At 38.2% G+C, this 121,896-nt stretch overlaps 1 long non-coding RNA gene across 1 annotated transcript; it reads right to left on the bottom strand.

Moving 5' to 3' along the window:
- Nucleotides 1-62,725: 62,725 nt before the first annotated feature.
- On the bottom strand, nucleotides 62,726-119,609 carry LOC119087420. The gene is made up of 3 exons (XR_005090868.1): nucleotides 119,396-119,609; nucleotides 64,526-64,721; nucleotides 62,726-62,820 (listed from the first exon to the last, which is right to left on the bottom strand). It is a non-coding gene; the product is annotated as an uncharacterized LOC119087420 (long non-coding RNA).
- Nucleotides 119,610-121,896: the final 2,287 nt, after the last annotated feature.

Raw genomic sequence — 121,896 nt, forward strand, 5'->3', positions numbered from 1 at the left:
AACTGAAGCCCCAAATTGCTATTTCTAGATGGAGAAGAAATATATATATGAAGCTAGAGAGTGAAGTCCTGACTCAGCAAAGAATAATAATAAATACCTCCTTGACAGATCCCCAACTTCTTCACTGCAGTGCAGAGTAACATAGAGGCAAAGAAGTTCCCAGAGAGCAGGAAAAAATAGAAACCTGATTTAGAATGGCCATTTATACTCCCTGGAAAGATCTTAGGGCCTGAGCCACACATCAGAAGGTCAAGGGTCATCATCTTCTATGGCCTTAAGTTAATACTGTTGCCAGGAACCAAGCAGCATCAGTAACTATTGACTACAGAACTCTAAAGGAGTGTGTGTACCAAGGGGCATCCATTCATTCAGCAGGACCATAATTTTGCAAGAAGAAGTTAGCATTGGCAGCTGAGGCATGATATATTTGACCTTCAATTGTGAATCCAGCAGCAGGTAGAGAAACCTCTGGACAATATATTTCCTGCCACCAGGTTGCCCATAAAATACAGCACACTTGCAAAGGCAGTCACAGATGAATATAACAGCATGCCACTTAGATCATCCCAGAGCCTCTAGACCGCATAGAAATAAAAAAAAAAAAAAAAAAAACTTTGGTAATCTTTCCACCCTCAAAAGCTTTGCTCCTTGGGCTTTCTGACATGTCAGCATCTGTATTAATACCACAGCTGCATTCCAATCCCTGAGACACTAACTGCCCTGAAAAATAGAAAGCAGAATTCAATAGGATCAGCTTCTCCTAAGCTCTGGTTGAAATGGCCCAGTTTAATGATCCAAAGAGAGTCTGATTGGTGTATTACTGTATCAAAGACAAAGAGATCATTTTAACTTGTAGCAATGTGCCCTACCTCATTCAAAGTTACATATTTCTATGCCAGAGTTCATAATTTCAAAAGACATTCCTGTTCATCACAATTTTCTTGGCTGTATACAAGGTGCAGGTGCTGTTGGTACAAAGACAGATAAGACTACCCAAGCCTTGCCATTTAAAGGCTGGCAAGCAGGGGGAGGAATTTTGTACTGTAGAGGTTTGGGCTTAGTTTTCAGAGTATGTGGAGGATATTCAGAAGCCTGAAGATTAGTCCTGAGAGTAGTGCAGGGAAAATGTCCTTAGTGGACTGCCTCTGTGAAGTGTTACCGAATGTGCATGGGATTGACAAAAAGGTGAGCTATGGAAGTCATGCCACAGAGGAAGATACTGAGCATTAACAGGCACATACAGTGTTGGAAATGTTACCAGTAACTAGTGTGGTTCAGACAGCCTGTGACCTTTGAGCACTGGGATGATTCTGTAAGGAAACTGGGCTCAGTTCAGGGAAGGGTTAGATCAATGAATATGAGCTCTGCTCACAAGTGAAAGCAGTGAAATTACAGGTCTCAGTAAAATTACCTGGTCTCCTGCTAGGAGTGTGTGATTTACTGATAACATTTCAACCAGGAGCAATAGCTAACACTGGTCAGCCAGGCTTTGGGAATTTTTTTTTTTTTTTTTTTTTTTTTACAATACTATTCAGTTCTACAAAATAGCCACAGATTCCCTTGTTCTCTCCCTTCCTGCCCCCTCCCTTCCCCCGGCCACCCCCCATTCCCACCGCCTCCAGATCAAGGTCTCCCCCGAGGACTGGGATCGACCTGATAGACTCAGTCCAGGCAGGTCCAGTCCCCTCCTCCCAGATTGAGCCAAGCGTCCCTGCATAAGTCCCAGGTTTCAAACAGCTAACTCATGCAATGAGCCCAGGACCTGGTACCACTGTCTAGATACCTCCCAAACAGATCAAGCCAATCAACTGTCTTAACTATTCAGAGGGCCTGATCCAGTTGGGGGCCCCTCAGCCTTTGGTTCATAGTTCATGTGTTTCCATTTGTTTGGTTATTTGTCCCTGTGCTTTATCCAACATTGGTTTCAACAATTCTCGCTCATATAAACCCTCCTCTTTCTCACTAATTAGACTCCCAGCACTCCACCAGGGGCCTAGCCATGGATGTCTGCATCCAGATTCCTCAGTCCTTGGATGGGGTTTATGGCACAACTATTAGGGTGTTTGACATCCCATCACCAGAGTAGGTCAGTCCCGCTGTCTCTGGACCATTGCCAGCAGTCTTTTGTGGGGGTATCTTTGTGGATTTCTGTGGGCCTCTTTAGCTCTTTGTTTCTTCCTTTTCTCATGAGGTCTTCATTTACTATGGTCTCCTATTCCTTGTTCTCCCTCTCTTTTCTTGATCCAGCTAGGATCTCCTGCTCTCTTTCCCTCGACCCTCGCCCTTCATTGCTCCCACTCATGTCCAGGCTGTTCATGTAGATCTCATCCATTTCTCCGTGTCTTTCTTGGGGTCCTGTTTTCCAGGTAGCCTCACTGGTGATGTGAGTAACAGTCCAGTCATCCTTGTTCCACATCTAGCACCCTCCTATGAGTGAGTACATACCATATTTGTCTTTCTGAGTCTGGGTTACCTCACTCAGGATGATTTTTTCTAGATCCATCCATTTGCCTGCACACCTCATGATGTCATTGTTTTTCTCTGCTGAGTAGTATTCCATTGTGTATATGTGCCACAATTTATTTATCCATTCTTCAGTTGAAGGGCATCTAGGTTGTTTCCAGATTTTGGCTATTACAAACAATGCTGATATGAACATAGCTGAGCAAGTGTTCTTGTGGTATGATTGAGCATTTCTTGGGTATAACCCAAGAGTGGTATAGCTGGATCTTTGGGGAGATTGATTTCCAATTTTCTAAGAAAGTGCCGTATTGATTTCCAAAGTGGTTGTACAAGCTTGCATTCCCACCAGCAGTGGAGGAGAGTTCCCCGAGTTCCACATCCTCTCCAGCATAAAGTGTCTTCAGTGTTTTTTATCTTAGCCATTCTGACAGGCATAAGGTGCTAAAATCAGGAACAAGGCAAGGCTGTCTACTCTCCCCATACTTATTCAATTTAGTACTTGAAGTTCTAGCCAGAGCAATAAGACAACATAAAGAGATTAAGGGGATACAAATTGGAAAGGAAGAAGTCAAGCTTTCCCTATTTGCAGATGACATGATAGTATACTTGAGTGACCCCAAAGATTCCACCCAGGAACTGATAAAGCTTATAAACACCTTCAGCAACATAGCAGGATACAAGATCAACTCAAAAAAATCAGTAGCCTTCCTATATTCAATGGACAAAGAAGCTGAGAAGGCAATTAGAGATACATCACCCTTTACAATAGCCACAAATGACATAAAATACCTTGGGGTAACACTAACCAAGCAAGTGAAGGACCTATATGACAAGAACTTTAAGTCCCTGAAAAAAAGAAATTGAAGAAGATATCAGAAAATGCAAAGATCTCCCATGCTCATGGATAAGCAGGACCAACATAGTAAAAATGGAAATTTTACCAAAAGCAGTCTACAGATTCAATGCAATCCCCATCAAAATACCAACACAATTCTTCACAGACCTGGAAAGAATAATACTCAACCTCATATGGAAAAACAAAAAACCCAGGATAGCCAAAAGAATCCTGTACAATAAAACAACCTCTGGAGGCATCACAATCCCTGACTTCAAGCTCTACTATAGAGCTACAGTAATAAAAACAGCTTGGTATTGGCATAAAAACAGACATGTGGACCAATGGAATCGAATTGAAGACCCTGACATTAACCCACACACCTATGAACATATAACTTTTGACAAAGAAGCCAAAAGTGCACAATGGAAAAAAGAAAGCATCTTCAACAAATGATGCTGGCACAAGTGGATATCAACGTGTAGGGGACTGCAAATAGATCTATATCTGTCACTGAGCACAAAACTTAAGTCCAAGTGGATCAAGGACCTCAACATAAATCCAGCTACTCTGAACCTGCTAGAAGAAAAAGTAGGAAGGAGTCTTGAACGCATTGGCATAGGAGATCACTTCCTAAATATAACACCAGTAGCACAGACACTGAGAGAAACAATCAATCAATGGGACCTCTTGAAACTGAGAAGCTTTTGTAGAGCAAAGGATATGGTCAACAAGGCAAAGCAACAGCCAACAGAATGGGAAAAGATCTTTACCAACCCCACATCTGACAGAGGACTGATATCCAGAATATATAAGGAACTCAAGAAATTAGACATCAAAACGACCAACAGTCCAATTGAGAAATGGGCTTTAGAACTAAACAGAGAATTCTCAACAGAGGAAACTCAAATGGCTGAAAGACATTTAAGGAATTGCTCAACATTCCTAATCATCAGGGAAATGCAAATCAAGGCTTTAGGAAGTTTTAACAAGATGTAAAGGTACACTGGTTTATCCCTCCAGGAAGAGACTTGAATGAGAATTTGAAGGCTTAAGAAAGGAAGGCAGGACACCATCTAGCTCATTATAAACCAATGCTTAGAAAGGTCAAGCAGTTACCCTGGTCTAGGCAGCTGAGAACATGTCTATAATCTAAAACCAGAGCTTTACAATGAAATCTCTGCTTTCTTCTGTATGTATTTTGCAATAATATCCTGCTGCAATGATTCCATCTGCTGTATCTCAGTCTTACTGCTAGGGCTAGAAGTGAAGAAAATAAACTCTTGCATTTGAAGCTGGAGTTTAACAAGCAGAGGGCCCCACAGGTCATGGAAAGGATTGACTAGAACTGGGCACTTTTGCTGATTAAATTTCAATTCCTTGACCAGCTTGTTATTAGAGTAGATCATAATTAAAAATCACTTATTTAATTGGCATCACACTTCAGTAGATAATTAGAAAAGTGATGTACACATTTAGAACATTGTCCTTTTTGGCTATACAATAATGTAAGAGAGAAATCTGGCAAACAATGACTAGTATTGGAAATTACTAATGATCAACAGAGCCCTTTGCTCTACTAGGCTCTCATTGTGTACAATCCTATCTCACTATTATAGCCACCCCAGGAAGTATGCCATATTATCAGAATTAACTGTATTTATTTTCCTTGAAAAAATGATACACAGAAAGGCTTAGCAACTTGCTCCATATCATAAAGCAAGTGTTGAAAGGAAATTTTGGTCTATCCAATTCTAAAGCTTCTTCTCTATTCCTTTCCTTTTTCATCATCTACATCATGAATGTTGTGGAATGAAGCTCCATAATTCTTGCCCCTATATCACAGTTTAAAATCTTGTGGTGGTAAGAGTGAAGAAGTCTGTCTGATATAAATGGAGTTACTCAAGAAACAGGCTCTGAAAAAGAGAGTAGGTGCAAGATGGCACAAAAGCAAAGTTCTCAACCTTCCTAATGCTGTGATCTTTCATGTAGTTCCCCATGTTTTGATGACCCCCAACCATAAAATTATTTTCATTACTAATTCATAACTATAATTTTGCTACTTTTATGAATTATAATATAAATATCCAATATACAGGATATCTGATATGTGGCCTCTGTGAAAGGGTTGTTTGATCCCGAAAAGTGTCCAACTCATTGACTGAAAACCAATGGTCCTAAAGGATCCACTTCTGTGCAGAAATAGCAAGCCAGGCTGAGTTCTGGGAGAAGCTCAGGTTTTGAAGACATGGAAAGTCCTTAATCAAACAACCAAGGAGCTACAACCTTGGGATGGCCTTCTGTTTTGATACATTGGGAATGACTCACCACTGGATGCAGTGGAAAGAGGCATAGTCTTGGAAAGGCAGTTCTGTCAACAGAGGGTAGAGGTGAGCAGCATCTGGAGGAAGAAGCATTCTGTACTGATGATTCTTGGAGAGGTTCAGCACATTGTCCCTTGTAAGGAATGAATATCCTTATAAGCATGATCTCTGCTATAGTGGGAAGGCTTTTGCTTGAAAGGGTCTTCCAGTTCTATGAGGTAGAGAAAGCCAATGGTGAGGACTTGACTATATCATGATGGATGATATGGTTTGAATAAGAATGGCCCCTAGAGGCTCATATATTTAAATATTTAGTCACCAGGGAGTGGCACCATTTGAAAGGATTAGAAGGATTAAGAGTTGTTGGAGAAGTGTGTTACTGGGGGTGGGATTTGAGTTTTCAAAAGCCAGTGACAAGGCTGGACTCACCCCCTCTGCCTAAAAATCATGATATAGATTTCAGCTACTGCTTGGGCACCTGCCTGCATGCCACCATGCTCCCTGCATTGATGATAATATACTAAATCTCTGAAACTGTAAGCAAGCTGCCAGTTAAATGCTTTCTAAGTGTTTCCTTGGTCAATAGTGTATCTTCACAGTAATAAAGCAGTGACTAAGATAGATGACACCAACTGAGGGGCATAAGGGAAGGGAAAAAGCAACCTACTCTCTTGTTTTGTAAATGAATATGAATGTGAGCAATCATATTATTACTTATTTATCAAATTGCACATATTCCTAGATACTCTCTCTTATTCAAAAACACAGCTCTCAGGGCCGTAAAAGAGAAAGTCTGTGCTGTCTATACTGGAACATGAATTGCTAAATGGTCTTATTAATAAAAAAAAACCAGAGCCAGATATTGGTGTGAAAACTGAGAGATCAGAGGAATAGAACAAGCCAAGCCACAAGTTCTTACTGCTAGAAAATCCTCAGCCCAAGAAAGAGCTACTTCCTGTATACTCATGCCTATATAACTTTCTGTGCCCTGCCACCTTACTTCCTCTCTCCTCCCAGCTCTATCACTTCCTGTCTGTCTGTACAGACCTCCAGACCTCTATGGTTAACTAGTACTGGGAATAAAGGCATGTGCCACCACACCTGGCTCTGTTCCGTTCCCAGTGTGGCTTTGAACTCACAGACATCTGGATGAATCTCTGCCTCCTGAATGCTAGGATAAAAGACATGTGCTACCACTGCCTGACTTCTATATTTAATATAGTGGCTGGCTTTTTCTTCAGAACCCCAGGGAAGCTTTATTTGTTAGAGCACAAATAAAATATCACCACACTATACTACTATAGCTGCCTGAGACCAGTTATGGTGGGAGTGAGGAGTAAATATTATTTCCCTGAGGTGACATCACAGGAGGTCTAACATCCTTAACATTCATTTTCACTACTGAATCCTCTATGTTGAAGGGATATATATATATATTTTTTTTTCTAAGAGAATTCCTAAAGGAACTGACAAGCTAAATAACCTCTATTATTTAAATCATAGAGAAGGACCATGACACTCTGCAGTTATTGGGGAAGGTGGACCAGGGGCAGAGGGATGAGATGGTAATACCCCGAATGCAATGGAGTTACAATTCAAAGAAGAACCACTGTAATTAGGAATATGACAAAAATCCAACAGTCAACCAGCAGTGTCAAAATAATAAAGTTTCTTGTGAGCACAGAGGACTACTTCACAGAGGAAGTGGGATCAGCAAGCACGATGCGTGTTTGAGAGTAGGAAGTAGTTACTGTGCCACTTTGATGTCAATCCAATGATCATGTTTGCTAGACAATTTGTGCCTAAGCACTGCTTGTAGTTCATACCTTGAGTCACATGTATGTACATTTGTGATATATTCTGTTAACACTGATGATGCATAAAAGACAGTGGCCTGCATTGCCTGAAAATCCATAGCCAGAATGTATAGAGAAGAACAAATTATGAGAGGCTCTTTTTAAACCAATTATCCAAAGATTTTTAATACCTTTGAAGATTCACTTTCGTTATAAGCCCAGCATGGAAGACAAGTTCTAGTTCTCTAAGCCAATAATTCATAGAATCAGATTTGCAACTTTCCAAAGTCAGGAGAGTCTAACAGATTTTTTTCCTTAATGCCAACTCTATTTAATTCCTTTATTCAGAGAATATTGATTGAACACCTGCTATGATCACGTCCTGAAAGCAATGCTGTAAACAAACCAGAAAATTTGTTGCTATGACCTCAGTTCTAATAGCTTGCAAGGACAGCAGAGTCATACATGGACAATCAGTAATGCTGTGCTGTGGGTATAATTAATAAGGGTAAAGTACATGCACATATACCATTGCTGATGACTGGTTAAAGGAACCATGAGGGAAAAGAACAGAAACTGTTTGATTTCCCACTATAGCACTAAATAGAGGCAAACACAGAATGTGTACAAATAGAACTTGGTGAATGGATGAATGAATGACCCAGAAGGACCCATGCTTGTTTCTCATAGGATAACTTTTTGGCAAATGCATTACTTCCCATGAAATCTTTCCATGTGGGATTCTGTATAATACTTCCTGAAGAGAAGATAACCTTAGCTGATTGAAAAAGGACTAGTCTTTCCTTGAATGCACCTAAATACAGAGCTTTCTATATCCTATTGATGTCTTTCTCAAAACAAACAAAACAACAACAAAAACAACAGAAGACTCTTCAAGAAGCAGGCATGCATTATAGAAGGCAGCCATGTTCCTACAAAATAGAAGTATTCTTTGCTGAGCAAGCCAATAGTGACTGCAAAAGCTTTACCTTGAGGACCTTACCAACAAGTAGAATATAATCATTGGTGGTGACATCTGTTGGGGATTTAGTATCTGTACACCATCAAATCCCTATAGAGCTCCATCAGAAAGGCCATACTTCTAGACCATGTAACTACTGAGGAGCTTCAGGTGGACAGGATAATTAGTTCAAAATCACACATCCATAAAACAACGTAACCTTAACCATTGGCCTCCTATTAATAATTTCGCAGATACCTCCTGAAACAGGTATGTCAGGAATAGTACAGCCTGTCATGAGCCAGGATGCCTATGGCCAAGCCATGTCTCTATCATTTAACAATATCTCTTTATTTACTGTAAACATCAACAATAAGAGTACCTAGCTCAGAACATTACTGAGGACACCATTAGTTAATGACATGGCCAGACATGTAGATGCTTACTTAGGAGCCACATCCCTGTTTGTGTGTGTGTGTGTGTGTGTGTGTGTGTGTGTGTGTGTGTGTGTGTGTGTGTGTGTGTGTGTGCGCGCGCGCGCGCGCGCGCGCGCGCGCATGTTGCCTGAATGTATGTATGGGCACTATATGCCTAGCTGATGCCTGTGGGGACCAGATGGGATGTTGGATCTCTTGGGCCTGGAGTAAGAGGTAGTTATAGCAGTCATATGGTTACTAAAAACTGAGTTTGTTCCTTCTTCAAGGTCAGCAAGTATTCTTAACCATTGAGCCTTTGCTCTATCCTCATAATTGTCTTTTTTTAAGCATTTATTTTTATTTTTAACTGGCTTACAAAATAATAGGTTTCCACATAAAGTGTTCATGTATATTTTATTATAGTGGATTCTACCTTTAGTCTTTATTTATCTGCCTGGCCCCCTTTCTCCTGCTGTACTATTTCACCCTGAGTAGCTCCCCTTTCACTTTCCCTACCGTCTTCCCCACTACCTTCCATTAAAAGCCTCTTTATTTTTTAGTTTCATGAACCCCTTTCTAGCTTCCTGCCCTTTAACCATATTTACTCCTATCTGGGGGAGCACATTTAATATTTATTGAAAAATAGAGGCTAAGGTCTGTACACATATGAAAGAAAACATGTAATATTTGTCCTTCTGAGTTGGGTTACCTCAATTAATATAATATTTTCCAATTCCATCACTTTTCCTGAAAATTTCATTTTTCATAATATCTGGATAAAATTCCATTGTATATATGTGTCATAGTCTCAGTATCCATTAGTCTGTTGATGGACATCTAGGCTGACTCCATTTCCCTTCTGTTGCAAGAAGAGCAGCAATAAATAGAGAACGCAAATGTCTCTGTAGTAGGTATACAGTCCGTTAGGTATATGTGTGACAGCGATGATTTTTTTCATTGGTTTGAAACTAATTCTACTGATGGTCTTGTTTGTAAGGATAAAACACAAAGAAAGAGAGAGCATCTTCTCTTCTGTTTAGGAAACTACTGTGGTTTTGCTGGTTCTGTGGTGTTGGGGACAGAACCTGGGACCTTGCACATGCTAAGTAAGTGCTTGTCTCTCAACAGAGCCTGATTTGTTAAAACTCATATGAAAGTAGCAGCAGAATCAAGCTCAGCCTCAGGCATAGAAGTGCTCAGGGAAAGACAAAACTGAGTGCTGCTGCCTTCTGCTTAAGCCTTAAATCTGCATTTCCCAGCTAGGAACCACTGGAAACCAAACCTTTCTGCTCAATCCTGTTCTCCCTTGGTGTTCTCCCATATCACATGCACACAGAAGTGCTGAAAGCACACCCAAGGCAAACATTTCCAAAGGAAAGGTCAAAGGTTACCCAGCATGTCACCAGCTCAAGTGCTTTTACAGAAAATAGGGAACATTGAATTCACACTGGAGCTTCTTTTAAGTTCCCAGAAAACATCCTGTCAGTTCAGAGAATCAGAGTTGGCCTGTTTATAGAGTATTGCTTAATAAAATTTTAAAAAATTCTGAGCCTTTCTTTAATAGTATAACATATTGAGTTTTCATTGTTCTCTGGGACAAAATGATGGGACTGAAGCAGGTCACAGGAAAGAATGAATTTTGAGAGCTTGTGGGGAGACTTTTAAGTATAGAGAGAAGTAGTAAAACATTAGGAATTTCATTACATGTAAACTCAGCTGGCCTAAATCACTAATGCTCCCCAATGAGAAAAATGTATTTGAGTATGTGTAATGTGTATATGTGTAAGTTTGAGTGTGATGCCTATGTGTTCAAGTGCATATGTGTCATGCACACATGTCAAGCACACATACCCAAGTCAAAGAAGGTCTGAGAGCCTTCATTTTATATAGATAAGCAGTAAAACAGTAAAAGTGTCCATGAGTTTCGAGGTTGCCTGAAAATCTGGGATGATAAATTACCTGGGCTTCCCTCAGACAACAAATATACCTTTAACTAACCCTATTCTGTAACTAGTCCTATTCTTACTGTCTGTGAATAACTGATGATATCCTCAGAAGTTCTGTGAGTTATCTATGACTATCCCTCTTCAATCCAGGAAGATACAATTCACAGAATGCTTAAGGACAGGATTTGAGCATAGCTTTAATGGACCCCAAACTTCAGCCTTTATATGCAAATCCCACCATGGAGACATGTCTCTGTTTCCTAAATATCCACACCCCAAGTAGTGCTGAAAATGTCTTTCTTGTTGGTTTCATGGGTTTAGATTATATATATATATCATTGGTAACCAGTATCTAAGGACCTGATGCAATAATCAGACATGCTTTGAAAAGTCAGCGGCTTTTTATGAAGGCAGTTATAATAAACCTATGATCTACAGCTTGCTCTAAGCACTACCTTCCAATTACCCAATATGCCATTTCTATCTATTTCTAAAATATAGCTTCACTAGTCCCTTTCTCCTGATGGAGACACTCAATAAATTTTTGCTGAATGAGTTTTGAATGAATGTAGAAAATACTACCAGGGTCATGAATTAGCCCTGTGTATTTTACAGATTTATTCCATTGATCTTCCTGAAAAACACTCTCATAAATGGATTCAAATGAATTAAATTTGATGTTCCCTGAAGCATACACACTGAACCAAAGAAAGAATCAAACTTCAGAAGACATACACAATTCTCGAAAAGAATCTGAACAGTAGACAAAGTACTGGATGACGCTAAACGTTAAACTGTATTAGACAGTTTCTCCATTTTGGTTGGTGGGTACAAGTCTAGGGGAGATTTTTAAATGACTTACAGACAAAATAATTATATCTGAAATTAAAAATGGAAGTGATTAAAATTTCCTGTCTCTACAAGCATATTTCATATATACAGATATTAGATATATGGGAACTTTAGACCTTTCTGTGTCAACTTTAGTCACTACCCTGAACTGTGTATCTTTCTATTGTCTCATTCAAATTATACATATACATATGTATACATATATATATATATATGTATGAGAGAGAGAGAGAAAGAGAGAGAGAGAGAGAGAGAGAGAGAGAGAGAGAGAGAGAGAGAGAAGTGTATTTGTCAGTGGCTAGGGGAGGGGAAAGAGGGGTAGTACAGGTAAATAGGTGCAGAGCATTTTTGGGAGTGATGGAAGTGTTATGAAGTTGCTAGAAGTAGATGCAGAACTAAATATAACAAGGTCCAGTGAGTTGCACTCTTCTGAGTAGTGCACATTGAAGGGTATGAATTAGATCATAACAAAGCTATTACTTTAAAGGAAAAAGTCTCCAGTAGATTGAAAGAAGTGAGACTGGTAAATGCCATGTGTCACATATTCTGGCCTCCGACACTGGACATTGGTTTTTCACAGATCCATTCCAACAAATAGGGGAAAAATATGCCCAAAGGGAGAGCTGTGACTGGCCCAGTTAGCTGTAATCAAGGAAGTGTAACCACATTACATAGAAACAGAGATGAAGTCTTGCTTGAGTGAATGAAGCCACTCAGAGAATGGGGAGTCCATTTCGGGTCACTCAGTGGAAGAACAGGTATCTACTAACTGTATTTTACTACAAGGGTGTAAACTGTGATTGCCTTTATATTTGTTTGATTATATGTACTCTGTGACTTATATCACAGTCCCCACTGAATTTTTAAAGAACCTACATCAGTTTTGTGATTGTACCACTGATGTATGTATGGCATCAGAAAGCCAAATCAATTATATTTTTGTAAATTCAATAATAAGTTTTCTGTAACTTAGTCATAAAAGAAGAAAGAAGATTTTTATGTATGTGGATCACACACCATGTAGCTTTGCATGTGTGCTCTGCAGGTGCCTCATGTGAACCAACAGCCTCCGTGCTAAAAGAGAAATAGTGAAGTAACTTATTTGAAAACCATGATCTCAATTGAAAATATGAGAAAATTTGTCAGAGGGTGATGGCTTTTCTTATTTGCTTCATGACTAGTTGATTAATTAAGATAAATTTACAGTCAATTCTACTTGAAGAATATTATACAAATATCACAGTTGATACCAACAATATGTCATGATTTAACATTTTAGAAATCTTTTTTTATTTATACTGTTTTGATAATCTCTTCTCCACCTACAGAAATCCTGTCCATGCTTCAAAACCAAACTTATGTGTTATCCTCCCTTGGGGGCCCCTTATGACCTTGTAAATACTGAAGCAGAATTTATTCATTTCTGTATTAATGCACTCATACTTCCACATAATGTTTAGCATATCAGCAGATTTCACTCCCCATCCCTACTGGGCTGTATCTTCTACAATGCTCTAGAATTCAGCATTGTTATCTACCAAGCAGTGCATGTTTAAGAACTACTTATTAAGCAATTTTGAATGCAGAAAATTTAATTTTTGTCTTCATGAGTGGTAGACATACCTATAATTATAATAATCTTGCTAAAGTTTGTTTCAAGTCAGAGATCAGAAGAACTTATTAGGTTCATGAATTCCATTTGGCCATTTAGATCTATGAACTAAACAAGGGTAAAACTAGATTTTATACAAAGTTATAAAATTGTGGAAATGTTTTCTGCTCTTAGGATCTGTGTTCTGATAAAAAGTTGACATTTTCAGCATGAGAGTTGTTTTCTTAAATACTCTCAGGGAAATAGAAATGAGCATTTCTTACCAAGTTGTTCATAACTAGACTGTCTCATTAATCATCATCATCCTCCTGTGACCAAGAAAAACAGAAGAAATTTAAGAAGAGATCTCCATTCTTGGATGCAAATGAAAACCTTACAGATGCAACTATGTGGCAAGCCTTTCAATTTAATGGTATAATCTAATCTGCAACGCACTATGAAATGAAAATAATTATCCTAATTTTACTGGAGAGAAAATAATACTCATAGAACTGTGTAACTTCAGCAACCTCACATATACACAAGGTTTCAGTCAGAGTGGTCTCTAACTATGTTCCAATTGCCACTTCTCAGAAATTTACTACCCAAGAACTTTATTGAGAGCAGCAATTCATCAAATAACTTGTCTTCTGCCATCAGATAAGAACTAATAAAGCACATTACTAGAAGCATCACAATAGGGATAGTGGTGTCTTTTTTTCTGTTTCTTTTATTCAAAATAGATTTTTTTTACAGTATATTCTGGTTATGGTTTCCCCTCCCCTAGCTCCTCCCATATCCCCCATCCAAATCCACACCCTTTCTTCTCTTACTTATTAGAAAACAAACAGGCATCAAGTAATAATAATAATAAGATAAAATGAAAACGAATCAGACTAGAACAAACAAACAATTAAAAAGAAGAAAAAGAACCAAAGAAAAAGGATATAAACCGAATGTAGACAGAGAGACACATACATCCACAGACAGAGATATCCCATTAAAAACTCAAAATTTGGAAACATAATATATATGCAAAAGACCTGAAAGCTTTAAAAAAATGCTCCTCCGACAAAACATTATGAGACAAAGAGCCTCCAAAAATGCCATTGAGTTCATCTCATGTTATACATCTATTACTTGGCATGGGACTTGTCTTAATGAGGGATTTATATAGCCAGTGTGTCTCCATTGGATAAAATTAACTTTTCATTTGCAAGTGGTTATCAGTTGGAGCTAGCTAATTAGTCAGGGGTGGAGGTATGTGTCCACTTCCCCCATCAATGCTGTGACTTCATCTGGCCCAGACCTATGCATGCTGCCACAGTCTCTGTGAGTTCATATATGCATCAGTCCTGGTTTGCTTAAAAAGCCTTATTTCCCTGATGTCCTTCATCTACCCTGGCTTTTACAATTTTTCCACTTCTTCTTCCACAGGGTTCCCTTAGCACTGAGTGGAAGGGATTTGAAGGAGACACTCTATTTAGGACTGAGTCTTCCAAGGTCTTTTACTCTCTACATATTGTCTGCTTGTGTGTCTCTGTATTTGTTCCCATCTGAGAAGCTTCTCTGATGATGACTGAGCAAAGCACTGATATATGAGTGTAGCAGAATGTCATTAGGAGTCATTTTATTGCTATGTTCCTTTAGTGGAACAGTAGTGTTTGGTTTTCCCCTAGGTTCCTAGCCTATCTAGTCTTAGGTTCTTGGCCACCTGAGCACTGTTGAGGAAGAGTTCCATCTCATGGAATGGGCCTTAAATCCAATAATACACTGGTTGATTATTCCCACAAGCTTGTGCCATTCTTGCGCCAGTACATCTTGCAGGCAGATCACTATTGCAGACTGAAGGTTTTGTAGTTAGGTTGGTGTTTACTTTTTTGCTTTGGTAGCATGCAGAATATCCTCCAGCACCATGAACACTACTCATTAGGGTGAAGGCCCTTGGGTGGTAAGCACCAGCTTGACTTCTGTGTTCCATGAGTTGTGTAGGTGTTGTCTTCAGCAACAGGGCTTTACTAAAAGTTTATGAAGAGCAACCAATACTCTTGGCAATAGCCTGGGTTGTTTGGGTATTTAGATAGGATCCCTTTGACCAACCACCTGATTATATGCTACCAATTTCCCAAAACGGAGGCTTCATTTGGTAACAAGGGATGTCCAGTTGGGGCTATATCTCTCCCATTGTTTGGCAAATCCATTTAGATCTTCATAAATGCATATATTTTAGGAAGGTCTCTATACAACCCCACAATGGCCCTTAGTTTTATCTGCCCTCCTTGTATTCCCTTTTTCATCTTCCTCTTCTCCGTTTGTTCCTCCTGTTCCAATCCTACCTCATCCATCCATATTTATTTATTTTATTTCCCCTTTCTGGGGAAAACTATCCCTATCATCCAGTCCCTTACTCTATGCCTAACCTTTGTGGTTCTACAGACTTACAGCTAACATCAACATATAAGAGAACACATACCATATTTGTTCTTTTGGGTCTGGGTTACCTTACTCAGGACAATTTTTCTATTTCCATCATTTACCTGCAAATTTCATGACTTTATTTTAACAGCTGAATATTCTATTGTGTAAATTTACCACATTTATCCATTCAATCATTGATGGACATCTAGGATGTTTCTAACTTCTGGATAATTATGAGTAGAGTAACAATGAACATGGTTGAGCAAGCATCTTTGTAGTAGGATGTAGGGTCCTTTGTTCAAGAGTTGTATAGCTGAATCTTGAGGTAGATTTATTCCCAATTTCCTGAGAAACCTCCACAGTGATTTCCATAGTGGTTGTACAAGTTTTCATTATCACTCATCCTGCCAGAAATTGATGAGTGTTCTTCCTCCACATCTTCACCATCATGAGCTGTTATTTGGTCTATTTATCTCAGTCATTCTGACTAGGTTTAAAAACAAGCAAGATACCTTAGTGGGTAATGATACTTAACCTAAGCCTGATGACATGAGTTCAATTCTCAGGGCCTACATGATGGAAGGAAAGACCTGATCCTCTAACACTATACTCTCTCCTCTATACACATACATGGCATGTAGAAGCACACATGCGCGCATGCACGTGCGTACATACACACCATAAAAACACAAACTCAGAAACCATAATATATGAGCAAAAGACCAGCAAAATGTTGAAGACATTGCTAGCAGGTCAGAGGTCACAGGCTCCCAATGGCCTGGCAGCTTATCTCGATATCTCAGCAACATGGAACTCCCTCCATTAAAGCCTCCTGCTTTCTTCTTGCCCTTATGTGAAGAATGTCCTTGAGCCTGGAGCTGTCTCTAAACCAGATGCATGATTCATCTTTAGCTTGACCCTTGGCACAGATCCCTGCTGAGAAGACTTGTACTAGGGGCTCTGCTATAGGAACCTGCTGTCACATATTAAGCCTTATGTTAGGAGTATGCCACTAAATGCAAATTAGGGTTTGTCCCTAGAATCCTATGTATTCTTTATACCCTAAGAATAAAATTGAGCTGGTTCATTGAAATCTGTCTCCTAGAAGGCTGTCTCCGTTCATGTTCATGGGCCGCCAAAACATTCTGTTACCTGCATCTGCCTCTTTCCTTTCTCAGCCTCGTGGCCAATAGACCCAGAGAGAAAGAGGATCCCTACAGCAAGATACAAAATTCCCAAACAAAGCATTATGAAACAAAGCATCTCCAAAGGTACTACTGAGTTTGTTTAGTGTTAACCACCTACTGGTGAGCTTGGGGCACTTAAGAGTGGTGTGTATACCTAGTAAGACTCTATAGGAAAAGCTGGATTATTCCTTTGTAAGCAATTGTCAATTGGTGATGGCTTATGGGTTAGGGATGGGTGAAAAGATAAACGGCACTGGTTTGTCCGTGGAAGAGTCACAGGCCACAGCCATGACTACCAGAGTTAGAAAGAGCTTTATTAGAAAAAAGAGGGGATAGGAGGGAGAAGCCAGGCCTGGCAGGGGAGGGAAGTGGGGCAGAGCAGACAGCAGAGAGGAAACAGAAAGGAAGCAGTGGGGGTCCGCATCTGGCTTTTTAGGGCAGAGACTGTGTCACCATGCAGTGGTATGCAGTTGCCCAAGCCCCCTGATGATGTAAGATGTTAAACCCCGAAGAGTGAGATCAGGATCCTAACAATGGGAGCTTGTATCTAGTTTCCCCTCTTAGTGCTAGGACCCCAACAGGCTTGGACCTGTGCAGGCCATGTGCATGCTGCCACAATCTCTGTGATTTCATATGTGTGTCAGTGCTGCTGTGTTTAGAAGTGCTTGTTTCCGGACCCCCCAAATGGATCAGGCCCTCTGAATAGGTGAGACAGTTGATTGGCTTGATCTATTTGGGAAGCATCCAGGCAGTGGGACCTGGTCCTGTGCTCAGTGCATGAGTTGGCTGTTTGAAACCTGGAGCTTATGCAGGGATGCTTGTGTAGATGTAACCAAGCATTGTATTAAATAAGAAACACAGAACCAATGTAAAGAAGAAAGCCAAAGATCAGAGCTAAGGGCCTTACTGCCTGCTGCAGCTAGCCTCTTAAGCCAAGAGACCTCTCTGAAAGAGGCCTACTTCCTGTGTGTTTGTCTTTATATAGTCTTTCTGTTCTGCCTTCTCATTGGTTGTAAACCCAAACACATGACTGCCTTGTCACTGCCTGTTTGTACAGCCCTCCAGTTCTTCTATGGTATTTGAGATTAAAGGCATGTGTCTCCAATGCTGGCTGTATCCTTGACCACATGGAGATCTACTTAGCTCTTCTACCAAGTGCTGGGATTAAAGGCATGCACCATGAAGGCCCAGCTCTGCTATGGCTTGCTATTAGCTCTGACCCCCAAGCAACTTATTTATTAACATACAAATAAAATCACATTTCAGTACAAATAAAATACCACCATACGCTTGGCTCAGCCTAGGAGGAGGGGACTGGACCTGCCTGGACTGAGTCTGCCAGGTTGATCTCAATCCTCCAGGGAGGCTTTGCCCTTAGAGGAGGTGGTAATGGAGGGTGGGCTGCAGGGAAGGGGAGGGGGTTCGGGAGGGGGGAGAACAAGGGAATCCGTGGCTGATAAGTAGAACTAAATTATATTGTAAAATAAAATTAAATTAAATTTAAAAAAAGAGAAGTGCTTGTTTCCTTGGTGACTCCCATCCCTTATAACTTTTACAATCTTTCTGCCTACTCTTCCACATAGTTTCCTGAGCCTCCTGAGGGGAGGGTTTGATGAAGACATCCCATTTAGATTGATCTCTCCCTCTTTGTACACTGTCCAGTTAGCAGTCAGTATGATAAAAATACAAGGTTATACATGTATGAAAATACCACAATGAACTCCATTGTTTTGCTTGCAAACTGAAAAAATAATACTTTTATGGATTTTTGAAAGAAAAAATGTGATTCAAATTTCATTAGTGAAACTAACCTTGCAACTTAATGCAAATGCCAAAGAAGAGTGTGTCTTTACATTTATCCTGTCACAATAAACAGCATTTACCCATTAGCAGTCAATATTAACATCCACTGAAAACCATTTCTAAAGTGTTATATATGTTATATTGTATTTTAAATGATTATTAATATCTTAGTAATAAAAATTTCACAACACTTCTCCTTAGAGATGACGACTGTTATTTTCTCTATCACAAGTTGGCAGCAATGGAATCACTTAGCCTGAGGATGTCATCTGCACCTGCTCAGCTACTCCAACCCTGCCTCCCAACCGTGTGTGTGTGTGTGTGTGTGTGTGTGTGTGTGTGTGTGTGTGTGTGCTCATGTTGATGATAGGTATCTATATCATGTTCTTTCTTCACACCTTATGTTCTGAGATAGGGCCTCTCACTGAACCTGGTGATCACAAATTGTCTAGGCTGGCTGGCCAGTGAGTTCCACGGATCCACTAATCTCTGCCTTCCCAATGCTAAGTTAACAGGGTGAATGCTAGAGATAAGAACTCAGATCCTCAGGTTTTGCATGGCAAGGATTTTCCCCACTGAACTCTCTCCTCAGCTCCTTATCATGGCTTTTGGAAGTTTACTAGTATCTGCTTTGCATCAGATGTTATGATAAATTCAAGGGGAACCAACACAAAGGAAACAGACAAGCTGTTTTGATGCATAGCAAGGAAGATAGAGGATGAAAGAGCAACAACAGGCCCTACAAGAAGTTCTACCATAGAGGTAATTTAAGGTAGAACTGATCGTAGCAGAGACTGGAATGGCTTGCTGTAAGAAAAGACGAGAGAGTGTAACATAAATGCTGCTGTAGCTTTTCTCAGGAGTTAATAATGAAGGCAGATAATTAACCAAATAGTTAACTAGACTCACTTTTGGCACCAAACTGCAGGTAGTAGATTTAAGCCTGCAAGAAAACGAGAGAGACTATAATACCAGTTGACACAGTAGGTCTCTGACTAGTACTGTGGAGCTGTCGGGCTATGAAGCAACACATAGAAGGCATGTGATGGGGGTATTTTGAGACAGAAGCCTGTGGCTGTCCAACCAAAGAATAAAGGAGAAGGCTGAGAAGCACATGAGAGGCAAGCAGAGAGAAGCAATAGAAAGTGATAGGGCTGAACTTCTACTAGAATGTTCCCTGTGTGCTCCTTGAACAAGGTTGCTTAATAGGACTCAAAGAAACAATTCAGGAAGCTGAGTATAGGAAATATTCAGTGAAAATGAAGTTTTCCTCTTCTATCCAAGTTCATTGATAATTCTTAATAAAAATTTATACATTTTTGCAGGCAAAATAATTCAGACAAATAATAAACAAGTATATGCTATGTTATGAACTGACATAGTTCGAAAGAAGCATGTTTCCTAATTCCTCTCCTTTGTAAATGAGATAATTACAAAAGCCACACCTAATTAGAAGTCTTCAGTGCAGTATGAAAATGCAGGGGCCTAGTCCAGTCCCATGTAGGCTCCACAGCCATTGATTCAACTTTCATGAGTTCCCTCTAGTTTGGTTTGATCATCCCTGCATGTCTCCCCATCATGATCCTGATGCACTCGCTCATAGAATCCCTCTTGTCTCTCTTTGACTGGACTCCTGGAGCTCTGTCTAGTGATTGGCTGTGGATCTCTGCATCTGCTTCCATCAGTCACTGGAGAAAAGTTCTGTGATGATACTTAGGGTATTCACCGGTCTGATCTCTGGGGCAAGCCAGTTCAGTTCAGGCACCCTCTCCACTATTGCTAGTAGCCCAAGCTGGAGTCATCCTTGGGAATTCCTGACAACTTTCCTAGCACTGGGTTTCTCTCTATCCCCATGATGTCTCTCTCTGTCATGGTATCTCCTTTATTGCATTCCCTCTCTCTCCCTGTTCCAGTTCAACCATCCCATTCCCTTATGCTCTCATCCCCTATCCCCTACCCTCCATTGCCTACCCCTCATCCCCAGTTTACTCATGGAGATCTCATCTATTTCCCCTTCACAGGACGGTCCATGTGTCCCTTTTTGGGTTTTCCCTGTTAGTTAGTTTCTCTGGAGTTATGGGTTGTTGCCTGATTACCCTTTGCTTTGTATTTAGTATCCACTTATGAATGGGTACATACCTCTTGTCTCTACTGAATGTGCCTCCACATGGAAGGCCTTGCCTTCTTGTGGGAGTGAGTGGGAATGGGTTGGGAGGGAAGGTTGGGGGGTGGGAGGAGGGAAGAGGGGGATCTTTGATTGATATGTAAAATGAATGAAAATTTTTTCTTAAAAATAAATAAATAAATAAATAAATAAATAAATAAATAAATAAATGGAAGAAAGAAAATGTAGGGGCTTGAGAAGATAGCTCAGTAGTTAAGATCACGTGTTGCTCATGCAGAGGACAGAAGCTAAGTTTCCGGAACCCACATGGCATCTCACACTCAATGATAATGCAAGTTCCAGAGAATCTTGTTGCCTCTTTCGGCCTCTGGGGGGACCAGACATACATATGGGGTTCATACACACACTCTGGCAGACATTCCTATACATTAAATAAAATAAATAAATCTTTGAACAAAGAAATGAAAATGAAGCAATGTCATGACTGAATTATAGCCCCAGATTCATACAGTGCAGGCCCAACCCTAGTATCTGTGATTTTGGGTGGGTGGGGGTATATATTCATGTACACACATGTGTGTAAAAGAACCTTTACAATAGTGATTAGTAAAGAAGAGAGGCTGGCGGGATGGTTCAACAGGTAAAGGCACTTGGCACTGAGCCAGAAGATCTGAATTTAATCCTTGGGACCTAAGTAAGGTGGGAGGAGAAAACTGATGCCTATAAGATATATAATGTGGCTTCAACTAGCTCTCATCAGCTTGTACCCCTCCTTACTAAGTAAATAAAACATAATAAAATAAAGAAAACCCAAACCAAAGAAAAATAGGAAATGAGGACCTTAGAGTGGGTCCTCATCCAACCTAATAATAGTTGTCTTTGAGGGAGGAGATGGGGGAGAAGAACATCAGGGACTATGAATAAGGAAGACCATCAGGGTCAGTGAAAAGATAGTCATCTAGAAGCCAATGAAAAAATGGCTTACATTAAACATCCTTCTTGACTCTTAAACTGTTAGCAAATGAGTTTTTGTTGCTTGAGCCACCCCATCTGTGGTATTTTGTTATGACAACCACAGCAAACTAACAAACGCCCACACATTTTTATGTTTATACAAACATTTATCATCCTTCCTCCCCCTTCTCCAGTTTCAAAACACTTCCATGCTTAGTGCTATGTTTTGGCCTCTTAGAACCTTTTGTTAAGTAGGCATCAGGGCAGCAAGTAGCCTATGCTCTGCTGTCTTCCTTCTTTACAGGACCACCACCCCAGGGAAACTCCTGGTTCCCTGCTCTCTGAAAGTGTCCAAGATAAACATTCAAGTCTGAAGAGTCAAAGATCAGAGTCATATATGGGAAAACAAAAGTGGTGTTTGCCTCTCTTGCCCCGGGTCATCTTACAGAATATAAAGTTTTCGAGCTCCTTTCATTTACCTGCAAATTTCATTTTTCTTTACAGCTACCTAAAATCCCATTGTGTATAAGTTACCACACATTTATTGTCTAGTCATCATTTGATGGACATCCAAGCTGATTCCATTTCCTGGCTATTTTGAACAGAGCTGCATTGCACATGGATAAGCAAGTATCTCTGTGGTAGGCAATACATTCCTTCTGATACATGCCTAGGAGTGGACTTAATTTACATAGTAGCTATACTAGTTTATATTCTCACCAACAATGAGTAAGGATTCCTCTTCCCCCACAACCTCAATGGCTTCTGCTATCACGTGATTTTTTTTTTTTGATATCTGCTATTCTAACTGGGGTGCTTTATAACCAAAGGCAGCCTTAATCAGAGAAGCTTCTACATTTAGTGGAAGGTGGTAACTGTGGAGACTCAGCTGTTCAAGGTGTTGAGGATAAATGACATTTAGTTTCTCACCTCTAAATAGGAAATTGGTACCATGCCCTTGAGGAATAAGAACAACATGCAAAAGGGAGCAGGAAGAATGTTAGAGCCAAGAGATAGGAAGAAGGCTGGAAATGCTATCTTCAAGGCATCAGACAGACATGCAGCCATATTCTCACAGCAACTGCAGCCTGCTGCCCTGGAACCACAAAAGAGTGACCCTGTGAGTAGTTAATCGTGAATCATGATGCCCTACCATCCCTTGCTACTAATGGACTCTGAGGGAGGTGCACAGTGACCCCCTCAGGCCCCAGAAGATAATTTCAAACTAGTGATCATATAGATGGTTCTGGTTAAACAAAGTGGATCACAAAACAAAAGATGTGAACATGGGAGAGGGATGTGTAGGGAGGCACGTAGATTGATGGGGGGGGCGACATCAAAGATAGTAGGAGTGGAAGTAATCAAACTGCATTATATACAGTATACAGGTGCAAAAATGTCAAAGAGTAAATTTAGTCAATAGAATAAGTGAAAAAGGCAGGGCAGTGAACCAGCTTGCCTCACTGGATAAAGCAACAAAGGTCCTGGCTCAGAATTTACTCCCAGCTACTAGAAGAATTCGAGTTTATGGATGACAGGAAGGAGAATGAAAATCACCTACCTGAGTCCCAGCCCAGTGCACCCTTGGGGGTCCCAGGTAAACAGTGTTTCTAGGTGTTCAAGGCTGACATAAAGGAACAGGGATGGGTCGAAGGGGGATCTGAAAGGGTCCACACCAAGGTTCCATAGCATTCACAGGGAACAGAGGTAGGGTTCCCCGAAATGGAGGTAGGTGGGAGGAGGGGCACCTGCAAGCAGGTTGTTACAGGCTGCGGGAGGGACAGGAGAAATCATAACAGAGAACAGGAAGGAGAGTGAAAATCACCATCCTGAGTCCCAGAGAATTTCAAGTCTAACATCTCCTGAATGTAAACCAATCTTCTAGCACAAGTATTTGTGAGATAGATGTCATAATTATTAAAATTAAAAGGGCAATAAATTTTAAATAAATATTGTCCTACAAAGTGAACCAAAAATAAGTAAATTAATGAAGTGCAACAGAAAGCACAGAAGACTAGTAAAAATAAAGCCCTAAACCAATGCTCATTAATCATAAGCACTTGCAATCTTACTTTCCAGGACTTCTTAGGTGTCATATCTTTTAAACCAGGTGTAGTGTATTTTCTAATGATCACCTGCAATAGATTTTTGTTCTTCCCAGCTGTCTGTGGTTTGAGACCCCTATGGTTCCTTTAGACCACAGAGATGTGGATCTCACTAAAGCCCTTTATCTGAGAGAAGTGTCAGTGTTCCTCTGATAATTTTCAAGATCAAATTCTTCTCAGAGTATGTTGACCTCTTCTCTGGGAAAGTGTAAGTATACTGGGCACTGTGCTTCCAAAAGCTTGGACACCTCCCACAGCTCCACCTTTAATGCTTCTAACTGTGAACACCATGCTCGCCTCCTGCACATGAATCCATGATGAAAAAGACCATATGCTGTTATATATCAACATAAATTTCCCAACAAATGTTCATATCTTTGCAGACACAAGGCTTCTGTTCCTCTATCCACAGTAGGGAAATAATATTTTTATGCCGGCATACGGTAATAAGACCTAGTTACCTTCGAATTCTTACACTTGTAGTTCCCTGCCAACTGTTCCTGCTCCATCACCAACAGGTGCTTCAGCATATAGCATTTGGGTGAGAAGACATACACCTCAAGTGCCGGAGCCAATGATCCTGAAAAGCAGTGCTTCTTTTAGAAGAAATAACAGCTTCTCATTAATATCCCAGGCTTTTAAATATGCTGTAAGGTTGTGAGAGCATACCCCTGTGTGTGGTGAGTTGCAGAAGACAGAAAAAACTTCAAACAGTTTAGTGTTCAGCTCTGTCTCTAGTTAGACCTTACTAGAGCACATGGAGACCAGCCTAGCCAAATCTGAAACATAACATGAGAATCCTGTCTGTAATAGCTCCCAGATTGCCTTCTAAATTTAAGGGAAGGTACACAGGTGCTGGGGATTTTGCGATCAAACTAATTTGAACAAGGCCTTGGTGGCCATGGAGGGAAGTCACATTCCAGCCATATAAATACTAAGTAAGCCACAAAATCTCCATTTCACTTCTCTCTCTTTAGAGTGGGAATGATAGGAGTCTAAACTGTGTCACAGTAGGGATCCTGGTAAGGTCTCAGGGTCAAGGATTCAACTTTCAGGCATTGGAAGTACAGAGTATATTTGGTTTGGTTTCCCATAAGTGTATGTGAAAATGTTGAGGGAAATTGTGACTTCACAGCAGCCTCAGATCTGAGCTCACAGTGTGAGCTGACATCAACCTCCTGGGTGATGTCAAATGACTGATAAGAAGTGGACCTGAGTAATCTATAAAACTGAACCTCAGACAACAGAAGTCATTGGTTTCCTTGAACTCCACAGTGCCTAAGAGATGTCATCATATAAGCCCTGGTACAATATTCCCACAAAAGACTGAAGTCATTTTAAAGAACTTATTTGAGTATTAGCAGACCCTCATGATACTAGGATTATACCCCAAATCCTTACTGTGCATATCGAACAAGTTTAAGGACACCCATTCTTTAATGTCAAGAATTCTGGAAGTGGTCATTGCCTTTCCATGCCCAGATGTTTCCTCAATCCTTGGCTCTCCACACAACCCACTCACCACTGGGTTCCAACCTCTCTTTGAATAATCATTATGTTCTAGGTAGTTTAATAACCTGTCATTACTTTGTATGAACTTAATACTTCTCCTTTTATCCATTAAGCCATGACTCAAAGAATAGGACAGTCCAAGATGATAATAGCTGAGGCAAGGAAAGGTGGGAGAATTTGTAATCAGGTTCTGAGTGACTGGAAAGCACACTCAACCACTATGCTCACCTGTGATAGGTTATTGTAGGACAAAGTGCTAAGCAGTCTTATTAAATAAAAAACCTGGAGCCAGATATCAGGGTTAAAACCTAAGACATCAGAGGAATAGGAAAAGCCCTAGCTAACCCCACTTCACCCACTCTGCAGCTTCCAAAGGGAACTACTTTCTGTATACCCACTATATGCCTTTCTGTTTGCCAACTCATTTCCTCTCTCTGCCCAGCTACATCACTTCCTCTTCCTGTACAGCTCTGCCACTTCCTGCCTGTCTGAACAGACCTCCAGACCTTTATGGTTAGTGCTGGGATTAAAGGTATGTACCACCACACCTGGCTCTGTTCCCAGTGTGGCCTTGAAGTCACAGAGATCCAGACAGATCTCTGCCTTACGAGTGATAGGATTAAAGGTGTGTGCTACCATTGCCTGACCTCTATGTATAATATAGTGGTTGGCTTTTTCCTCTGATCCTCAGATAAACTTTATTTGGGGACACAGATAAAATATCACCACAGGCTATAGTAGCTCAGGTTTAAGACTGAAATATCTGCTCGTCCTAAAATGTAACTATGTGTCACAGTTCACACAACATACATAGTAAAAAAAAAAAAAAAAAAAGTTACTCATGTGGTTCTTGGCATGTACATAAAGATTGGACTCATTGAAATCCCCTGACACTCTTTCTAGTAAAAGAGGCAGTGTCATGCTGAGTCTGTATAGTGTAGCAAAAATCCATAAAGAACTGGAAAAGCTGAGGGTCAAATGGGATGAAATCTCTCAACATAAGCTACATTATGTTTTCCAATAATATAGACAGACTTCTATATCTTTCAGATAACTAGACTACCAGAAGGAAGTGTGCAGCAAAGTTTGTCATGTGCATGTGTGTATATAGGTGCACATCTCACCTTCAGAAATGATTATCCTTTTTTGGTTAGTAATGAGGTACTGTTTTTTTTTTTCACACCTGATAATTTGAAAAAGTTGTTCTTCTACTTTCTGAAAGTTTCTTTCTACTTTATGTGCTTTTCCCAGGTTCCCTCCCTGTATTTTCAAACTCTAATGACACTGCATTACAGAAATTGCTAGGCCAAGGTCCACAGATATTACTACTAAATCTTTTTCCTCTAACTGCTTGTCAGCATCATGTACAGTATTTCTCTTTAGATCCTCCAGTGGGGATTCATGTGGGTCAGTCTACACATTGGCTGGCAAGTATGTTATTCCTGCCAAATCATGCAGTTGAGATGAGAACATTAATTTATCTCAACAGACATGTGTCTATGAGGCTTAACAAAACAGCCATATGCTACTTGAGTAAGTAGTATTACCAAGAAAGCAGTTAGCACCAGAAACCATGCTAGAATTTTTGAAAAGGACCATGTGCATGGTCTTGACTTTATTGTTAGGAGCATGTTATTTGCTCTAATGGTCTTCAGGCCTTAATGTAGATCCTGCAGTGCTTTATGTCAGCTCGTGGTTTTCTTCCTGTCTTTAATGTTGATGAAAAACAGGGCATGGACATGACTTTCTGCACATAGATTCCCCAACCCTACCTAAGACCTGTAGGGGATATGAGTCTTGTGGTAGGGCCCAGGAGGTAAAGAGCCAGCTTATCAATAAGGTCAATGTGATCTCGAGCCTGTAATATTTCATAATATAAATGTACAACTACTTATTTTATTCTTAAGAACTAATGCAAGTCATCTCTCAAGGTTTACCTCACAAAAACTACACAGCCATGAAAGTACATTTTATCCAAGTAAATGTCTTATATTTGTACTGAAATTTATAAAAATGAAATTTCTCAGTCATAAGATCATAATTTTAAAATCTGACAAAGATTTTATTTTAATGATCACACTAAATTTGCTAAAGCCTTGATGGATACGATAATTTTTTAGCTTTACATGGTTTATTTATTTACTAGGTACATCTTCCTGATTTATTGGACTAACAAAATATTCACAAGTTGTTAAGCCATTTAGAACATTTTTAAAATTTCCAAGGAACTTCAGATTTGGGTCTTTTAAATAATTTTCAAAATTGACTTGTTTTGTCTGTCTGTAATGGTGTTTTATAAATAGAACAATTGGTGTTAGCTCAAACTATGAAACAATTTCTAACATTAACAACTCTCTTCTACTTTTACTTACGATTCTTATTTCTGCGCACTATCGACTTCTTATCTATAGAACTCAAATTCATTGGTTTTTAGATTTTCAAGATGTACCTACTTATGGTTCTCATGCATGTGTACATTGTGCAGTGTGAACATTGTGGTTATTAATCACTTTTTAATATGATGTCATAACTAAAATAGCTTTCACCACTTAAGGTTACTAAATAGTACTGAGCAATATGAGTTCACTGGTAAAAATATTACCCACTGAATCACACTGTAATTTTATGTTTCTTTATATGTCTACATCTATATGCATATCAATCTTCCTATATGTATCTTTCTGCATTTCATTTTTTTAAAAAACAATTAATATTTTTGTTTAAATATGTTACCTCAACGTTCATTGTTCTACTGCCTGGGATTGTAGCATTTTCAAATAAAACAGATATTCACATATACTTAGGGCTTTGTTGGATTCACCACCACCCCCCATCCCCATTTTTCTGTTGTTCCTAAACTAAAATACCTTAAAGCTTCAGATGTTTCTGATACTGATATGGATTTTAGAAAAACTTCTTTTTTTCCCTCTTATTATTTGATTTCACCTTCCATTCAAGTGTTCATTCGAGTGAGATTTGAGAGATGGGAGATCATGTCGTAGGGTTTTCTTCTCTTTAGTGTTTTGGTCTCCTTTATCTAAACATAAAAGGCACTAAGTCCATTGAATGTCTTTTTCCACAAAGGTTTTCCTAACAAAATATTTAGTAGGACATCTGAAAAGTTTCTGTACATGATTAATTCTTAGCCTTTATTCCAAATATCTAATGCAATTTTTTTGTTTCATGTTACAAGGCACATGGCATGTTATAATGACTATCTGGAAGGGAAAATATTTGAGTGCCTGGAGTGGAAGCGAAGGTTATGAGGTACCTGCCTTTGTAAGCTATTCAGTTAAGAAATGTGCCTAAAGAGAAAGTTATTCTCTTTAAATTATTCAAAAATTCAGATATGAGATAATCCACTAATGTAGTATTTAAATATCAACTATGTTGAGACAAAGCAGTATTTTTCTTTTTATAATAATAAGTTTAGTAACATAATTTGTTTACACAAATAAATATTGTTTATATTATGTCATATTATACACATGGTTCACATATTCCTTAAAGTAGGATTGCTGTGTTTCAGAAATACTCTCCAAAAGTATTATGATATTGAAAATTCAAAGGAGTATTGAAATCTCAGGCAAGGAAATGTAGCACATATAGTTCACCTATTCACTCTGTATTAGTTTGCATCCTTACCACTGAAACCAAGTACCTAAGAGATGCTACATGATGGAGGAAGAACTTGTTGGGGCTCATGGTTTCTGAGGGGCTAGTCTATTATGGCAGGACAGAATACAGAACAAGGGAGTTCAAGGCAAGGCAAGCCAGGATCAGAGAAAGAAAGGTAATATTGAGAGAACCGAGAGCAAAATATTCCAAGAACACACCCTCAAATATACTTCCTCTAACTCAGGCTTACCTCCTATTTTTAACCATCCAATAATGCTACCTCATCATGGATCTATCAAGGCATGGTTTGATAAAATCATTGATTATGTCAAAACCACATAGTTTATCTCTGGAAATGCAACCTAGACACAACCAGAGGGGTGCTCTTCACGAGGTCCCCAAGCATTTCCCAGCCCAACTCAGCTGACAATCAAAATTAGCCATTGTGCACTCACTTAATTTTAGATTCAAGAAGTTTGTGTACTCACTTAATTTTAGATTCAAGAAGTTTGTGTTAAATCCCCGCTATAGCCCAAACCAATTGTGGAGTAGGGCACTAAAAGGGGGAATCTGTGTCCAGGGGTGCAGAAGCCATGGTGATACTCATTTTTCTACATTCTCTAGTAGGTTTGTGGATGGATTCTTCAAAAGTATATACATTGTAATTATTATTTTGAAGTCTTTCATTCAATTTTTCGAAAAAAAACAAGTCTCCATACCAACTGCTTACCTCGGGGAAAAGTTTCGATACGACTGCTTGTGCAGATACTTTTTTTTTGACAGGAAAACAGAGACACATTAACACCTATTACTGTTCTGTGACACTTTATGATTGGAAAGTCCATATGTGCAGAAGCTGCTACAAGGAAGGGCTTCAAATAGAGAGAACTGAGCAGTGGAAGCAATGTAAACTGTTATTTGATCTCCATAGAAGAGAAGATGAGAAATGGGGGGGGGGAATCAAATCAATAAGGAAGAAAAGAATCTGTGGAAGTGGCAGAGGAGACATGTGAAAGTCTTGAAGGGTGACCAGCTGTTGCATCTCTGAAATTTGTCAAAAAGAAAGACTTGTTGGGGAGAGTCAGTTGACAGAAAGCTGTCGTGGAGGGCTGACGAAGTGGCAGTCTCAGGGGAGAGCTAGAGAGCAAGGAACTATACTGGGAAAGAGCCCGGGGCAGATGCAGGCTTTGAAACGGTTCCTGTTGCTGCGCAGACTGTCTGCACACAGAGACTTGGATCTGGCAGCAGAGTGAGTGCTTGGCAGAGGCGAGGCAGCTTCTTTTTCTGGCGCTGCCACTTTCCCATCTTACCATTGTCAGTTTCTGCCTTGAGGAAGAGGAGATGATCTTGCTACATCTTGTTTCTCTCTGAAGATGGCATTAAGAAAAAACAGAAGTGGCCCATGGCACATAGCAAAAAGAGGTACCTATGCACCCATCCAGCTCTTCCCTCCGTGCTTCAGAGGTTCTGAACAGTGGTTACTAATGGATTCCCTCTGGGAGGCTGCACATTCATAAGCTAACCCTGCAGAAACTGGGTGGGGGGATTTGATTCAGGCTGGAGTTTAAACAACTCTAGTGATATTCTGAAAGAAAAGAATCAAAATACGTCTTTTGTTACTCACTACTAAAGCTATTAAAGTGCTGAGCTGTGAAAACTGTGCAAAATGGTGCCTGTGATCCACTGAGAATATTTACGACAAACATGTGAAGGTTGGCTATGTTCTATTTTTTCTAATAGGTGACAGGTCTGTGTCACGGCTTAGCCCTGAGCCTTGTGTAACTCATACCTACCACTGCTACTTCCTGTCATCCCTCACAGAGGCCATGAAAGTGATGGAATTAGAGCAGGCACCAAGCAAAAGAGAACTGCTACGACCCCTACATAACCAGGAAAGATGCCTTCTGTCGCCTGATGGGTTTGTCAAACTCCACTGTGCACTGCACAGGAAGGTGCTGAGGGAACCTCATTGAACTTCTAAGAAAGAGAAACGTGTTCTAGATGAGGACCATGGGTGAAACTTGATAGGCTCGTTGAGGGTCATCTTCCACCAATAAGACATTGAGCTAGAATCTGAATTCTTCCAGTCCATCAGATGTCATTGTGTAGGTTTGTCTCATCACATCATTCTGCCTACTAGACTTATAAACATGGACACACTTATTCGTTCTTACGGATACACTGATGGAGGTGTACTATTGTCCTTTTCCTGTAGAGGCATAGAGCAATTGTTTTAAAAAACTAGCCTCCAATAATGTCAGGAAATCATTTAATACTCATGCATTTATAGAAGCTTAACAACATGGCATGAAATATTCTAACTATTGTAGCATGAATATTTCCACACACCCCAAGAACGATTTTTAAAATAAGTGGTAATTATTATTTCAAGTTCTCAAATGGGATAGAGAGACACAGAAAGTTTGAGCAATTTATTCAACATTATCAATAGTGGTGCTAGAGGATGGAGATGGCTCTGCAATTAAGAATATATATTGCTCTTGAAGAGGGCGAGAGTTTGGTTTCCAGTAGACACATAATGTGGTTTACATTACCTGTAACTCTAGCTATAGGGGGTTCTTTGCTCTTTTGGCCTCTGTGAGAATGTGAATGCATATTTGAACACACACACACACACACACACACACACACACACACACACACACACACGCATGCACACTTTAAAAATTAAATAAGAAAGAGTTGGACTGGAAATGAAGCTTGAATGGTTGGTATTCAATATCTAAAAACCAAACCATCACACTTTACCTAAATCATGATGACTTATTTAACTGAGGAAAAAAGCCTGTGCCTTTGGAAGAGATCATAATTAATTATTTGCATCCTACCTCCTTTCACACCTATACTCTTTTCACCTACACCTGTCTTGGCAGTATGCTCTGTAAACACAAAGAAAAGCTGAGATGGAAGGGTAGAGGGAGGCCTATGAACTTGGATTCCCTGTGTCTACTTTTCTCATGACTATCAAATCAATTCTAATTCTGATGTGAAATGTACAGGAAGACTTCTTGGTTCACTTCTGGGGGAAAAAAAATCTACATTCTCTAGAAAAAGTCATTATTTTCCATTTGCATGTGGTTGTATCTGGATGTGCTCCATAGTACTTCCATAGACATCCTATTTCATTAGTTACTTTTTTTGTTTCAAGACACCACGACCAAATGAACTTATGGAAGATAAAGTTTATTTTGGCTTATGGTACAAGAAGTTAGGTCAATAATGGCTGGATAGCATGTAGGCAGGTGGTGGACATGGTGGCTGATGACAGCAGAAATAGGAACCTAAGAGTATACATTCTGCACTGCAAGAACAAAGGAGAGAGAGAATGCAACAAGAAAGGCAAAGCCTTAACCTCCCAAAGTCCACTCGAGCGACATCCTTCCTCTAGCAAAGCCATACCTCCTACATCTACCCAAACAGCACCACCAGCTGGGGACCAAGTGTTCAAATGCATGCATCTTTGGGAGACATTCTCATTCAAACCACCACACTATGAACGGAACAGTCCAAGAATGCTGAAATAAGGAGGTGGGAAAAACTTACATCTTAATCACGTTGTTGAGATGCTGAAATAAACTATATAGTCACCTCATGTCAAGGCTGTCCTCATAGATAATAATAATTGTCCTTAGTTTTTAAGCAACATGGGGAGAGGCTTCCTAGTACACGTAGACTGCTACATCTCTACCAAAATAAAGCCATTCCCAAATAGATAGTGAATCTAGAATGATAAGATAAGCTAGAAGTAAGGTCTCCTTGAATGTATTCTTGGGACACTTTTTCTTCCTTTCATGTAAGAGGCAAGCAGGAGCCAGATGACCATTTGAAGAATGCCATGGTTTAGATATGCATTGTTCCCCACAGGCTCAGAGATTGTTTATTCAGTCTCAGACTTGAGGTGCAATTTTGAAAGCTGTGGAACATTTATGAGGTGGGGCTGGTTGATGAAAGGAAGTTACTAGTAGTGAGTTTTTGAAGGACATCCTTACCTTTGGTCCTACCTGTACAATCTCTCACTGCCATGGAAGAAGCTGATCCCTCACCCATGCCTTCTGATGGACTGAAATCTCTCCAAAGCCAGAAGCTGAAAAAAACCTTTCTTGCCTTGGATTGCTTCTGTCAGGCAGTTGAGGCACAGAACAAAGTCACTAACACAGAATTACTGCATTAACCAATGAAGGGTGGCATCCAAGCCTTCTTCCAACTGCAAGTTATCCTTTCATAAGCAAGATAAAATAAATTCACAAGTTTTTTTTTCATAGTTTAGAGGTGTCAGAAACAAGCATTGTATACATTAAAATATTAAAAGCCATATGTCACACTTTTTGGATAACTAGTTTTTATATTCATATGTTGAAAACTAACCTAAATAAATAAGGCATGAGGTCCTGCTCTGATAAGAGATGGAAAGAATCTCCTAAATTGATCTGAGATTTTCCAGACCAATTAAAAATTTCCCCCCTCACCTCCACTCTAACACCACAAAATCCTTTTACATCTGTGATATGGTCTAGCACTCTTTTTGCCTATTGACAAAGCAAAGATACATTTCAGACACCCTTCTTCTCAAACCCAGGCCCCACTTAGATTTTGTAATCAGAAATCCACAGGTAGACCATTATTTGCATTCTAAAATAACAGTAGACTGGATTCCATTTTAGAATGGTAGCCTTGGCCAGAAAGGGCACATTTCATATTTGATGTTTTATGTATTCACCAACCTTTCAAGCCTACCATTCAAATCCCCAGGCTGTATTGACAAAGATTTCCTACTCAGTGTTTTCCAAAGTCTCTTGACTGAAACAAGTGTGGATGCCAGTGAGGGAAACAAAACCTCTCCTGAGCTCATTTATAGATATAGACATTTGTGTGTGTGTGTGTGTGTGTGTGAGGGGGGGGGAGAGGGAGAGGGAGAGGGAAGGAGGGAGAGGGAAGGAGGGAGAGAGAGAGAGAGAGAGAGAGAGAGAAGAGAGAGAGAGAGACAGTGACAGAGAGAGAGACAGACAGAGAGACAGACAGAGAGACAGACAGAGAGAGAATTTGCATGACTGAGGTGCAAAGCCATGCTGACTGGTTGTCTGGACCATGTCAGCCTCAGCTGGAGTTAGGTGCAGAAGGGAACTCAAGGATGTTGTTGTTAGCAGGCCCAGGTCTGATTACTGGGCCAGCATTCCACAGGACTCTGTGCGGATTGGGCAGTGAGTGGTCCAGTGCTTTCCTCCCTGCAGAGCATTGTTCTAACCAAGTAAGCTCATTTTGCACAACAGGAGACTTACCTTATCCATCAAGTTAATTTGAAATCTTCTACAACTTTCTGTGGCATTAGGGTGAAGCTTGACTACAGGTTAGACCCATCCCATAACCCATGCTTCCTTCTTTTCACAAGAGAAGATGCCTTGAATATCCTGACCCCTCACTTAGACCTTTGTTTTAGGAAAACTAAGTGTAGAGAACATTTCTTCTCCCTACCTTGCCACCTCCTCTCAGACAGAAGTGGAGAGTCCCCATAGGGATCTACCTTTTATAGATCTCAGTAACTTGGTTCCTTCAGCCCTAGAGGTGATAATGGCTTCTAGCTGTTCCTATTTTCTGTGTCCTCATCACTCCTTGTTTGTTTCTGTAACCCTGCCCACATTTCGGCAAACAGCCTTTTCATTAGACGCTCTTCATTGGAACCATCTGTGGTGAACTGACTTCCAGCTGTGATACTGACTGGTACAGCTGGCCTGTATGTGTGTATGTGTACTTTGAGAAATCCTTCTGATATATTGCAAGAAATGGTCATTATTGTCCTCATTTAATTATGAAGTGAATATGTTCATCCACTCTTGAATCCCAATTGGCCTTGTGACTTGCCCTGGCACAAGGGAGATGGGCATGCCTATGATACATGCAGAAGCATGCAAAGTGCCTGTATTTCAAGGCTTAGCCAGGATTGACACTGGGTGCTCTGTGACCCTGCCATGTGAACATCTCATGTCCACTTGGTAACAAAGGACACACATCTCTGACATCCCTACAATTCTTTCCTAAGTTTTAGATATGTAAGGTTCTGCTACACTGTATATATGCTGACCTTAGCTGTTGGCAGACACACAGGCAAGTCTAACAGAGAGCAGTCACACCTGTCCTGGATCAGACTGACATAGCTGAGCCATGGACTGTGTAATTAAATGGTTGTTGTTTAAATTATTACTTTAGAGGGTTGCACATAAAACTAACTGGTACATGTCTGGTGATATGAAATTGAGTCTAAAGCTGAATGTGGTGTGCATGCCATTATTATTTTTACTAATTATTATTTTGCTAAGTTTCATCTGAACTTTAAGCAGTGTCTACTTTCTTATATAGTACCTAACTTGATTCTTCTAGGTACTTTCAAATCTAAAGCAAACAGCATCCAGCTATTATCACCTCCTCTGGGGTCTTTCAGCACTTTAGAGTTCCCTTGTCCAAGATCACATTCTTCCTAGTGCATCCAACAATTAGTGGCCCAGCACACCAGGAGAATATAGGTCAGAGCAGTATGAACCTGCACAGGAGCACTCTAACAAGAGTCCAACAGATGATGCATACCCAGAGACCGTGCTAGGCTGGGGAATGCCATTAGAAAAATGTTTACTGTTTAAAAATGGTCACTATAATGCTATTTCTACAGATGGAAGTGAGTTAGGAGCGAGAAATAGCAAAAACGTTAATACTAATGCTTTATCCTCCATAATTTTTGTCCTAACTTTACAATGTTCCAGTTACCCTGAATATCTTTTTTCCCCACCAACTTCTGACTATCTCTTAACCCATGATTGTTCCTCCTTCTACCAGAAAAGATTCTTTTTGTCCTTTTCCAGATGCCTCATTCTCCCTTTCAAATATCATCCAAAGGCACCTAGAAGGCCTATCATGTTCCATCTTACTTATTGTGCTTTTACTTTGGAAAACACATCCTATTTTTCTCTCTACCGAGAAAAACTTTGTCATTCTTAATGATTTATTTGCTCGTGTATTCACGTCCCTCACTAAAGCACAATTTCTACAATAGCAACAACCTTCACTGTCTAGCTTACACACCCACACTCAGTGCTTAGCAAAGTGTGGCTACAGATTGAGCATAGGATAAATATTTTAAGAGTTTTACAGAATAAGATTCTAGTTAGTGTTTTCCAGAATAATATTCTATGGTCCTTAAATGCTCTAGTGTGAGTGGAGTGTGTGTGTGTGTGTCAGGGGGTGACTGCCCATGAACACGAAGGGCAGAGAAAGATGTCCAGTGTCCTGTTCAATCTTCTTCCTTTGAGACAGGGTCTCTCAATGAACCTGGAGCTAATCTGGTGGCAAATAAGACCCAGTAATCTTCATATCTCCATCCCCCAAAGTACTGTGGTTACAGGCATAATTGAGATACAGGTTTTTATAATTGCACAGCAAACCTTCTACCAACTGAGCCATCCCCCCATCCCTACCAGTGTCATTTTATGACTTGAAACAATAGCATTTTAAATTATATGAATGAACAAATATTCCATAATCTTGTCCTACAGAAAAACAAAGCAAACAGAAAGATGAATCTTTGAATGTTACTTGAGAAGAAATCTGTAATCCCAGAAAGAACCCACTACTTTACATGGGTTGTGTTGTACTATTTTGGAATGACAAGGAGAGTTGATTATCATCTTCCAATTTCATGACTATCCCTTAGCTCCCTGAGCTCAGGGTGACATTAGGAAGGCAAAGAGTTTGTAGAAGTATATATTCAGTAGTGCAGTGCACATTGAGTGGGCACAGCAATACAATTCACATATTAAATAACACTATAAAAGAATGATTTCATAGAGTTTTCAAACAGAAGAAAAGAAAAAGGACATTTTCATGCTACAAACTCCCAGAACAGTTCTTTAAATCACTTTTTCCAAAGTGGGTCAATGTAATGTGTGTTCAATGACCACCCATGTCTAGTTGCTAATGCACTAATGATCAATGGAATTTTTTAAAAGCTCAACTTTCACAATCACATTTTTCTTACATGTATTTGAACAAAGAGTCTCATAGAACTGGAAGGTCCCTGGCTGTTGGAAGAGCGTATCACATTTTATGGAATTAATAAAGCAAAGGCTTACGTGTTTCTCTTCCTGACATAGCCTCAAGAATCATTTTATAATCTAGATATGATGATATGGGTTTTCAATTGTGTCTTAACAAAGGCAGATAGGGCTAACATTCTAGGGTGTTATTTCTGTATAGCATTATTGATACGGATTTAGAAATAAGGATGCACTTCTATAACATGCAAAGTCTCTCTCTCCCTTTCCCTCCCCCTCTCTCTTCTCTTTACTTCTCTTCTCTCTTCTCTTCTCTTCTCTTCTCTATCCCCTCTGTCTTCCTGACCTGCTATAGGATGCTTATTATCTAATAAACCAGACATTTGGAAAATATAATCTTCTTAGTTTCATAGTCTGTGTTGTTTCTGTGGCTTGCACTTCATTTGTGGGATAAAGAACATTCAGTCAATTGTCTATGATTATTTAAGTTTTTATCAAGCATGTCACAGTTCCCTTGTCACTTTGAAACCTTTATCTGAGTATTCTACTGAAGGCCCCAAGACATGGACATATGGACAGAGCTGAGGTGTTACACATTTGGTCATTATTCTATTCCTTGATTTCATCTCTTTAAAAAATACACCAGTAATTAATTGTATTCATGCTCTGTGGCACAGCCTGCAAGCACTTTAAACATCACTGGGTATTTTAAAAGGCTCACTAATTAAATTCATCCTCATATGAGAGTCCACGAACTCATGGTCCACAATTCCCTATGTGTACTGTTTTCAGCTTTTCTGACTGAAAAAAATAAATAATACAGGACGTTATGTAAAGGCAGCAGGAATGATTTAAAACTCAAATTGGCAGGAAAATAATAATTCAAAGGAACACAATAAAATGTCATCTCAAAAATCTTATGAAGTCTAGGTTACATTGAAATATAACACATTTACCAGCAAGGATGGAAGTCTCCTGAGTGGACAAAAGAATGTCACTGGTCTCACAGGTTCATTTTCCACCTGCTATTTCTATTGTGAAATTTTATCTAAATGTAATGAGGCTCAGTGATAATCTGACTCTCTGTTCCAATGCTGCTTCTGAGACCTGAGAAAAGGCTGGTTTTCCCAACCCAGAGCTCCACTCTGTGTTGAGACACCATGTAGTATCATGGCATATTGTAAAAATTCAGACATGTGCAGAGATGCTCATATATCCCAGTCATACTCAAATGCTTTACAGAAGAAGAGTCTTGTGATTCCTATACAATGCATTCACCACTGTGCCTACCATTCATATCCCTGGTGATCATCATATCCTTCTGATTTCAGCAAGTCTGCATTCACTCACTTCCTGTGGGTAGCCTTACTTAGTCAGACACCATTTTCCAAGTTCTCAACTAGTTATTATTAAGTTCTTCTCACCATGACCCTAAACACTTTAAATTTAATTTCCATTAGAATTTCTGAAGAAAATAATGAGTTGTGAATTAAGTACATGAATTAATACATCAGCAGAAATGCTCTTCAACTTCTGCTGACAGACAGAAGTCTGGAAGGTTACTGACCAAGGCTAGAGCTGTAGGATGTGGTGGTTATTTCTAGAAAAAGAAGTGATGATGATGGCATGGACTGGCATGAAAATGATCAGGAAGATGGCACCAGTGACAATGATGATAAATGCTTTTTCTGAGCTTTCTCTGTGGTAGTCACTGCGCTTGTACTTTACTGTTTCATGTACTTTTGATGCTAGTGCACTAAAGAAGCACCACCTTTCACTCTTGAGGAACCAGAAGGATTGAAGCATTGCTAAATTCTCAACTGTTGACATTGCTATGTGGCATAACCAGAATTTGAACACTCTGACTCCACATTTTTAAACACAGGTTTAAACTCATACTTTTAACCATTTGTGTTGGGATGCCTTTAAGGAACAGAGGAGACATTATATACAAGACAGAGGACGACTTCAAGATGAAGGAACAAAAGAGGAACTATCAGAAGACCAAGGGTGAGAAAAAGATGGCAGGAGAGAATTCAGGTAGAACACAGTATTTGAAATGTAGAGAAAACTAAACACCTGTGGTTGGTGATGCTTTGAAACTGAGAGGATACCTTTACTATTGTCAGTGTCCCAAACCAATGTAATTCCTAACTGCATCCTTAAATGTTTATCTTAACACATACAAGTGAGAGCAGTGCTCACCTATATCAAAGATGCTTCTTTTTACAGCAGACAGTGACCAGTACAGAAAATGATGACAGTTCAAAACACAGAGGACAACTGACCACTAATTGCCAATCTCCAATTAAGATATTTACAACACAATTTATTTATCCATTCTTCAGTTAAAGGGCACACATATACACAATGGAATACTACTCAGCAGAGAAAAACAATGACATCATGAGGTTTGTAGGCAAATGGATGGATCTAGAAAAAATCATCCTGAGTGAGGTAACCCAGACTCAGAAAGACAAATATGGTATGTACTCACTCATAGGAAGATGCTAGATGTGGAACAAGGATGACTGTACTGCTACTCACATCACCAGTGAGGCTACCTGGAAAACGGGACCCCAAGAAAGACACGGAGAAATGGATGAGATCTACATGAACAGCCTGGACATGAGTGGGAGCAATGAATGGCGAGGGTCGAGGGAAAGAGAGCAGGAGATCCTAGCTGGATCAAGAAAAGAGAGGGAGAACAAGGAATAGGAGACCATAGTAAATGAAGACCACATGAGAAAAGGAAGAAACAAAGAGCTAAAGAGGCCCACAGAAATCCACAAAGATACCCCCACAAAAGACTGCTGGCAATGGTCCAGAGACAGCCGGGACTGACCTACTCTGGTGATGGGATGTCCAAACACCCTAATAGTTGTGCCATAAACCCCATCCAAGGACTGAGGAATCTGGATGCAGACATCCATGGCTAGGCCCCTGGTGGAGTGCTGGGAGTCTAATTAGTGAGAAAGAGGAGGGTCTATATGAGCGAGAATTGTTGAAACCAAGGTTGGATAAAGCACAGGGACAAATAACCAAATGAATGGAAACACATGAGCTATGAACCAAAGGCTGAGGGGCCCCCAACTGGATCAGGCCCTCTGAATAGGTCAGAGAGTTGATTGGCTTGATCTATTTGGGAGGCATCTAGGCAGTGGTACCAGGTCCTGGGCTCGTTGCATGAGTTAGCTGTTTGAAATCTGGGACTTATGCAGGGACGCTTGGCTCAATCTGGGAGGAGGGGACTGGACCTGCCTGGACTGAGTCTATCAGGTCGATCCCAGTCCTCGGGGGAGACCTTGATCTGGAGGCGGTGGGAATGGGGGGTTAGCTGGGGGGAGGGGGAGGGGCAGGAAGGGAGAGAACAAGGGAATCTGTGGCTATTATGTGGAACTGAATGGTATTGTAAAATAAATAAATTTAAAAAAATGATATTTACAACACAACTCCTATACTCAAGGCTTCGGGAACATTGAGGAAAATAGAGCAGAAAGATTTTAAGAGAAAATTTACCATTTTCATTTTCTATTCGTTAGTTGATGGGCATGTAGGCTCTTTCCATTTCTCAGTTATTGTGAATAAAGCAGCCATAAACAAGGGTGAGCAGGGATCTCTGTATTAGGATATAGAGTCCTTTGGGGGGGTCGCTGGATAGTGGTATAGCTGGATCAGGTGGTAAATGTATTTCTAGCCTTCTCGGGAAACTCCACATGGATTTCCATAGTGACTGAACTAGTTTACATTCCCACCACCAGTGAATAATGGTTCCATTACCCCACATCCATGCTATAATTTAATTAATTTACATAATTTACCAAGTTGTTTGTTTGGTAAATTTTTATCTTATTTTATTTGAGTTTATTTGCATCTTAGACATTCTGACAGGGATAAGATGAAATCACAAAGTAATTTCAATTTTCATTTCCCTTATGACTAAGGATTTTGAACATAATAAAAATGTTTCTCAGCTATATGCATTTCATCTTTTGAGAACTCTGGTTTTTCGTAAAAAAAATTAATTGGATTATTTGTTTTCATGATAATAAGTATTCTGTGTTTTCTGTATATTCTAGATACATCTGTCAGATGTAAAGCTGGTAAAAAAAAAAATTCCCCTACTCTGTAGGCTGCCTCTTCATTTGAATGATTATGTGTTTGCTGTACCGAAGCCTTTTTGTTTGTTTTGATTTTATGAGGTCCTATTTGTAAATTGTTGGTCTAAATGCCTGTGCTACTGAGTCCTGTTCAGAAACTTTTTTTTTTTTGCCAGCGAACTCAAATTTATTTGCTGCTTTTTCCTCTACCCATTCCAGTGTGCCAGGTCTTCCACTAATGTCCTTGACCCATTTTGAGTTGAATTTTGTGAAGGGTAGAAGGATTACCAGAAGGGACAACTAACACTGAAGACTTTCCAAAAGTCATATGGAAACTTACTGCAGTAAAATTTATATATGAAATAGAGTAAAATAGAGTAACATTTTAATGGGGTGACAATGCTCCTATAAGACACCACCACAGGGATAACAAAATTCCAGTGCCAGGAATATTTTTTTATTATTATTATTTTTTATTTTAGAGCTGTTGGCCAGTGCGATCCCACAGAGCACAGGATATTGCTTATGCTTTTGATCACTCTCCAGAATTGGATGTTAAGACTCTATTGCTGAAAATACCACATGCTTGAATCATCGAATATGAAAAAAGCATATTCTTTTATATTTATCCTCCTAGTTAGTTTTCATTTTCCAAGAAGGTGCTATGTTTACTACTGGAGGAGAAAAGTAATCATCAATATTACCTAGCTGTAAACCCTAGGGTCTACAATATAGACCAGCCTAGAAAATCATTTCCACTAGTGAAATGATACAAAAGTCATGGGAAAAACAAACCATTTTCTGATTGGATTTAAGGTGTTCTAGATAGTTTTATGTCAACTTGACACAAGCTAAAGTCATCTGAGAAAAGGGAACCTCAAGAAAATACCTTGATAAGATCCAGCTGTAGGTAAGCCTAAAAGGCATTTCTTAATTAGTGATTGATGATGGAGGACCAAGACAATTGTGGTTGGTGTCATCCTTGGGCTGGTGGTCCTGGGTTCTATAAGAAAGCAGGCTGAGTAAGCCATGAGGAGAAAGTCATTAAGCAGCATCCTTCTACATCCTCTGCATCAGCTCCTGCCTTCAGGTTCCTGATTTGCTTGAGTTCCTGTCCTGATTTTCTTGGTGATCAACTCTGATATGGAAGTATAAGCCAAATTAAACATTTACTCCCCAAGTTGTTCTGGTCATGATGTTTCATCAGAGCAATAGTCATCCTAAAACATAAAGCCTGCTCACAAAATGAAACCCAAAGCTGGCAATATTGTCAGAGCCAAGAACTTGTGGTTAAGGTCAAGGACCTATGTTATAGGTGCTAGGGAAGAATGTACTACTATTATTCTGCTGAATGTATCTAGTATTAAACTGATTTCTAATGACTTGTTGCTATACTTATAGACTATTACATCCCCCCCTCCCCATCTTCATTAGAAAAGCTTTTTGCCATAGATCATGATTAACCCAGAGACCCTACTGATCCAGGTGCGGAGAATGAGAGACTAAGAAATGCTCATGCCTTACTGAGACATCCATGTCATAAACTCCCTTCCAAGGCTCAGGGACCCATGCCCAAGAGGGGGTAGACAGACTGGAAGAGCCAGAAGTGGTAAATGCATTCAAGAATACAGTGCTTTCTGAAAGTAGCCAGGCAGTGATATATATTAACTCATAGATGTAACAGCATGCCCAAGACCTGCACAAGCTCAAGTCAGACAAATTCCAGTAGGAAGCTGGGCACATTTTATAAGCAGGCCTTATATTTTAGGGTTACTATTGCTTCAATAAAACACATGACCAAAGCAACTTGGGTGGGGAATATTTCAGTTACCTTTTATTAAGGGGCTGTTAGAAATGAATAGTTTCTTGGAAAGGGAGTGTAATTTATCTTTAAGGATGCAAGTGGATATGATCATAATACATTGTATGTAATACTGAAAAAGCTAATAAAAAGTGAAATTCAAAGTCACAACTAACATTTTAGAATGCCAAAGCTTTCATGGAAGTGTTGAAGATGATCACACACATGGTCATTTCATTATAGAATTTCATGAACCTGTTCTTCAAATCTAGATGGTCTTTTAATAATAATAATAAAAAAAACAGAGCTAGATACCAGAATGAAAGCTGAAAGATCAGAGAAGCAGAGCAGCCAGTTACTAGTTCTTACCTCTATGAAATCCTCAGCCAAAATAGAGTGAGTACCTGTTTCTCACACCTTATATATCTTTCTCTGCCATGCCATATTTCTTCCTGGGATTAAAGGCATGTGTGCTTCTCAAGCAAAGGTATGAGATCTCAAGTGCTGGGATTAAAGGTGTGTGCCACCACTGCCTGACCTCTATGTCTAATCTAGTGGCTGGCTCTGTCATCTGATCCTCAGGCAAGTTTACTAGGGTACACAATATATAACCACATGAACCCACTCTTTATTCTCTCTTTCTTTGCTCTATTCCTAAAACTATTCATCAAGCCCATATTTCAAATTGACTTGGAGCTGAAAATAGAGTCTACACATTTTATCATTGACTTTCACCTAAATGGAAACATATTAAATGGTAGTTAAGAGGGAAGACTAAGATATACATGTTCCACTTCCAGAAATATCTTCAGAATGAAGTCCTAAAAAGTACATTATTCCATCGGGGCATAGCCTGACATTTGAATAAGGCAGATTGTCCTTGTTAAAGAGAAAAAAATCTCTCTCTCTCTCTCTCTCTCTCTCTCTCTCTCTCTCTCTCTCTCTCTCTCTTCTCCCTCCCTCCCTCCCTCCCTCCCTCTCTCTCTCTCTCTCTCTCTCTCTCTCTCTCTCTCTCTCTCTCTCTCTCTCTGTATGAGAGAGAGAGAAAGAAAGAGAGAGGCTATTCCAGGTTTTTAAAATATACTCAAGAAATATTGTGATTCTCTTCATATAGTTTGTTTAAGTTCAAATTGAAATATTAGCAACACTGGCTCAAGTTTACATCTTTATTTATCTATCCTCTTTGTCACAGTATCATTTTACATAAAGTAGTGACTTGGTCAGATAGAAAGAAGATTTGCTTGTTAGAAAGTCACATTCCTTTCCTTCACTTACACCAGGAACAAATTTAGGTTTATCTGCTTGCTTATTCCAAGAAGTACAAGTAGTTAAGAAGTTGGCCCTATCTGTCCCAGTGGGCATGGTGGGTTTCAACCAATCCAGTATGAGTGAAGCTATTGTTCATGTCCAGACATATTGTGCAAATAAGATAGCCAATTTTCCCATAAATATTTAATTCAGAATGCCCAATAGAAGATGAAAATATTTGGTAAACAGTTGGGTCCCACATCCTCAAATTGTAGAATCTAATGATTTCATAATTCTAATTACTTCAATATATTTGAAATCTATTTTCTAGGCATCCTGATCTAAATGTAAAGACAAAGTATCTTCAAATATTTCTTTGAAACAACTTAAGACTTACCTGTGGTATAAGTTCATGCCTACAGCTATATAATAAACTTGCTAGTTTGTTAATACTGAACACTTTGTATACTTCAAGTTTTATGCAATGATTGATGCTAATGTGGCATATGATACTTCATAAAACACTTTAGCTTACAAAAGTTATCTCACTTTGTTCCTTAATATCCAGGATCATTTGCTGAGTGCTTGCATGGCTTACAGGGTTGGGTATGGTGAGGAATGAAGAATGGACAAACACTAGGATACAAAGAAACAGACAGAGACAGAAAAGCTGGAACAGGGTTGACAAGGCTCCCTGGCCCCGCAAGCATAGCTTATTTATTGTATACAGTTCAACAGGAGGACAGCTGAACAAGGAGACATGGTTATTATATAAAGCTGAAAAAGAAGACAGGTTTAGCTAATCTCAGTAGGAACAGTCTCTGTAGGGGAGCTGTCTTCAGGCTTTAAACATCTGGAGCACGGAATTATGGTGGACTATGGTGGATATTTTATATTTGCACGATCAATATTACACTCAGACCCTAAAGGAAGGCTCTGCCATCTGTTGACCCTCACCCTATGAAGAAAGTTTTGGCATTTTTCTCGTGGGTTTGAGGCTTGGGGGGGCGGTCCTTGACATGGCTGTGCCTATGTCAACAACACATACTCATTCAGGAGTTCATTCACTCAGGGCTTTGCTTTCTTTGGAAAATTATTATCCCCCTTTATAATGGATGGAAATGAAAATATTGTATCTAATGCTGTTTTCCTTGAATTGTGTTATAAAGAAGCAGGAAATCAAAGTTCTGTGCATTTACCCTTGAGCCTTCAGTATTGAAGATATGTATATGAATTAGATTGAGAAGGTCCACTTTTCCTTACCACTCCAGAGCCATATGGGGTCTAGTTTCGTGTCACCTTGCTGGTCAGGTTACCACACACAGGGCAACTTACACCACACATTTATTGTTTTATATTCTTAGAGATCAGAAAATCTAAAATCAGTCAGCAAAGCTGTGTTCCTTCTGATGGTACTAGAAGATGTGCTTTATTTCTCCTCCAGTCTCAGGCTGTGTACATTCACAGCTCCTGGCTCTTCCTCTATCTTCTAAGCCAGGAACATCGCATCTTATTATGTCTTTAACCTCCTTCCGTTCTACTATAAATATTTCTGTGATCCTAGCCAAATAGTTCAGACTAACTCCCCTTCTTGAATCAGGACCTACTCATGAACACATTTACCTCTGCTACACGAAGAAACCTATTCATGAGTTTCTGAGACCAAGGTGTAGACATTTTTTCATAGGCAGGAAGTTGAGTTGTATTCAGTGTGTAACAAATTCATCTCATAGACCACTTTCTTTGACCTCAAAGGAGTTGAGCTGTATTCAATGTGTAACAAATTCATCTCATAGAACACTTTCTTTGACCTCAAAGGAGCTTCTCAAATGTTGGTAAAATAGGTTTATAACACAGTGATGTAGGAGAGACTCAACTGGAGGATATAAATTAGACTTTAAAATATTTAACCTGTGGGTGACTTCCATACTATCGCTTATCTCTTTTAAGATTTCACTCATCACAAGAAAAAAAGTGAGCAGAGCACTGTAATATTATTCATAGTAAAAGCTGACTTCTTGTGTCATTGTGTTCTTTTTTTTATTTAAAGTGGATTTAAGAAACATTTCCAAATGTATTATTAAATACCACAAGCCTTTTAACCACAGAAACCCACTGGGAGTCACTAGACTATTACCATAGGGTAAAGATGAAGGAAAATGACACCAGGTGTCAGTGAGTGTTCTCCCTGCCTCACATATGTCATGCTCTAACTTTTCTCCTGAACTCTCTTTGTACAGACTATCTCCCTCCACTGGGGTTGTGTGACCTAATCTGCTCCCTCAACTCATGTGTTCAGATTGGACCTTGCTGGTTTAAAATGTCTCCTCAACAGTCAAGTCTTGCTGGGCAGTGATGGCCCAGGCCTTTAATCCCAGCACTCGGGAGGCAGAGGCAGGTGGATCTCTGTGAGTTCAAGGCCAGCCTGGGCTACAGAGTGAGTTCCAGGACAGGCTCCAAAGCTACACAGAGAAACCCTGTCTTGAGAAACCAAAAAAAAAAAAAAGCCAAGCTTTCTTTATCTCACTTCACATGACTTTTGACATTTAAGGGAGAGAATATCCTATTTTATGTAATATTTCACCTCAGTATATAACATTAATAAATTAATTTTTCCAAACATAGAGGTAGCATTAACAATGTCAGAACACAGGTGAAAGATTATTATGTAAATGATTCATTGAAGGTTTTATTCTCAGAAGAGAGGAGTAAGCAGCAGGATATAGAGGGGGAAAGCCAAGGAGAATTGATCACCTGGAGACTAGTTTAAGATTAACCCTACCACAAACATTAGAGAATGGACTACACCAGACAGGTAGGTCATCTTTAAGAATGTGCTGGATGCTAGGAGGTGGTGGCACACACCTTTAATCCCAGCACTTGGGAGGCAGAGGCAGGTGCATCTCTGTGAGTTCAAGGCCAGCCTGGGCTACAGAGTGAGTCCCATTACAGGCTCCAAAGCTACACAGAGAAACCCTGTCTCAGAAAAACAAAACAAAACAAAAAGAATGTGCTGGCCTTGTCATTAACTTATTTTCTATAACCTTCTTCCAGGAAAAGAGAAAGTACGACCTCCTGGGTGCCAAGACATTTTACATAGAGATGCGGATAGCTATGAATGTCACAAGTAATATTCAATGCCTACTGAGCTGTTAACCTAATGAAAGGAACCAGATAGGGTACCAAGCTGGAAAGGAAAACCTGGGCTGATCTCTTTAACACCCTTTTGTGGTCAAGGTAATAATAGCCTTTTGATGTGGCTGGCTGTGTGCTATGGGATGATTTGTATGTCAAATTACTCTGATTGTTCAATAAATAAAACACTAATTGGCCAGTGGTTAGGCAGGAAGTATAGGTGGGACTAACAGATAGGAGAAAAGAAAGAACAGGAAGGTAGAAGGAGCCACTGCCAGCCACCGCCATGATAAGTAGCATGTGAAGATGCCGGTAAGCCACGAGCCACGTGGCAAGGTATAGATTTATGGGAAGAGATTACTTTAAAGCTATAAGAACAGTTAGCAAGAAGCCTGCCACACCATACAGTTTGTAAGAAAAATAAGTCTCTGTGTTTACTTGGTTGGGTCTGAGCAGCTGTGGGACTGGCAGGTGAGAGAGATTTGTTCTGACTGTGGGCAAGGCAGGAAACCTCTAGCTACAAATGGCGCCCAACGTGTTGGCAAGAGTTTCCACCTAAAACCTGAGTAAAAGGATTCTAAAACGGAGCTAAAAAACAGTTCCTAGTTGTTTCTCTCAAGTTAGCAGCAGCCTGCATGTTTGAGCTACTACGGCGGGTTCCTGGCATGTGCACTCAACCTGCAGTATGGTGGGAATGAGGCCTCTGCAAACGGCACATTAAGCTGCATGGTGGATTTAGCCTTTGCTAGTACAAAACAAAAAGAGGTTTCTGGGCTACACCCTGCTTTGATTGAAGCATAGACCCACTATTTCTGAGAGTTGATGGCTCCCAGAGCTGGCAGAAAACGTACCACTGCCATGTTGGGAAGCTGAAGTGGGTGGTGCCAGCAGCCACAGCTCCATTTCAGGCTTAGAAGGCTGCAGTTTAAAGCAATAGGCTCAAGGTAATATAAAAAAAAATAAGCCACGTAAAGATGGCTACCATACAGAGAATCTGGATTTTGTTCTCTTTGATATTCGTAATTGAAGAAAAACATTTGATTGCAAAAGCTGTTGAGTTATGCCAAAATGTATATTTTAAAGGTACCTTGACTTCAAAATTTGGATGTAAGGATATGTTGCTTTAGAAAGGAGGCTCTGTTTTGTTTCCACAGAAAGCCAGAGGCTATGGATTTGTTCCAGATTAAGATACATCAGGTTTGACCAGCCAAGACCACCTGAAAGGTCTCTGATGACACCAAGGCCCAGATGATCCAACATCCAGAACCATTTCAAGGCAACTGGCTCAGATGATACACCCTCACGGACTCCATAATCCTAAAATTTTCTTTGTGTCCCCATTAGATACAGTGTCCCCCTCCAGCAGGAAGTAGTAAGAGAAGCTATGCCCAAATTCCCAAATATACCATGCTGGCTTTGGAGATGTATAAAAGTTAAAATCTTCCTCTTAAAAAAAAAAAAAAAGAGAAGGGGAAGTGCTGTGGGATGGTGCTGTATGTCAAATTACTCTGATTGTTCAATAAATAAAACACTGATTGGCCAGTGGCTAGGCAGGAAGTATAGGTGGGACTAACAGAGAGGAGAAAAGAAAGAACAGGAAGGCAGAAGGAGTCACTGCCAGCCACCACCATGACAAGCAGCATGTGAAGATGCCGGTAAGCCACGAGCCACGTGGCAAAGTATAGATTTATGGGAATGGATTAATTTAAGCTATAAGAACAGTTAGCAAGAAGCCTGCCATGGCCATGCAGTTTGTAAGCAATATAAGTCTCTGTGTTTACTTGGTTGGGTCTGAGTGGCTGTGGGACTGGCAGGTGAGAGAGATTTGTTCTGACTGTGGACAAGGCAGGAAAACTCAAGCTTCAGCTGTGTGCTACAGTTGTCAAGTAAGCATTGGCTATGTTTTCTCTGGGTCAGCACAGCATCCAGCTTCAAGCTAAATTGGTTGTTGCATCAATAACTTTGGTCTTGGATCTTTATGAAAATGTTGATATGCTTTAAGCTCATATTGCCAGGGTTATGTAGTTGGCACCTGTATGAGAGGTGTTCAAGGGGGCTCCACATGCACAACCTTGGGGACACACTGAGCAATCTGCTCTGAGAATCTGTTCATGAACAGGAGGTGGTGATTAAGGACCTATAAGCATATGTGATATCAATGACCATTAGATAACTCAATAAGCAATTTTAATCATCTGTTTAGTTTACTAGATTAAGTATTTCAGTGTCAAACATACCTTCAGTTCACTAATAACAATGGACACTATCAGCTCTGAAATTAAAATTTAAATTATATATATATACATATATATATATATCTTTAATATTCATTGAATTAATACCCATGCCAGATATCTTGTGCTTATATAAATATTTTATAAGATTATTTTACAAAATGATGATTGCCATTTATTTTGGAACATAAATAAACTAAGAGAAATAGAAATGTGATCATTGGCCTTATACCAATAATGGGCTCAAATTATTTTTTTCTTTTAATTTTGATAATATAATATAATTAAGTTACTTCTCCATTCCTTCTCTTCCTTGCAAACCCTCCCATATACTTCTCTTGAATCTTTTCTAATCCATGGCCTCAGTAAAGACAGATTCAGATAGAAAAAAAAAAAAAACACAGATTATAGTGTGTTTAAAAACGTGTGTAGGCTTAAAAAAGAAGAAATTGGGTATAAACAGTCATAGAAAAAGTAGTTTATGGATAATAAGATAAAGTCCTTAAAGAAAAATAAAATAATATAAAAGGATAAGCTACATAAAGATAGAAAATACACAGAGAGTCTGGATCCTATATGGTGTCTTGTTGACTTTGAATATTTTCATTCTTGATGGATAAATGATAGCTCCAGAGAGACTTTGGATTATGGAAACTGCTAAATTAAACCTTCTTATATATTTTAAAATGTCTTTGTTTTAAAATTGAAGTCAAAAATATGTTGCATTGAAGAAGAGATTATGCTTCTATTTCTACAGAAAATGAAATGCTATAGATTCATTCAAGTTACAGAGGACCAGATTTGATCAGGCAAAAAATCCCTGAATATCCTAGCTACAGACATCAAGAAATAAACTTAAAAAAATTACAAAACAGATGACATATATTTTATCTGCTCAAAAATAAAACAAAAATCATCTTTAACTGACTTGCTCACATGGCAATCCATACTTGTGTTAATGCAGACACACATTACCTTTGAAAGTTTGTGTGTTTCAGAATAAGTGAACCAGACACCAATGAAAATGGGTGGCCCAGGCGATCCAGCCTCTCACAGCATCTCTGCTGCAGTTTCCTCAGAGTTCTGCATCCAACACAGCTTCAAGGGTGCTGGCTGAGATGGTCTAGCCTCATAGACTATTCTATCCAGGACTTGACTATTATAATTTTCTTAGGGTCTCCCAAAGATTCCAGAGATCCAGACAACAGGAAGCAGTCTAAAGAACACAAAACCTACATTCCCAAGAGATGTTGTGGGTGGTTTTGGTCATTCAGTGTGTTATGGATATTTTTAAGCATTTAGAGGGGTTTGTTATAAATTGTTGTTGGTCATGGTCAGAGAAAAAGCTAACCAAAGAGATTAGATTCAAGGTTCTCTTTCTAAAGAGAAAAATGGGGAATATAGCATAAAAATGATGAGATAAAATGGTAGGTTGTTGAGTCCATTTTTGAATAACCACTAGTCTCTAATATTTTATATTGGTATGGACTTTTGTATATTGATACAAATTTAAGGTTATTTTTGTTAGAATATACTATACATATATTTCTACTCTTGTTTAAGGTATTGTACCTATGCAGCTCATTTATGAATGTAATGTAAAGTTCTTGTTCTTGAAAGCTATTTAGGATAATAAAGAAATACAGGTTAGTCATCTATCAAACTTATAGTCATGTTAGGTATATTTTCAAGGTCAACCAGAGACATATTTTAAATAGATAGATGGTCTTCAAACACTTCAGAGACCTACAGAATATGGCATTTAGAATTTTTAATACCATAGGGCTTTTTATGACAGTGGGACATGTCTGTTCCTGAAAGAACCAATATACTTCATAAAAGGATGATGGGCATTGAAGAACCTCCATATAGAGTTTGATTTCTTTGTGGCAACTACCAATTTGGACAAGAAACTGCCCTTGACTCAACTGCTGACAATATGCTGTCAAAACTGGACTAGCAGGACACAAAAATGTGACTGCTCAACTTTGCCGAGGCAGGGCAGGACAGTCCTTCAAAAATTTCTGCTTTACAGAAAAGTCTGGCAGATATTCTAGGTCCATATGCTGAGTATGGATGCCCCAACATTACAGAGGAACACTGGAGTGACTATCCAGGCAGCCACATGTCTCTGTTGTTTCATAGTTTTAGAATTTGCTTACTCTGTACTTCCTGTTTAAAAGTAATATTATAGCCAGGTAGTGGTGGCACATGCCTTTAATTCCAGCACTTGGGAGGCAGAGGCAGGTGGATCTCTGTGAGTTCGAGGCCAGCCTGGGCTATAGAGTGAGATCCAGGACAGGCTCCAAAGCTACACAGAGAAACCCGGTCTTGAAAAACCAAAAAAAAAAAAAAAAAAAGTAATATTATATCCTCCTCAGGTTTCTGATGGAATTGAAAACTAGATAGTTATAACTGCAGTTTCCCTTAGTCATGATAAAAAGTAAATTAGATACAAAATTTTGGACTCATCAAGAGAGAATAGATAATGGAATATTTTCTCTAAGTTTGTCAAATATTAATGGACTTTACATTGGAAATGTATTTCTTGCTTTGTAATTGTTCCTATTGTGTACAGTTTCACATTGTTAGAGTTAAAATCTTTCCTTTTTATTTAGACAAAATTGAGAAATGTTGTAGAATAATCTTTTTGTACATTGTGAAGTGTGTCACTTGGATTTTTTTTTTAAATAAAAAGTTGAACAACCAACAGCTAGGCAGGATTTTGGGGGCACTGGAAAGAAGGGGAGAAATGCCATGAGATGAAGAGCAAGCAGAATGGGCACTATGAAAATAGGTAATAAATCCATAAGGCAAAAAGTAAATTAATAGGAATGGATTAATTTGTGTTATAAGAGCTAGTTAGAAACAAGTCTAAGCTACTGGCTGTGATTTCATAATTTGTAATAAGTCTCTGTGTTGTGATTTGGGAGCTGGTTGGCAGGACAGAGAAAGACTAGATACAGAGTTGTATAAGTGAACATGCATAAAGGGTCAGTTATAGGATGCAGAGTTTAGAAGACCACATTTATTTCCATTGTATATGTTATTTTGAATCTTTGGCCTCTTGTAGATCTGGAATGTCCTCTGTGTCTTAAATTCTTGGTCCTATCTTGATGCTGTTGATAAGTGGTGGCCTACTAAGATGTGCGGAGGTTTTAGGGGGGTGTGCTCTTCAAGGAGATAGTGTGAGTCTGCCTCTTCTCTCACTTGGCTCCCAACCACAAAATGGAGAACATTGTTCTGGCATACACATCCCCTATGATCTTCAGTCTGGCCACAGACCTAAAAGCAAAGATGCCATTCATAGATTAAATAAAACTTGAAAAAGTTTGAGCCAAAGTAAGTATTTTTTTAACTAAAATATAATTTTATAATTTCCTTTTCTCTTTCTTCCATTCAGGCCCCTTTCTCCTTCTCAAATTCATTTTGAGTTGCTTACTTGGGGTATTTATTACAGTGACTGCAAGCTAGTTAATTTAAGAAAGAATATAATCCTTCCAGTTCTGGCAGGCTGCTAACAACAAATTCATGGAATGACACTGGTAGAAACCAAACATTATGAAAGAAGAGAGGAAAAGAGAAATGGAGATCATTTGACTCACTGTTATATAAGGAAATTGAGGCTTAGGAAAGTAAAACAACACTAAAGGGTCATATGAGAATTTTATATATAAGTACTGTATAGCCATCATGTCTACCCCTGTATTTTCCCCTTCCAACTCCTCTCATGCTCCCTTTCTCTCTAATTCATAATCTCTTTATATTTAATTATTATCACACACACACACACACACACACACACACACACACACACACACACCCTACAGAATTCATTTAATGTTGCTCAAAAGTACATACATTTAGGGCTGACCCTTTGGACTTGGGTAACTATCAGAGAGCTCTTCCCTGAAGAAAACTGATTTTTCTTTCAGTAGCCATTGAATGTCTATAGTCTTCATGTAGGTGTGGGGCCACCATCCATTTTGGAATGGCAGCTAGGGGTGTCATTTGTTTAGGTTTCGTTTAGGCAACCATGGTGTTGAGATCCAATGAGGGCAGTGTCCCTGTACTGTCTAGAAGACACAGTCTTACAGCAAGCATATTGGTCATCTGACTCTTACAGTTTTTCAACCCACCATTTCCATGAATCCACCTGACTTTTATGTGTAGGGTTACATGATAAATGCATCAATTAATGTTGGGGTCCCCAAGATCAGGAAGTCATAAAATTTACTAGATACGGGAAACATGAAACCTTAGACAGTCTCTTTTTTTAGAATACGTCTTCTATTTTTAAACAGTACAGAAAATGGTTTGTACTTCATTTATTCATGTACTAATTTTGAATTAAGTTGTACCACATAAATTTTCCAGAAAAAAAATGATGCAATTAAGCCTGGAGTATTTGAGGAAGGACAACAACATGTGGCTGTAATTATAATGGCAAAACATCTTGGTAACACACTGACTTATTAGTGCAGTAATTAGTGTTGGTGCAATGCATACTGAATAGACCATAAAACAAATAATGCAATGTAAAATCCTAAAAAAGGGGTTCATAATTTTCAAATGAGCAATCTTTGGATATTTTGCTTGTGGCAGCAACCATTTGGACTGAATTGTTTCAGGCACTCCACATAGGAGGCTCTGTCACCCTTACCAGTGTAGAATATTAGAATTTCAACTTCTGACAAATTATAGAATTACTGTATGAAACCTGGGAAATTAGAACCAAAATGAACTCTGTTAGGCACTTATTATATAAATGGTAAAGAGTAAATGAACATTTACCGCATAATCTTAGATTCTGAAATAGGCTAGGTCAATAAGCAGATATTAAAACCCACAAAATAGATTTAGCCATTCCAGTGCAGTAATATTTTAAAACATCATGTTATGCACCATAAATATACACAATTTTATGTGTGAATCACATTTATACCTTGCAGCAAGTGGGGAGAAAGGGAAGGAGAGCAAGTTAGCCAAGAGCTGTAGTTGTTCTACTCTGGGGAGGGTTCCTCTCAGAGTATATGATAGGAATAGCTGATGCTGCTCAGCAATATTTAACCACTCTTTGTCTATGACTGTGAATAGTCTATGAGACTCTTAAAGTCACAACACAGCCCTCTCAAGGGTTCAGATGGGAAATTCAGTATAGCATAATGTCCTAGGCCATGGTCCAGAAACAGAGAAGGCAAGGTTTGAGGGAAACTAGAAAAAGGACAAAGGCTACTAGTAGTTCTATGTGGATCTTGGGGGTTCAATCCAGGGTTTAAGACCATGATTAGATGTGGCACCTCACCCTTCCCATTGATAAACATCAAAAAAATGGCACATTGCTGTCTCCCAAAGCTGAAGGTATAGAGTGATGACTTGGCACCAGACTGCAGGCATTTCCCATGGTTTACCACATTTGTCCTTTTTTTCTTGAAGACAGCCATAGGAGGAGGACCCTATTTTCATCCTCTTCAACTCATGCTGGAAGGATCAGTGTTTGCCCAAGTTTATACAGATAACAGCAAACCAGAATGGAACATACTTGGTTAGTTCAAATGTGTAGTATTCACATTGTGGTGGCCTGTTGGACGGTATAAGAGGAAGTCTAATATGTAACTAGTTGATGACTTGAAGGCTGCCTTAAAGGATATTTGCTTAAGGATATTTTAAATGACAGGTGAGACTTACCTACCTGATGAAATAAATCATCAGTTTCCAAAGCTGAAACAAGTTAGGGATGCAGAGGACTAATGAATAGATAAAATTGAGCCATAAGTGCTACAACCAGAGAAGCCATTTCCATGTCTCTGCCGTGCCATAAAGATCACATGATACTATAGTTGATAGGCAAAGAATACCATTTTATACATCTAATTTGGTAGGCTACTATTCCCCCAGACAAATCTAAAGTTTTGAAATTAAAGTCCTAACTTTGTTTCTTACTCTTGGTGAAACTTTGGATGTGATTTTTTTTTTCTCTAAGCCCCAATTTTCCCATACAGAAGATAGCAATGAGAACATTCTAGTTTGGTTTCTATTGCTGTGATAAACAACATGACCAAAAGCATCTTACAGAGGAACGTGCTTATTAGGATAACAGTTTTAGTCCATCATTGTCAGAGAGCAGAACAAGAATTCAAGGCAGGAACTGAAGGAGACACCATGAAGGAATGATGCTTAGTCATTTGATCATCGTGACTTGCTCAGCCTGATTTCTTTTATGACCCAGGACCCTGTGCCTATACTTACATATGGAATAGACACACACACCACCCATAAAGCAAAGATAAGAAATTTAAAAAGTGATTTTAGTGTATGCAATTTAACATCATATTGGATTCTTGCAAAACTTCTAGATACCAGGTTTCTTTTTCTTCTCAGAACTATTGAGTTTACTCTCAAATATTCCTTTTATACAATATATATATAATCTATAATTTTAATTAATTACACACATATAATATAATACAAGTTTTAATGAATAACCTTGCATGGAGACAGCTTGTATGGCTGTAGCATCAGTAACTCCCTTTGTCATGAGCACATCACACACTTGTTCTGACCCACTTTGGGGAAAATAGGAATCTTCTTTAAATTACTCCATGGTAGGGATATAATATTTTTAGTCAGTGAGAAACAAGTGTGAATCTTAGTACTGGCATATATTCGTTGTACTCTTGGTAAAATGACTAATATTTTCTAATTTCCAATTTTCTTATGAGTGAATCACTGTGAGTATGAACTGCTTCTGCATAAATAGGTAAGACATAGAGAGTCAAGGTAGTTAACATGTAATCATCTGGACACTAAGGCTGAGGGTATGAACCCTGTGCTCTTCCACATTTGTTCTACCTTCCCCCAATCACTTTCCCAAACTCAAGTGTCCACGTAAGTACATTAACTCTGCCAAGGTTAACCTCCATGTGTTGACTATGCAGAAAACGTATCTTAACCTCATTAAAAAATTTCAAGTGTATGTATTGGTGTGGGCAGAGTGATGATGGGAGTATTCTCTTGGCTATAGTACAATCCTTTCAGTATGTATCTGGGACATTGGTTCTAGTAGCAAGGCTATCTCCTGCTCAGCAAAATCTCTTCCACTGGACAGCCACCAGACAAAGATTGTTTTCAAAACATTCTTCTCAATAATTTTTAAGTGCTTCCTAGCCTCAATATAAAATTGATGCAAAATAACATGAGAGCCAAAATGCAAACCCTCTCCGAGGAGTCCTCTCACTGTGCTGTCTGTCCTGCTGTCTCTGCCATGCGCCTCTCTGAGGAGTCCTCTCCTATTGTGCTGTCTATTGTGTTGTCCCTCCCATGAGCCTCTGTGTCTTCATAGACTTGTTTATCTGATCTGCTTCACCCTCTAAACTTAGAGCTCTTAAGAGGACCAGAGGATAAATCATTCAACTCTTGAATTATCTACATCTATACCTAAGTCTAGTGCCTGCCACAGTGTGCTTATGAAACAATACACAAATGAATGGATAAATATGAAAGTCCCTTCCCTTTCCAGTTCCTTCTTTGCTTTACATGCAGTCTTGATCTCACACAGATTCACAAAGAAGATATGGGCATCATGATTTAGTTAGGAAATTATTGGAAGACACTTTTTATAACTCTTGCCATAATTAATGTGACAAGAAATAATAATTGACTTAGTAATGTAATCAAATCAGAATGTATTTGATTTGATCTGTCAAGTTGTTATTCATATCTCTAATCCTTCTAGTCAGAGCTTTCAACACTTAATTATTTCTGAAAGCAAGAAAGGCAGGCACATGCAATGTCAGGCTTGGCTGGAAGAAATGAAGAATTGCTGGACCCTTGATTCATTCTGTTAGGCTGTGGAGGTAGTAGGTGTGTCTTTTTCTCATGCATATGCTTCGTATTGTGCCAATAATGTTTATTGAATAATGGAGGTCATTTGCATAGTTCTTCAAAAACATACAGTCTCTTGAATATTTAGTGTTGTTTGTATAATATTCTATGAGTCCCCCTCTTCCACCACCTCCCAAAAGAAAACTAGTCAGGCAATGTTTACATATGCTTTTAATCTCAGCACTCAGGAGGCAGAGGCAGAGGCAGGTGGAACTCTGTGAGTTCAAGACCAGCCTGATCTGCAGAATGAGTTCCAGGACAGCCAGGGCTACATAGATAAACCCTGCCTTAATACCCCACTCCCCACCAAAGAAAATCAAACTAAACCAAACAAACAAAAACAAAACAAGACAAAATCCACTTGTCTCCAAATGATTACTTCTTTGGACAGTTTCTGAAAGTGTAAAGGGGCTTCCTATAAGACTTGTTACTTACTGAGCACCCATGGAATCTGAAATCTTCATACACAACACATGTCTTCATCACAAAATACATATCTTAGCATGTCTATTTATAGGCAAATACCTAGAATTCAAGATGTTGAAAAAACACAATGAACACGTTCAGTTTCAGAACCATCTTTCTCACTCATGTCTGTGATGTAATAAATCCCAATTATTTACATCAATTCAAACGCTGTGTGTATATCTGCCTTTGTAATTTAACTAAGCTATTCTTAATCTTTGGCTATCTACTCTCATTGATTTTTTTAAAGCAATAGCACATATTAATAAAGTTGACTCCAAAATGATACACTTTAACAGTATGAGTTTGAATATTTATTTAGCTTGTTTATTTAACAAAATATTGAGAAAGCAACTATGTGAAGTAATAAATGTGCCTAAACAAAAACATAGCTTCTCTATGTATAAGTACAGAAATCATAAGTCATGATGAATTATAATGGCTAAACTGTGTTGTAACTTGGCACACCTGGGAATAAGGAACCTCAGTTAAAGAATTGTCTGTGGACCATTTTCATGATGCTAACAAAGGAGAAAGTTCAAAACCATTTTGGTTATTTGTAACCATTTATTACATCCCTAGACAGGTAGGCCTGGGCTATATAAGAAAGGTAGCTGGGCATGCTAAAGAAAATGGGCCAGTACACAGCTTTCCTCCATGGTTTCTGTCACTGATCCTGACCTGATTTTCCACAATCATGTCCTGTGATTGGGACATGTAAGCCAAGTAAATCCTTTCATCCCTAAGTTGCTTTTTGCCAGTGTCTAATCACAGCAACAGAAAGCAAATTAATACTGAAATTGGTACCAGGAACATGGGTGTTGCTGTGAGGAACCTCACCGTGCTGTTTTTCAGAGGATTATGGAAGTCTTTTGGAGCTCTTATCTGGAAAAACCATTGAGTGCTTAAGGACTAATGGGATGTTCAGTGGGAGTTTGGATGATGAGAATATTGAGAGAAATGCATATGACAGAGACCTGGCTTGTGCAGTTTCAGAGGGAAGCTTAGGGGTTCTTCTCAGACCCCTACAGGAGCTATTCCATGATACATTTGAAATCGAAATCTGTATTGCTTAAGGGTAGGCCCCATGTGCAGCAGTAGATAGCCAACACAAAACAAATTCAATGGTATTTTTTGTATGTGTTTTTGTCTCATGTTGCATTGTTTGAACATTTTTCTCTCCAGTTGGGTTGTCTTGTCCAGCCTCAGTGTGAGGACTTTCACCGCCTTGTCTTACTTGTTGTGTACTGTTTGACAGTCATCTCTTAGAGGCCTGCTCTTTTCTGAAAAAGAAACAAAAAAGGGGTGGATCTATGGGAGAGGTAAGTAGGGGGAGCTAGAAAGAGTGGAGGGATGAGAAAATGTAGTTGGGGTGTGTGAGAAAAGAATCTATTTTCAAAAACAACTTGAAAAAAAAGTTTATATGGTTGATGTTTGATACTCACACCCAAACTTGATTTGTTTTTTCCATGAATTCTTTCCATAATATCTAGCATTTAAAATAGGATGAATTTTCCATCATTCAATATTATATATTTTAAAAAAATCAGACCCTTCTGAAATAAAATTTATAATTTATTTATAAATATAGTAGAAACTTCTGGAAGGCAGAGCCAGATATTTTTATCTACATACCCTCATAAGTAAGACTAGTACCTGGCATGAATATATTTTATAAAAATTTGGAATAAGAAAGTAAATAATTTGATTTTTTTCTTAAATTCTATTTTTCAGTAAAATAAGGAGAGAGAAGATTCTGTTGGAAATTTGGTGGTGGTTGAAATAATACAGATATTGATTATGGCTATGACTGTGTAAATATATACACAAGAAAAGCTCAGAGGTAAGGAGAATTCTTTTTGGGTAAAAGTGCTTCCTGCAAAGGATTGGATTCCCAGAACTAACTTAAAAGTTGGATACTGTAGTATACATCTCTATAAGTGCAGTACTCATGTTGGGAGATAGAAATGGGAGGCAAAAATGAGAATCCCCAAAATCTCATAGGCCAGCTAGCCTAGTACATACAGCAGAAAACCAGCAAATTGACACTCTCTAAGATAAGATAGATGGTAAGGACTGATACCCAAGGTTGTATAGTAGGTGCTTTGTCACCCCATTATAGAATAGCTTCTTTTAAACTCTTTGCTTTCCTCTTACTGCCCTCTAGAACTTTAGAGTAAAACCTTGTTGTGGAAGATACCACATGTATGATGCATAGAACATGAAGAAATCTATCTAGGATTCACTTGGAGGCTTCATTTCTCCTGGCTAGCTTTCATAGTGTTAAAAGGTATTGTATACTCCACCAGAGAGGGGAAAAAAGTAATCTCAATCTTATACAGCTATGAATCCCGCAAACTACAGTAGTGATAGACCTAACAAGACATGCTGACTGGTACAGTAGTGGAAGGAATATAATGGGAGTAACCAACAACATCCTGATTTGATTTAAGGCCTGCTTCAACACAATGAAACCTATATCTGGCACATTTATTGGACCAAAAACCCTGTGGCTAGACAGGTCCTAGGTCATAAGGGGAGAACCTATTATTAGTCTGCTAACTGACTCCTAATGACTTATCATTATAATATAGACTAGCATATCTCTCACTCCTCACTAGAGAAGCTTTTATTTTTATAGTAGAACATAATTAACATAGAAATGCACAACTCACCAAGGTACAGAGAATAAGAGACTACAGAATTCTAAGCCTTAAATAGGACACTTACACCATACTCCTTCCTTCCAAGGATCACAGTAGATGAGGGTGCAGAAATATTATAAGAGCCATAATTGTTGGGTGACTGTCAGGGAACAGTATTTTCCAAACAAAACAGGCAGTTGCATATATAATTTCACAGAACAGATAGCATACCCAATGCCTACATGAAGTCAAGTCAGACGAAATCCCAACATAGCAAGGGAAGGTAGGCTCAAAGTCCCACCCCCAGCTGAGGAGCTATGGGCAATTAAAAGTTGTCAGAAGAGGGCCAGTTTTTCTTAAGGATTTGACATCTATTAGTTCAACCACACTCCATGATGGACTTTAAGATGTAAGCTGAAATAAACCCTTTCTTCCTAACTTGCTTTAGGTCATGGTGTCTATCACAGTAAATGATCAAAAACACACCATACAAAATTCTGGAAATACTAATAAATAAGAAAAAACAAAATAAAGTAAAAACATTTTGTTGAGGAAGGAAAAATAAAAATCCTGTGTACTTTTCTAGTTATACAGAGGTTGTTTTGTTTTGTTTTGTTTTATAATCAAAATGTTTTTGGCTAATGTTCAGAAATGGAGAAACTCACTTCTAAATAGGATGTTTTCTTCAAACCCTTCCCATCAGGCATCAATGTAGAAGAGGAGGGGGAAAGTTTGTGATGGATGATTCTAAGGAAACAGTGTCTTCCAGATGTAACAGGACTGATGCATGTATAAACTCACAGAGATTGTGGCAGCATACACAGGACTTGTGTACATCCAAGCCAGAGGGGTCACAACACTGAGAAGAGAAAGTGGACATGGGCTCCCATTCTTAACCCAGACTCTATCTTCAACTGATAACTACTTACAAAGGAAAAAATAGTTTTTCCCCAATGGAGTCTTATTGAGTATATTAGCTATACTTAAGGGGAGGTCCCATGTCCAACAGTAGATGGCCAACACGAATTTGCACATTTTTTTGTCTCATATTACTTTGTCTGGGCACTATTTTATCTTATTGATCTTTTGATTACAAACAAAAGAAAACAAAACACTTCCCAAAGTGTATAGTTGGAGATTCTTAACTGAATCCAAGATTGACTAAAATAAAAATTCTTCAGAATCATCCTGAAGTGATTCCCCTGAGATGAATGTAGGAAAAGCATACATCAGAAAAAAAAAAAACTGAAGAAAAAAAGGAATGCATGAATCCCTAAAAAAAATGAAATAAATGAAGACTCCATGGGAATAGGAAGAAGCAAAGTGCTAGAAAGGTCCCCAGAAATCCACAAAGATACCTCCACAATAGACTACTGGCAGCAGTCGAGAGAAAGCCTGAACTGGCCTACTCTGGTGATCAGATGGCCGAACACTCTCTTGTGATAGAACTCTCATCCAATAACTGATGGAAGCAGATGCAGAGATCCACAGCTAGGCCCCAGGTGGAGCTCCAGGAGTCCAATCAGCGAGAGAAAGGAGGGATTATATAAACAAGAGATATTGAGACCATGACTGGGAAAAGCACAGGGACAAATAGCCAAACTAGTGGAAACACATGAACTATGAACCAACAGCTGAGGAGCCCCCATGGAACTGGATCAGGCCCTCTGGATAAGTGAGACAGTTGATTAGCTTGAACTATTTAGGAGGCACCCAGGCAGTAGGACTGGGACCTGTCCTTAGTGCATGAGCTGGCTTTTTGCAACCTAGGGCCTATGCTGGGACACTTTGCCTAGGCTGGGTGAGGAGAGTTAAAAAATGAAATAAATAATAAATGAGTGAATAACTAAAGTCCAAAGTGAATAACAACTTTGAAGGGATGGACTGAAACAATGTTTTAAAATCTTGTAGTAGAGTTCTCCACTGTGTTGTAAATATATAGCATGTTAGTGACACAGGAATAAAAAAAAATAAGTTGAAGCTTTCTTTTGTTCCCTGAAGCTATTGCAAACAGAATAACTCCACTCTCCTTTGGTGCATCCTTCCCTCCTAAGCTTCAGCTATCTTCCTTTCTACGTGAGCTGAAACCACACACCCTCCTAGCCATCACCTTAGAGATGTTGTAAGTTTCATCATGAAAAAGAGAGATTGGGTGCTTTGTAAGGTCTGCTCAAGGTGCTGATATGTAAAGTGGTTTACTGACTGCTTCTAGTTTTCCCTCCAAGAACCCTGAGGAGTGTTCACCTGTGGACAAATGCTTCCAGATGGAGTGTTCTTGAGTCTCCACATCACTAAGGTCATGGTAGATGCATACCTCCAGGTGTACCTTCCATGGGGCTGGATCCCTGAAGGATGATGGTGAGATGGTTGGGGTTTGTGGGGAGCAAATGCATACTGTTAACCTGCACTGGACAATTGGTTTGAGTATGAAACAGACATTTGATGGGAGTTCACTGAGATTTGAAGATTCTTTGTTACTTTGCCACATCCAACATAAATTAGGTAACCAATGAAGTTTAATAAGAAGCTGGAGAGATGGCATAATGGCTAAAGACATTTGCCGCTTTTGCAAAAAAAGGAGTTCAGTTTCCCACACTCAAAGTGCAGACTCGTGATGGCCTGTAAATCCAGTGCAAGGGATGCAGAAACCCTCTTTTGGCCTCTGTGGGCATGCTTGCATCTCACGCATGTACACACACACACACACACACACACACACACACACACACAAATAAATAAATTGAATAAATAAATAAATGAATGAATGAAAAATACATTCAATGAATTTTCCTAATGTTCTTCCAGAAACCTATCCCAAAAAAGAAAATTTGTTTATTTTGGATTTAAAGTTGTTTCCCTTCCTATTAAATAAATGCTCCCAATTCTTTTAATTCTGTTTTCATCAGTTTCATGCAGAAAAGGAATTATTTTCCTCCTAATTTTCTATTTCCCATTTAAACTGTTCTTACTCCTAACAATCTGTACAGTAGAGATTACCAAAAAAAAAAATCTCACTGAGTAAAAATGTGGCCTCCTCTTCCATAAGAATACACAGAAGAGTCAGAATTGAAATCCAGAAGCAAAAACTTATTCTTAAGAATGAAGGCAGACTCCATGGTATAGTACTTCCCTGGAATGCTCAAGGCCCTAGGGTTTTATCCCTAGCATGGCAAAGAGGATGGAAGGAGGAGGTGTTTCTTAAGTAAAGAAAAAAATCATATTCATGCAAAACTCATTCACCAATAGTTTTCTTTCAAAGTGTGTTCCTGTCACACAGATCATGTATAGTGCCCAAAAGGTAGAGATAAAATTTCTAACTAGTTGAAGTGGAAAGAAGTGAGTAAGGAGCTAGTGAGCTCTCTCTCCTGGTCAATTCAGTTTACAGATATCCCAGGCAAAAAGAGAACTCCTATTCTCTCCTCCTTTTTGGTTCTTTATCAAATGTAAGTTTTTCAGCAAGAAAAGTTTTTAGCATGGCTATACCCTCCACTGCTCTCCACTTCCATTCTGAGCAATACTAAGTTCAAACAAAGAGTTTAAACGAAGCATGTATGAAAGACTGACTCTATGAATGTGTTGACAGCAAATTTTCTTAATAATGAAAATGCTTATCTCACATTCAATCAATTTGTAGCACTTCCTTTTTCTTGATAATTTGTTTCCTACCTCCTTCCTTCCTTTACACTCTACAAGCAGTGTCAAAACATCTCAGTTCAATTATCTCACTCAATCTCTTCATTCAGATTCCATGCTGGATGGCATGTCCCACATCCTCAAATTCATTTCTGAAGTTAGAGCCATCAAACCATGGAGTGCACAGCCTGGTGTTTCACTGATTCTCTTCTAGTCAATAATGAATGAATAATATAATCAAACTCTATAAGTCCCAAGTGCCCATTCTCACACTGCAAAAGCAATGCTAATATGGTCTTTATTCACTCAACACTGAGCCTCCTGATTGCCACAACATAGGGATTTAAAAGCTTGTTGTATCATGGTCATCATGGGCTTTGGAGTTATGTTAATACAGTTTTTAGTGGTACCACTTACTGAATGGTATTTGGCCTATGGAAGATTCAGTTTCCTTGTTAGCAAAACATTGATGTTAAGGAAAACCACATGCATTAAGAGCTCAACACGAAGGAAACTCTCAGTAAAGTGTCTTCATTGAGTTTCATCTCGATAGCTCAGGCTCCTCCGAATACTGTCTCAATTCTTAACAGTTCTTCATTTTTAACGTGTGCACCTGCAAGCAACGATTTAGATATTAATGTGATCCTTAGTGTCAGATCTTTAATCATACGTAGCTTACGAGTAAGTTTCTCCCCATTAACCTAGTGCAGTCATTTAAAAATTGTGTCTATCATACAAAAGATGGCAAAATATCCAGAGGATTCTATCTTAAAATCTCAGCCTGGAGAATGGAGGGAAAGGGACGTGTGTCAAGAATACATCACACCTGATTGCCTCAAGCATGCAGGTGTACCAGAAATGTCTATAAAAGCACTTTCAACCTTTATGAGAAAGAAAAACAAGTCACTGCCTCCTGCGTGGAGACTCAGTGTCATAGCTGGTGGCATGAATAATTCATCAGCAGTTCCCAAACCCAGATAATGACACTTTTGTTATCTTCTCAAAGGGCAGAGGGGCTGGCTGTTCAACGACAACAAATTAGTTCCCCAGAAACAAAACTGTCTTTTTCACTATTGAACTTTCCTGGTCTGAAAATGGTAGACACATTAGAATACCAGTCCTAACCAAAGAATACAGAAGAGATTTCTGATTAAACAAACAAGAAGAAAATAATCCAAAGCAAATCATGCAGTAAAATGTAAAGGCTCACTCCCTTCTCCTGGGTCTCTTAAAGTCATCCAACCTCATTATAATGTGGGCATGTTCCCCAATGCAGAACTCTGTTTCTGAACCTGGCACACAACTTCTTTGACATGGCTGAAGGACAGAGGAATGTCTGCTTTCTGATATTTAATGCTGTATCTCTGGTACCACTAAGTCTGTGTGGTTACACACAAAAGGCTGCAGCATTCAGGTGCTGAGCCCTGCTTCTTGAAGGACCAGTGCAGATAGTGAGAGACAAATGTGGGTAATGGTAACATGAAGTTGATCAGGAAGCAGAGATGGGGTACCGTCAGAGGTATGCTCATGTGTTTGAAATGGGAAGTTCCCAGAGGGCTGTTCAGGTTCCTCTAAGTAGCTTGACCTCTTAAACATAAGATTGTTTTGCCCTCCTAGGAAAAGGAAGGAGTTTGGAAAGACATTTGAAAAGTCCTAGGAAGCATTACCTGCAAGTACACCAGTGAATATGCCACCAGGGGAAGTTTCTCAGAATGCTGGAAAACTCTTCAGCCTGCTACCAACCTAGTTCGGCTCATTGTCACAGATGGGACCGATTTTGTAAGATAGCAATTCCCAGCTCCCAAAACAGATTCCAAGTGAGAAAATAGGAAAAGTAATTGGTTGCTATTAGCTACGCATTCTGAAGTAGAAAGAAATGTGGGCAGTGAGGAATTTCTGGCCTGGATTAGAGGTTCCATGGTAATCAAACAATTATGAGAAAGAAGATTCCCAGCAACTTGAAACCCAGAAAGTAGGTTCAAATCACAATTGTATCTCTTTCAGACCTTCCCAAGAAAACCATCACATCCTCAAAAGGGTTTTCCTCAGGATGGACCTTCATCCTTCAGTCTTCCTAGGAATGCACCCTCATTACTGAATGCCATGGTATGCTTTCAACCCACACACACATGTGGAGGAAGATCATGTGTTAGCCTTACTCTAGATCTGGGAATGCTGGACTTGAATGACATCCTCACCTGGCCTTGACACATTTACACAGGGCTTTGAGTTGTACCTCTGGGAGGCATTATATTTTTCCAAGGGAAGCAGTCCCACAAGAAATACACTCTCCCACACAGCATACATACATGTCCCAATCCTCTGAATTACATTTTCAGCAGAGATATTCATTGCTGAAGTGTTCTTTAGGCTAAAAATCTGGGGCTTAAAAAATAACCTTATTAAAATAGACTCTACAAACCACAAAATGAAACATTTTATAATGTACAACTTGTGAAATTTTTGTATATTCACAGATGCATCCCCAACAGAAATTCACATCCATCAGCAAGCACTCTTAATTCCCATTCCCATCATACACAAACTTCCAATCCCATATTCTTAGCCCTGGGCAACCATTCGTTTTATTTCTTCAATCTCTCTTCTGGATATTCCATACAGATGAAGATAATAAATAGTTTTTCTAGCCTGAGTTTGAATTTTAAAAAACATTTCATGTCACCAGGCAATTCCAAAACAGAACTTCCATTTTCTTATCTCTGAAATAAAAGAAATAATATTTCCTGGCACAGTTGTAAGGTGTTCATAAAATAATAACATGCTAAAGCAGAGAACACGGTGCTTGGCATACAGAAGATGCCAAGTAAAATTAGCTTCATTTCTGAGGATAATTCTGAGGAAGATACCCCAAATCTTCATGCTGAAGGTAGTCCCTACACCTTTGTGCACAAAAGGGAATATAATGCTGTTTGCAAGCTGTACTTGACAATCCAAATATCTCTCTGAAAACTCTCTAAACATCCCTTCCTGTGCTACATCTTCATGTCCCAAAGTTCCAAGTTACACATGATCAATGAGGTCTAAAAGATATTTAAAGAACAGAAATTTCCAGAATGATACAATTTATGTTTTAAATTGTGTGCTATATTGAGAAGGGTGATGGAATCCCATGTAGTTCCACACATTATGTATGTTGGATGCTTGTCCTGAGGTCACATGAACAAATCTCATTTGACCATAGATAGGTTACTGGCTACAGAAAAAAAGAAAAAAGAAATAAACCACTCAAATGTAGTTTCTCAGGGTTACTAACACGAGCATGAGACAGGGGATCCATACAAAAGCATGGTCAACGGCAGCTGATTTACCTAAAGGCTCTGCCTCTCCTGGGCAATCTCGCAAAGGCTGCATCACTGCAATGCTCTGCCCAACTTGTGGACAGAAAACCTTTTCCCTCCCAGCAACTGTTTACTATTTGGATAATCTTAGGAAGACAGCTTATGAATCTTACACTCTTTCTGAGATTGAGCCTCCAGCCATCTGAGCCTCCTTTCTTTCTGCAAGAGCAAATGTTCCAATTCGAAGGAGATCGTGGCAGATTCTTCTCTTTAATGTGCTCACACTATATTACTGCATTTGCTTACCCTCCTGTTGCTCCTCAGTAGCCCTCAGTTATGAGCTGAACTGTGACAGGGTCACGGCACTTGTATAGTAGCCCTGAGGTGTGAGTACAACCCCACATCATTCATCTCGCTTGATCTCCCCACACAAAAATACAGCCATCTTCATCCCATGTGCATAGAAAGGTGAGTATGCTATGACAAAAACTGAGAGTGTGTGAACACATATACACAGCTCCTCGTGGAATATTGTTATCATCGTCCATTTTATTGTTAATGTTACTATTCTGTACCTGATTTATAAGGTTTGTATGTGTAAGGGAATGCATATGTTGCAGGATTTGGTCCTGTCTATAGTTTTAGTGCTGTGGGATGGTCTGTATGTCAAATTACTCTGATTGGTCAATAAACACTGATTGGCCAGTGGCTAGGCAGGAAGTATAGGCAGGACTAACAGAGAGGAGAAAAGAAACAACAGGAAGGCAGAGAGAGTCACTGCCAGCCGCCACCATAACAAAACAGCATGTGAAGATGCTGGTAAGCCACAAGCCACGTGGCAAGGTATAGATTTATGGAAATGGATTAATTTAAGCTGTAAGAACAGTTAGCAAGAAGCCTGCCATGGCCATACAGTTTGTAAGCAATATAAGTCTCTGTGTTTACTTGGTTGGGTCTGAGCGGCTGTGGGACTAGCAGGTGACAAAGATTTGTCCTGACTGTGGGCAAGGCAGGAAAATTCTATCTACATTTTAGGCTGAATTTTAGAGTAGAAACTGTTGAGAGAGAATTTCATATTTGAACAAAGCCTTAGAAACATGTGAGAAATAAAAAACTCAGAACCTACCAATAATATAGCTGCTTAAGATTTCCATAAATAATTCCTCCAGTACTGATCACTATGCATTCATATACTTTTCCTACCTTTAGAGCAAACTGAATGTACATATACAAACCATATTACCTCTATGTGTGCTAAGATTATGCAGTAGAGATAGACACAGAAAATATGAAAATACAAAAACCAATGAGAATATAAAATTAAGTCTTGCCTTGTGTGGGCCATTTCTACACTATATCCTCCCCAGGGAAAATAAAACAAGTGGGTTTTTCTTAGAAAATGGCTGTCACAAACAGTCAAAGTACAAACTTCAAAGTCCAGAAAGATTAAAAAGACAATGCCATGTTGTCTTTCAATGCTGAAGGGATTATTATCACTCAGTTATCTCCAAAATGCTTTTGGCTCATTCTTCTTTTAGTGTTATTGTCGAAGCTAAAAGAAATAAATAGCAATTATGCTTACCATGTTGATTACAAATAGCTTTAACAATTATTAACATTCTAGGTAGTAGGATTTTTTTGAAAAATAATAATACATGCATAGATCATACTTTATTTTATTTCTATATAATCCCAACCTTGCTTCCTGCTTAATATAGATTTTCATGTAATGCTTGGTTTATTTTTGCATTTCTAAAATTTTTAAATTACTAATTTTTATTATGTATGCATGATGTTCATGCATGGGTGCTCATGCCATGGTGTCCAGGTGAAAGTCAGGGGACAACTTTGTGATATCTGTTCTCTCCTTCCCCCTTTACATGGATTCCAGGATCAGATATGAAATCCACAAAGAATCAATAAAAAGTTAAAAAAAAAACAAAACAAAGCAAAAAAAAACTCAGACTTGCTTGGCGAGCACCTTTACCTACATTCCCACAATCTGACTGGCCCATTATTTTACTTTTTAAAACATACTTTGTTGTTTTTACTTTTTAAAACATACTTTGTTGTTTTTACAAGCAGTTTTAGCTTTACAGCACAATTAAACATGCAATACAGATTCTTCCCTTCTTCCATATACCTGCTTGTTTGTTTGTTTGCTTGCTTGCTTATTTGTTTTTACTGTTGTTTGTGTATTTGGGGAGTTGTATATGTGTGTGGCTGTATTTTAATATGCCCATGTACATACGCAGGTGCCAGTGGAGGTTGGAAGAGGACATCAGATCCTCTAGAGCTGGAGTTACAATAGGTTGTGAGCTACCTCATGTGGTGCTGCGAATTGGACTCTGGTCCTCTACAAGAGCAGCAAATTCTCTCTTCTTCCCAGGAACCTGTACTTGGTATTTTAGTAACTCTCCTAGTCATGTGAAGACAGGATAGTGTCAGAAGGAATGCAGTGTGATCCAGTGTTGAAATCCTGGACTGTCCGGCACAGATCATTTGTGTAGCTTCTAAAACACAAGAGTACAGAGCCAGGTGGTGGTGGCGGCGGCGGCGGCGGCGGTGGTGGCACTCGCCTTTAATCACAGCACTGGAGAGGCAGAGGCAGGCAGATCTCTGTAAGATCAAGGCCAGCCTCAGCTACACAGTGAGTTCCAGGAAAGGAGCAAAGCTAAAAAAAAATAAAAATAAAAATAAAAAACAGAGTACTACTGTGTTTTCTTGAAAAAAAAAAAGTTAAAATGGATTAGCTATAGCAGCTGGGGTACTTCAGCACAGTTTGGGAATGAAGGTTTGTTGCATGTAATTCTAAGTATGACATACAAAGAGGCTACAGTTCTGCAGAAGATTCAAACACAATATGATAGCCAAAGTTAACAGAACAATAAAACTGAAGACTTCTTTGCCTCTGGATGACTACATAGAAAAAAACTATTCACAGATTATACACATTAAACTGTTAAATTATTAGGAAGTTAATCTCAGTTGGACTAACCCACTGAAATTATGGAATTGTTGCTTGTCTCTTAATAATTCAATTGTATCTAATGCTAAGAATATGCTGGATTGTTATTGTGTATTAGCATAATTGTGTGTGGCAAAATTCTGTGCAGTAAATCATAATACTTGTCATTTGTGAGCTTCCTTTTGAAAGCTTCTGGGCTTGTGCTTAATGAGTTTCACATAAGTCAATGCAGTTCCAACCAAACAGATGTCAATAATGTAAAGGTTCCTGGATTAGGGGTGACAAGAGTCCTAGATTAGAAAAGTGTGAATGAAGTCATGCTGGAGGTCTCAAAAGCAGAGAACTGCCCAGAGTTCACATCTGGAAGCAACTGGAGTATGTGGAATAAGAAACATTTTAGATTTATTCTAGGGTTTCCAGGAGTAATACAGAGGCAGGGAATGGATATAAAATGTGAAAATATGAACTGAGCAGGGGGAGTGAGGGTAGAAACAACAATTAAAGAAAAAGAAGCTGGAGCCATGAATTTGAGGCGGGGGAGGTGGAGGTATATGGGAAAGGCTAGAGGTAGAAAAAAGGAATGGGGGGAAGTGATATAATTAAATTTTAATTTCAAATTAAAACAAAACATAGAATGCAAAAAAAGTACAAAGCAGAAAGCAAGTCAGGTTGCTGGCCCCTGAGCGTATAAAAGCACCATATTTTTTTCCTCTGTTATCAAACTCTGGCTATGGTCACAGATTCTGCAGGCATCACAATACATGGAGGGGGGGCTCCTAAGGAGTAAACTATACTAGCTCTCATTTTGAGAAGGACCCGTCATTACTGTTGGTATCTGTACAAAACAAGGTGGGCATTCATTGCTCATACATTACACAAAGTGTGGTCTGAACATATGAGCTCCATCATAGCAGAAGCTAGCAATTCAAACATTTTTAAGTGTATTTTATTTATTCCTTGGGAATACTAGGTAACCAAGGGTTTAATACAAAATGAGGAAAATGATAAAGGTCCTTACCCTTCTAAGTATTGACTCTAGAAAATGACTGCATTAGACTTAGAAGTTAAACAAGATCATTGGATATGTTACAGTAAATCTTTATATTTAGATACTATGAAATTGTTTATAAATGATTTTTGAAGGACTGATGTGGGAATTTGTTTTCAGCATAACATGAATTTGAAAAACAGACCATTCTAAATAAATGGAATGATCAAGACAAAAAATAATCAAGCTTTGGGAAATATCCCCTAACTATCAAAATATACATGTAGTTAGAGTGGGTCTTAGGAGTATAATACACAACTCCCCTGTACTTTTTTGTGGGGACAACAAGAGGCGATCAGTGTTCATCAGTTAGATGGCGCATGGCTGTTAACCTTCTCCTAAGAGTACAATCACGAACGTGCTCCTCATGCATTCTGCATCCTCAATACACATTCCCTTATAATGGGAGCAACTGTCTGAGTACTCTCATTTCAGGCTGCTTTCCTAAGTCCTCTCTGTAGAAAGCTGTTTTTTAATCCTCACTGGCCCTTTAGAAAACACCTACCTCCATTATTGCTCTGGACAGCCTCCTACCAAGTGGTCTTCCCTGATCTCACCCTGTGCTCTGCCTTTGATGTACACATTGGCAAACTCACTTCTCTGCTCCCCAGACTCACCCAGCCTTGGCTCTTCTGATATGGCCCTGCACTGCTCACACTTTTCTTATGAGCCACGCCTGACTTTGAGCCCCATGACATGCACTGTTTCGCTAATTATCACAGGTTCTCCACCAAGTGGGCATTTTCTCAGGATCTGAGAGCACTTTATAACCTTCCAATCATCTTACAACTGAAATATAAAAGACCAATATCTGAACAAAGATCAAAGACATGGGTTTTGTCTTTTTAGGTTTTTTGTTTTGTTTTGTTTTGTTTTTTTCTTTAAATTCAATTTCTGTGTCTAGTCTGTGGATAGAGATAGTAACTAAAAGAAACATAAACAAAAGAATTTTATCAAGTGTTGTATTTTTTCCATGTTGTTAAAACAATGGTCAGTCCAACTTTCATTAACATAAACAAATCTGACCACAAACTACCAATATTTCCTATATTTAGCTCTAAATTACCATAATATAATTTTCCCTAAATGTCAAAATCCTTAAATAATAAACAACAGGAGAAAAGAGTTAAGTAAATTATGTGTTTAATTAAGCCATCTGTAACTGCTTACACATTTTAAAGATTAAAAAATAGCTTATGTGGTACTGCAAGACGTAAACATTCATGCAAAACATTACACTTTAATATATGTACACTTAGCACAAACACAAAACTAGAAATAAGCCCACTAAACCTTAATTTATTTGCAGATGACAGGATATAGATATTTCACTTTTATGCTTTTTCATAAGCAAATACTATATGATAAAATGTGTCATTTATAATAAAATTAGAAAAATGATTACACTTTGTTATTGCTTTAGAAATACTTTGCTATGTACAAACTTAGATGCAAGACATTAACCATAGAACTCCAAGCTTGAAAGCTGAAGAGGTGAAAGATTTATTCAATCTAAAGAGAAACTAGAGTATGAGAAAGCTTGAAAGTTGGGCAAAATGGTCTATTATTTTATCCAGAGCATAATTTGAGTGAACTAATGTTTCTGGGAAAATACCTAACTGAGTTTACAGACTCACAATGAAAGAGAAACAGAAATGTAAGTGTCTCGGTGTCTTCTTCCACTTGAGTTCTGTCCAGAAGACCACATGAGACATTACCTCTCCTGGAAAACACAGACCAGCAGTGCTTTACAGCATCATTTTCAGCTACAGCTTTGGTCTTCAGGGAAGAGACGAGTGAGGAAAGGCTGTGGAAGTGCTCAATGACTTGTCAATGCTTTCCAACAACACTAATGAGTGATGAGGAGCTCCTCCATGACATTGACATTCTGGGAAGGAAGAGGGCAATTAACTTGTTTTCTAGGAAAATGTATAAGTGATATATAAGTGATATATGATGTGAAAGAGTAGTTTCTAAATACCACATAAAATCCAGCTATTGTGGACCATAACTCCATTAGAACAATGTAGATTTGACTAAAATTTGGAACAAGAGACCTGCCTGATCTTAGTCTGGAAGCACTTTCACTTTTGAAAAAATAAATAAGCAAATTCTGTTTATGGTCCTGGAATTTGTATTTAATTTTTGTTAAAAGAAAACTAGTATTTAGCAAAGAGTTGGCCAAGATCAAACTGCTTAACACAGATCAACTGTCCAATAGTACTAGTTTTCAACCAGCAGACTGAAAAACATCAGCAAGCTCTAAAATTAAATTTACTCATAAAAAAAAGCTAGTGCACATCTCATCGTAAAGTCCTCTGTTTTCTACCTACTTGTAAGATGAAGTGTGAATATTGTACTCAGTTTGCATTAGAATTCATGGTGAAAGCATTTCAGCAGCTCACACATGGGAACCAGGGTCTCAAGGGCAGGATTAACTCTTGCAAGGAAATGAGAATACAACTCTGGAAAGAAAAGTTCACAGAGGCAAAGCAGCCGAAGTTTATTATGGAATCTCAACCCCATGTGGACACCAGAGTGTCTAGTCTGTGTTATCCATTGACATGCTGTATGAAACCTGGACTACTAACACTGGGAACAACTCCAGCAGCAAAATGTTGCAGTCATGCTAGCATTGGGGATAGCTGTAGACATGAAGCCAGGGAGCCTACATTCAGAATCCAGCCACATTGTGTGTTAGCTGTGTGACATAAGTGAGTATTTGAACCTTTATGGAGTTAAAAAATCACTTATAAATGAAGATAGCTAAGAAATATAAAAATAAGATGGGAAAACAGTTTGCAGTTCTAAATGTTTGGCGGAAATATATATGTAGAAACAACCAGCATATAAGACAATTCAAAAAAAACCACAGAATTTAAAAGCAGCAATGCCTGTCAAAATGATAGGATCACGGGTGCAATTGCCGCATGCCATTGTAATCTTTTCAGTTTACTGTTTACCACTTCTCTGTGAGTACAGAGATTTAGTTGGGAGGAACAGATACACTGATCTAGATAGGGCAACACTGTTAGAATCACAGACCAGAGCCCTTCTTTTGTAGTTATAAAATAGACTCCATTTACAGATTTCCCCAGTGGTCAATCTTTGGCCAGATATTAAACAGTGGGCTTGAGAAGAGCATGAGTGTGGTGATATTGTGTTCCCTAAAATATTGTGTACCCTAATAAACTTATCTGGGATCAGAGAACAGAACAACCACTAGATAGACATAGAGGCCAGAAAATGGTGGCACTGACACCTTTAATCCTAGCATTCCAGAGACAGAGATCCATCCAGATCTCTGTGAGTTCAAAGCCACACTGGAAACAGCCAGGCATGGTGACTCATGCCTTTAATCCTAGGAAATGATGGCAGAAAGCAGAAAGGTATGTAAGGCCTGAAAACCAGGAATTACAGCTGGTTAAGCTTTTAGGCTTTTGAGCAGCAGTTCAGCTGAGATTCTTTCCGGATGAGGACTCAGAGGCTTCCTGTCTGAGGAAATAGGATCAGCTGAGGAATTGGCAAGGTGAGGAAGCTGTGGCTTGTTCTGCTTCTCTGATCTTCAGCATTCACCCCAATACCTGGTTTCAAGTTTATTTTTATTAATAAGTCCTTTTAAGATTCATGCTACACATGAGAAAAAGAAAGCAGATCATCAGGACTAAGGCTTTGGATGATCTAAACTGTGACTTTTATTTGGAGCAAATGATTTAGAATAAATAAGAGAAACCTGTGGCTTTTGTTTGTTTGTTTTTTTGTTTTGTTTTGTTTTGTTTTTGTTTTTTGTTTTTTTTTTTGTTTTTCAAGACAGAGTTTCTCTGTGTAGCTTTGCGCCTTTCCTGGGACTCACTTGGTAGCCCAGGCTGGCCTCGAACTCACAGAGATCCGCCTGCCTCTGCCTCCTGAGTGCTGGGATTAAAGGCGTGTGCCTTCACCGCCGGGCGAAACCTGTGGCTTTTGGATAGTGGCACAAGAAATCCCACTTCAGGCTCTCCTGCCTCTGTGCCTCTATCCAGATCTACCGGAAAGAGAAGGCATTTACTTGCTTTCAATTTAGCATTTAGGTATTGTTCAAAATACCCCATGTTTTTTAATGAATACTGGCTACTTCTAAATCCTGAAATATCAAGATCTCAGAACTCATGGTTCAGAACTACTAAAATGACACAGTAGATTCTGTCCTATTGGAAGTGAACATGGGCAATCTTGAATCATGATGACATTTCCTGATGCTGATGTGCAGCTCTTGGAAGCTAGCTCTCCTCCTGAAAAGGCCTCACTTAATCCATAGTGGGACTTCATTTTATCCAGTTCCCCCAGAAGTCCACTGTGCTTTTGCGACCTGGGTGAAGGGGTACTTTAAGCCGTTCCCATGGGCAGAACTAAGAATCAGTATTTAGTCTAAAAGAGAACCGGTGAGCAAAGGCTTCCATTTCCTTCACTTTCCATTGCCAGGAACAACATGTAGAAAACTGACCACTGAGCAGGTGCTGTTAGGCAAAGCACTGAACCATCATCTGGAGTGCACAATATGTACTTCTTTGTACCTAGCACGTTTACATATTTTATTAGAACTGCCTGTGGATGTGGCCCATCTAAAGTGTGAGTGTGTGGAAATCACAGTTCAGTGTATTCTCCCTCATTAAGTCACTGACTCTTACAAGATAGCAAGGAAATGCATGTTTTTTTTTTTATGAAGAAAATTTAAAAGACAACTATAGCTTTCCTTGAAATAAAATACTAGATGAATTCAAGGCATACGCTCAAAATGAAAAAAAAATCAGAGAAGCAATGAGGAGCAACGAGGAAGCAGTGACTTCTCACACTGAAGTCTTGACTGTAAAGGCTATGGAGACAGCACCTGCCCAGGAAAGGCTGAGTTTCTCACAGCACTTTCCAAACTCTCTCCTCCAAGTTCTTGGCTCTCTATGTTCCTTCTGCTTAATGTTACCACAGTAGCACTTTCAATACCTACTCCAATCCAACCAATCTCAGCTTCTTCTAAAATCTCCCATTTTCCACTAAGTTTTCAGGTGAGTTGGTGGACAACAGCTCATTAAATTCAATGTTCATAAAGCAAAACTTTCCTCAAACTTTATTTTTCTGCTTTTCTAGGTAGTTTACATGCTTTCCAATCACCAAAATGCCCATAGTATAAATTTCATAATGTCTGCGGTATCATCTTCATAGCCTATCAATATTAAGTCTTTGTAATAACAGAACTACAATACCTGCCATATCATCCCATATCTTCTCACCTGCTCTCATTTCCTTCACCCTGGCCTCCATCATCTCATCTCCTCCAGCACAGGGAAGGCAGTTTCTCAGTACATTTCCACTATGCCACCATCAGTTTGCTAAGATTAAATTCCTATATAGAAGTTGTCCAAAGTTATTGTCAATAGAAAGTCTCTTTGTGGCATAGAGACCAACAGACACTGGAAAAGTAAGGCTAAAGATGCCTATGTATACCAGAGAACACATTATCCCTATTTAATTTTTAATCAGTCTCTCCCAGCACTAACTGGTTCCAAAAGATGTCCCCAATTACTGACCTTCACCCTGTGTTTTCTGCCTCATATTTCCACTCTTCTCTTCATTCTGATCCATTTTCTTGAAAGTTACAGACTGCTTTCACTTCTGTTTCATACAAATTTATATTATTTCTTTTGGTGATGCAAATTATGCACTTGTAATGGGCAACATTATTATTGTTGCTGCTGTTGCTCTTATATTATGGTAATAGAACTGAACCCAAAACATCAAAAATGTTAGGTGTATGGTTTATAATTATCATTACCATTTGAGTAGTAGGGTTTATAAGAGATTATATAAAAGGTTGGTTGCAAATATATATATATATATATATATATATATATATATATATATATATATATTGACTTGAACCCATTTCCTTTTCAAAAAGTGAGGCTAGACATTGAATAGAATGTTGATTTTTAATTTCCACATATTTGAAGTCTGTCCTAGTGGTAGCTGTGGAGGCAATACAGATGCAGAGAAATACAATCTAGAATGTCCTTCCTTCCACTGTGGGGACTATAGGAAGCTGGAGACCAGGAGTCACAAAATTGGAGAGATGCAGAGGCTACTTAGATGATAGATGGCATCATCAGAACTACATTCCAAGGATACAACACTGAAAGCTGTATGGAAAATGCTCGGTACAACAGACTTGTGGGAAGGAAACCAGCAAAGTCCATGCTTACAAGATCACAGGTAAGAGATCCCAAATGAGAGTTGTAGTAAAAGCAAGGATAGCACAGGCAGGACCATGGCAGTAGTATGAACAAGAGAAGTTAGTGCAATGGGAGCAATTATCTGTCATAGACTTCCTGAGATTTCTGACATGCACAGAGTCTTGTCCTTGGCATATACCAAATCATTAAAGACCTAGATCATCTGTGAGAATGTCTCCCCATTTGGGAGGCTCCAACTTCAAGATATGCAGTCACCAAAAACACACTTTTTTTGACAGTAAAACTGCTATGCAATTTCATGATCCTCAGAACTCCTGCCATTATGTGTTAGAGGCAAGGTAGTTAAGACTTACCTTCTAAACACGTGTGAAACATGAAGGGGAAAGGGGAGATCTCAAAGCAAGTTCCAGGTGTGGTGTGTGAATGGCTGAGAGATTAGTAACTATTAAATGTGGGAATGAGCCAGAACAGAGCTCCCTGAACATTTCAAATTCTCAGGAGATATTTATGGGGATTGATTGGAGGAAAGATTGTAAATGGGATAGAAAAGCCATAATAACATTTTCTAATATGCCTTGAGGAGCAGAGATGGATCATGAAAATGGACATAAGTGTTCAGGCTTCAAAGGTAGATGTAAGAGTTGCATCTCATCACTAAGACACCAGTTAAAAATCCTGAACACTGGATAATGAAGTAGGAGTCCAGCTTCCACTCCTAATTTTAAATGGAGGGTCAGAATAGATTTACATCATTATAATCTATTACTTTCTTGTCCTGGGCCTATAAGTCAGCTCCTTTCTTTTCCAAATATCTAAAGAAGAACACGCTCACCAATAATTTACACTTTCTCAGGAAAGCATATAAATTTGTGACTACTATAAAAGTCTTTCTCTCCTAATTTTTAAAGATACCTCATTTAGTACATCTGCCCTGTTTCTCTTTTGTGTGTGTTGGGGGGGGAGATTTTATTTGGCCCATTTAAAGCATTACCAGTTGGTATTTTTACCTTCTCTCATCCCCACCACTTTCAGTTTTCTTTTAATACTCTTCTTCTCCTCCTCCCCCTCTTCCCCTTCTTCTTTCTTCTTCTTTGTCTCTTCCTCCTCTTCTTTTCTTTCTTATTCTCCTCCTCCTCTTTCTTCTTCTTAATACTTTTTACCCCATACATTAGTTAGTAGACTTGATAGTCATTGACAGATGGAGCTTCTGGATGGCACACCATGTTATGCCAGTTTAACACTTCTGTTATGCTATTGTATAAAGAATACACCAGTTTTAAACCTTTTTACTCTATCAGTACTAGAAAAGAGAAAGCCAATAAGTTTTTTGAAGAAAATAGTTTCAAGAGACTCATTGTTACATATAAATTAACTGCATACAGCCCTCCTAAAAATTGATATAAAAGACAGAAAGTAAATTTGTGAGGAATGGATAAGTTTTCAGCATTGACATAGATTTATCATCATTTTTTTCTCAGTTGAATTCAACTAATATTTTTGTTCATTTATTGTTCTTAGAATCACAATAGGAGTAGAAAAATATCTGTTGTTCCTTCCTCCTAAAGAAGATTTTATACTATAGTAAACAGCAGACTAGAATCGATTAGCACAGAACACACATTTCATTACTTTATAATCCTTTTATCATGGCAGACATACTAGCTTCTTGTAGTGATCTTCTACACTGCACTGGACGAGACCTCATACTTTATTTCAGTATTGTGATACAGTATTATAGCCAGTCAATCTTATTTGGTTCATGAGGAAAACCCATTTGTCACAAAGGGTTATGCAGATACACACAAATTAACATTTCAGGCTGATTTTTTTAAATGCTGTATGGAGGATCAAACTCTTTTTTCAGGAGGAGAAATGTATTTGAAGTGGATTTTTCAGAAAGGCTCCACAGACTGTGGCTTTGAGTTGGACATTAAATAAGGAGTGATCATCACCCACTGTTGTTTTTTTAAACAGAAACTAAGATCCCTCTGGTACCCCAGGCTCACTGTGGATTATTTCAAGTTTCAGTTCTATTCTCACACTGAGTTTCACTTCTCCAGCACTGAGAACATCATTGAAACTCTGGACCTGCACCCCCTTGTCTGTTGAGTAAGAGCCCTAGATGTTGTGATTACTAACAGACACTGTGGCTCTTTAAATCCTGTTATGTCATGATAATGTTCTGGCTAGAAGCATGGTTAAGATCAATAGCCACCAGCCTTGGCTAGTTTTTTTTTCCTAATCTAATATTTCAATCTAGTAAAGTATTTAAAGCCTTGATTTTTGGTCCAAGAGTGAGAAGAAAATGTGGTCAATCTAGAACACAAATTGCTACCAACATTCAATAAGGATGTAAGGCAAAGGTTGCAGAATTTTTAGACCAATGTTTAAGTATCTGCTTGTATAATTCATAGTAGGACAGCTGCTGAAGGAGTCCACCACAACTCTAAGTAGCATAACAAGGAGACAGGACATAGTAATATGGGAGCTTAGGGCATAAAGACTTAAGTCTTCTCTACTTCCCATCCCAGAGCTCAGATTTCTCTGATAAATCTCATATATGCAACCAGTCCCAAGAGAATTTACAACATGTGAGGTTTCCTTCTCAGAACTGCCCTGTTTCAGATGTGTCATTGGCTTTTGGCACTACCATTTCATTGCTGAGAGTTTGCCTTAAGACCACATTTGCAGACAAGTACGACGGAAGTGTGATGGAGTCAAATGACTATAGAAACTATAAAAGAGCTCTCATGAATAGCTGGTGTCTTCCATCATAGACCAACCGATAAGTAGTGACTAGTCATGTTGTTTCTCATCATTAAAAATGTCTAGTCTCCTTCCTAACAGTCTGGAATAGAAAGAGATGCTGATGCTCTCATTATTGCAAAAATATAAGCTTTTTATTTCTAGAGCCTTTCCCTAAAACGGCATTGTTAACTGAGAACTTCCTAGCATGCTTTGCTTCATTATGAATGAGTCAAGCCCAAAATGGAAAACTTACAGGATTGAGAGAATTATGGCACCTCAAACATGTCCATGTTCTAATCACATAATCTCTGAATGTATTATTTCACATGGATTGGGGATGTTCACTAAATGGTTAAACTAAAGAATCAGAGAGGGAAAGATTTAACCTGGATTATTAAAGTTAGTTTAATGTTGTGGTAATCTTTATAAGGAAAACAGGGTGGTAGGAGAGTGCTTATCATAAAGGAATATGTCACAAAGGAGTCACAGTTATGTGCTGGGAGAAAGACTTCAGTGACTATCTGTAATAGTGAAGATGAAAGAAGTACATAGGAACCAAAGAATGTGTGTGGATGTTAGAGGTTGATAAGAATGGAGAAAACAGACTCTCACAAGGACTGATCAACCCAATGAAAGCCAAAGACTACTGTGTGACATCATGAAGAACAAGATTCTAAATGTATATTGTTTTAATCCACTGAGTCTGTGGTTATTCATTATAGCAGTAATAGAGAACTGATACAGAAATCTAGAACTTAAACTGATATTAACTATCATTATTATTTATTGAGTTCACATTATATCTGAAGCATTATTTTATGCCTCACAATTGCTAGCTCAATTCATTTAAATGTGGACCTATGACGCGCATACTATTCTTAGTCCCACAGAGTAATGAGGAAATGAGGCCAGATAAATGAAGGAATTTTCCCAAAGGCATATTGCTATTAAGTAATAAGACTACATTATGGATCTAATCTACTGGGACCATATCATTAAGAAAAAGATTGATGTGACTCCCATCCAAACCTTTTTGTAGGTTTTTGAACAATTAAAAGTGTTAAGCTCAGCCACTACACTCTTAAGCAAAAGGAAATACACCATTTTAATTAAAAGACATCAGTCATAATGGAAACATCTGTAATGAAAAATTATACACTGTTTAACAACATTGACAGTTTTATTAAAATGCTTACCACTTCTGTGTAGGTCATAAAGTCTCTTTCTATAGTCCCACAGTCTCTAATAACTTTTAAGAAAAAGAAAAAAAAATACTTCACTTTCTTTACTCCTTTGGGGAAATAATTGTTCAGCTATAACTCAGGATGCCAGAAAACAGTTCATTTTAAAACATGGAGGAAGGTTTTCTAGAATACTGTGAGAGAATTACAGGACCCCAGCAGAAGAGTCCATGATTTTAGCTGCTGCTGAGTCAGCCCAACTTATTGCAAGTGTATTTTTGACCTGTAGCCAGCCCATCACCATATTGCAGATTTATAAAGGTTCAAGATGAAAACAGGATTCTCGAAACTACTGCTGTTCTTTAACAAACTCCACTCCACTTTTTCAATGTAGTTTTTATAATCCTAGAGTCACCAGAAAATTTTATTTCTTGCTTTTGGTTTCACCTAGGGAAATTATACAACCCTATTTCCCACAATCTTCTAATGTAACTGTACAAAAATCGAATTGTTTTTCTGGAAGTCACCAATAATGTTTCACATTTTAAGCAACACACACAAAAAAGAAGCCTGGGTTCCGGCTCATTCAGTGATTTATGACTACCCTCTTCTGAGCAGTTCCTATTTATACATTCATTTGTCGTGTCTCTGGCAGCATCACTAGACACAATATAGAGTGTCCCAATTTTTCCTCTGGAATCATAAGAAAACATTTAGCAGAACCGAAATGATATTGCTTTTTAATTTTCTTGTAGAAATCTGTGGTTTGTGTAACATGAGTCAGTCCAGTTCTGATTAATGGGGATGCATTTCTTTCCCCCAATAGCCAAGTCCACAGGTATTAAAAGCTCTCACAATCCAAATACAGGAATTAAATGCAAAGCCATGAGAGCTCAGAATTTACTGCACTAAGGAAGAGATTACAAAGAAATTGGAAATAAATCCAATAGTAAATTTAAAGAGGTTCCTGAGCTACTGTTTCCCCTTTCAATGGATTCCTTGCACCCTGAGTTGATAAACTGCTTGGATAAGCACTGGCCTCAAAGTAACCTTTGTACTAGAGTTGATGTAAGGAATGGATCCCAGTTACTGTGGGAGTATCACATATGAAGTTGGGAATTGATGTATTAAACACAGGATAGAATTATCCTATTGGGACTGTCAATAGTGAGGTCATGCCTGATGTCAGTCACCCTTAGACCAGAACACAAAAACTGTTTTCTCAAAGCAGTTCATGAGCAAGCTAGCATTGCTGACCTGTGACTGTTGTTCTCTACCAACAGAGTAAACTCAAAAGCTTCTGGAGGATATTGGAGGATATTCTGAGATTTAAATTTTCAATTTTAGTCTCAGAAATGCCATCTTCTTTTGTAATCTGACTTCCTATACTTCCTTACTTAAGCCCTAGCTCCTTGAGGTTTTCTTTCCTGGAACGTCTTTATATAAGTTTTACATACAGTATACTTTGATCATATTATTTCCCCTCCCCCAGTCTTTCCAGATCTGCCTCACTCCCTCACTACTCAACATCATGCTCTCTCTATCTCTCTTTTTCCTTTTTTTAATTGGAGAAATATTTCATACAATATATTCTGATCATGGTATCTTCTCCCCCTATTTCTCTTAGATAATCCCCACTCCCTAGTCAACCAACTCCATATCCTTTCTTTTACTCTCTCTAGAAAACAAACAAACCAGCAAAAAAGAAAGATTTTTTAAAATGAGTAAAAATCAGAAGAAAACACACAAAAGAAACCTATAGGAGCATAAAATTGTATACATAGTATACATAGTGTACAAGCAAAAGACCAGTATTACAAAAAAATCCCCAAACAAAACAAAGTGAGACAAAAAGTTTAAAAAATAACATTGAGATCATTTTGTTTTGACCATCTACTGCTGGGCATGAGGCCTACAAAACAAAACAAAAAGATGTGCATGTACACACACACACACACACACACACACACACACACACACACACATACAAACACACACACACACAGCTTTTGGGTTGATGAACTACTCCTGGGCATGGGGCCTATACTGAATTGTGTTTGATATATCCAGCACTATTACATTGAAGAAAGTTGATTTTTTTCCCCTTCCCTAAGAGTTATCAATTGCAAATAATTTCTGGGTTACTGTGAGACTTTGTGCCCATTTCCCTTTCTCTGTATGGTGATTTTGTCTGCCTTGTACTTGTGCAAATACTGAACATACTGTAACAGTCTCTGTGAGTTCATATGTGCATCAGCCCTGCTGTGTCTGGAAAAGTGTTTTCTTGGAATCACCCACCACCACTGGCTCTTATTATATTTCTGCCTCTTCTGCATAGATTTACATGAGCCTTGAGGGTGGAGTTGTAATAAAGACATTCTATTTAGAGATGACTGCTCCAATGTCTCTCATTCTCTGAACATTGCCCAACTGTGGGACTCCATTAATTACGTCTACTGCAAGGAGCTTCTCTGATGAGGGTTGAGTGATGCTCTGATCTATGAGAATACAATATGTCATTTGGACTTGTTTTATTGTTATGTTCATTTAACATAATAGTAGTGGGTTTCCACCTGGGGCCCATGTACTATCTAGTTTCACATTCTTGGTCTTATGAACAGTACCAGGTATTGGTTCTATGCCATGGAGCAGGACTTCAATCCAATTTTCAATGGTTGACTACTTCCATAACTCTTGTGCCACTATTGTACTAGTGAGTATATCTTATAGGCAGGTTACTATTATAGCTCATAAGGTTTGTAACTAGATGAGACTGATGAATATCCCCCCTTTGGTAACGTGCATAGTACTTTCCAGTACTATGAATGCTAGTCAATAGGGGTAAAGCTTCTAGTTGAGTATCTGATCAAGTTTTCCATGGCTAATGACTGAAATAATCTTTGTCTTCATCAATAGAGTCTTTTTTCAGGATGTAGAAGGTAATCAATAGCATTGAAAAATACCTGTTATGTTTAGGGTAGAAGTTGTCTATAGGATCCCATTGACCAACAACTCAAAATGGTGCAATCCACTTCTGGTTCTGTGGGTTTTATTGGGTAGCACATGTCTAGTTGGGGCATTGTCTCCTCCTTTATATGATGACTCTGTTTACATTATGCTCATGTATGTATATACTTTAGGAAGCTTCTACAGTAAAGCGTTTTGATACAGATTTACCAAAGGCCTCTAGAGTTAACTGTCCCTCTTCACATTCCCTTCTCTACCCTGTCCTAGTCTACCCCTCCCCATTTAATCTTCCTTTTCTAATTCACCCTTTTATGTCTTTATAACACTATATTCTATTTTCCTTTTTTGGAAGATCACCTCCCCATCCCATTCTCTTACTACCTAACTAATCTCCACAGATGCTCTGAATGAAACACACATATATAAGGCTAAAAAGCTAATGTCCACATATAAGAAAAAAAATAAAATGTTTGTTTTTCTGAATCTGAGTTGTCTTACCCAGAATAATTGTTTTTACTCCATCCATATACCTGGAAATTTTTATAATTCCATTTTTCTTAATAAATGAATAATATCCCATTGTGTAAATGTACCACATTCTCTTATATTTTTGGTTGTGAGTCTAGCCTTTAACGGCTGAGCCATCTCTCCAGCCCCACATTCTCATTGTTGATTCATCGGTTGACGAACATCCAGTCTATTTCTAATTTTGGATTACAATAAATTGAGCAGCAATGAACATGGATGAGTAAATATTTTGATAGGCAGCTATAGAGTCCTTTGGGTATATATATGCCCATGACTGTACCACTTTGCAATTCTACCAGCAATGAATAAGTGTTCCCATTTGCCACATCCTCACCAGGATTTATTGTCATTTGTTTTACTGATCTTGATGATTATGATTTGGTAAGACATAATCTCAAAGTAGTTCTAGTTTATATTTCCTTAATGTCTAAGGATATTGATCATTTTTTAAGTCTTACTCAGCCACTTGTACAATACTTTCCACAATAACCTCAAAAAATCTTGTAATAAGTTTGACCAAGCAAGTGAAAGACTTATATAATAAAAACTTTAAGAATTGAAGAAATGAATTGAACAAAACACCAGAAGATTGAAAGATCTCTTGTGCTCATAGATTAAAAGGATTAATATTGTAAAAAGGCAATCCTAGCAAAACTATCTGCAGAGTAAATGCACAACCTATCAAAATTCCAGCACAATTCTTCACAGAAATTGAAAAAAAAAAACAACTCCATATAGAATCACATGCAATAAATAAACAAAAAGGAAAACAAACAAAGAACAGGCTAGCTCAAACATTTCTGCATAATAAAAGAACTGCTAGGGATATCATAATTCCAGATTTCAAGTTGTATCATAAAGATATAATAATAAAAAAAAACAGAATGTACCAGTATAAAAACAGACATGTTAATCAGTGAAATAAAATTAAAGATTCAGACTTAAGTCTACATACTTACAGATACATATTTTTTTGAAAAACAAGTTAAAAGTATATACTGGAGAAAAGACAGCATCTTCAACAAATGGTGCTGCTCAAACTGGATGACTATATATATATATATATATATATATATATATATATATATGAATGTAAATAGATCTGTATTCATCACCATGCACAAAACTCAATTCCAAGTGGGTCAAGGACATCAATATAAGGCTGGAGACCATGAATGTGACAGTAGAGAAATACACTGGAGCTCGTTGTTACAGGAAAGGACTTTTCTGAACAGGATGTTAATAGCACAGGCACTAAGACCAACAACTGAACCTCATGAAAGTCAAACACATCTGTCCGAAAAGGACATCATTATTCAAGCAAAGAGGCAGCTTTGGTTGAATGGGAAAAAATAGTCTTTGCCTTCTAATTAATTGGTTATTCTCCACTGGGAGAACACGAGAACACACACATACACACACATACATACATACAGAGAGAGAGAGAGAGAGAGAGAGAGAGAGAGAGAGAGAGAGAGAGAGAGAGAGACAAAGGCATCTCTAAGGACTATGAATGAGAACAGTAATGCTATTGGATCAGGGTGTTACTCTTAAGACACCATTTTACCTTTACTTTCTTAAAGATCCTGGTAATTATGTACATCATTCAAAAGTACAGCTTCTGGAAAAATAGTGGGTAAATACGGGAATCTTAGTTAGATGTTTGTCTCTGAAGAGACTCCGCCTATGCAAAGGATCTGTATCTGTATGAAAGCATATATATCCAAAAATGTTCCTATTTATTATGAGGCCCATGGTCAGTCAGAACCCTTATATGGTCTTAAACTGGACAATGTTGTTACCTAAATGAAAGCCTTTGATTACTCTATATGTCACACACTCTCTGCCCCTGCCTTATATTCAGAAGAATGTCCTATACCGTTCTTTCTAGGCAGTCTTCAACCTCTTCTTGATATATTTATGTTTTCAAGGCAAAAGAAATCCCTGAGATGCCATTCTCTGACTTAGTATCCACCTTAGTTTGTTCTTAGTTGAGCACCGGAATATGGCCTGCAAAGTAGATCTATAACTAGCTGCCTCCACCTAAAAGTTTCATAGCTCCTCATTTTGTATACTTTAAAATATCGGTTTTGCTTTGAACTGGGACAGAGATCTTGCCTGAGGACTTGGGCATGGAAGAAGGCTAATCTCCCTAGAGATTACAGTAAGTGTAATCCTACTAATTTCCTTTATTAGGAAATAATATGGTCTGCTAGTAACAAAATAATAAAACAATAGTCTGCTAACTTATTTCTACATATATCATGATTCCTAATCCAGAACCAGGTCTGTAGTAGGTGCTCAGAAAATGTTTGCTAAATAACTAGCTGAAGTAATTACAAGTTTGCTCCCTGCCAAGATCTTTATTTACTTTTCTTAGACATGTCATGAACAAACCATATAATTTAATGTTCATAATTGAACTTGACTACCACTGAACTAACCTTCCACTCATGCTCTTTCCATCTGATTATATATATATATATATATATATATATATATATATATATATATATATATAACTGGATTTATGTTTTCCTGTCAGCTTAGTGGCTACACATGAATCTACTGATATTTTAATTATTGTCTGTGGCCCGTGGCCCCCCAGTCAGCATCCCACTGACTACTCAAGCCACGGCCTGAAGGTTTCTAGTCCCATGGCTTCAGCTCTCCTGCAACCATGTTATGTAGGTTTAAATTAAGTCTCTACCATTCTATTCATCAATAAGACATGGGAGTCAAAGGCTGTAGTGAAAACCTGCTAACTCAGAGTGGTTGAGTAGCAACTAGCTGACCTTGCTTTTTGGCAGGAGACACTGTCCCAGAACCAAAGAAAGAAACATCAAACTCAAGTCTCCACCCTTTCCTTCCTGTGCATCTTCTCTATTTAAATTGCTGGCTTCTCTGTGGCCAATTCCAGTCAGCTAGTCACTGGCTCCACCCCCATTCAAGGTTTAAATTAATTGACTAGTCTCAGGAGTGTCAAAGGGCAATCAAAATATCCCACAACACTGGATAAAGTCTGTCTTCTGCAATGCACAGTAACCATAGAGCTCCGTGAAGACTCTAGACAACAAGACACCTGCTGCTTTACGGTCCATGTTCCACAACATCAAAGATCACATGTATGAAGGCTGCCCATCTACTAGCTTCTTGCAATTACTGCTCCTTCTATACCAGAGCACCACTAAATAGTATCAATCATATAATATAATGCTTTCCAGAAGAGGCTGAGTACAACAGAGACAGCATAGACAGATTGTCCTCATCTTCTTCTTAGCTCCATTACTAACTGGCAAGCAGATTGCCACTATAGTTATCCCTCATCTCAGCATCTTTTATAGAGATCATTTGGTGTGCCAAGGCCTAGATTAACCTTTGCTCTAATATCAACCTACCTCAAGACCCAGCTATATCACTCTTGGGCATGAACCCAAAGGACTATCTATCCTACTGAATGCTTGCTCAACTATGCTCATAATGGCTTCATGCATAATAGGCAGAAACTGTAAACAACCCAGATGTCCCTCGACCAAAAAATGTATAAAGAAAATGTGGTACATTTGTACAATAGAATATTACTCAACTGATAGAAAGAAAAATGACATCATGAAATTCACAGGCAATAGATGGAACTAGAAAAAAAATCATCCTGAGTGAGGCAACCCACAGACCTGGAAAGAAAACCTGATAGGTACATACTTAGAAGTAGACATTAGCTATTAAGTAAAGGATAATCATACTATAACCCATAATCTAAGAGAGTCTAAGTAACAAGAAGGGTTCTAGGAGGGATGCATGGATCTCTCTGGGAAAGGAAAATAATAGATTTCACAGGTGACATGGGGCAGGTGGGGAATGGATCAGGGAGATCAGGTTAAAGAGGGAAGGGCAGAAAGAGGGAGTATGGGGAGAGACAACTGGAATAAATGGGAATTTAGAGATCAATGTGGAAACCTATGGGAGTGGAAACTTCCTGGAACTTATGAGGGTGATTCTAGTGAAGACTCCTAATTATGGAGGGTGCAAAGCCTAAAGAGGCCATCTTCTATAACCATGCTGGGCCTCCAATTGGTCTAGGTGGGTCTGGGACACCAACCTAGCCACAAAACCTTAGTCTCACAACCTGTCCTACAAGTGAGATGCTCTGGGGCAATGGTGGCTCAGAGATTGTGGGTATGGCCAACTAATGACCAGTCTAACTTGAGACCCAAGCCATGAGAGGGAGCCCATACCCAACACTGCCTAGATGACCATTAATGAGAAGCTGGATGGCTCAGAGAACCAAACAGGACTGACAAAAAAGTCAATAAACTGATTCTTAATGATATTCTGTTATAGTCATAAATTGGTGCCTAGCCCAATCATCATCAGAGAGGCTTCCTCCAGCACTTGATAGGAGTAGATTCAGAAACCGACAGCCAAACACTAGGCAGAGCTTGGGAAACCCCACAAAAGAGGGAAAGGAGGGATTGTAAGAACTAGAGGGGTCATGGACACACCAGAATATAGCCCACAAAATTAATTAAGCAGGGCTCATAGGTGCTCACAGAGACTGAGTGAAAGTCAGAGAGACTGCATGGGTCTGCATCAGGCACTCTTCATACATGTTGTGGTTAGTTAGCTTGAGGTTTTGTGGGACTCCTAACAGTGGGAGTGGGAATGTCTCAGACTTTTTTTGCATGATCTTGAGATTCTTTTTCTCCTACTCTATTACCTTATTCAGCCTTAATATGAGGGTATATGCCTAGACATAGTGCATCTTGCTATGCCATGTTCAGTTGATATTCCTGGGAGGCCTGCTCTTTTCTGAAGGCAAACAGAGCAACAGTGGATCTGGGGGAGAGGAAAGGCGTGGGAGACTGGGAGGAGTGGAGGGAGAAGAGGCTGGGGTTGGGATGTATTGTATGAGAAAAGAATAAAATAAATTTTAAATTAAAAAAATAAATCTAAACTCAGGTTTTCTGCAAGTATAGCAAATATTAGCCACTGGGCCATCTATTCAGCCCCTACATCAACCTCTTACTATTAAGTTTCAAATTTGTAGAAAACTTGAAAATGTTTTACTTTGAAAACTAAATTCCTGTCACTTAAATTACATAATTAACATTTCACTATACTGACTTTATCAACTATTATCCATCTCTCAGAACCTAAACCTGGCAATCTGTTTTAACCCAGGTTAACTTTTGAAATCATTGTTTTAATTCCAAGTATGTATTTTAATCCTTGTGCACTCTTAACTAGTCATCTGTTCATTTGCCTTACTGAGCATCATCTATATATGAGGAACTGTGATATATGCTGAAGACACAGAGATTAGTTAGAATAATATCTCCCATGAAGGAGTCCCCAGTGAAGTGAAGAAGACTGTGGTAGGAAGAAAAAAATCCCCCAAAGGTGCCCACAATGCAACCTTAGAACCATATGTGAAGTCACATGTCAGAAGAGAATAAGGTTTGCAAATGGAACTGATAATGAAAAGAAGAAGCTGTTATGGAATATTATTTTAAGATATATTACATTTGTTTATGCTGTGGAATATTTGTTTAATGATGCAAAGATGTGTTACATTCCTTTATGTTGTGTTTGTTTAACTCCATGAATCTATATTATTTTGTCTGTTTAAATACCTGATTGATCTATTAAAGAGCAGAACATCCAATAGCAAGGCAGGAGAAAGGAAAGGTGGGGCTAGCAGGAAGAGAAAATAAATAGGAGGAGAAATCTGGGAGGAGCAAGATCAAGGAGTGAGAAAAGAAAGGGGTAACCACCCAGCTACATAGCAAGCCACTGAATAAGAAGGAAAGAAAAGGTATATGGAAATAGAGAAAGATTTAAAAAAAAAAAAAAAAACAGAAGCAAAAAGTAGATTGGGTTAATTTAAGTTAAGAAATGTTGGCTAGAAACAAGCAAAGCTAAAGCTAGGAATTCATAAGAAGGAATAAGCCTCCATGTGTTTATTTGGGAGCTGGGTGGTGGGCTCCCAAAGAGTGAAAAGAGTAAAGAGTAAAAAACAACTACTTTTGGCACCCAATGTGGGGCTCCTCAATTTCCAGAGGGCCTGAGAAAGCTTTAAAAGAAAAGAAAGAAAGAAAGAAAAGAAAAAGGGCACAGCTCCTTTAAGAGGCTCTGCTGTTCAGCCAGCAGGGCAATGCTAAATAGATATTGCAAGCTAAGTAAAATACACTTGTGGCAATGCAGGTATCAGCTCCCTACAGTTAGGAAGGTTTAATGCAGTTCCTGGTCACACTAGACTGGGCTGTGAGCATTAGGCTTGGCTCTCATGAACCCAGAAGCTGGTGGAGCCTGCCAATGAGCCACCTGGAGGAACCAGCTGTAGCTTAGCAGTTTAAAGTTTGCTTACATGGTCAAAAAAAGGGGGGAGGGGTGAAAAGATAAGCAGTAAAAAGCAAGTAGATGTAAAAAATTCTAAACAGGTTCCAGTGTGCTTTACAATGTTTATAGGCTTAAGAAAGAAGGAATATGGGTATAGACTGTCATAGAATGAAATACATAGTTTAAAATAATGAAGTAAAGTCTTAAAATGGAGTAAAAGTTATATAAAAGAAAAAGTCACAAAACAATGGAAAATACACAGATACTCTGGGTTCTATATAATATTGTGTTGGTTTTGAATAAGCAAACAACAGCTGCTAAGAGACATCAGATTGAAAGGGGGGCTGATTAAACAAACCAACCTAGATATTTTTAGAATGCTTTATCTTAAAAATGGAAGTCAAAAGTGTATTTGTCAAATGGAAGTCAAATATGATTTGGAGAAGGGGTTTTGCTTCTGTTTCCATGGGAAACAAGAGGCTGTGGATTCTTTCCAGGCTAATATGGATCAGGTTTGATCAAGGGATACCTCCTGAATCTTGACAGGTGATATATATCAACAAAGATTACTGCTGGTCCTCTCAGGACTTGGCCATTATCTCAATTTTCTCAGGTACCCTTAAAAATGTCTTCACTAACAGACAACAGGAAGCAATCTGGAGAACACAATGCCCACATTCCTAAAAGATGGGGTGGGGTGTCTTTGGTTATTTGGTGGGTTAGGGATGGTTGTTATCATCTAGGGAAATATAGGAATATAGGATAAAAAAGCAACTATTAATCTCAGATATTTTGCATTGTTATGGGTTTTGTTATATTGATACAAATTTAAAATTATTTTTGTTATACTGAATCTATGATTCTACTCTTGTTTGAGGTTTTGTGCTTATGCAGCTCATTTAAAATGCAATGTATAATTAAGAAATGAGATTAGTCTATAATAATCAAACGTGTAGACACATTACATATGTTTTCAATGTTGAATAGGTATACTTAGACAGATAAATGGTCTTTAAATGCTTCAAAGGCATATAGAATATGGCATTTAAAATGTTTTGTTAACTTAAGACTTTTCATGACAATGAGATACATCTGCTCCTAGCAACACCTATTTACTTCAGAGAAGATGACATGCATCAAAGAAACTCCTAATGGAGTTTACTTTCATTGTGGCAAAGTTAGCCATTTGGGCAAGAAACTATTCTTGCATGGACTGTCTGACAGTATGCTATACAAACTGGACATGCAGAACACACAGGAAAAAGACTATTGAACTTTGCCAAAACAAGGCAGAAAAGTCCTTCAAGATTCCTGCTTCACAGAAGAGTCTGTTAGATATTCTGCAGGACACAGAGGAAAGTTACAGATGAACTTTGCCAATACAAAGCAGTACAAACCTTCAAATATCCTGCTTCACTGAAAAGTCTACCAGATACTCTAGGCCTGTAGGCTGAAGATGAATACTCCAGTGTTGCAGAGGAACTTCGGGTGGCTGTCCAGGCAGCCAGATGTCTCTGTTGTTAGGTAATATTACATCCTTCTGGACCTTTGGAGTTACAGTTGCAGTTTTCCTTAAGATAGAAAGTATATTAGGTATAAAACTTTGGAGTCACTAAAGATGGGATGGATGGTGGAATATTTTCTCTGAATTTGTTAAATACAAATAGATTGAATATTGTAAACATAATTCCTACTTGATAACTATTTTGTTGTATGTAGTTTTGTTATGTTAAAGTTAAAACCTTTCACTTTCATTTAGACAAAATGGGAGAAATGTTGTAGAGTATTATTTTAAGATATGTTACATTTGTTTATGCCATGGAATAGTTATTTAATGATGCAAAGATGTGTTGTATTCCTGTATGTTGCATTTGTTTAACTCTGTAAAGCTGTGTTACTTCACCTGTTTAAAATGTCTTATTGGGCTAATAAAGTGCTGAACAGTCAATATCAAGGCAGGAAAAAGGATAGGCAGGTCTGACAGGCAGAGAGAATAAATAGGAGAAGAAATTTGGGAGGAGCAAGATTGAGGGGTGAGAGAAGAAGGGCCAGCCACTCAGCTACACAGCAAGCCACTGAGTAAGAAGGAAAGAAAAGGTATACAGAAATAGAGAAAGATAAAAGCCTAAAGGCAAAAGGTAGATGAGTTAAGAAAAGTTGGCTAGAAACAAGCCAAGTTAAGGCCAGGCATTCATAACAAAAAATAAGCCTTCATGTGTTTATTTGTGAACTGGGTAGTAGGCCCCCAAAGAGTAAAAACAACTACAGCAAGCAGAGTCAGGGCAGAGAGAAATACAGAAAAGCAGAGGCACAGCAGTGTTGGTTTCTGAAATGGTAGGATGCAGCCATCAGCCAAAGGATATGGAAGCCTCTGTGTGCTAGAAAAGGGCTAACATGAACTGACCCTAGAGCCTCTAGAATGGAGTGGGCCCTGCTGACATATTCACTACACCCTGGGAGGCCCATTTTGAATTTCTACACTACAGAACTCTAAGATAATAAATCTGTATAATTCTGTGGCATTGCAGTTTGGCAGCTTGTGACAGCAGCCCTAGGAAAGCTGGCATGCTCACATTATTCTGAGGCCATGTTGCCAGTCCTGTGATAGAAGTGGCCACAAAGCTATGTTTGAAAATAGAGCACACTCCAGGAAAATCTCAGGAGTTCCCAGCAGATGAAAAGGAGTCTATCTGGTAGACAAAGGGAGGAGGCATTCTTGACAGAATGTACACTATAATATCCACAGAAATGAAAAACTACACGATATACTTGAAGAATGAACTGATGAATTTTGCAACATTCCTATTTCTGTCAATGTTGCTTCATTTTTTCAGTGTCTTGTCTATTGTTATAAATTTTAAAATGTAGATACTATAGTCTTCCCTAAAAAAGACCAATTCTAAACCATGACATAAAGGATAAATAAAACAATTAAGGGTAAAGAATTATCCATTTAATGTACATTTGTTTCTTAGGCCTGAATGTCCTTGAAGTGAATAGTCATATATAATAGCTATGTATATTTTCCCTATGAATATGATGGATATGTGTAAAAATCAAAACAGCTGTTACCTTGCCAAAATACTTAAATGGTGTTACCTCAATGTCAATGTTTTTTAAATTAGTGATGAACACTTGATAAAGTTTTGAAAAACCAAGGTATACTTTTAGTTCAATGGAAAAATGTAGTTGTATTTCTTGCTTAACTCAAGCTTTGTTTCCATCCCTTGGTTGGCCTGTTAGACAGGTAACTTCTCATTTGAAATTGTAAAACCCCAATACTTACATCAGGACTGTATGGTGATATTTTATTTGTACTGAAATGTGATTTTATTTGTATGTTAATAAATAAATAATAAATACATAGCCTGGGGGTCAGAGCTAATAGCTAGCCATCGCAGAAGCTGGGCAGTGGTGGTGGTGCACGCCTTTAATCCCAGCTCTTGGGAGGCAGAGCTAGGCAGATCTCTGCATGTTCAAGGATACAGCCAGCATTGGAGACACATACCTTTAATCTCAATACCAACCACAGAAGACCTGGCGGTCTGTACAGACAGGCAGTGACGAGGCAGTCATGTGGCTGGGTTTACAACCAATGAGAAGGCAGAACAGAAACACTATAAAAAGACAGACACAGGAAGTAGCTCTCTTTCAGAGAGGTAGGGCAACAGTGACAGTGAAGGGTAAGGATTTTAGCTCTTAGCTATTGCTCTGACCTCTTGGCTTTCATCTCTGTGTTGGCTCTGTGTTTCTTATTGAATAAGACAGTTATTTCTACAGGACTGGGTAGGACCAGAGAAACTTCTGGCTACACATATACACGCAGGCTCTAGACCCACAGTAGCAGATAGGCTGTGTACACACATCTGCAGGGTTTCTATTGCTGCAATTTCCCTTCTTTCTCTCCTCATCTAGTCCTTTCACTACCAGCCTATTGAGTTCTTTCCATTTGTACTGTTTTTCACAATTCGTTCTCATTTCTCAGAAGTGCTTGCTCCTTGCTCAACAACTTCACTATTTTCATAAAACCGGGGCTAAAAGATGTGCAGAAATTCCCTCACAAGCTGCTGAACTTGAGTTCTATGGACCTACCAGAGTCAAAATATTGGAGCCACTCCCTCAGGCAGGAGGCCAGTGCAAGAAGACAGCTTCATTCCTGGCATTTACTCAGGTTCAGGGTATGGTCCAGGACTCCAAAAATGACTGGTTATTTGATATGAAGAAAGTTGAATAAACCCAGTTCATACTGATTGTCTGTGATACAGGAATGTCAGTAACCCACTTCTTGACCTCAGAAGTAGATCAAGCAGCTGGCAGGTACAGCCCAGGAAGCCTAGAGTCCCTGTTGCACAGTATGGACTAACTTGAATTTAGATGTAGCTGCTTTCTCACTTGGTACCTTTGCACGGCTGCAAATTCTTCTGATGCAGTCCTTAATATTAAATATGCTCTCAAATTTTACACTGAGCCTTACAAAGTTTGGAGCAAATCATGTTCATGAGATATGTCCTGGCTCAAACTAATCGTAGAAAAATCAGCTTAGGTTGGGGTGATTCATCGGGAAGGTTAAAAAGTAAACAGGCAAGAGAGCACAACACTTTTACATTTGTCCAGAGGAGTGAGAGGGCATGATAAAGTGAGAGGTTTGGGATAAATGAGTATAAGGCACAGCATGACGAACACAGGGCATGTGATTGGCAATGAGGAAGTGGAGACAGAAGAAGAAAAGCCTTTGGACACTGTCCTCAGATGCACAGACTTTCATCTTTAAAGTGACAGAAAAGTCTCGGCGATATTTTACAGGAAGTGACAAGTTAGATCTCCATTGAAAACATCACTTAGGACAGAAAACGAACTGTAATAGGATTAAGGTGAAACACTGAGAACTGAGACAATGGAACCATCCAGTCAACCAATAAGAGAACACTGGGGGAGATTCAAAGTAGTTGAAAAAGCTTTGCAAATAAACCTGCTATCACAGGTGTGAACAACTCAAGGTTCTCTATATATGATGACTATTTTTTTCATGACTACAACTATAATTTTAGGTGACATCAAGGAGTTAAAACAACTTTTACTTCAATCATTTTTGAAGGTAGAAACTGTCATGTTTCTGGACAGTGACATGTAGATGGAAGTCACTGTCACTCTGTGGAATAGAGAAAGAAGTGAGGATTTATGAATAGGAACAAGCTCAGCTGATTCATGATTCTGATAATGCCTCTCCCTGTATCATCCCTATTTTGTGCCTATTAGGTTTCTTCAAACTATTGTATTTCTAACAATACAAAACACAAAGCTGGAAAGGGCTAATGTCCTCGATGACTCTTGCTAAAATTGTCGCTCGCTTCTGAAAGTTGAGTTCAACCTCTAGAGTTTTCTGTTACTGAGGAAAAAGAAAACCCAGTAAGCCATCCCACTGCAGAGGTTACTGTCACATTGCATTGCCTGCAATCCTAGCAGGAACAGTTGTTAGTTATGAGTTGGTTAGCTGCTGATGCTCAGGAAACCAAGAGGGACAGGGTCAGTGCATTCTGGAACTTCAGTTGCCTTCTGGAGGCATGGAAGGCCAAAAGCTGAAAAGTCCTGCAGTGTATAGCACACCTGCAGCATGTATGTGGAGGTGACAGTGGAAAGAGGTGACAGTAAAATCAAGGCCTTTAACATCTGTCATCTGTGCTGTGTCCAGAAACAGTGTGGGGAAGCCAGAAGAGCACCCCTAGAAAAAGTGGAACCTAGATCTTTGTTGAGAAATGAATGCAGCAAAAGTAACTTCACCTTTAATATTGTGCAGAGATGGCATCTAGTAATGTAGAAATTATGTTTACTGGTGAAGAGTAGGGTACTTTAGAGTTTAATGAAGTTGAATGACAGAGAGACACACAATGGTAGTGAGCTAGGACTTCCTATAAAATTCAACAATATGTGCATCCCAAGAGTCAAAGTAGAAATACAGAAGTCAGCACTGAGTATGTGGAGGCAACAGAGAGACTGGTGTTTGACCAGAACCAGCAAGTAGACTACAGACCATTGTTCTCCTTAGGGAAATGATTAGCTTGGATTTAATAACAGCAACTCTGGCAAAGGGACCAAGAGAGTGAAACAAATGACTCTGGATCAGAAGACAATTTAGTTGGAAGGACAAGGTTGGTCAGAAGCCCTGGTCTATGACTCCTTTTTGGGAAGTTATACCTGGAACCTAGGTCTCAAGTGTCATCAGCAGACTCTCTGGTGGCTAGGAAACTGCAGAGTCTACCTGAATGCCAACAGAAATGGACTAAGCTGGTGACTTTCCTTTTCTGTTCTCTTTCCTCTTATCATTGGAAGAACATAAAATGCTCCTATCTAGACACTACAGGGTACTGCTAGTACAAACCAGGCCTGTGTGGTACAATGTATATAACTTATTTGTCTCCACTGTTATTTTGACTATTAAAATCTTGATTCTACTAATGGCTGACATCAGTGGGATTTCTTAACATTACTGTCAAGTTAAAGCATAATGAGATACAAACTCAAAAAAAAAGTCTCAAAAATCTATTGTTTGTACTATATACTCAACATCTTATGGACAATATGTTTATTTTGATCTCATGGATATAACAAACATGAGTTAAAGTAGAGGAAATATGCTCAGAGAAATTTAAAATCAGCTCACTCTATAGGTTGTGTGAATTCTACTGCTTCTTAACTCAGTTTTATTGTAACAATAAAAAGATGATTAGTTGTCACCTAAGCTCTAAGTCTAAAGAAAACTATATGTATAATGCCATTTTCTCAGAAAACCTATGAGACAAATTTCATTATAAGGATTTCCAAGTGCTAGAGTTTCAAAGGGCTATAGATGGAAAGAAGTTTCTTAATGCCAAGACTGCATTTGCCATGGAAGCAAAGTCTCCCAACACCGTAAGCATGACCAGAACCTCAGTCGGCAAACACAGAGAAAGAATCCCTTTTAACGTGTCCCACAAACCCAATTGGATCTTGTTGTAGACATTGACTGACCATACAACACACAGTTGAGGGAATAAATACCACTTGTAGTTTATCTGGAAAGCTATTTATCTAGCATACTTCTCATTTCTCTTTGGAAAAAGACAATTAATGAAACACCATGAGAGTTCAAAATGTAGAATGGCTTCAGATACAGAAAAGCAATCCCACTAGAGCACAGAACCTGAGGACACTGGGAGGTGAGCCATGGGGAAAAGAAGATGCAGAATGATGGACAAAGTAAAACATAAACAATTTTCTCTACTCTCTCATGAACATCTGTCTTTGCTCAATTTATTTACCATTAGTAATAAAAACAAGAATACAGCCTACCTAGTGTGTTCTATGTGATTTACATTTGTTATTTGTTTAATTTTAAACTGCACAGTAAATAGGAAAACATGCAATTAAAAACAAAGAAATTAAGATTCATAGAGATGAAGTAAATTATACTGGTCTCAGAGATTATAAGAAGTGGAAAAATAGCACAAATTTAGAAGTTTCTCATTGTAAACATTGTCAGCAATCACTCAGTTCCACTCACTTTGTCTTGGAATCACAACATACCTCACAGTGTACCCACAGTCTTCTATCTGTACATAAGTACCAAGAATTCCATGATTTCCAACCATTAAAGTCTAAACCATTTCATCACTGTCAACATTGCTTTCCTTAGTGCTAATCAAATATGGAAACCTCTACTGCCAAATTCAAATTGTATGTGTTTTCTTTTTCTTGAACTCATGTCTACTCTAACTATGCCTGAAAGAATTGTATTTGACTGATGATGCATACATGAAAGGATATCCTGTGAAAGTAGCTTCATCCCCTTCCTTAAGCTGTAAGAGGTAAGAGGAGGTTCACAGGGAAGAGGGAAAGCCTGCTGCCATCACTAAATAAAGGTACCTCATCTTCTTTTGCTCCTATGTGCTCCAATGGTTGGTAATCCTAGGAAGTGTGGCTCCTTGAGTTACTTGAATGAGAATACTGAGAAGTAAAAGCTTGGCAATAATAAAATGGCTCTGAGAGTAGAGATGACTGCATGGGATTTTGAAGAATTGAGAGAGCCTGGAGCTGTCAGGCAGTGTCTTCTTAACACTACAGTGGTGAATGACACAGAAAAGCCAAAGGTCTCCATGAAGTGAGGGAAGCTAGGCTAGAGGACCTCAAGAATACCAAGATCAGGACCAGTGACTAGAAACTTTGTGACAATTGAGATGTTCAGCTAGAGTGACTATGTGCTGTTCTCTAAATTGAGGCAATTTTAACAGGATCGAAAGGTAATAGGTTCTCAAAGGGCCCATCATGCGCAAATATATACAGAACTTCATGATCCTATAGAATAGGGAAATACAATGAACTGGAACCAGTCAGGCTCTTGTACTTGCCATGTGGTAGTCATAGGGACAGATATATTTCTTTTAATGCAAATTGTTCCACTACTGACCATTAGAATGTAGATACAATCCTAGAGAACAAAATAGATGTTTGAAACTTTAATTGCTGACCTTGTGTAGAGTCTCCCAATTTCAATTCTGATGTTGTGATAAAATATTCTGACAAAGTCTACTTAGAAGATAAAGGTACTTTTTTAACTCATAATTCCAGGTTATAGTCCATCACTTTCCGGAAGTCAAGGCAGCAGGAACTTGAAGTAGCTAGTTACAATACATAAACAGTCAAGGGCAGAGATGAATGAATGAGTGCATGCCTCCTATTAAGCTCATTACTCATGATCTAAAGAATTAAAGAATCCCTCACTGAGATTCCCCTTTCTTTTTTTTTTTTTTGTTTGTTTGTTTGTTTTTTGAGACAGGGTTTCTCTGTGTAGCTTTGCGCCTTTCCTGGGACTCACTTGGTAGTCCAGGCTGGCCTTGAACTCACAGAGATCCGCCTGGCTCTGCCTCCTGAGTGCTGGGATTAAAGGCGTGCACCACCAACGCTCGGCCGAGATTCCCCTTTCTAGATAATTCTAGTTTATGTCAAATTAATAATTACACAAACTTAGATTACCAAAGCATAGGATGGATCTTTAAAATGATCATTAGATTGAACTATGAAAAAACTAATATAAGACTGTAACTCAAAAATATACTTATAACTTATATATTATAGATTGAATCTCAGCAAAAATAAATTCAACACTTTAGAAGTAGTTAGTTTATAATAATTAAAAGTTACTTCCTCCCTGGAAATCTATTACTCTTTATATTGAAGTAAAAATTGTGGCAAGTTTCAGGAGGGGAGGTTGTCTGATGGGATGCAGTTAACTCTAAAGATACAGGTTCAGAGCACAATGTTTTATATATCTCTTCTGGTAACTGAAGGAAGGACCTAGCCCAACAAATAGTCATAGCACCATCAAGCCATCAAGCCCTGTTTAATCTCATTTGACTTCCCGGGTTCAACTGATTACAGTTTCCTTCAGCACTGGATGAATTAACCCTAGATCTTTATCACGGCCCTTACAATAGAAACAGCTAAGTTAACAAGTGCAAATCATGAGTCAGGCTCTGGGCTAAGCAGAGCATGGCATTATTCCATTGAATGCCTACAGTAAGTCTTAGAGATGCACGCTATTATTATCTGGATTTCACACATGGGGGGGACACCGTATAGCAGAGGGTGGTGAGTACTTTACTGAACTTATTGTCCTCTGTGACTTGTCACATATCTAGACTACCTGTTCCCCAGAGAACAAATTTATAGTCTTTAACCTCATCAGTCCATATAGACCAGTAATGTTAACCTTTGTCTTCCCTGCTCTTCCCTATCTATTTGCTCGTTATCTATTCCCTGTGTAGTCATCATTTATCTCCAGCCTTTGAGTGACTTGGTGGTACAGAGTACTCATAGCATCCCACTGATAGCATCATTTGGATTATGCATAAACAAAAAAATAAACTTTTTGTAAGTCAAACCATGGGGATTTTGTGTTCAACAGAATCTAACATTGTCTACACAAGAGCTCATAGTGAAATTACAGAGTTGTCAAGAACTTTATAAGCACTAAGTACTGGAATAAAGATTCCAAATAAGTTAGTTCAGTGCCAGAATCTGCACACCTAGACAAATGTCATGCTTCCTTACTAAATCTCCTTACCTGCTTTCTTATTAAACTGTGAGATCTATCATGGAAGAAATTTTACATTTTTATTTATGAATCAATAGCATTTAGTGCTCAAAAGGAACTCAGATGGAACTGAAAGTAATTAAATTCAGTTGGATGAAATGTTATATAAATTTTCCAGCATTAACATCCACATGCCTTCCCTACTCGCATCTTATATAACATTAGTATTTTCAAATCATTTTCACTTTCCTTAAGCCACTTGCAAATTCCCAGGAGCTATTAGTTGATCTTAAAATTCACTTTGACACTCGCCGTGTAACGAACTCTTCTGGTACGCTCACACTGATTTGGACTGAGTAGATTGATTAAGTTCAGGCAGTAGCTTTGGCACTTTTCTATGCCATCAGTTATTTACACAACAATTCTACAAAATACAGACTCTGTCTACATCACAGATGGGCAAATGTGAAAATGAAGGCTTAAAGAAAAGATGTGCATCAATTAACCTGAAGCTAACTATTGACAGATCTGTGACCACCACATGGTGTGTGTATGTATCTGTGTATACTGGTCTTTCTTTCTTTCTTTCTTTTTCTTTCTTTCTTTCTTTTAACATAGTGCTTTAGTCAAATTATTCAGTGCCTCTCCCATGTTTCAACTCAGAAAGGTTTAAGTGATCAGAACCTAAATACATACAGAATAATGACTCAGACTGGAAACACTACCCAATAGATTTCTACAACATTAGTGATGCTAAATGACAAATCAAATAGTAGTTGAAATGGAGGCAAATAGGGCAGTCATCAGTTGAAGAAGCTGAGCTGTAGAGCATCCATAAAAGTGTTGGACAATTGAAGATCATCAGGAAACAAGTCTTAGGATCCCAGAATTCGAATAAACTTATGTTCATTAAAATTGAAGATAAAACTAAAACTTTTTTAAACAAACAGTAGCTGTGAGAAATCATATATAACTCACAGTTAGAACTGGAAACTTCAGAACACACTTCTCCTTGCTGGTAAAGCAAAGAGATTTAAAACATTTCTGTTTAAGTATAGATTTCCATAGCCCCATTGTCAGGCTTCCTTGCTTTAGGGAAAGTTTAGAAAGTCCTGAAATGTTTTTAAATTAAACAACATTCTCCTAAATTATCTTTTAGTCAAAGATGAAATCCTGAATAAATTATATATAAAATTGTTAAATATTCTTAGATAAACAACAGTACAATCACAAAATATCATAGGTAATGAGATAAAAATAATGTATTGTTTAAGGGTACAATGATACCACTAAAGCTGACAATAGCAAAGTATGAAGATAAAAGTTAATGACCTAAGATCTATGGGAAGAAAGTTGCATTTTAAAAGTAGCCAAGCCAAGAAATAGTGTCTGTTTGACACTGCAAAAGTTTCAATGAAAGAAAGTCAAGAGAAAACACTATCTATGGAGAAATGTAAGCTACAAAAATAAAAATAAAAAGCTACTGAGATTTTCCTCCTAAAGGGTGGCTGAGGAGGCATCTGTCCACACCCAGCAATGCCTATGGAGTGGATTTTCTACTCAGGAAGTGACTTGAGGGGCTCGAGCACCTGATTTGTCGAGACCTTGAAAAGACAGACAGTGAACACAGAGGAAAATCAAAAGCAGAGGCAGAGGAAGGAAATCAGGCCACAGCAAACCTCAGGCAAGTGTGAGAAGGGTATAGGAACCTGAAATTCAGATTTCCAGCATTCACTCTTCCCTTCCTTCATCCATTTCTAGGAGAAGCAAGTGATATGAGTGAGGGATTGTGGCACCAGACTGAAGGATGAGCTCAGAGCTAGGCAGGAGCTGAAATCAGTGAGCCTGGATGTAAAAGCAGAGAAGAAAATTTAAGTAATCCATGGGACATAGGGAAAACCAAGATAATTTCTCTGAAATGCTTGTGAAATCCTCTCTGCTCACCCACTCACCCACTATAGGTCTATGGACCAAGAGATCAGGTAGAGCCCCACCAAAAAAAAAAAAAAAAAAAAAAAGTTGCAGAGAGGGGGAAGCGGTATAGCATCTAGGTTGGAGAAACAAATCCCAAGCTACACAAACTGGAGGTAGCAGCAGAAACATGTTAAGGGTTAAGATGATGTCATGATATCCCCACATGGGCCATAGCAAGAGAATCTAGATGGATTACAGGGAGTCTGTGATAGGACTTGTAAAGTGACCTCATAGTCAGAATTAAGGCACACTTTTAGAGCAGACCCTCAACCAGACAAGAATATCATAATACCTTCTATTTATTCTTTAAATAATTTGTATATACTCTTTACTATTTAATTTATATTTGCTATTTTATATACATATATACATATAAACTGGACTCACATAAGTAAATAAACAAACCAAAAATCGGAAAACTAGCAACCAGCGAACACACACATACTCTAAGAAATATGAAAAACATGCAAAATACGAAAAAGAAACTAAAAATAAAAATATAAGGCCTATTTGCATTTTTCTACATGCAAACATCCAGTCTGGCCATCACCATTTGTTGAAGATGCTGTATTTTTTCCAGTATGTACTTCTTTTTTAAAAGAAAAAAGCAGGTGTCCATAGGTGTGTAGACTTATATCTGGATCTTCACTTTGATTCTATTGACCAGAATGACTTTTTATGGCAATACCATGCTGTTTTTATTTCATTACCTCTTGTAGCACAGTTTAATGTCAGGGACTGTGGTACCACTAGCAGTTCTCTTATTATTCAAAAAAAATTTAGATATCCTGGTTTTTCTGTGTTTCCATACGAGGCTGAGAAATTGTCTTTTTGATTTCTGTTAGGGATTGTGTTAGAATTTTAATGGGGATTTCATTGAATCTGTAGATTGCTTTTGGTAGGACAGTCATTCTTACTATATTAATCCTACAGATCCATGAGCATGGGAGACTTTCCCATCTTCTAATATCTTTTTCAGTTTTATTCTTAAAATTTTTATTATACAAGCTTTTATTTGGTTAGTTAGAGTTATCCCAATACTTTTTTTTTTGAGGCTATTTTGAAAGGGATTGTTTCTCTGATTTCTTTCTCGGTCTGTTTGTCATTGATATATAGGAAGACTACTGACTTTTGTGTATTTTGTATTCTGCTATATTAATGAAAGTGTTTGTCAGCTGGAGGAGATTCTTGGAGTTTTTATAATCATTTATATATACAATCATATTACCAGAAAATACAGATATTTAGCTTCTTTCTTTCTATTTATAGCCCTTCAGGTACTATACTGTAGGTATAGAGAGTGTGGACAACCTTATCTTGGCCCTAATTTTAGGGAAAATGCATTGAGTTTCTCTCCATTTAGGTTGATGTTGGCTATGAACTTCTTGTAAATTGCCTTTCTTATGTTGAGTATGTCCCTCATATCCCTAATCTCTCCAGAACTTTTATCACAAACAGGGTTAGATTTTGACAAAGGCCATTTCTGCATCTAATGAGAAGATCCTGTATAGTATTTTTTTTCTGTCTGTACTGTGGATTGCTTGTATCAATTTGTGTATGTTAAAGAAACCCTGCATCTCTGGGATAAAGCCTACTTGGTAGTGGTGGATGAACTTCTTGATGTATTCTTATTCTTCAGTTTGCAAGTATTTTATTGAGAATGTTTGCATCTATGTTCATAAAATTGGACTAAAATTCTCTTTCTTTGTTGGGTCTTTATGAGGTTTAAATATCAAGATAATTTTGGCCTTGTATAAATAATTAAACAATGCTCCATCTTTTTCTATTTTGTGAAATAATTTGAGGAGTACTGGCATTAGTTCTTTGAAAGTCTGCTAGGATTTGTCACTAAAGCTAACTGGCCCTGGGCTGTCCTTATCATGCTGTACTAAATTCAACTTGGAATGTATCAATGACCTCAAATAAGGTCAAATACACTGAAGCTGGTAGAATAGAAAGTTGGAGCATAATCTTGAACTTGTTATCACAGGCAAAGACTTTGTGAAAAGAACACAATTAGCAAGGCACAAAGAACAACAATTAATAAATACATGAGACCTTAAGAAACTGAGAAGCTTGTGCCAAAGGACACAATTGGTTGGACAAAGCAGCACACTATAGAGTGGGGAAAGAGTTTTACCAACTATATATTCAATAGAGGGATAATATATAAAATGTATAAAGAGCTGAAAATGGACATCAAGAAAACAAATAACCCAATTAAAATATGGGGTAAAGATCCAAATAGAGAATTCTCAAGAGACAAAATACAAATAGCTGAGAAACACTTTACGAAATATTCAACATCCTTATCAGGGAAATGAAAATCAAAACTATTTTGAGATTTCATTGTATACTAGTCAGAATTGCCAAGATCAATAAAACAAATGACAGCTCATTCTGGTGAAAACATACAATAAGGGCAGTGAAAATACAAACTTACACAACCACTATGGAAATCCATGTGCAGTACCTCAGGAAGCTGGAAATAGATCCACCTCATGATCCAGCTATACCCTAACTCTTGAGACTATACTCAAAGGTCTCTACATTGCTGCTCTGTTCATAAAAGCTAGAAATTAGAAACCACCTAGATGTCTGTGAACCAAGAAATGAATAGATAAAGAAAATGTGGTACATTTACACAATGGAATATTATTCAGCTGTTAAAAACATGAAATTTTCACATTAAAGGATGGAGATAGAAAAAATATCCTCAGTGAAATAACCCAGACACAAAAAGAAAAATATGGTATGTATTTGTTTATATGTATCTGTTATCTATTAAGTCTCTAATAAGTAGTTCTAATCTGTAGAACCACAGAGGTTAGGTATACAGTAAGTGACTATGAGGCAGAGATGAAACACCATCGGAAAGAGAAATAGAATAGATAGTTATTGATAGATGAGGAGTGATATTGGGACACTGGAACTGTAGGATCAACTGTAAGGATGTGGAGGAAAGACTACATGAAGGGACAGCTTAAACTAAGAGCCATGTGAGGAAATATGGAAATAGATCCACCTCATGATCCAGCTATACCCTAACTCTTGAGACTATACTCAAAGGTCTCTACATTGCTGCTCTGTTCATAAAAGCTAGAAATTAGAAACCGCCTAGATGTCTGTGAACCAAGAAATGCATATGAAGTGAAAGCATATGGAAACCTATTACAATATACGCTTCCTAAACCATATACAGACATAAAAGAAATCTAAATGGAGTCAACAAATAATAGGAGAGACAAAGCCCCAACTAGACATCTCTCATCACTAAATGAAGCCTCCAGTTCTGGGAATGGGTTATATCTAATCAAATCACTGGACAAAGGGGCCTCATGGAAAACCTCAAACATCGAGGCTATTGCCAAGGCTGTTGGCTGATCTCCAGAAACTGATAGTAAGGCCCTGTTGCTGAACATAACACCTACACAACTCACTGAACACTGAACCTGAGCTGGTGCCTACCCAGAGCCTTCACCCCTACTGACTAGTGTTCATGGTACTTAAAGAGACTTTGTATGCTACCAAAGGAGAAAGGTAAACACCAATCTAGGTACAAACTTTTTACTCTGCAATAGTGATCAGCCTGCAAGATGTGCCGGTACAATAGTGACACAAAGCTGGTGGTACTACCCAATCACTATCTGATTGGATTTAAGGCCCACTCAGTGAGATGGAACTCGTCCCAACACTTCTAAGGCAGCCAAGGACCTACAATTAGATAGATCAGGGACCCAGTGGGGAAAAAACACCACTAAAGTAACTTAGAAATAAAATGATTCCTCATTACATTCTGCTATCCTTATAGAGCAGTGTCCTGCTCCCCATCACCAGAGAAGCTTCACCCTGCAGTAGATTGGAACAATTACAGAGACCCACAACTAGACAATGGGCAGAGAATTAGAGACCTTTGAACACTCCATCCTAAATAAGATGTCTCCATCAAGTCCCTCCTCTTAGACCTCAGGAAACATTGCAGAAGAGAAGACAGAAAGATGGTAAGAGTGGATGGAGGAGGACATGAAGGAAACAAGAACTTTTAAACACAGTGGAACCAACACATATATGAACTCACAGAGACTGTGAGAGCATGCACAGTCCTCAACAGGGCTAATCCAGATATAGTCCCAGTGCTGAAAGGGGAAGTAGACACATGCCTCTATCCTAAATCGAGAAGCTATCGCCACTTGATAACCACTCACAAAAGAAAAAAATTGATATTCCCCAATGAAGTTATAATGTGTATACAAACCATTCTTAAGGGCAGGTCCCATGCCTAGCAGTAGTTGGCTACCACAAAATGAACTCAATGGAATTTTTGTAGGTTCTTTTATTCATAATACTTTGATAGGCTTTCTCTCTCTCTCCCTCTTACAAGCCTTTTGCATATATATTATTGTTTCTGGTTTTCTGATTTTATGGGATTTCTGTGTGTCAGAACATGTGTGTCTTTGCATCTATGTGTTTCTTGTGCTTTTTTCTTTGGCTACTTTTCTTCTGTTTGTTTGTTTGTTTGTTTTCTCATAGTCTGGTTTGTTTTTATTTTATGATATTTTATTAATTTTTTTAGATTACTGCTTGTTTTCTAATGAGAAAGAGAAAGAAAGATGTAGAATTGAATGGGAGGGGAAGTAGGGAGGATCTTGGAGAAGTTGAGGGTGGAAAACTGTCATTAGAATATTGTATGAAAAGTAAATATAAAAAATAAAATGATATTCCATTATGACACTCCCACAAACTATAAAACTTCAAATACTGGAAGATAAAGATGAAGTGCCAAAAAAGATTTTATAGTCATATTCTAAAAATGATAAATTACTAAACAGAGAACTCAAATATGCAGATAAGAAATTTAATTCATTGTCTAGACAAGATTGTTGTTAAATCAATTCAAAACATAGCCAAAAAAATTAACAAAGTAGATGAATCAGTAGCAGGGAGAAGACATTTAAAAATATATGAAGGAAATTTTCAGAAAGAAAGCTGGAACACAAAAATAGACACAAATGCTAGGAATGAAAGACTCAAACAACCCTTCATAAATAAACAGCAGTAGGCAAAGAACAGCATCAACATTCAAGAACTAGAAGAATGAATCTCAAGGACAGATGTCAAGGTCAAAATCAATACACAGACACATATAAAGAAAAACATTCACGTATGTGGCCAGAACTTCAAAGAAGTCTGGGATGTATTCAATGGACCAAGCTTAAGAATCTATGGAGTAGAGTAAAAAGATAGAAAAACTAGACAAACTATTGGATATAATTTTTGGAAAAGAATTCCCCAAACTCATATAAAGAAGTACACATGATCTTTTGATATTTCCCCATAGTCAGAATGTTAAAAATAAAAGCAAATAAATAGTCAATAACAAATAAATAATACTAAATACTGCAAGGAAAAAGCATTAACACAGAGTCAAAAACATGAAAATAACAGCATGACTACTATCAGCAATTCTAAAAGCCAGAAAAGCATAGAATCATATACTTGAAGCCTTTAGAGTATACTGTTAACTGAGATCGCTACGCCCAGAAAAAGTAGCTATTAAAGTCAGTAGAGAAATATTCCAAGGAAAGCACAAGTTAAGGTAGCTCACTGCAGAGAATTATTGAAGGGACACGATATGCACAGGAAGCAGATAGTTTCAACATGAGAACATAGGAAAGAATGCATTTAATGAGAGCAATGTAAACAGAGGATTGCCAGGAAGGAATCAATCATGTCAAAGAGAGAAATCCCACAAACATCTAATACTACCAGGTATCCTAGGAAGAGCTAACAATAAACCAACCAGAAGAACAAACAAAAAAATGTACAAGAAAATTTTCAGGATAAATTATGTGATATATCAACTGGATTTTGATATCTACAGAATGCTTTACCAAACAGATAGGGAATACACATTTTTTTCTCAGTAGGTCATGAAACATTCTCTAAAAGTGAACATATTTAAGACCACAATGCAAGCCTCAACAGGTATAAAAAAAAACTGAAGTATTTTTCTATATATTGTCAGTCCATAGCAGATTAAAACTAGAAATCAATAGCAAGACTAGCCTCAGAAAATACACAAACACTTGGAGATTGAACTATATATTTTCAAAGAAGAGTGATTGGCTCACTCAAGAAAGCATGGAAGTATTTACATTTCTAGAAACTAATGAAAATGGAAGAACAATTTACCAAAACCTCTGGCAAGAGGAAAGTTTAAAGTGATACACTTTCACATTAAAAAAAAAAAAAAAAAAGTCGAGGCTATCTCAACCATCATAATGATGAGACTAGAAGCACATATAGAGCGAATAGGCTGGAAAGCTCAAGGGTAAGAAATGGCAAGGGATAACTAATAAAATAAACATATGCTTACTATGTAAGTATACATAAAAGAGAAAACAGATTTCAATCTCACCAGTGGAAAACACAAATAGATTCTAATTTTCTGTGGAGGGAGGATCTCCAGCCCCACATTAGTACCTGGGCTTGTACAATTCTGTCATTCATAAACCAAGTCAGGAGACGGTTTGCTGATGATTAGAGCAGTCTATATTATTCATATAAAATAAAATTTCATGTATTCTAGAATGTACAGACTTTTCTTTCCTATGACTAGTCACTAAACAAAGCAGTTCAACTACTATGTCCTACATGCTGAATTTTCACAGTCTTCTTCAGAGGATTCAAAATGCACAGGAAGCTGTACATGGGTGTTCACACATCCAAGGCTGGGAGATCCTTGAAGTAATTACCCTGCTCCTAGCTATGACTATACATAGGAGAATATTTCTGCTAGACTATTTCTGCTAGCTCAAATGTCACTTAATGAAAGAATACTGGGCAAAAACTTAGAAGATGATTTGGCACAGTAAGCAGTCAAATATGTGCTTAATCATCATTATTATCACAATTATAGAATTATATTATGATTTGATAATGCATTAAATTACAGAAAAAAACACTTTTAAGTTATACAATTTGGGAGGAGTTGGGGGAGGATAAACTGTATCTAGAATATATTATATGAAAAAGTCTATTTTCAATTTTAAAAGAATATTTAAAAAATAGTCTTAATAGGTAAAGATATAGCATCTAGCTAAATTCAGCTCTAATCTGTATTAAACTCTCTAAAATTTAAGTTTTCTAGAAATTTTCTAAATGTTATGAAAGGTCTCATTGGAGAAAGCACAAGTGCAGTCACATTTAATGAGTGAAAGTGGAATGATTCCTTTTGAGAAGTAAAGGATGGATCATTTCTTACCATGCCTTTTCAGTATTGTCCAAAGGGGTTGTAATCAGTGCAGTGGAGTGAGGGAGAAATAATAACAAGGTGTAGACATGTTAGAGGGTAGGAAGTAAAGCCATCTTTATTTATAAGCCACTGTTATTTGTACAGAAAGTTTTAGGGATCTTTAATGCACCTGTAGTAGTTATTAAGTTATCTATAAAATTTCAGGATTTAAAAATCTTATATATATATATATATATATATACTTCTATATATATACTATATATATATATATATATATCCTACTATGTCCTATATGCTGAGTTTTCACAGTCTTCTTCAGAGGATTCAAAATGCACAGGAAGCTGTACATGGGTGTTCACACATCCAAGGCTGGGAGATCCTTGAAGTAATTACCCTGCTCCTAGCTATGACTATACATAGGAGAATATTTCTGCTAGACTATTTCTAGTAGGACATATAGGACATATATTATATATATATAATTGTATAATAATATAATTTATGATTACTTACAAAATATATTTAAGAAATTTTATAGCAATTTTACTCATAAGAACACAAAACTGAAAGCTACCTATATATGCCAAAAGCAGCTTAAGGATACATATGTGATAATATTTAATCAATGTAAAATCATTCAGCAAACCCATGAATGTACTTAAAAAGGCAGCCATGTAGAAAGTATACACAATATATAAATATATAGTAGGTATCTAAAATTCTAAATTCATAAAAGTTGATATATAAAGAAAAGAACAGAAAACTGGTCATTCACTGTTTGCGGCAACTGGTATGGACTTGGAGTGGAAATGGGAGGCATCATAGATGACTACAGCATTCTGAATTGTACGAATTTGTGGCTACACTAGCATTTTCACCTACATTAGTTGATAAATGGGTCTGTCAAATATGTATATATTTTGTTGTATGAAATCTATATGCCAATCCAAATGAAAAGACAGAATGGGGAAAATGGAGGGGAAGAAAAGTATGAAGGAGAGAGAAAGAGGGAGGGAGAGGAAGGAGGAGGGAGAGCGGGGAAGATAATAGCAGCCCCATAAATTCAAGAGTATCTGAGGCAACGGTTGAGAAAAGAGGAGAGCAGACGCTGGAAGGGTCAGAATGTTTCAGAATCCTGCAGCTATTTAAAGAGGCCAGACAAAATCCTGGAGCAAAATGAAAACATATTTTTGAGATGCAAGAAGCAATAGATGAGCTCTGACCTCTGACTGGAAGTATAAGAGTTCATTTTCAGGAATTAATTTGTATAGTTCTCTTGTTCAGTCCCTTTAATTTGGAAAATAAAAGTTGTTCCAAATTGCCCACTGTATTTCTGCCAAACTCTCATGTGAAGAATTGGGTGGCAGGTGTTTCTTTCTGTAGTCATTCTTAAGAGGGTTTGTTCCCATGGCTGAATGGAGTCACTTGTGCATTTCCCCCTCCCCCAGATCTTTCATTGCAGCCTGGCCTGAAATCTATTCTTCTGGAGTACGGTGGAATGTTCGCCCATTTATAATTGCTGCAATCCTTCATTTCTCTCTCTGTTGCATTGCTGTGCCAAGCACATCAGAGCTAAATTCCTGGCAAAGATTTTTGCTTGTAATAGTACAAAATACATTTTACCATGCCCTTCAATGTGTGTCCTAAAGGGAGATAAAGAAAAGTCTGAAATAGCTGAGGGAGGATCCTCTCATGAGCAGCAGCTAATATATGAAAGTTATTTATAACATCCAAATCGAGGCATCTCCAGACTGTGGCAACCAGACCAGCAGAAATTACTGGAGTGCAGGAAACACCAGAAACACAATTGTAAGATATTTTAACTTAGACCTGCACCTAATTTTCATCACTACACTATTGGATCATCATTTTTATTTCTTCGTTGTTTCAAATGATAACATTTATACCTGAGGACAAATACTAAGTAAATTGGCTAAGGTAAAACAGAAAACAAAAACAAACAAAAAACAAAAACAATGAGTTCTACAATGTTATTTAGAAGTTTTCTATATCCAGATCCAACCCAATTGAGTTTTTTCCCAGCTCAGATTGCTTTATCATTCCACCCCAGGAATCTATCACCAACATCTCTTACTATAAAAACTCTGAATGAGTATGTGTTGAGTGAAAAACCTACAGAAAAGAAAGACCATATGAGAAATATCTGAGATATTCTAGGACAAAGCCATGTCTAACACATATGTCTAGAACATCTCAATTGTTTGAGAACCACAAGATGCAAGGGAAAATGAAATGTAGTTGACAAAATTAAATATGCACACACACACACACACATACACACACACACACATACACACACATATAAATTTAAGAGGACATATAGATATCCAAATATTTGAAGATGTATTCACATTAATAAATCACTCTCTGGCATGGTTAGCAATTTCAATAACTCACTTACTAGACCCTAATTTATATCAGCTCAGAGACTTTAGATCATTTCATAAATCACTAAGGATATGCTTTATAATTCAAGTGAAAATTTTTGGACCTTCAAGTATGATGAAGACAACAATCACCATCTATTCAGATGAGATGCAGCCCCCTGAATGATTGATAGATAATCAGTCTCAGTTGAGTTAAATTGGATAGATACTGTTTGGGTTACTGTTGTAGTTTGTTTACTTGTTGTGTGTTATGTAGATTTTTCATTAGGCCAGTGATCTTCAGGTTTCAGTGAAATTCCACATTTTGTGGAAACAGGTAGGTACCTTGTATTTTATATTTGTGGAGGTTGTTTTTCATAATTTCATAAAATTATTAATAAATTTGTTACTCATGATTGACCATTATGCTAAATCTTAGAATATAAAGGCTGATCTCTGAAGCTTCTTCCTGTATTAACTACTTTTTTTTTACAACTACTGTAACAAAGTGCCTGATTAAAAGCAAACATAAGGAAGGAAGGATCTATCTTGGCTCAAAGTTTCAGAATAGAACCCATCCTTGCAGAAAAGATATGGGCACAATAGAAGTCATAGTTAGGTGCCATTTAGAAATATATCAGGTAGAATATCAGGTGTCATGAGCAATTTTTAAAATTTAATTACAAGAATATTTAAGAAACATGAGCAGTGAGAGTAAAGATTAGTTGATTTGGGTACTCAAATGTCAGTGGTGTTGAAGATGAGTATCATCCAACATATTCAAATCCACATGAATGCGCTCTCAGATGATGTGAGAAAGCTCACCACCTCCTAGGACTATGTTAGAAATATCTGGACACAACCCTGATCTTAAAATCAGAATGGAGTTTTTGATGATATGTCTTTTTTTTCTTTCAGTTTATGAAATCATTTTTTTTATCCTCTGAAGAAGACTCTGTAACTAATTTTGAATTAGAGTTATCATAGTTAAGTATTTCATAATACTTTGTGTTATTTACCTAATAGACCAAATTTTATAAGCAGGTTCAAATATTTGTACATTAAAACAAATTTTACAATAATTATATAATTTAAAGGAATATTCTACATAGGTATCACTCTCTAATCAAAATTAATTTTTAGAGTTAAAGCAGTTAAAGCAATGACGGACTACCCAAGTCTGTGTCCCATAGGAAAACATAAAAACTAAAATTTAATCATAGGTTTTAAATGTCCTTTAGAAAAAGAATACCAAGAACAAATAAATACTTAAGGAAATATATGGCTGATATGTGAAATTAAGTTAACTATGAAATAAAAATACTATTAAAAAAAGAAAATATTTTTGTAGAAAATCAAACATAATTTTATCTCAGGGTATTAAAATAGCCTTAATAAAAGTATAACCATTGTATTATTTTTAACTTAGTTACAACCATATTTATATTTTAAACAAATTTCTACAACATAACTTAATCTAACATTATTATTGTTATTTAAATTTTTAGAAACAATTTTAATGAGGTAATTTTCAAGGAAAGCTCAGTAGGCTATATCTAAAGCACAAAAATCATATGATACCTTAAATATCAAAGAGTTATAAACACAGGTAATTAATCATTTCTAAAACTTAATTACTCATTAAAGATTTAAGTTATTATAACATGTACCTTGATGTGGTCTTTGCTAGAGAAGCGTTTACTTTTTATTGGTATTTATGAGATATCCGAAAAAGGAGAAGGCATCTAGAACAGGATTATGTTTGACATTTATGACTTCATTACTATTATTTTTTAACTAAACAAAGATGAATATCTTCAAAGTGTGTCCTTATGCTCTACTACATTAAGATGATCTGTAAACTCTAAGATGTCTGTGTAAGCCTCAAAGTACCTTTTTTTAAAATGACAATTAAAAAAAATTAGCATGTTTTCTTACAAAGACCTGGCTAAAATAAGGGTATGAAAAATCCTGTTTATTTATTTGTTTGTGCTTATAAATGCAGTAGTGGTTAAAATATGCTTAAAGTTCTTAAGATATTTATATTTACATATACTCACACCTATATGCAACATATCTGAGAGTACAGACATAAGTTATTCCTTTGAATAAGGCATTTAGTGTCTTGAGGGAGGCAATTGTCCAATAGGAAAAACATATCCTGTAGTAGGGAGTAATCATCACTTAAATATATACTCTCAAGCAATAGGGACAATGTTGTAGAACCTGAACTGGGGTAAGGATCAAGAAGAAAATATTGGATCAGAATTTTATAATTATTTATATCTGGTTCTTAAAAGAAGATTTGATTTTTTGTTTGAGATTGTATTTTAATTATAATAATTATCCCTTCCCTTCCTCCCTCTAAACCTTCTGTATAACCCTGTACCCTATCCTTCAAATTCATGATGGCTTTTTTCATCAATTGTTATTGCATGCTCATATGTATTTGCATACACATATAAATATTGCTAAATATAACTTGTTGAGTTCATATAAGGTTACTATCATATATGTTTTCAGGACTCCCTTGGCACTGGACAACCATTTGAAATGCTCTTCTCTGGGGAGGGCCAGGTCTCCAGCTCCAGCTTTCTCCATTGCCTATGGTCCTTTATGTACAGTTGGGTCCTCATGGGCTTTTCCCCATCCAGTTTGATAAATTCATTAGTGTCATCCTTGTTCAGTTCACATCTGGATAGTCATATTAGTGACCCTTTACAGGTATAGCTCCTGATGTTATTAGAAGAGACAACCTCACTGCATAGGTCTTGATCCTCTGGCTCTTACAGTCTTCCCACGCATTTTTCAACAATGTTGCCTGATCCTTGGATGTTGGAGTGTTTCGTAGATGTATCCATTGGGACTCAGCATTCTGACTGACATAATGGCATCTGTCTGTTGCAAAGAGTTTTCTTGATGAGGGGTGGAGACTACACTTATTTGTACATATGGGCACAAATGTTGATAGATTGTTGGGCATTATTCTGGTTTAGTAAGAGGCTGTAATTTCTCCTCAAATAACCACAGTTTCACTAAAACTCAGTAGTGAGCTAGGTTTCCAGCACCAGAAATGGTCTTTATCTTTTTGAGCTGATCTTAAGTCCAATTGGGGAACAGCTGGTTATAGTCAAGGTATGTGTGCCATTATTGCAGCATTAGGGTACTATGCAAAGCTGTTTGTTGATGCAGTTCATAGGCATCATAGCTGTGTAGCTAGAGTTTTCCTGCCTTGCCCACAGTCAGGACAAATCTCTCTCACCCACCAGTCCCACAGCCCTCAGACCCAACTAAGTAAACACAGAGACTTATATTGCTTACAAACTGTATGGCCGTGGCAGGCTTCTTGCTAACTTTTCTTATAGCTTAAATTAATCCATTTCCACAAATCTATACCCTACCATGTGGCTCATGGCTCGTGGCTTACCGGCATTTTCACATGCTGCTTGTCCTGGCAGGCAGCTGGCAGTGACTCCTTCCGCCTTCCTCTTCTTTTATTTCTCCTTTCTGTTAGTCCTGCCTATACTTCCTGCCTAGCCATGGCCAATCAGGTTTTATTTATTGACCAATCAGAGCAACTTCCCATACAGACCATCCCCCCAGCACAGCCAAGTACAGATCATCTCAGACACCTGCACTCACGCCCATGGTCCTAATCATTCTCTATGCGGACCTGCTGGGTAAACCCATGAGGAACCCAAGAACGGCTCCCACAGGACATACAGAAGATCCCACAGCATAGCTGGGTGGGATTGTGGTTGCTTCCCTCACTTAGGAACTTGCAGAGTTCCTTCTGATACCATGAAAGGCATTCATTCCTCAGAGATGAGACATTCAGGTCAATTCAACTCAGGGGCTTCTTGGCACTGTTTATGAAGTACATGTTGTGCTGTGGAATAATCTTCTTGTGCACTGTAAAGATTTGACATTCAAATTGGTTTAATAAAATACTGATTGGTCAGTAGCCAGGCAGGAAGTATAGGTAGGGCAACCAAACTAAGAATTCTGAGAAGAGGAAGGGCAGAGTCAGGAGTTGCCAGCCTGACACAGAGGAAACAAGATGAGAATGCCATACTGAGAAAAGGTACCAAGCCATATAGCTAAACATAGATAAGAATTACGGGTTAATTTAAGTGTAAGAGCAAATTAGTAATAAGCCTGAGCTAACAGCCAAGCATTTATAATTAATATAAGCCTCTGTGTGATAATTTGGGAGGCAGCTGCTGTGTATTTGAGAGTTGCCGGCATGGCATAATATTCTGCTTACAATGGTGTCATCTGAAATAGGAACTTATGTTCCACCTCAGGGGGTGGGAGGTAACCAAGGGCAACAGCAATAGGATTTATGTTTTGGGATCTCTTAGATAGCCCTTGGCAAAAACTGAAAAGAGGGCTTCTCATGTCAGGTATTGGGAGTTTTGTTAAATGGTCTTTGGTTCTTAGGGGAAGCACAATCAGCCCAGATAAGAAAAGTTTATTAAGACTATAAATGTATATTTGTACACAGAATTGTATGCATTATAGGCTTTTTAAGGTAAAAATTTAACAATATGCCTCCTTGGTGGCTTGTTCAGCCAATTATATTGTTATTTTTACCTACTTCCCTCCTCCCATTTTTATATATCTTCTCCTTCCCTAAGAAGCCTACATTTTCCCATTTCCCTTATCTTTGTATCCTGCTTTACTCTCTGCCTTTTTCTAAGGAGTCCCCCTTTCCCACTTCATAGATCAAATCCTGATTGTATCTTGCAATTCCCCCCTCTGTTACTTTCCAGTTCCTATACTGGTAATGGTCCCATTTTACCTACCTGTTTTCTATAGTTGCTACAGGCTATGTACTCTATATCTGAAGATTCGAAGCTAGGACTCTCCAATAAGAGAGAACATGTGACATTAGTCTTTCTATATCTGGGTTATCCCACTCAATGTGATCTTCTCTGGTTCCATTCAATTATCTGTGAAATGATTTCATTTTCTTTACCACTAAATAGTATTCCATAGTGTATATGTACCATATGTTTATTAACCATTTATTGGTTGTAAGAAATTTAGTTTGTTTCTATTTCCTGGATTGTGTGAATAAAATAAGCAAGTACTTTAAAAGTAGGCTGTTGATTCCTTTGAGAGTATGCCAAAGAATAGTTTAGTGCATCATGTGGTAGATTTATTTCTTGATCTTTTAAGAATTCTCCACACTGAGTTTCATAGTAGCTGCACTAGTTTTGCAATACCACCAATGGGGAATGAAGGTTCCCTTACCCCTGCCGTATGCCAAGCCAAGGGAGTTGGGACAATCAAGAAGCCTGAAGACAGCGATTGCAAGACACAAGTCATCAGACTAAGCCAGGGCTCTGGAATATGGGCTAGCTTTGGCAGGATGTGGAAAACCAAGTATGAGGGAGGATATTCATGAGGCTGGAACTTAGAGGAGGAAGTAAAAAGTCTGTTTACATTATTATCACATAGGAAAATTCAAGGCCATTAGCCATCTCTATTTGTTTTACCTATGTGGTCACACTGATTAAATATATGTTTTATCATTATTTGTTACTTAAAGAATTTAGTTTTACTATGATCCAAATGAATCTGAGCCAAATTAAAAACTTTATTCTAAATGACTACATAATTATAAACCAACTAGGTACTAAGTACATTGTGAAAAAAAGTCAAACAAATAGTAATCACATGTAGACAGTATATATATATAGATAGATAGATAGATATAGATATAGATATAGATATGTGTGTATACATATATATGTATATATGTGTGTGTGATAGACAGAGACAGAGACAGAGACAGAGACAGAGACAGAGAGAGATTTAAATAAACCAAGATTTTGAATATTATTGCTTGTTGGGATTATATATTCTATAATCTTCATTGTGAAAAGGAAACAAAATAGATATGTTCAGTAAATATATATATTAATTTATATATAATCCAGCTTTAATAAAATAATTATAATTAAAATTAACAGTTTACATTAAGAATATTTTGAAGAAATCATATATGTTTTAAAGAAAATTAAGACAAAATAAAAATAAAAATGCCTTTAATGTCCCAAAGGTGAGCAAAACTCCAAAACACCTTTAGATATCCAAAAGCAAGTGAATAAACAAATCAAACCAAATTTCTAGACCAAAATATCTTCAAAACAAGCAAACTCAGTACCTTAAACCAAATACATTGAAAGCAGACTGAAAAGGTATCTGTCACAATAGAATCCTTGTTAGTGAGCTCCGAATAAATAAAATGGGTTGATGAGCAAAACAAGGGAGTTCCTGAGCCTGGAGAGAACTCACCAACAGCCCACCTGAGCAATTAACACCAGACAGCCTGGACTCGATGAAAGCATGCAGGTATGTGCCTTCCAAGAGAGTGTCCCAGAAAAAAGTAGAGCCCCATGTCATGTCACCACAACTGTGGACTCAAAAAAGCGAAGTTCTCATCTTAAAAGGGATGAGAACTAGTTTATTCTGGTGTCATTTTGAATTCCCATGACCTGGAACACAGAATTTAGATTACTCCAGATTCTATGTTCCAAAACGGAAGCAGTTTCACAAAGTTTTTATAGCTTTGCCAAACAAATGAAGTCATAAACCATAGCAAGTTTAGAATGTGTTGGTGGGTACATCATAGAGATAGTTACAGTGAGATGGAGTAAGCTTTTCTATAGGCAGGCCACAATGCTATCGATGACCTTCTTAAATTTTGAGTTAGTGGAAGCTAGTGGTCTGCTAAGTCAATAGATTTGAAAAGGTTTCTATCTATTAGTTACAAGATGTTGGTTAAGCATAGCTATGGACAAAGAATAGCTGTTCTAGAGAGCTAGAACTAACTCAAGATAAGGTAACTAGCCCCTGGAGCTGCAATATTCCAATAGTACTGTAGTTCTAATCAACCACCACTCCTCTGCAGACACAGCTTCGTTCCAGGAGTTTTCATTCACAAGACTATGGATATATTTGAAGTTGGAATGAATGCATTTTTATTTATTAAATGACCCTGAGACTATGAGGGTGTTGTGGGATATCCCTTCACACTATGAACCCTGAGTTTGCATTAATTAAATAAAACCTTGGGTCAGGAGGCACAGCCAGTAACTAGTTGACAGGAAGCAGCCACAGAGAGTCAGAGGAAGTCTGGAAAATGGACAGAGAAAATGCATAGGAACTAGGGAAGGAATTTGGTTTTGCAAGGTCTTTTTGGTTTGGGACAGTAAGAGAAGCTCTCTCTTGCTGGGTCACTGGCTAAGGAGAAAGGCCACCTGGTTGCTTCTCAGCCTCTCTGAGCTAGCAGATATTAACCCCAGTATCTGACTCTCATGTCTTTATTGGTAAAATAGAATGATAGAGACTTAGTTAAAAACTACATGTGGCTGCAGCGACAGTTCCAACAGGATGCAGACTTCCTCCTGGGCCTTGGCTTGAGTAGTGGGGCAGTGATTTGTGGAGCCACAGTGAGTAGCGGAATCAGCAGTAGATTCAGGTGCAGCTGCTGTACTGAAGATGAAACAACATGAGGGCAAGAGATGAAGGGTTGTCATAAAAAAACAATGCATTTACATACTGAATTCCCAAAGCTTGTGGTAGTTAATATCCATTGTCAGTGTAACTGCTTTGAAATCACAGAGGTGTGTCTGTGAAAGTATTTCTACAGACAATTAACTGAAGAAGAGAGACCCATCCCAGATGTGGGAAACGCCATCCCATGGAATGGGTTCCTAGACTAAATAAAGACAAAATGAAAGACTAACCTAGCTGACTACCAGCATTTGATGCTCACTGCTTCATGACTGAATGTGCCCAGCTGCCTCACATTCCTGCTACCAAACCTTTACGTAATACTGACCTCCATCTCCTCTTAAACCATGGCCCAGAATGAACCTTCTTCCCTTAAGTCACTTCAGTCAGTTGTTTCTCAAATGTATGAGGAAAGTAACTATCACAGGCTCATTTTCTAGTTCCACTCCTTTCCTCAAATTTCACTCTCATCTGAACAGCATCTGTTGTACTGTAAGCTCCAAGCAGAAAGGGAACACAGATGACCTCCTTAAAGGTCTTAACTCATTACCAAATCATCCACTATCTCTATGATATCCCATATCTGATCACATGAGGAAAGGGGCTGAAGCAAAGGTAGTGTTCTACAACATCTTGAGTTGTTTTCACCAGAGTAAAAGACTTTGACACAGCTTCACGTTGCTTCAGGATGTGACCTACTAATTAACTACCTTTCCTTTTCTGGACCCACTTTTCTGGGGGTGTTATTTGTCTCAAGTAATAAAAATAGGTCTGAAATTTAAATTATATGACATATAAGAATTAGTAGTGATGATTCCTATTGCAAAACATTATGAAAAGAAAGGAAAACTTTAGTGAAAGTAAGATCTTAGTGGTCAAGAGTTACCAAGATAGGTGGATGAAGAGTCAGAGAACAAAGGCATTTTAAGACAGAGAAATTATAGCTACCTGGCAGTGTATATTTATCAAAGTTCGCATAGTATACAAGACTAACATAATCCCTGGCCCTTAGGTATAAATGAGGAGTTAATGTAGCTTATCAGTCATGATGCATAATACCACTGTATATTTATTTATGCACTCTGGTGCCTGATCTAAATTCTACTCAACTCAGTTATGGTACAAATAAAACTATTCCTTCTTTTTCATTTTACTTTAAAATTTTACTTTTTGAAAACTATTTCTTCACCTTTTTATTTATGTATATTATATGTGTATGTATGTCATATGTGTGAAGATGCCCATGGAGGCCAGAAAAATATGCTTAATTTACAACACTG

The sequence above is a fragment of the Peromyscus leucopus genome, chromosome 2 (genome assembly GCF_004664715.2).
Source record: "Peromyscus leucopus breed LL Stock chromosome 2, UCI_PerLeu_2.1, whole genome shotgun sequence".
NCBI classification, from domain to species: Eukaryota; Metazoa; Chordata; class Mammalia; order Rodentia; family Cricetidae; genus Peromyscus; species Peromyscus leucopus.